Here is a 143,799-nt window from a genome sequence, read left to right as displayed (position 1 = left end):
ATAATCTATTTTAAGTTCATTTTTGTATAAGATGTGAGATTTAGGTCAAGGTTTTTTTAATTGTTTTGCTTCTTGTTTTTGTTTATTGATGTCCATTTGCTCCAGCTCCATTTGTGGAGAAGGCTATCCTTCTCCATTGAATTGTTTTTGTATTGGCATATATGTATGGGTCTATTTATGGATTCTCAATTATGTTCTATTGATCTATAGTCTATCCCTCTTCCAATACTGAATTGCTTTGATTATTGTATTTATATAATAGGATTTAATATCAGGTAGAGTAAGTCTTATTTATTTATTTATTTATAAAATATTTTATTTATTTACTCATGAGAGACACACAGAGAGAGGCAGAGACACAGGCAGAGGAAGAAGCAGACTCCATGCAGGGAGCCTGATGTGGGACTCGATTCCAGGTCTCCAGGATCATGCCCTGGGCTGCAGGCAGCACTAAACCACTGAGCCACCCGGGCTGCCCCACTTTATTTTTTTTTTTAAGATTGGTTTAACTTAAAAAAAAAAAAAATTGGTTTAGCCAATCCCTTTTTAAAAAAATATTTATTTATTTATTTAAGTAATCTGTACACCCAACATGGGGCTTGAACTCATGATCCCAAGATCAGGAGTCACATGTTCCTCTGACTGAGCCAGCCAGGCACCCTGGTTTAACCAACCTAAACTTGTTTATATCTATTCAAAACAAAACAAAACAAAACAAAAACTTGCTGGGATTTTGATAGGAATTAGGTAAAATCTATAGATCAATTTGAAGAGAACTGACATATTTACTACATTGAGTTTCCAATTCATTGATATAGAATGCCCTTGCAAGTGTTTGATTTCTTTCATCAGCATTTTGTAATTTGTGTGTGTGTGTGTGTAATTTTCAACATACAGATCCTGCATAATTTAAGTTTTAACCTAATTCTTTTTTTTAACCTAATTCTTTAGTTTTATTTGGAATTATAGTAAATAGTATTGAGTTTTTTATTTCAGTTTCTACATGTTTGTTATTAGTTTATAGAAATGTAATTGATATTGGTGTATTGATCTGATACCCTATGACTTTTTTTTTTTAAGATTGTTTTTTCATTTATTTGAGAGAGGTTGAGAGAGAAAGCACAAGTAGGGGAGGGGCAAAGGGAGAGGGAGAGGCAGACTCCCTACTGAGCAGGTTGCCTGTTACCCAGGACCCTGAGATTGTGACCTGAGTCAAAGGCAGATGTTTAACTGAGCCACACAGACACCCCTCCTATGACCTTGTTGAACTTACTTATTAGTTCTAGGAGGTTTTGTTGTTTTGTTTTTTGTTTTATATTTTTTTGTTTTTTATTTTTTAAAGATTTATTTATTTATTTATTCATGATAGACAGAGAGAGAGAGAGAGAGAGAGAGAGAGAGAGAGGCAGAGACACAGGAGGAGGGAGAAGCAGGCTCCATGCCGGGAGCCCGACATGGGACTCGATCCCAGGACTCCAGGATCGTGCCCTGGGCCAAAGGCAGGCTCCAAACCACTGAGCCACCCAGGGATCCCCCTGTTTTATATTTTTAGATTTCTTAGGATTTTCTGTGTAAGCAATCATGTCATCAGCAAATAGAGGCAGTTTTTTTTTTCTATCTTTTATTTTTTTTTCTTGCCTTATTTCATTGGCTCTAACTTCTAGTAGTGGGAACAGATATTCTTAACTTATTCCTAATCATAGAGAGAAATATTCAGTCTATCATTTTTAAGTATGTTAGCTATAGGGTTTTTTTTAACATTTTATTACGATTTTATTTATTGACTTGACAGAGAGAGAGGGAGAAGAGCACAAGCAGGAGGAGTGGCAGGCAGAGGAAGAGGGAGAAGCAGGCTCCCCATTGAGTAGAGAGCCCAATTTAGGGCTTCATCCTAGAACCCTGGTATCATGACCTGAGCCAAAGGCAGATGCTTAACCGACTGAGCCACCCAGGCTCTCCTAAAAAAAGATTTTATTTATTTATTTGAGAGAGAGAGAGAGAGAGAGATAAAGAGAGAGAATGAGCAGTGGGAAGGGGCAGAGGGAGAGAGAGAGAGAGAGAAGTACATTGCCTGCTAAACAGGGAGCCCAATGAGGCACAATCCCAGGATCCAGAGATCATGACCTGAGCCAAAGAAGACACTTAACCAACTGAACCACCGAAGCACCCCAGATGTTCTTTATCAAGTTGAAGTAGTTTCCCTCTATTCCTAGCTTGCTAAGAGCTTTTACTATGAATAGGTAGGTGTATTTTGTCAATGTTTTACCCACATCAATTGATATGATCATACAACTTCTCTTCTTTATTTTGCTTGAACTAGGCTTATAAATACATTGTGTATGTGTGTGGGGGAGAGTTTTCCCCACACCAATAAGCAATTTTTTCCATACCATCTGGTGTTGTACAATTCAATTCAATTCTAACACTGTCTACCTGGAGATAGCATCAGATTCCACAGGTTAAGGGCTCAGTCCCATAAGATTGCCCTTCACTTCAGATGCCAGTCACAAACCCAGGTTGGGTTTCTGACCAACTGGTTGTAAATCAGTGGTTCCTATGACCCCCTACCCCTTCCATGGGGTTGATTAATTTGCTGGAGTGGCTTACAGAACTCAGGAACCCATTTACGCAGTAGATTACTGATTTATTGTAAATAATATTAAAGGATACAAACTAACAGCCAGAAAAGACTTGTGGAGTTTGGGGCCTGGAATAGTGGCACATGGAGGCCTTTTGGTTCACCAACCTGGAAGCTCTCCCTACTCCATCTTTTTGGGCTTTTATGGAGGCTTTATTACAAAAGCATTATAGATTAAATCATTGGCCATTGATATTAAGCTCCATCTCCAGAGATGCCTGGGTGGCTCAGTGGTTGAACATCTCCATTCAGCTCAGGGTGTGATCCCAGAGTCCTGGCTGGGATGGTGTTCCACATGGGGCTCCCCACGGGGAACCTGCTTCTTCCTCTGCCTATGCCTCTGCCTGTCTCTGTGTGTCTCTTATGAATAAATAAATAAAATCTTATTTTTTTTTATAAAGGTGTGACTCTTTATTTATTTATTTTAATTAATTAATTAATTTATTTATGATAGTCACACAGAGAGAGAGAGAGAGGCAGAGACATAGGCAGAGGGAGAAGCAGGCTCCATGCACCGGGAGCCTGACGTGGGATTCGATCCCAGGTCTCCAGGATTGCGCCCTGGGCCAAAGGCAGGCGCCAAACCGCTGCGCCACCCAGAGATCCCCATAAATAAAATCTTAAAATAAATAAATAAATAAACTCAATCTCCAGTCCCTCTACCTTCCCCAGAGGTCAGGGAGGTAAAACTGAGTGTTTCAACCCTTTCTTTTTTTCTTTTCGGTGTTTCAATGCTCCAATCCCATGGTTAGTTCTACTGACAGCTCCCACCACGGGTTACTTTCCAAAAGTTACCTCATTAACATAACAAATATCACCTTTATAGTTCTCATCCTGACAATTTCCAAGGTTGTAGGAGCTCTGTGCCAGAAACTGGTAGGAAGATCCAATATTTCTTATCATAAATTATAATACCACAGCTTCCATACCTGTGAGGGGGAACAAAATACTGACCCCAAAACATGCCATTTAGCATGTGGATTATTTTGAACAGAAGGCAATCAAGATACAGCAGACTATGGGCACCTGGGTGGCTCAGTCAGTTAAGTGATTGGCTCTTGGTTTCAGCTCAGGCTATGATCTCAGTCATGAAATGGAGCTCTGTGTCAGGTTCCATGGTCAGCACAAGGTCTGCTTGAGATTCTCTCCCTTTCCCTTTGCCCCTCCCCCACTCGTGCTCTTCTCTCTTTCTCTCTAAATAAAAATAAATAAATAAAATCTAAGAAAGAGAGAGAGATCCAGCAGACTCAAGACAAGCTTTACATCTCCCTTAACTACCTAAAAGAATTTAGACAGGGGGCCTGGCCAGGAAAGAGAGCTATTACCCGAGACAACTTTTTGCCTGAAAGACCCATCTGTATGGCCAGGCAAACATCTAATGACCAAAATCTGCTTTTCTTATTGTTCTGTAAATTACCCTCCTTCCCTTTGAAGCCTTAGATCTCCATCCTATTCCCTAGCTCAGGATGACATTTATAATAAGCCTCAACTGACCAACTTGTTCTTAGGTCTCATATTTCTTCCTGTATGTGTGTAATTAAATTTGTTTTGTCCTGCTAATCTATTTCATATTGAATTTAAAATTTTTTTCTTTATTTTAAGGGGAGAGAGCAAGTACTAATAGGGGAGGAGAGGCAGAAGGAAAGAATCTCAAGCAGATTCTGTGCTGAGTGTGGGAGCCTGATATGGGGCTTGATCTCACAACTCGGAGATCCTGACCTGAGCCAAAACCAAGAGTTGGACACTTAACTAAGTCAGTCACCGAGGCTCAGTTTAATTAACCAATCAAAAGAAACTAGGAGGGTAGAGTAAAAATTTTTCCTCCCCAATATCTGAAATAAATCCCACTTGATCATGGAATATAATTATTTGTATACACTGCTAGATTTGATTTGCTAATATTTTGTTGCAGATTTTTGCATCTCAATTCATGACAGCTATGGGTTTGTAATATACCTTCTCCTTTCCATCCTTAAGAGTCCTTTTATGTTTATTGCTATGTTATATCCATGTTTTTTAGTTGTAAGCTAGAGGACCTAGGAGAAATGGGGCTATTTCATCTTGGTGAGATCAGAAGTTCCACTCATTCTTTTTTACACTTTTGTACCATTGTTTATATACTGTAATGTATTTAACCAGTTTCCTGATGAACATTTAGATTATTTCTAATCATTTGCTATTATGAACAGTATTGCAACAAATAATCTTGTACATTCATCATTTTACACTTATTGGTAAGTGTTGCTATTATAAATTCTCAGAAAAAGAGTTTTTGGGTCAAAGGGCATATTTTATTCTATTTTTTAGGGAGAGCAGGTGGAAGGCACAGAAGGAGAGGGAAAGAGAGAATCCCAAGCAGGCTCCAGTCCCAGTGAAAAGCCAGATGTGAGGCTCTATCTCATGACCTTGAGATCATGACCTTAGCTGAAATCAAGATTGGATGCCTAGCCAACTGAACCAGCCACGTCTCAGCTTTTATTTTATTTTTTAAAGATTTTATTTATTCGCAAGAGATAGAGAGAGAGAGAGAGGCAGAGACATAGGCAGAGGGAGAAGTAGGCTCCATGCAGGGAGCCTGAGATGGGACCCAATCCCAGGACCCCAGAATTATGCCCTGAGCAGATGCTCAACCACTGAACTACCCAGGTGTCCCTCAGCATATGTATTTTAAAATTTGATATTTGTAAATTGCCTTCCATAGGGGTTGCACCAATTTATGTTGTTTATTCTCTTCACCAGAGATAAATAAGACCACTGTGGGCTCCCTAACAGAGTGTAATGTTAGAATTTTTGCCAATCTGACAGTGAAAAATAGCAAATCGATGTTTTAATTTGCATTTTTCTTATTCCGAGTTAATTTGAGAATCTCTTCATGCATTTATTTTTTTGTGTGAATTACTTGTTTTTATCCTTGCCCCTTTTAGTATTGGGTTGTTCTTCTTTTCAGTTGTCAGAGCTCTTTACATATTAGGGGATTAGTCCTTTGAGATAGGAGTTACAGAAAAAATTATTTCCAATATATTACTTGTCTTTTTAAATTTGATTCTGGCATTTTTGCCATGCAGATATTTTTTCTTTCCTTCCTTCCTTCCTTCCTTCCTTCCTTCCTTCCTTCCTTCCTTCCTTCCTCCTTTTTCTTCTCTTTCTCTCTCCCTGTCAAATTTATTTGGAATTTGAGTCACAATTAGACAGTCCTTTTCCATGCCAACAAAATAAAGGAATTTCTCATGTTTTCTTTCTTCTTTTTTTAAAAAAATTATTTTATTCATAAGAGACACATAAAGGCAGAAATATAGGCAGAAGGAGAAGCAGGCTCCCCATGGGGAGTCTGATGTAGGCCTGGATCCCAGGACTCCAGGATCATGCCCTGAGCCCAAAGCAGATGCTCAACCACTGAGCTACCCAAGCATCCCCCCATGTTTTCTCCTAGTATCTTTATTTTTTAACCTAAATCTTTTATCCTGTAGAAATTATCTTGATGAAGTGAATGAGGAATGGATCTAATTTTTTTCCCATATGGACTACCCAACTGTCCCATCAACTCTCATTTGTTTGTTTTCCATCAACTCTCTTGTTTTTGTTTGTTTGTTTTTACGATTATTTATTTATTTATTCATGAGAGGTACAGAGAGAGAGATAGAGACACACAGGCAGAGAGAGAGTGAAGCAGGCTCCATGCAGGGAGCCCGATGCGGGTCTCAATTCTGGGTCTCCAGGAATCACACCCTGGGCCAAAGTCAGGCTCCAAACCGCTGAACCACTCAGGGATCCCTGAGTCTCTCTCTTTTAAAGATTTTCTTTATTTGACAGAGGGCAACCCGGGTGGCTCGGTGGTTTAGCGCCGCCTTCAGCTCAGGGGCTGATCCTGGAGACCCGGGATTGAGTCCCATGTCGGAATACCTGCGTGGAGCCTGCTTCTCCCTCTGCCTGCTCTGCCTCTCTCTCTCTCTCTCTGTCTCTCATGAATAAATAATAAAATCTTTAAAAAAAATTTTTTTTTTTACTTATTTGACAGAGAGAGAGAGAGAGAGAGCATAAGCAGAGGGAGTGGCAGGCAGAGGGAGAAGGAGAAGGAGGCTCCCTGCTGAGCAGGGAGCCCAATGTGGGGGTTGGATCCCAGAGTACTGGGATTATGACCTGAGCAGAAGGCAGATGCTTAACCGACTGAGCCACCCAGGCGCCTGGAAATAGTCTCTCTTTTCTCCTTCTGGTGTGAGATGCCACTATTATCATATACTTAATTCTGATTTTGGACTTAATTCTGGACTCTGTCTTCTGTCCAAGTAGTTATTCCCTGTCTATTCATGTGACATGGATGCACTGTTTTGTTGTGGTTATGTAATAAGTTTGAATGTCTGTTGGAACTGGTTTCCCTCATTCTTCTTTTCATAATTTGCCCAGGTATTGTTGTTTATTTTTCTTATGGAATTTGGAATAATTTTGTTTACTTTAAAAAAAATAACTGTTGGTATTTCTACTGGCATTAGGATAAATGACATGTTTGGGTTATTGAGTCATTTTATACAAGTACACATTTTACTATTTATTCAAGTCTTTGATGTTCTTTGGTAATATTTTAATGTTTTCTGCACATAGTTATTGTACTTTTATTCCTACGTGTTTTGTAAAGAAATGATTAGATTTCTTTATAACTTGAATCCTTTTGCATCTTTCTTGTTGCTATTGTAAATGGGATATTTTTTTCCATTAGGTCTTCTTCCTTGTTAATGTTTACATATATGAAAGAAGTTGGTGTTTATTAATTCTTTTTATTTTTTTATTTTTTTACTTATGATAGTCACACAGAGAGAGAGGCAGAGACACAGGAGGAGGCTAGATGCAGGCTCCATGCACCTGGAGCCCAACGTGGGATTTGATCCCGGGTCTCCAAGATTGCGCCCTGGGCCAAAGGCAGGCGCTAAACCACTGCGCCACCCAGGGATCCCTTAATTCTTTATCATATTATTCTACAGAATTCTTTTATTGTTTGTGACTTTTTTTTGGTTGATTCCTTTGGTGTTTTCAGTTACATACTCCTTTTATCCATATGGTGATAGGTTTATTTTCTCTTTTCCAAAGTTGTGCTTAATAAGATGACCTAATAAAAAGATACTTCAGTTATCTACCCTTGTAATCCATCTAAGAGAGATCTCAAAAATTTAAGCTAAATAAAGTATACAAAATGCAGAGTCAAGATAAGGAGCTCAGGTATTTAGAATCTCAATCCAAATTCATCTACAGCATACTGTGCAGCCTCCCAAGTGAAGACCTTATCTGCCTCCACCTCACCATAACTGTTGCTCCTCAACCAGCCAACTCAGAACTGCCTCTCAAAACCGAGCCAAAATTTGACCAGATTGGGCTGAACCAATTTAAGTGAAAATTTAACTTAGTGGGGAGAGGAGGAGAGGAAGGATTGAAATATTGCCTTTCTTGCTTTTGCATGGTGGCTTCTGCCTAAAGTTACATTAGAACTTGCCCCACCTTACTAAGGCCTCAAAATGGGGGAGAATCCAGCCGAAAAATCCACAACTTTTGCTGCAATGAATATATGGCCAAGGTATATTGCTAAATAAAATGTTTCCGTTACAGGGACACCTGGGTGGCTCAGTGGTCGAGCATCTGCCTTGGGCTCGGGTACTGATCCCGTGGTCCCAGAATCAAGTCCCACATTTGGCTCCTGGCATGGAGCCTGCTTCTCCTTCTGCCTCTGTCTCTCTCTCTCTCTGTGTCTCTCATGGATAAAGAAATAAAATATTTTAAAAAAATGTTTCTGTTACAAAGCAACGCACCAAATATGCCTGTTTTGATTTTTTTAAGTACTGAAATATACTAGTATGTGCACAGAAAACGAGATCTAGGGGAATAGTCACTAAGAGCATGTTAACAGCAATTATTTCTATAAGTTGAGGCTATGAGGAATATTTATTTTCCATGTTATTTGTGTGTAATGTCTGGCTTCTTTATAACAACCAGGTATTGATTTTGTCATTTTATCATTATTATTTTTTTAAAGATTTATTTATTCATGAGAGACAGAGAGAGAGAGAGGCAGAGACACAGGCAGAGGGAGAAGCTGGATACTCACAGGGAGCCCAATGCAGGACTCCATCCTGGGGCTCTGGGATCATTCCCTGAGCTGAAGGCAGACGCTCAATCGCTGAGCCACTCAGGCGTCCTGATTTTGTCATTTTAAAAAAGGGATGGTCTCTGGGGTGCCTGGGTAGCTCAGTTAGTTAAGCATTCAACTTTTTTTTTTTTAAGATTTTATTTATTTATTTGGGAGAGAGAGAGCATGAGAAGTTAGGAGGGGTAGAGGGAGAAGAAGACTCCCCACCGACCAAGGAGCTCCATGTGGGACTCGATCCTAGGACCCCAGGACCACAACCCAAGCTGAAGGCAGACACCCAACTGAGTGAGACACCCAGGCACCCAAGCATCCAACTCTTGATGCATCTTCAGCTATGTTATGATCTCAGGGTTGTGAGATAGGGCCCTGCATCAGGCTCTGGGCTCAGTGAGGAGTCTGCTTGAGATTCTCTCCCTCTCCCTTGCTGCCCTTCCCCTGGCTCACTTGCTCTCTCTCTCTCTCTCTCAAATGAATAAATAAATCCTTTTTTTTAAAAAAAGGGATAGCTCGGGGATCCCTGGGTGGCTCAGTGGTTTAGCACGTGCCTTTGGTCCAGGGCATGATCCTAGAGTCCCGGGATCGAGTCCCGCATCGGGCTCCTGCATGGAGCCTGCTTCTCTCTCTGCCTCTCTCTGTGTCTCTCATGAATAAATAAATAAAATCTTTAAAAAGGGATAGCTCTAATGCATACTAAAATGTTTGCTAAAAAAAAAGTTTGCTAATGGAATAATATGATGTCTGAATTTTGCTTCAAAATAATATGAGAGGAAAGGAGGTAGATGTTGGCAGAAATGAAACTAGAGTCTCCATAAGTTGATAATCACTGGAGTAGGATGATGGGCACATGGGATTTTGTTATAAGATTTTTTCCACTTTTGTGTATGTTTAAAATTTTCCACAATAAGAAGTTTTTAATTTTATTTATTTTTTTATTTTTAAAGATTTTATTTATTCATGAGAGACACAGAGAGAGGCAGAGACATAGGCAGAAGGAGAAGCAGACTCCCTGCGAGGAGCCCAATGTGGGACTCGATCCTGGGATTCCAGGATCATGACCTGAGCCAAAGGCAGATGCTCAACCACTGAACCACCCAGGTGCCCCTCCACAATAAGAAGTTTTTTTAAAAGAGATCATTTTATAGACACAGATATGAAGAGATATATCCACATTGTAGTTTTTTAAACATAGAGAGTTAGGTATATACTGTTTTATCTGTGTGCCATGATACTTATGCATTTATATATGTTAGTGTATGTGGGGAGAAATCTGGAAGAATCAAGTAATAATAACAAGCAAAATTACTGAACACTTTGGAGGCAGCATCTTAAGTATAAATACCTCTAGTTTCTTTTTTAAAATGTTATACTTAGGGGTGCCTGTGTGACTCAGTCTGTTAGGCACCTGACTCTTCATTTTGGCTCAGGCCATGATCTCCGGATGGTGACATGAAGCCCTGCATTGGGCTCCATGCTCAGCACAAAGTCTCCTTGAGATTTTCTTCCTTTGCCCCTCTCCCTGCTTGTGCCTTCCCACCAAACAAATAAATAATCTTTAACAAAAATAAAACAAAAAATGATATATTTAAAGCCACCAGCTTTGGGTCTTTTGGAATTTAAGTTTGCTACATCTGTAAACTCTTTGACATACCCTCCATCAAAAGGTCATGTCTATGTCCTTTCTTTTTGAGCCTAGTGAGCTTGTGACTGTTTTAAGAGTACAGCAGAGGAGTGCCTAGGTGGCTCAGTCAGTTGGGCATCTGACTCGATTTTGGCTCAGTTCTGGGTCTTGAGGTTGTGAGATTCAGGCCTATGTCAGGCTTTGTGTTCAGCTCAGGGTCGGCTTGGGACCGCCCCCCCCCCCCAAATAGATAAATACAATCTTGAAAAAAAAAAGTACAGCAGAACTGATTCAATGTGATTTTAGAGGCTGGGTCACAAAAGACCATGCATGTAGCTGCTGCCTTATTCTTTAGAACACTTACTCTTGACACCCTGAGCCACTATGTGAGAAGTTGACTACCCTGAGTCTGCCATGCTATGAGGAAGCCCAAGCCACATAGAGGAGCCATGTGTAGGTTCTGTGGTCAACAGCCCCTACTGAATTCAGCCTTTGAGTCATGCCAGCCTAGGTGTCAAACATGTGAAGATAAGTCTTCAGATCATTCCAGTTGAGTTACCTCCAGCAGTTAGAGTCTTCCTTGATAAGGCCCTAAACATTGTTGGAACAGAGAGAAATCATCTCCACTGTGCCCTGTCTGAATTCTCGATCTTCAAAATCTGTGAACGTATGTCACTAAGTGGGAAGCTTTGCTATATAGCAGTAGAAAACTGGAATATCCAGACTTTCAATTATGTGAGATCATCACATTTGGTTCTTTGGGTTTGAGTAATTATAAAGATTTGTTTTCTTAGTTTCAGTTAATCACATCTAATTTAGGGCAGCCCGTGGCTCAGCGATTTAGTGCCACCTTTAGCCCAGGGCTTGATCCTGGAGGCCTGGCATCGAGTCCCACGTCGGGCTCCCTGCATGGAGCCTGCTTCTCCCTCTGCCTGTGTCTCTGCCTCTCTCTCTCTCTCTCTGTGTGTCTCTCATGAATAAATAAATAAAATCTTAAAAAATAATCACATTGGGGGATCCCTGGGTGGCTCAGCGGTTTAGTGCCTGCCTTGGGCCCAGGGTGTGATCCTGGAGTTCCAGGATCAAGTCCCATATGGGGCTCCCTGCTTGGAGCCTGCTTCTCCCTCTGCCTGTGTCTCTGCCTCTCTCTCTCTCTCTCTCTCTCTCTGTTTCTCATGAATAAATAAATAAAATCTTTTTAAAAATAAAATAAAATAAAAATAAAAAAATCACATCTAACATACACACTTGTAGTCTTATTTAAGTATATATTTAAGTTTACCTGTTCTTTTTCTTTAAATATATCTTTAAAGAGGAAAACCTTTTTTATAGCACATATTAGGAATAATTGCCACTAAACTTTAAAATCATGCTCTTCCACATACCATCTAAAATCATCTTGTGACCCACCAGGGACACAGCCCGCTTTCTAGGAATCATTGCACTTAGCTTTTCTTCTGATCCCAAGAGTTCCTTTGAACCTTTACATTTGAGAATTTACAAAGTTCCCTTTCCCAGGCTGGTGCTTCATATTGCCCCAGAATGGCACAGGACAGTTAACCTTCATGGGAGGTGACCCATGTCAGGAGCTAGGAAGGGATTGCCATTTTACCCTACATAAAAGTTGAAAAGCTAGGCTGCTTCATGAGTGTTGGCAGAAGACAGGCTCCTAGGGCAGAGACAGGGACAGAGAGGGTGTAGCCAGAATGTCAGGCTTCTACTTATCCCCATGTCTCCTAGTTCCCCAGGAAATGTTACAGATGGGCCTACACATATAGTGAGCTGTGTTTATAGGACAACACTGAGCTCAGAGAATTTACTACTTTCACAGGGAGTGGTAACAGGCCTGCTCTTTATTGGATGGGAAGACATTACTTCATCCTTCAAGTTGTTTGTTTTTTGTTTTTTTTTTTAAAGATTTTATTTATTTATTCATGAGACACACATGGAGAGGCAGAGACATATGCAGAGGGGAGAAGCAGGCTCTCTGCATGGAGTCTGATGCGGGACTCTATCTGGGGACTCCAGGATCACATCCTGAGCCAAAGGCAGATGCTCAACCGCTGAGCCACCTAGGTGTCCTTAAGGTTGCTTGTCTTAAACACAACCCTGAAAATGACCTGGATAAAGGGTAATCAGGGCCTACAATCTTGGCTTACGCAGTAAGAACATGCATGAGTGCTCAGGGCTCATGGTGGATTGCCTCTTCCAACAAATCACACCCATGGATATCCCAATTACAAGCCCCATGTCCCAGATCAGATAGGTTAGGAGACGTTGTGAGGTCCCAGAGCTGAAACTCCACCATTCTTTCTTCAATTTCTGAAACCATAGCATAAGGCCAGTAGATTATGGAGATAAGGGAGGGTAATTATAGTGTTTACCTTGATTCCTAATCAGTAATAATAAAATCAGTTATAATGAAAGGTAAAAGATTTGCTCACTTTGGTATTTTAACTTTTGTTAGTAATATAGCCCAAATGTTACCTGGGTTCACCAGTTTTCATGTTCAAGGGAAACCAACACGTAATATCTTGTATCAGTTAGCTATTGTTTTGTTTTGCTTTTTAAAGATTTTATTTATTTATTTATTTATTTGACAGAGAAAGAGCACAAGGAGGGGGAGTGGCAGGCAAAGGGAGAGGGAAAAGCAGGTGCCCCGCAGAGCAAGGAGCCCAATGCAGGGCTCAATCCCAGGACCCTGGGATGATTACCTGAGCTGAATGCAGATACTTAACTGACTGAGTCACCTAGGCACCCCAGTTAGCTATTGTTATAGTAATGCCACACAACAATCAACCTCAAACACCATGGCATATGACATTTGGTTTTTAGTTTTGAGTTTCCTGGTTAGCTTAATGGCTCTCTTTCACTCAACAAGTTGGCTTGTGTGGCTCTACTCCCATGTGTTTCTTACCCTTCCACTAGATCCAGGGGCTTAACCAGAACATATTTCTTTCTTGGTGATGGCTGAATTGTAAGAAAGCATGTCCAACTACACAAGTATATTTTAAGCCCACTAGCCAGATCAACTCTAATGGCCAAGCCCAAAGTCAGGAAGTGAGGAAGTATACTCCACCCATGGAGGTGGAGGGGAAGGGAGGAGATATTCCTAACAACAGTCTAATCTATCATCTATCAAAAGCCCATGATTCCCCTTGTCACTTGTCATTTGTTTACTCACACAGGGCCTCAAGCCCCTTTGCATATTCTTCCCCATATTCTCCCTTCAATCCCACAGTATCAAAATACAATTAAGCCTCAAATGATAAACATTCACACAGTGGGTTCCTTCCCCACCTCCCAGAACAGGGCTTTAAAAACACTTACATTCACTTTTCTTAATTAACCAACATCTCTCCCCCCCCCCAAAAAAAAGAAAGAAATAAAACATTGGTGCCAAGTTTATACTTCTAAGCTTCCTCTTCTGCCCTCCCCCAGGCTGTGGCCTGCTCCTGGAGAAATTGACAAATAACCCCAGTGCTTTATGTTCAAGCTTTTATAGGCTTAGAAGGCCTTCTGTTTGAGAGGAGATACATACAAGTTGTGCGATTCTTCATAAAGAATGGATCTGCTCTAGGTTTTATGGCTATTTAAAGTTATAAAAAGGTAATACATTAATTTAGAAATGATTCAGGAAAGAGAGAATAAGAGAACAATAGCTAATGTGTCTAATTTTTCTCCTGCCCTATATAATTAGAACATACCTAGGGTCTGGGCTTTACAAGGGGGTGAAAGAAGTACCTGACTCCGTGTTCTATGATGGCAATACCTTTTCTTTAAAGTTCTTTGTCCCTTTTATCCCTAGTATGTGTGTGTGAGCATGTTTGTGTGTGTGTGTGTGTGTGTGTTAGTGTGTGTGTATAAAAAGAATTATGCGTATTCCCAAGAAGGTATTTCCTATATACTTTTTTTTAAAATTTTTATTTATTTGTGATAGTCACACACACACACACACACACAGAGAGAGAGAGAGAGAGAGAGAGAGAGATAGGCAGGGGGAGAAGCAGGCTCCATGCACCGGGAGCCCGACGTGGGATTGCGCTCTGAGCCAAAGGCAGGCGCTAAACCGCTGCGCCACCCAGGGATCCCTATTTCCTATACACTTAAAGACTAGCTATTAGCAGTCACCTCTCTGTGGCCCCTCCTCTGTTGTCCCAGCCTCTGACTGTGAGTGTCTGTTGCCTGGAAGGGCCACTTGAAGGCTGTTCATCTTTTCCATTGCTAGGGATATCTGTATTAGTCAAAGATTCTTTGTTGGAAGTGGTAGAAACCCAACTCTAACTAGTTGACCACAAAAGGGGATTTACTGGCTCACATAACCAAACCATGGACAGCACAGGGTAGAACTGATTCTCGTGAGCAGTAGGTTCAGGTATCCAAATAATGTCACGTGCTTCTCTCACTTTTCTTTGCTGCTCTTTACTTGTTGGGGCCATTCTTGCTTACCACAGATCACAGATGGGCTCTCTCCCCAGGAGGGGAATGTGACCTTTAGCTGCTCTAGAATCATAGCCTTTCAGCTTTAACAACTCCTAAAAGATAAAGAAAGTCTCTACCTTAGTTCTGTTGTAAGAAATTCCAGGAGATGTCTCTAATTGGCCTAATGTGTTTTGTTTGTTTGTTTGTTTTAGATTTATATATTGGGGCACCTGGGTGGCTCAGTTGAAGGAGCATCTGCCTTCGGCTCAGGTCATGATCTCAGGGTCCTAGGATCAAGCCCAGCATCGGGCTCTCAGCTCAGTAGAGAATCTGCTTCTCCTTCTTGCTCTCTCTCTGTACTCTCTCTCTCTCTCAAAAAAAAAAAATATTTATTTGAGAGAGAGAGAGAGACAGCACACACATGCACAAGCAGGAGGGGCTGGGGGAGGGAGCGAGAACTCAGGGCTCTATCTCACAACATGAGCCAAAGCCAAGAGTCAGAGGCTTAACTGACTGTACCACCCAGGTGACTTCCTCTTATTTTATTTTTTAAGATTTTGTTTATTTATGAGAGACACACACAGAGAGAGGCAGAGATAACAGGCAGAGGGAGAAGCAGGCTCCATGCAGGGAGCCCGACATGGGACTTGATCCCGGGACTCCAGGATCACGCCCTGGGCTGAATGTGGCTCTAAACCACTGAGCCACCCCGGGAAACCCCACTTCCTCTTATTTTAAAAAAAGTTATATTTATTCATAGCATAGTCTGCTTGAGATTCTCTCTCCCTCTCCCTCTGCCGCTTCCCCCATTCCCCCTCCCCCCCAACTCCATCACTTTCATGGAGACGGGAGGGTAATTATAGTGTTTACCTTGATTCCTAATCAGTAATAATAAAATCAGCTATAGAACTATAAAGTTGGTAACAAGCCCTTTCCTCAATCTTACCTTAGGAGCCCATCTATACAGTGGTAGGGGGTGAAATGGGCTGGAAGACTTCCCACTTGGAGATCCCATGACCCTGTTATAAAATAACAGACTATTCTGGAAGGCAGTTCCTCCTCACATTCTTTTGAGGGCCCTCTATATTTGGTCTCTTTGGGTTACTGGGTGGAGCAGGTTAAATGCTGTCCTGGACTGGACAGCAGTTGCCCACCTCTTTGGGGCAGTGGTGCTTGGAAATATGGTCTCCTACTGTGCCTGGGCCCCTGGGAGGACTGGTTGCTGGCCAGCTTCACTGTGACTGCTTGAAACTTGGGGCTTTTTTTTTTTTAAAGATTTTATTTATTTATTCATGAGAGACACACAGGGAGGCAGAAACACAGGCAGAGGGAGAAGCAGGCTCCATGCAGGGAGCCCGACGTGAGACTCAATCCCGAGTCTCCAGGATCAGGCCTTGGGCTGAAGGTGGTGCTAAACCACTCAGCCACCTGGGCTGCCCGAAACTTGGGGCATTTTAACCTTAACATGAGGGTTGGAACTCACAGCCTTGAGTTCTAGAGCTGGCTCTGCCATGGCACCAGTTAATTCTCTTGTCATCCGCTTGCCTCTTCAAGTTCTCTCCAGGTATATCTCCACTCACCTAGCAGCCTTCATGAGTAATTTTGAATTTTCTAAAGAGTAATGTTGAATTTTCTTTTTATTTTATTTTTATTTATTTATGATAGTCACACACACACACACACACACACACACACAGAGAGGCAGAGACACAGGTAGAGGGAGAAGCAGGCTCCATGCACCGGGAGCCCGACGTGGGATTCGATCCCGGGTCTCCAGGATCGTGCCCTGGGCCAAAGGCAGGCACCAAACCGCTGCACCACCCAGGGATCCCAATGCTGAATTTTCTAAAGATTGGTCCTCTGTCAAAAGATTGGCATCTGATTGTATATTTATTTATTTTAGACTAAATGAAAATGTTTGAGGTATATATGTATCATATGTTATAATTAATCCACATTTGGACTAATATTTTTGATGCACTTGATAACATGAGATAAAGGGAGTTTCTGTATATTTGCTTACTGTCTATTATCACCTAATATGACATTTAAAAGCTATTAAATGGATAGTGCCTTAGGATTTGCTCAGTTGCGGACCTTAGAACAAGAATTTGAGAGCAAGTAGTTAATTTGGGGGATGATTTCAGGAAACACTGTTGGTAGAGTGGGGAGCAAGGCAGTGAAGGAAGGGCTGCCAATGATTTATGTGTGATCATGTAACTTACCACTGTGGGCAAACTGGAGCTAATCCCACTGGGAAACTCTAGGAGACAAGAACACCATTCTGAGTTATCCTGTATGATGGGTGAGGACGCTGGTGTAGCCATCAACTTCCCATTTGTAATTGGGTGAAGGATATTTCTGTGGGCATCATCACCAGTAATGCTGCATTGTTTAGTGCATGGCCCAAGCATGCTTCTGTGGCTAGGTGTTTTGGGTCATAGCTGCAGTAATCATCTTAGAGCATGGAGGTGAGTGCTGAGGAGATAGGGGAGGGCTCTGGCTTTGGACTACAGATGGGTCTTCCTTCTCCTAAGCCATGGTATCCTGGGGTTTCCTACCCTTCCACTGAATCAGTGGGGAGGGGAGGGTGGTCCACATATGAGTCTACATGCTGTCCCCTGATCTCTTAGGTAACTGTCCGAGAGGACAGCACAAGGATCCATGTATGGACTGACTGACACCCATATACCAACTTGAGTTGAGGAAGGAGTAGGGGTTGAAGAAAGATGAAGCTTTAAATCAAAAGATGCTAAATACCTACATGAGAGTGTTTTTAACTGGTAGAGACTAAGGTACTATTAGTAATCACATTTATAGGGCAGCCCGGGTGACTCAGTGGTTTAGCGCTGCCTTCAGCCCAGGGCCTGATCCTGGAGACCCAGGATCGAGTCCCGCATCGGGCTCCCTGCATGGAGCCTGCTTCTCCCTCTGTCTGTGTCTCTGCCTCTCTCTCTCTCTCTCTCTGTGTGTGTCTCTCATGAATAAATAAATAAAATCTTAAAAATAATAAAACCGAAGTCCCACCAAAAATGGGGAGTTTCCTCTTTATTCATTAAAAAAATCACATTTATATTTTTCTCTCTTAATAATAGGGGAGACACAGAAAAAAACTTAGGTCACTTATTAAAAAGTAACCTATACTTTGTGTATGTGTGTGTGTGTGTGTGTGTGTGCGTGTGTGTGCCTATGAGTTTTACAGGGTGTATTTCAATCGTCCTACAAATACAATCTCCATATAGGCAGGGCCTTTACCTGCTTTGGCCTTTGCCATTTTCATAGTTCATGGCACTGTGCCTGGCACATAAAAACGCTAAGTATTTGTTGAATGAATATGTACTCTATATTTCCTTACCGGTGTCCCCCTTCTCTTCTGAGATTCAAGCTATTTGATTTCAATTTTTTTTTATTGCAGCTTCACCCAGAGGTGGGCCAGAATGCTGGTATTTTCTCTCAGACAATTAAGCTCTTTAGTAGAGAACCAGGGTGTGAGGGGCTGCTCATTGCACCCCACACAAGTATAGTTTGATGTATAGAGAATAGTGAAACTGTCAGAACACTGGCTGGTGACTGAAGGGCTATGTGTGTCCCTTCAATTTAATGGCCTCTTAATTAATATAAATAATGGCTGAGTAATTACTTGGTGCCACTACACCCTGGTGTCTTCAGGGATTATTATGATCAAGGATGAACAGCCCTCCTGCACCCTCTATGTCCCCACAGTCATGGAGTAGAGCTCCACGGATCCCAGGCCCAGCACTGCCCCCTTTCTATTTGGGTGACCATGGGCGAGTCATGTTCCATCTCTGGGTCTTGGATTCTTCATCTGGATGGGGCAGCAGCCTTGAGGATGGTTCTAGGCTTTTCTCTTTGCATAGCCTCTCATCATGATGCAAATATATGTGACTGTTCAACACTGCAGGCCACATGCCACTTCACCCATGGGGATCCCCTTAATGATGTGGGTCTGGAGTCAGCCAGACATGGATCCAAATCCTGGATTCAAATTTATCACCTCCTTCTATTACCTCCTCCTGTGTGGCTTTAGATAAGTCACAATTTCTATGAGTTGCATTCTTTTTTTTTCCAATTAAAACACACACACGTATCACATATCACACATCCCCAGTTGCCAGGCATTATCCTAAAACTGCTGAGGTCAAATTCTGGATCTACTACTTGCTAGGCATATGACCTTGGGCAAGTCTCTTAACCTCTTTGCTCTCAGTTTCCTCATCTGCTAGGTGGGAATAATGATAACATTTTCCTCCAGGGGTGATGTAAGGAGTAAGTGAGTTAATAGTTGTGAAGCACTTAGTGCCAGGAACATAAAAATGCTGATAAATGTTTGCTGTTATAATGGCTACCCATTTCATTGAAATTTATAACTCACTCTGGGAAGAGGTCTGATTTTCTCCATTTCTAAACTGAGAGTAATAATACTCACAGCATAGGGGCACCTGGGTAGCTCAGTCAGTTGAGCATGTGACTATTGGTTTCAGCTCAGGTCATGATCTCAGTGTCACAGGATCAAGTCCTGTGTTGGGTGCTGCACTCAGTGTGGAGCCTGCTTCAGATTCTTTCTCCCTCCCACTCACTCTCTCTCAAATACCTAAATAAATAAAAATCTTAAAAAATATAATACTCTCAGCATAGGTGGTTATGATTATAAAAAGTAACATAGGTAAAATAATGAGTACTACACTGAACCAATTGCATTGTATGACTCAAATATGCTTGGCGGCAAGGAGCAAAAATCAAAAGTAACAGTGGCATGAATATATAGGGCTTCATTTATCTCACATAAGAAGTCTAGAGGAACCTCGGCTCGCTCTTTCTGCTTTATCATTCTTATCAAGTCAGTCTTTGTTCTCAAGATTTCAAGATGGCTGCCATGCCTCTGTGCATTCACATTTGTGTCTTAGGCAGAACACAGAAGTAAATACAAAAGGCTGAAGAATGCCAGTTGTCTGTCTCTAAAAAACAAACTTTTCAGGAAGTACACTTAACATGATGAGCACTGAGTAATATATAGAACTGTTGAATCATTATATTGTACACTTGAAACTAGTATAACTATATATTAATTATACTTGAATTTAAAAAAATACTGGGATCCCTGGGTGGCGCAGCGGTTTGGCGCCTGCCTTTGGCCCAGGGCGCGATCCTGGAGACCCGGGATCGAGTCCAACATCGGGCTCCTGGTGCATGGAGCCTGCTTCTCCCTCTGCCTATGTCTCTGCCTCTCTCTCTCTCTCTTTCATAAATAAATAAAAATAAATAAAAATAAAAAAATACTTCTCTGATAAGTAATACCAAGCAACTTTCACTTACATATCACTAGCCAGAACTCTGTCATCTAAGTTGTAGGGGCAACCCTACCTGATAGGGAACCTAGGAAATCAAGCCAGCCTTCATGGCAAGGGAGGCTGTAAACAATTTGAGGGTAGCCAATTCACAATATATGCCACATATACACTTTTCTGTTTAATTCCCACCAAAGCCTTGAGAGACTGGAAACAAAGATTTCTGTTCTTAACAATAAGTAAACTGAGGCCAAGAGAGGCAAAGGACAAGCAAAAGGATATATAATTCACAAGTGGCAGAGTCAGGATTCATTTTTTAAAAAAAGATTTTATTTATTTGTTTATTTATTAAGAGGGAGTGCATGAGAGAGTGAGAGAAAGAGAGAGGGAGAGAGAGAGAATGAGCAGGGGAGAGGCAGAGGGAGATGGAGAAGCAGACTCCCCACAGAGCAGGGAACCCACTGTGGAGTTTGATCCCAGACCACTGAGACCATGATCTGAGCCAGAGGCAGATGGTTAACTGACTAAGCCACTCAGGTTCCCTGGCAGAGTCAGGATTCAAACCCAGGTCCATCTCACTGGAAGGTCTGGGCTCTTTGCAACTATGTGATGCTGCCAAGAGTCTACTGTAATGACTGGCACATAGTAGGTATGGAGGAGATGTTATTTCCCTTCCACTCCTAGTCCTCTACTGAGGTTCTACCCACTTCAGGCATTTGAGGCTAGGCCTTTGCACCACCTGCAGAAGTGTAGGCAGGCTAGATTCCGTGGAAAAACATGGTGGCCACACCCAAGGCTTTCTTTGCTCTTCAGGCTCTATGATGTGAGATAGATGGAAATGTTATGTGTGTATAGGGCAGAGGTAGGACAGGTAGGTATCCTTATTTGATGACAGTGTACACTCTGGCAGGGCATTTTAAAATACTGTGGTCAAAAGGTTTCAAAACAGCAGCCTAAAGACTAAATGGATATAATTTTTTTTTGCCCCACAGTATTTTTTAAAAATTCAAATGAATTCATAACATTTTAATATTGGGAAACTTCACATTATAACCTGTATTTCCTATCTCTCCAAGGGAAAAAAAATCAGGCAATCTGGCCACACTGGGCCCAGATTCCACAGGGTAACACTGCTGGAGCTAGTAACACCCCCTTAGAAGGGTGTGTGCTCACCTGCCACCCCCCCTCCCCCGCCCCTGGCCCACTTTCCTTGTCTGATACATGCTTGGTCCCTGTGAGCTTCTGAGCTTTCCCCTTCACTGAAACATTGGAAAGAGAGGCTGAGGCTTGGAGAGGGAAGTGGTTTATTTTTATTTTTTTAAAAGACTTGATTTATTTGACAGAGAAAGAGAGAGCAGCAGAGGGAGAGGGAGAAGCAGGCTCCCCTATGAGCAGGGAGCCTGATATGGGACTCAATCCCAGGACCCTGAGATCATGACCTGAGCCCAAAACAGATGCTTAACTGACTGAGGGAAGTGGTTTGGGTTGTCTAAGCTCACACAGCCAAGCAATGGCCAACTTCAGACTGGGCCATTGGGATTCCAAGTCCAGTGCTACTTCTTTACAACACCTCCTTCCGCTGCTATTTATAAATTTACTCATCTGGGGACACTTAGGTGGCTCAGTGGTTGAGCTTCTGCCTTTGGCTCAGGGCATGATCCTGGGGTCCTGGGATCAAGTCCTACATCGGGCCCCCACAGGGAACCTGCTTTTCCTGCCTATGTCTCTGCCTCTTTGTGTCTCTTATGAATAAATAAATAAATAAATAAAATCTTAAAAAAATAAATTTATTCATCTGGATTGAAGTTATTGCAGTGGGAGATGCAGTGGAAGGAGCTGACTCAGAAGTGTATGAGTAGGTTAGCTCTTTGGGCCTCAGCTTCCCCATCTGTAAAATGAGGTTATAACAGTCCCATTTTTAGGTGTCGGAAGGCTTTGAGAATTTTATGGAGCTAGGAATGGTTATTGAACATTATTGCTGTTTTGATTGACTATTGCTATGTAAAAAAAGAAAAAAAGCACCCCCAAACTTAGAAGTTTAAAACAACCATTTTGTTTGCTCATGATTGTGCAATTTAGGCTGGGCTCAGATATGTGGTTTTTCCACTGATCTTGCCAGTAATCACTCTAGTGGCCTCATGTATCTGTCATTTCCTGGGCTCTCAATCTTTTTTGAATAAGATGCTCTAGAGATGGCTTTTTTCATTAGAACAAATGCCACAGACACAAAACCTTCCTTTATATTTCTTCTAATGTGCTTCTACTTGAGCAACCCTTAATGTCAATTTCAATTAATGTTGCTGCATTTGATCTTGGTGTTGTGGCTCATGGATGCAGTATTGGGGGTGGGGGTGGAGTGAAGGGCACTGGGAAGTGGGAGGAGGTGTTCCCCCTTGTTAGGAGGCTGAAAGTTCCTGGTGAAGAGGCATTGGAAAGGAAGGTATGGAATGATTTGCTCCCTACTTAATGAAGATCATACTTTAAGGATGCCAGCCTGTCTGCTGCTCGATAAATTTGGAGAACTAGTAGTAAGGTAGAGAGGAGAGATAGGGCTCTAGGGCTGAGCCAGTGAGGAATTAGAGACAAACAACCTTCCATTAACCTCTTTCCCAATAACCTTGAGCCACCAGTAGTAGGGGTGGCGGCCATATGTTCCAGCCCTGTTATCTGCTTTTGTGGGGAGGCCTGATTCTGCCACATGCACTTCCTCCTTCCCAGTTAGGGTGGCTCAAAGCTGGTGGTCTCACAACAGCATGAATGTGACCTGAGCTCAGCACTGCAGTGGGATGGAGCAGAGTTTGGGGTAGAGAAGGCAGAGCAAAGTTCAGGGAAAAGTAGAGACTGTCATAGCTTGCTCATTCTCCCTCCTTCTCTTTCCTTCCTAATAAAGGGAATTCCTTTGTTCAGGAAAGATATGGACTTAACACTTTCCAAGAGAAGACCCTCAGGAAAAATTTTCTTTCCTTTGAGAAGTTAGAACTCTTGTTTTTTCATCCTCTTTATCATCAACAACAATCATTAGAAGAGCTTACTATTTCTTGAGGACTTTCTATATTTCAGGGACAATGTACACATTATTGCTAGTCTTCCCAACTTTATTTTATTTTTTAAACTTTTTTTTAAAAGATTTTTTAAAATTTATTTATTCATAGACACACACACACACACACACACACACACACACACAGAGGCAGAGACACAGGCAGAGGGAGAAGCAGGCTCCACGCAGAGAGCCTGACACGGGACTTGATCCAGGGTCTCCAGGATCACACCCTGGGCTGCAGGTGGTGCTAAACTGCTGCACCACAGGGCTGCCCGCTAGTCTTCCCAACTTTAGAGGTAAATGTAATGTATGCCCACTTTACAGAAGAGAGAATTGGGGTTTAGAGAGCTTGAGGAACTTGTCCAGTAAGAGGCAGGGCTGGAGTTAAAACCGAGGCCTGTTCATTTGATGTCTGGCTCTGATGTCATCAATTATTGAACAGTAGGGAGATTTGGGCTCTTGGCTAAGACTTGTCAATGGGTGTATCAAAAATGAGAAATGGGGGCGCCTGGGTGGCTCAGCAGTTAAGCGACTGCCTTTGGCCCAGGGTGTGATCCTGAATCCCAGGATTGAGTCCCACATTGGACTCCCTGCATGGAGCCTGCTTCTCCCTCCGCCTCTCTGTGTCTCTCATGAATACATATATAAAATCTTTAAACAAAACAAAACAAAACAAAAAAACTGAGAAATGTTTTTTCTTTTTTTTTTTTAATTTTTATTTATTTATGATAGTCACACCCACAGAGAGAGAGGCAGAGACACAGGCAGAGGGAGAAGCAGGCTCCATGCACCGAGAGCCCGACGTGGGATTCGATCCCGGGTCTCCAGGATCGCGCCCCGGGCCAAAGGCAGGCGCCAAACCGCTGCGCCACCCAGGGATCCCTGAGAAATGTTTTCTATTCTTTTCAGATGTCCATAACTGGCAAGAAATAAACAGTGTTTAATCTACTCTAGAAAAAAAAAATCTACCCTAGACTAGAAGATGAGAGGTTTCCACCCCTGTATCTTTAACTCTTCTGATAGACAGCTTTTAGTGTTCATGACATATGAGTTACCCTCTTTTAGGTCTTATTTCTTTATCTGTGAAATGGGCAAGTAAAATACCTCCAAGGATCAATCAGTTCAGTCCAAGCCAATCTGACAGCACTTATGGAGGCTTCTTGTTTGACTGTGATGAAAAGACACAAAGCTTGATAAGATATGCCTCCATTCTCTAGGTAAGCTGGATGTGTGTTCTCTAATAGTTATAAATAAAGGGCAACAAAGCTTAGAGAGTGGAACTTTTCATTTAAAATTAGCCACTGACAAGTGTGCATGGCAGGGAGATGAGGTAAGCTTCACTGAGGAGAGAGATGCTCTTCCGCTTCTCTGACCATGTGATTCCAATGGAGGCTGTCTTCTTTTTATCCATCCCATATCCCTATTGACAATGATTGGTTACAGAGTGGGGACCTGGCTCAAACCGGGCCAGTCACAGTACCTGACCCTATCAGTAGCAGATAATTGGTCTAAGGATGAGCAACTACTCAAGTTGGGCCATCAAAGTCCTTCCCTAAAATTCTGTCATTAAGACTGAAGTAGGGCAGCCCTGGTGGCTCAGTAGTTTAGCGCCACCTTCGGCTTAGGGTCTGATCCTGGAGACCTGGGATGGAGTCCCACTTCGGGCTCCTTGCATGGAGCCTGCTTCTCCCTCTGCCTGTGTCTCTGCCTCTCTCTCTCTCTCTGTCTCTCTGTCTCTCATGAATAAATAAATAAAATCTTAAAAAAAAAAAGACTGGAAGTAGAAAGTTTCAGGCTCTATGGAGGAGCAGCTGAGAGTTGTGAGAGCTGTGGCAGCTATGTCCAACCTTGAGCAGAAATGCTTACATGCAGAGAGAAGGAGAGACAGGACTGGGAAGGAGTCCTTAGCAACCTCTAAGTCCCTGGTCCCTTCTTATAACCCTGCATCTCCATTTGCTCATTTTCCAGGTCCTGCTGATTCTCCCTTACTGCCTATCATCTGTCAACTTCAGCTCCCTGAGCTCCCAATACCCTCCAGATAAATTCCTTTTCCATTTCTGTAAGTCTGAGTTTGTTTTCCACCTCCTAGTTGGCCACTGAGAACCCTGCCTGGCTATATCCTGGGGCTTTGGGTCACCCTCACCCCAATCAGGAAAGGTCGCTACTCCTCACCCTAATCAGGGAAGCACCAAGAGAGAACTTATTCTCAATCTAATGGACAGAAAGGAGGGAGCCCCATTCCCACAGTGAAGTGCATTAACATGGGAGGCAGAAATTCCTTCCTGTCACTGAACTTTAGGCAAATTTCTGTGCCTTTCTGAGCCTGTTTTCCTATCTGTAAAATGGGACCTGGAATATAATGATGATTCCCAAACTGTGTTCTGCAATACCCTGGATTTTTGCGGAGGGACCACAACTTTAGGAGGGTGATTTATGGCAGGGGGGGTGGGGAGGTCTACTCTGGGGTCCCCTCCCCTACTTCAAAGCCACTTCCCTCCCCCATCTGTTTTATGCATCGCCTTTCTGTGAAAGGTCTGGCTTAAAAGAGGGCTCTATAGCGTAACTGATTTGAAAACCCCTGGATAAGATGTCTTTGAAAACCTTTCTAGTTTTTCTAGTTCATGGTTTCATAGGTTACAGGATAAAGAATAACTTTCACACGGATGATAAAATGATTTTGAGTGTTTGCTTGCTCTAGGTCAGGCACTGTGCTAAGTACTTTACATACATTTATTTATTTATTTATTTATTTATTTATTTATTTATTTATTTATTTAAAGGCTAGTGGGTTTTTTTTTTTTTAAGATTTACTTATTTATTCAGAGAGAGAGAGAGAGAGAGAGAAAGGCAGAGACACAGGCAGAGGGAGAAGCAGGCTCCATGCACTGGGAGCCCGATGTGGGACTCAATCCCGGGTCTCCAGGATCACACCCCAGGCTGCAGAAGGCGCCAAACCGCTGCGCCACCGGGGTTTACATACATTTATTTTTAAAAATCATACAGCAACCCTCTAATGTGGGGAATTTATTATCCCCAACCTGGGACTTCACAGGTGCCTGGATGGCTGTTGGTTCAACATCTGCCTGTGCCTGCCTTTGGCTTGGGTCATGATCCCAGAGTCCTGGGATCCAGCTGAGTCAGGCTTCCTGCTCAGCAAGGAGCCTGCTTCTCCCTCTTCCTGTGCCCCATCCCTACCCTGCTTGTGCATGTGTGCTCTCAAATAAATAAATGAAATCTCAAAAAAAAAAAAAAGAAGAAGAAGAAGAAGAAGAAAAAGAAGAACCTGGGACTTCAGAGGTGAAGTAATTTGCTCAAGAGCACATAGCTGTTAAGTAGTGAAGGGAGGTTTGGACCTAAATTGATTAGAAGACACAAACGAGCAGCTCACAGGTCAAACTCAGTCCTAACATGTGAGTCTTTTGGCCAGGGTAGTGCTTTATTTATTTATTTATTTTTTTTGAGTTAGTTGCCAGCACTATTTTTTTTTTTTTTTTTTTTTTTTTTTAGTTGTCAGCACTTAAAAGCCAGATGATTTCATATAAAAATCTGGATTTAGAGGTGTTTTTTTTTTTTTTTTCTTTTAAGACCTGGCAACTGGCAATACTGGACATCTCTATCCCACACAAGTGGTAGCTGCCTCCTCTAGAAGGAGCATGAACTCCCATCTTACTAAAGACCTTATTACTCTTTATCATAATCTTATACCTAACCCACTTTGCTCATTTATGGTACCTGCCTGGACCTGACGCATCTGATTTTTTCACCCCTGTTCTAATGACGAGCCTGTCTTCCACAAAGACTTCTTATAACCCTCCATCTCCATTTGCTCATTCTCCAGGTCCTGCTGATTCTCCCTTACTATCATCTGTCCCTTCCTTTTCATTTACCTGCCTTTATTCCTTGCCTCCAATGCACACCTTCTAATCTCCCCTCTTTCACATCCATTTTCCTAATCCTAGCTTAGGTAGTTTACAAACATCAGAGTGAAATCTCTAAAGAGAGATTCACTCATTCAAGATGAGCTCACAGGGCAGAGTTAGTGGTGGGGAGAGAAAGTTGAATGTATGCCTTGGGGCTCAGCTGGCCCCAGGTTCAAATCCTGATTCATTTGCGTCACATTTTTTCATCTGTGAAATGAAGATGAAACAACTCAAAGTTGAACGAGATTACTTCTAAAGTTTCTTCCAACCTTGACACTTTATCATTTTTTTAAACTAGTATTTTTTAATATTTTATTTATTCATGAGAGAGAGACAGAGACAGAGACACAGGCAGAGGGAGAAGCAGGCTCCATGCAGGGAACCCGACGTGGGACTCAATCCCAGGACTCCAGGATCACACCCTGGGCCGAAGGAAGGCACTCAACCGCTGAGCCACCCAGGCGTCCTGACACTTTATCTCTGCTCAAGACTTTTCAGTGATTCTTGGGACGCCTGGGTGGTTCAGCAGTTGAGCATCTGCCTTTGGCTCAGGGCGTGATTCCGGGATCTGGGATTGAGTCCCACATTGGGCTCCCTGCATGGAGCTTGCTTTTCCCTCTGCCTGTGTCTCTACTCTCTCTCTCTCTCTCTCTCTCTCTCTCTCTCTCTCTGTCTCTCATGAATAAATAAAATCGTTAAAAAAAAAAAACTCTTCAGTGATTCTACCAAGTTGAGTGTAGAAACCAGTTCCTCTAGATACTAGTTCTAGCCTACCTTTTTTGTTTAAGATTTTTAATTTATTTGGCAGAGAGAAACAGAGAGAGCACAAGCAGGGGGAATAGCAGGCAGAGGCAGAGGGAGGGGGAGAAGCAAGCTCCCAGCAGAGCAGAGAGCCTGATGTGGGGCTCAGTCTTAGGACTGTGAGATCATGAGCTGAGCTGAAGCCGGATGTTAACTGACTGAGCCACCCAGGGCCCGCAGCCTACCTTTTATTTTTGTTTAAAAATTTTTTTAAAAGATATTATTTATTTATTCATGAGAGACAGAGAGGCTGAGACACAGGCAGAGGGAGAATCAGACTGCCTGCAGGGAGCTCGATGTGGGACTCGGTCCCAGGACTCCATCTTGGGACTCTGGGATCACGCCCGGAGGCGAAGGCAGATGCTCAACCACTGATCCACCCAGGCGTCACCCCAGCCTACCTTTTATATCTCATCTTTCCCAATTCAGCTCATACCTTGTGCTACCTCTTACATTCCTGCCTTTATAAAAACCTCTAGCTCTTACATTCCTGCCTTTATACTTGCTATTCCCCCTATCTGGAGTACCCTCTAGCATTCTGTAAACAAATGCCCCATAAAAAAATGAGGCATTATACCTCCACCTATTGGACCCTACTCATCTGTTAGGAAAGCTGTTTTCATTGCAAATTATGAAAACGCCAACTAAAACTACTCAAACCATAAAGACATTGGTTCATGGAAAAGTCCAGAGGTGGGTCAAGCTTCAGGTATGATTTTATCAGGTCCCTGGCTCATTTTTTCTACAGTGTTTTCTTAGTCCTGCCCTCCTCCATGTGGTGGCTTTTATTCTCTTTATTTCTTTGGCTGGCTTTCCCTTGTGATGGCCGTGAGGGGCAATTTTATGTGTCAGCTTGACTAGGCTAAGGCATGCCCAGATACCTGGTAAAACATTTCTGGGTGTGTCTGTGGTGGTGTTTCTGGAAGAGATTAGCATTTGAATTGGTACACTAACATCACCCTCACTAGTGCAGGTGGGTGTCAGCTAATTTGTTGAACAGAACAGAAGAAAAAGGCAAATATGCTCTTTGCTTGAAATGAGACATCCATCTTCTCTTGCCCAGGACATCGGACATCATTGCTCTTGGTTCTTGGGCATTTGGACTTGGACTGAATTATACCATTGGCTTTGTTGGTTCTCTTGCTTGCAGGCGGCAGATGATGGGACTTCTTGGCTTCTATAACCACGTTACAGACTTCACCCTAAGTGTGAGGCTGATGCAGGGCTCAATCTCATGACCCCAAGATCATCTCCCCTCATGCTCTAATCTTCAGGGACTCTCCTGGACAACACAGTTTTCCTAACACTTCTCTGTTTAATTCATAGTCATTCATTCAACAAATATTTGTTCTAGGGACTGAGGAATGAACAGACAAAATTCTGTCTTTGTGAAGATCACAAAGATGTAGTAGAAAGTGTGGACAGGGCAGCCCAGGTCACTCAGCAGTTTGGTGCTGCCTTTGGCCCAGGGCCTGATCCTGGGGACCTGGGATGGAGTCCCACATCGAGCTCCCTACCTGGAGCCTGCTTCCCCTTTTCCTGTGTCTCTGCCTCTCTCTCTCTCTGTTGGTCTCTCATGAATAAATAAATAATCTTTAAAAAAAAAGTGGGGACAGGAGAGAGAAAACAAACATATTTTAGGTGGTAATAAGTACTATGGAGAAAAATCCAGCTGGAAAGGATACAGAGAAGTAGGGTGTTGCTGTTTTATTTTAAATTTTTATTATTTAAAAATTTTATTTATTTATTTATTTGAGAGAGCGAGAGAGCACGAATGAGCAGAGGGGAGGGAGCAGCAGACTCCCTGCTGAGCAGGGAGCCCCATGTGGGGCTCAATCCCAGGATTCCAGGATCATGACTTGAGCCGGAGGCAGACACTTAACTGAGCCACCTAGGTGCTCTTATTTTATTTTTAAAAATATTTATTTATTTTTGGGAGAGTAAGTGAGCAAGCAGGGGGAGGGGCAGAGAGAGAGAGCATCTTAAGTAGGCTCTCCCCTGAGTGTGGAGCCCGATATGGGGCGGGATCTCATGATCCTGACATCATGACCTAAGCTGAAACCAACTGAGGTTGGTTTGAACTGAAGCTCAGGGCAGCTGGGTTGGCTCAGCGGTTTAGCGTCACCTTCAGCCCAAGGCCTGATCCTGGGGACCCAGAATCGAGTCCCATGTTAGGCTCCCTGCATGGAGCCTGCTTCTTCCTCTGCCTGTGTCTCTGACTCTCTTTCTCTGTGTCTCTCACGAATAAATAAATTCTTTAAAAAAAATTAAAAAATGAACTGAAGCTCAACCAACTGAATCACCCTAGTGCCCCAGCATGTTGCTATTTTTCTTTTTTAAAGATTTGTATTTATTTGAGAGAGGGGGAGAGCCAATGAGAGAGAATATGAGCTGGGGGAAGGGCAGAGGGAAAAAGTAGGCACCTGGCAGAGCAGGGAGCCTGATGCAGGGCTGGATCTTAGGACCAGATAGGAGTATGCCACACATTGCGCAGGGTCTAGTAACAGTGATGTACTAAACCAAAGATTCTTAGTCTTATGGAACTTACCTTCTACTGGGGAAACAGACAAAATCACAGACCAATAAGGGATAAGACTAAGAAATACCATGAAGGAAATGAACAAGAGGCCAACCTAGAAAACATCTTTAGGTGAGGTGTTCAGGAAAGGCCTCTCTGAGGAGGTGATAGTTAGAGACTTGAGGCATAAGAGGGAACTAGAGTTAGAAGAGGTAGGGGAAGAACGTTCCTGGCCTTGGTCTCAGTGTCACTATTTCTCTAATTTTTTTTTTTTTAAGATTTTATTTGGGGATCCCTGGGTGGCTCAGCGGTTTGGCGCCTGCCTTTGGCCCAGGGGGAGTCCCGGGATCGAGTCCCGCTCCGGGGTCCCAGCACGGAGCCTGCTTCCCCCTCTGCCTGTGTCTCTGCCTCTCTCTATGTCTATCATGAATAAATCTTAAAAAAATTTTTTTTTATTTATTCATGAGATACACAAAGAGAGAGGCAGAGACAGAAGCAGAGGGAGAAGCCGGCTCAATGCAGGGAGCCCGATGCAGGACTCAAACCCTGGGACTGCGGGATCATGCCCTGAGCCCAAGGCAGATGCTCAACCGCTGAGGTACCCAGGCGTCCCACTATTTCTCTAATTTGATTTCTCTTCCTTTGGGGCGCCTGGGTGGCTCAGTCGATTAAGTGTCTGCCTTGGCTCAGGTCATGATCCTGGGGTCCTGGAATCCAGCCCCGCATCCAGCTCTCTGCTGGACAGGGAACCTGCTTCTCTCTATCCTCCTTGCTCACGCTCTCTTGTTATCTGTCTCTCCCTCTCTCCAAGTAAATAAAATCTAAAAACAAACAAACAAACAAACAAACAAAAAGAAAAACAGAAAAATGATCTCTCTTCCTTTGAAGGGAGACACGGAGGTCATCAACACAAGCGGAGCTGTAATTGTTGGTCTTGCAGCGTCAGGATTGCATTCAAACTCTGCCCTGTTTAGCAGGTTCTGGGGGTGGCAATGTGAAAAATACAATCGTGAAATCCCAGGTCGGCTTCATGGAAAATTGGACAGTTCTCAGCCTTCAAGGAAGTCTATAGCTGAGGACTGAAAGGCAATGGTCTCCGTGGGCTCTCGAAGACCAAGACCCCTCCGGCTGTTCCGTGGACGCTGGAACATGGCTTTGGGTGAGTTTCCGACAGGAGAAATACTCAGTAGAGAGGACCACCGCCCAGATCGGGTTATAAAGCATTTCCCGCATCCCAGCAGGGTAAAGGTACTTGAATTTAACCTCCTTTGTAGGCGGGAGGGGCACCTCCTTCCCAAACCCAAGCCAACCGCTGCCTCTCCGCCCAGTCCCAGCCTAGGCTGCAACGAGCTAGGCTCGCCCCGTCCACGTACCTGCTTCCCTGAAAAATGAAAGGACCCGGAGCCCCTTCCCACCGCGCCCCTCACGCACTCCTCGGGGGCCGCCCCCCGCCCGCGTGTTTGGGGCCCACCTCCAGGCCCCGCCCCCCGCCTGCTCCAGCCGCCCGACTGGATCCCGCCTTTGGGTCCCGCCTCCTTCGGCTCATTTCCACCCCCCGCCCCCACCCCGGGGCCACCTTTGGGCCCCCTCCTCCCTCCCTGTTCGGCTTCCGGGCCCGCCTCCTTCTGTCCCGCTTCAGTTTTTTTCCTCCTTTCTGGTTCTCTCTTCGGCCCCGCCTTCGGCCTCCTCTCGTAAGGGCTCCGCTTCCCTCAGCCTCGGACTCCTCCTACGGGCACGGCCTCCCTCAAGCCCCACCCACAGCCCCTCCCGTCAAGCTCGGCTCCGGCGGCAGGCTCCGCGCCACGCCTGCCTTCCGCGTCTCTGCTCTCGGGCGTCGCCACCCTCCCAGCCCTGCCCCGCCTTCGGCTCGCTTATTGGTGGAGGAGAGCCTCTCTCTGAGCAGAGCTCTCTCTTTTCCCGCCTTTAGCCCCGCCTTCCAGGCGCCCCGCCCCGGTCCCGCCTTCCTCTTCTCCCCGCCGAAGCTCTGGACTTTTCCAAAGCGAGGCTGAGGGGGTAGGGGGAGCCCAAGCGCTGGGGAAGCCGGGCTAAGTCGGGGTGGGGCTGCGGACTCCCAGCGCTTGTGTCACCGTGTCCTTCTCTGGAGACAAAAGCGGTGCCGTAGAGGGAGGGCCCGGGGCCAGGGCCGGAACGGCGGGCGGGGCCAAGCGGAGGAAAGCCGTTTGGGGCCCCCCCGCCCCCGCGCGCTTCAGTGGTGGCGGCCGAGGGAAGGACTCGCGGCTGCGGGGCTCGCGCCGCTGTCAGTGCGGCGGGGCGCGGGGCGGGCGCAGCCGAGAGCAGCTGAGGGGGCGGCGGCGGCGGCGGCGGCGGCGGCGGCGACGACGACTCCCGCGCGCGTGTGCTCAGCTCCTCACGCCGCGGCCGGGGCCGCCTTCCTCCTCCTCCTCTCCCTCCCTTCCGCCCCGGAGTGCGGCGGCACCGCCTCCTTCCGCGCCGCGCGGCTTCCTCCAGACCTCTCGGCGCGGGTGAGTGGGGGCCACGGGCGTCTCCTTAGGGGTGCGGGGGAGTGTTCCTTGTTCCTTTTCGGCTATCCACCTCTTGGCGCGGGTTGCTGCCTATTTTTAGAAACTCTTTTTTCGGCCATTCTGGGCGTCCTGGGAGCCAGAGTAACTCCCGGCCCCCTCCTCCCGCACCTCCCCCCCAAGCCCCGTGTCGCTGGCCCGGCCCATCCGCGCCTGCCCCCGGCCGCTTCCTCCCCGCGGGCCGGGCCTGGGCCAGGAGTTGGCGGGGTGGGCCCGCGCCCGCTCGGAAGTTGGAGTCTTTGTGCTCGCGCCCCGCCCCGCCCGGCGAGGGGAGGAGGGAGAGGAGCGGAGGCCGCGCGGGGAGGCCTGGGCGGGCCGGGCCCGGGCTCCGGCCCCGGCCGGGGCTCCTTCCGGCTCTCCCTCCGAGGCCGGGTCTTGCCGGCTCCCCAAGGCACACAGAACTGGCCTTGCCTCGCTCCCCCACGGGCCTGAGCGCCGCCTCGGCCCCCACCGCCAACGTTGCTGGGCTCGTTGCACACCTTGGGGCTCGGAGAGGAGCAGCCACGGGCCCTCGAGCTGGTGCGGTGTTCCGCACTTCACGCAGTTCCCAGTGCGGCCGAGCTTCAGTCGGCCCCTCCGTAAGGTGGGGGAAAGAAAGTCGCCTCGCAGGATGTTTGTGGATTTCGGGAACTAATATGGGAGAGAAGTGTCTAATACCAACAGGTAACGTTTAATGGACTTGGTCAGGAACTTCGACGGCCTTCTGGGGTCATCCCCCTTTACAAAAGCAGAAATCAAGGTGCAAAGAGGAAAAATAGTTCACAATAGCCACAGAAGTATAAAGCCGTGGTATTAGTACCTGTTTATTTCTTAGTGTGAACTTGTGTAGGGTCTTAGTGCAGAGGATTTTGAGTTCACCTTGGGTCACTCCTTTTTCCCTGACTCCCAAGCTAGTGTCTACTATACTACGGATGAAAGGATACGAGAGGTCCCAGGGAAGGGAAATTCGTATGAATTACTGATCTCTGGGCCTTTGGCTCAAGGAAGGGTTAAGTCATTTTAACTGAGGTTCTTCCTTTATTTTATTTATGGCGTATCCCTTCTCCCCTAACTTTGTGTGTTCTCTATAGGGTTTATTTTATTTATTTCGTTTTTTTTTTTAAAGATCCTATTTATGAGAGACACAGAGAGAATCAGAGACATAGGCAGAGGGAGAGGGAGAAGCAGGCTCCATGCTGGGAGCCCAACGTGGGACTCGATCCCAGGTTCCCAGGATCACGCCCTGGGCTGAAGGCAGGCGCTAAACCGCTGAGCCACTGGGGCTGCCCTCCATAGGGTTTCGATTTACAGCTCCTAGTTGTGGGGGTAGGAGAAGTGACTCAAGTCAACTGCTTCAACTCCCTACCTTCAAATAGGGTTTTATTTTTTCTATTTTCAAATAAGCCCTAGAGGGCTAAAAGTGAACGAGCTAATACTAATTTTGTCAAGTTTCTAGTTTTCCAGTGTGTTTGATCCCTGTTGAGTTCTTAGGCCACACCTTGAAGGAGTCTCCCGATGTTTGCATTAGTTCTTTGGAGTCTGGAGGTCTGTTGTGCTGCTCTCTTTACAAAATTCTGAATTTAGGTATTGCGGTATGTGGGACCTGGAAGGGGTCTTATCATCTGGTCTAACTTTATCTGCCTTGTCCCCTTACCCAGTTAACACTGGAAGAAAGTTGTCCGCATTCACAGACTGCTTTGGTGACAGAATCAGAACTAGAATTCCCAGTCTTCTGCTTTGCAGTCCAGTAATAGTTTTATTTCTACCATCCCTTGCCGCTTTGAAGGGGAGTACTAAATTACTTATTCAGGCCTTAAGAGACCAGAGACCAGGAATCCTGAGTAAATGGAAATCTCGAGAAAGTTGGTTAGTTCCAGCCATTCTATGTCTTAGGTTTAGCATTAAAAGGAGGGCAGGTTTTGTGCACAGGTGTACCAGTTCTCATTAGTATTTAGTGTTATCGTATGGCTTATATTACTCTTTTGAAATCATCTGATTTCTAATCCAGTTCTATGAGGGAGTTCTTAGACTTTGGTTTACATCTCCTTTTTACAGCTGTAATTGAGAATTGAGACACAGAAAGGTTGGGGCACTTGCGTTACTTAGGTCACCAGATTAAGAAGTGAGGACAGCACACCTATCATGGGTAGAGGATTTGATGTAGCATCATTAACTGAGCCACTCATTGTGGCCCTGTGAACCTTTTTGCTTTTCTGTAAATTCACAAGGTTGTGTGGAGACTGTGAGAAACGGCTGTGAAAGTCAAATGCAGCGGTAGAAATAATAGCCTTTTTTTTAGCTTTTTTTTTTTTTTTAAGATTTTATTTATTTATTTAAGAGTGCCAGAGAGAGCACCAGCAAAGGGGAGGGGGCAGAGGCAGAAGCAGAAGCAGACTCCCCACTAAGCAGGGAGCCAGATGTGGGGCTTGATCCTAGGACCCTGGGATCATGACCTCAGTTGAAGGCAGACCCTTAACCAACTGAGTCATATTATGGTGCCCCATAATAGCTAATGTTTATTAAGTACTTACCAGGTACCAGTTCTTGGAGTAAGGACTTTCTATGGGGTATCTCATTTATTTCTCAGAGCCAAATGTATGAATTGGGTATTATCTCTGTTTTACAGAGGAAGAAACAGGCTTAGATAGGTTATATGACTTGCTCAGTATCATGCTATTGATAATTGCAGACCATATATTTTTATTTATTTATTTGACAATATAATTTTAAAGCTGGGGTGTTGTTTTTTTTCCCTTTCTTCTGGGTAAAATGTGCATGAGGTAAAATTTGCCATTTTAACCACTTTTAAATGGACAGTTCTCTGGCATTAAGTACATTCACACTCTTGTGCAACCATAACCACTCACTATCCTTGTTTAGAACTTTTTCATCTTCCCCAGCTGAAACTCTCTACCCATTAAACACTTAACTCCCTAGTCCCCTCTCCCTGTAGCCTCTGACAACAACCATTCTATTTTCTGTTTCTGAATTTAACTACTTTAGGTGCCTCATATAAGTGGAATTATACATTTTTTTTTGTTCTTCAGTGACTGGCAAAGCTGGCACTTTTAGTGCTTCCCTTGACCTCGGGATGCTATGTAAATGCAAAATGATTATTCCTTATCTGCACTGGGGTGTGGCATGCTGCTCCAGAGCAGAAACAGAGGACTGTTTGTACCTCTGGTTAAGCTCTTTTCCCCCCTTTGCCTCTACTTTGTGGATTGAAGTTCCTTATTACAGCAGCCTTTATTGGAGATCTGTGCTTGCCCCTTTTGTATCTTCCAGAGAGACCTCCTACCCTTGAAATAGAACCCAGAGGACTCTCCACCCTTCTTTGCACCTGCCTTTCCGACTATTCAGGATTTGCGCGTATCGGGCTGCAGTGATCAAGAATAGCAGTGCTATGACAGCAGCTCGGATCAGAACTACTCACAGGATGATTAAATGGATTACCTTTATGAAATATGCTCTCTCTACCCTCCTCTTTCCATAAAGTCACACAAGAGGGATTAGCTATGGGTTCCTAGAGGGTGTTAATGGGTACTCATTGCTTGCAGGTGGTTAAAATGGAGTTAAATGTATTTAGCCTTTTTTTTTTTTTTTAAGATTTTTTTTATTCATTCATGAGAGACCCACACACAGAGAGGCAGAGACAGACACAAGCAGTCTCCATGCAGGGAAACCCCAATATGGAGCTCAATCCCAGGACTTGAGATGATGACCTGAGCTGAAGGCAGATGCTTAACTGACTGAGCCACCTGGGCACCCTAGAAAACGGTACCTTTTTTTTTTTTTTTAAGATTATTTATTTATTCATGAGAGACAGAGAGAGAGAGAGGCAGAGACACAGGCAGAGGGAGAAGCAGGCTCCATGCAAGGAGCCTGATGCGGGACTCCATTCCGGGACTCCAGGATCATGTCCTGGCCGAAGGCAGGTGCTAAACTGCTGAGCCACCCAGGGATCCACTGCATTTAGCCTTTCAAAACTCCCTTAGGTTTGACTGTTTGTTTCTGTATATTTGGGAGGTGGTGGAATGTATTGTTTATGAAGGGTTGTTGGAATTTTGTCCTGAAAACCAACAGGGAGTGGAGGTGGGAGGTGTTCCAGAGATGGGTAATTGGGCAGCAAACAGATCTGAGCATGTTGGGTTTTCCTTAAAGATCTGATGGCCCTACATTGCCTATGTATTAAGTCCAAACCCCTGAGTGTGATAATGAGGTCCGAATGTGTTGAATTGTTTGTTGGACAGGATCTTGTAGTTGAGGGGTTTTAAGGTCTTGCCCACCAGCCAGCCATCTGGCCAACATTTGAATTGGCTACTTACTGAGATTCGATTTCATTGGACACTTCATTATTAGAAAGTTTTCCATTTACAGAAAAATTATTAAGCATCTGCCATGCACAGCCCTAAGCTTGGTGATTTGAGTCTATAATAGCCTTGTGGGGAAGCCAGGCAAGGAAACCGGTAACGTGACAAGTGTTGTGAATGGGGATAAGCACTGTTAGAGCGTAGAGGAATGGTAACTAACCCAGCCTTGGAGGCTTCTTCAGAGAAGTTGGCTAAGCCCAGATCTCAAGAAAAATAGACATAAGGCAGGAGGAAAAGAGATTTGGAGAGTTGAGGAGGAGACTGACTAGGCAGAAGAAATAGCAAGTCTAAAGATGGTGAGGGTGTAGTAGTTGAGACTTTTGGGCATTTCTTATATCAGGTGCTACTCTAAGCATTTAACATGTGCTAATTAATTTCTTGTTATGGCCACCCCAAGAAGTACATACTATTATTTCCATTCTGTAAGTGAGGAACAGACCCAGAGGGGTTATTTATTTATTTATTTATACCCAGAGGGGTTAAACACATTTCCTGTTTCTCAAGATTGCTGGGGGGAGGGGTGCCTGGGTGGCTCAGCGGTTGAGCATCTGCCTTTGGCTTAGGGCATGATCCCTCGTGATCCCTGGGTCCACAGATTGAGTCCCACCTTGGGCTCCCAACATGGAGCCTACTTTTCCCTCTGCCTACGTCTCTGCGCTGCCCACCCCTGTGACTCATGAATAAATATATATATATATTTTTTTTTTTTTTTGGTATCTAAAAATTTATTGTCATGTTTTCACACCCAAAACTTAGGATCTTGGTTTTTCTTTCTTGCCTTTGTACAAGGCCAAAAGAAACACATTGGCTACTTTGGCAACCTTAAAGTGGACTCCAGGAATGTCACCAACAGCATGACCTTTGCAACTAAATCCAGCCACCAGAACCTCATCATTTTCCTCAATAAAATTCAAACAACCATCATTGGGTACAACACCCAACACAGGTACAACTGTGATCTTTTTGCCATTCTTGATCAGCTGGACCCTGACACACTTCCAGATGGCAGAATTTGGCTGTTTGGCTTTCAACCCCTACTTTTTCCAGCACAATTCCTTTTGCATGGGAAGCACCTCCAAAAGGGTTGGTGTTCAGGTCTGTGCCCAAATGGGCTTTCTTGTACTGCTTATCATGCCACTTCTGGTCCCCTTGGTGACTGCGGAGCTTCCTGGCAGTACGGAGGCCAGACACTTGCCCATCCTGCCGGCACCAAGGGCCTGAGCAAAAAAGAGCAATAAATAAGATCTTTAAAAAAAAAAAAAGATTGCTGGGGGGAGCATAAAGCAAAAGATGGGTGGATGTGGCAAGAAATGAGAGGAGACTGGAAGGGTAGGTAGAGTAGAAGCCAAGTCATGAAAGGGTCTTGTTGCCTAGGTTGAGAAATTTGGACTTCATTTCGAGGTGATAGGGTCTCTGCTCCTATGGACATTTTATTTTATTATTATTATTTTTTTCCTATGGACATTTTAGAAGGATGTATCTGGCTACCTGTTTGGGGAGTGGTTTGGAGACCTAGAGCACCATGGACAAAAAGACCAGTTTAGGAGGAGGCTGTTGTGGTAATACAGGTAAGGGATGATGGTGTTTCAGATGAAGAGTGTGTATGTGTAGAAGGAATTGAGCAGTGAGACACAAAGATTATTGTGTGGTAAGTAAGGAAGAAATCAAGGATGGTTTCTAGATTTCTACCTGGTGCAGTTGTATAGATGGGGATGCTGATTATTGAGGTGAGGACATAAGAGACGAGGTGGTTTTCTCTTTTTTTTTTATTTAAAAAAATATATATATATATTTATTTATTTATTTGATTTATGATAGTCACACACACAGAGAGAGAGAGGCAGAGACCCAGGCAGAGGGAGAAGCAGGCTCCATGCACCAGGAGCCCGACGTGGGACTCGATCCCAGGTCTCCAGGATCGTGCCCTGGGCCAAAGGCAGGCTCCAAACCGCTGCGCCACCCAGGGATCCCGAGGTGGTTTTCTCTTGAAGGGTCTTCTTAAATCTGCTTTCATTTACCTTCTAGTTATTGAGCCAAGTTCTCCATGGAGAGGATTGGGGGGTAGAAGCATAGGGTGAGGGGGGACAGTATTGTACAACATATCTGGTAACTATTCCTGGCTAAACCGGATGATGTAAACAGTAGTTTAGAAAAGGAAGAAATGTTAGATCCTGGATATTCAGGCCCTGCTTAGCCCTGAAGATTACTTTTATTAAGCTAAAGGAAGACTTAACATTTTTTCCAGACAACTTCCTTTGGTACTGCTCTCTCCATGTGTTACTGTGGCCCTAAGTCACCTGTGTTTACTACCTGCTAGACACTGGGAAAACAAAGATAAGTAAAATGTAGCTTCAGGAACTTGTGTCCAGAAAGGCAGCAGATCTCAGTAGCTTAGATAACAGTGGTGGAGGTACAGGGTGAGATGGGGCAGGTCAGGATGGAACAGAATGGGGAAGGACCACGAGGGATTTTTGTTGGGACAGGAGTCAGGAACTCTGTACTCTATCTAGTCTTATTGTCAGGTGGCAAAGGTCCAGCTTTATTCATCTGAATAATGATAGGAAATCATGGCTACTAGGGTCCTTTCTAGCAATAATATTTTATGATTCTAGATGTTGATTTAGACAGTATATCTTTTGGAGAGGCATTTTCTTTCCTCTTTCTCCTCCCCTTTTTTTCTGAGGCAGTGATGGGGAAAGGGTAGAGATAGGGTTTTCACCTGAAAACCTAGTTTTTTTCAATTTTAGCTTCATGTATAAAATGTTTAACTGGGGCAGCCCTGGTGGCACAGCGGTTTAGCACTGCCTGCAGCCCAGGGTGTGATCCTGGAGACCCAGGATCAAGTCCTACATCGGGCTCACTGCCTGGAGCCTGCTTCTCCCTCTGCCTATGTCTCTGCGCCTCTCTCTCTCTCTCTCTCTCTCTCTCTCTCTCTCTTTCTCTCTGTCGCTCATGAATAAATAAAATCTTTAAAAAAATGTATAACTGGAGCGGGGAGAAGATGACTAGTAATGTTTGCCTGCTGACCTGCAACTGCCCACTAGGTTCTGTGAGGAAAGTTTCAGACCTGAGGTGGGGTACAGCTCTTAGACTGTCAGGATGAGAGAGGGGGTGCAGTGAGATAAACTGGAAGCCGTGTCATGAGCCTGAGGATTTTTCAGTTTGGTTCCTGCTACTGACTCAATTTGTGGGCTTGGCCAATTCCTTTTCTTCTCTGGTCCCATTTCATCATAATCTCAGACCTTCCTGAAATTTTGTAAAAGACCAAAAGGGTCGGAGCCAGAGAGGAATAAAAACGGTTTGGAGGTCCTTCTCTATTCACTTTCTTCTCCCTGCTTAAATGAGTAACTAGAGATAGGCATCTGCCCAAGTATCCTTATTATCTCTTCTGTTTCTACAACCCTTTCTTTTTCTTTAGTTTTAGTGTCTGTCACTTTATAATGGCCTTCATGTGAATAAGCAGGCTTTACCTCATCAGAGGAGGCAGGGAGGGTGGAATATTATTAGTAGGTTCTATTTTATATCCCCAAAAGGTCACTGCCCCCTGCTCTCCGTGTAGGGGTAAGGGTGGGTTGATTGTGGTTGAATACTTGGATTTTTCTGAAGCTCAGGCTCAGGAGTGCTCCACTAACCGAAGTGCAAGTTGCCATTCTCCCAACATGCCCAGTGTGGTTCCTCTGGGGGATATAGGCATTTGATATTTGCCAAAGACATGTAAATTGTCATTACCTGATATTCTCTGGGATCTCAGTCTTCCTTTCTAAAACAACAGAGTTGGACTAGATAGTCTTGAATGATATTTTTACCTCTTAATAGGGTGACTTCCTAGTTTTACACAAGTGGCTTGTGAATTCATCTTTGGAAGGAGAAAGGGCTTTGTTAGAGCTTTGAGAGTGTGTCAGAGGGTTAAATTCTGGGTTCATAGATACCTTTTGGTATATAAACAGATGGATATTGCATTCTAGAGTGGACAGATTGCTGAAAAATTGCTTGTGAGATGAATTTATCAAAATGCCTGCTAGTTCCATTATAAACTTGGAGAGTTTTTGTCCCGTAGACCAACTTGGAGTCTAAGACTATAAAAAATTATATTTAAATATGTAGCAAACTGTTTAAAATCATAGAATAAAGAGAAAATGTTAAAAACACTATAAGATGCCCAAACAGTACTAGTGCTGGTAAAATACTAGACCAGAAATTTGCATTTCCTTAGAGGTTTAGCTTTATGAAGTAGATACCTCTGCTGAGGTTACCTGGCCCTTGAAATGCCATCTGTAGAGAGTGAATAGTTCTGTTTATTTGTCAAGATAAGAATCCTTGCTTTATTCCAAGTAAGTATTCTCTTTAGAAGGCCAGGCTTATAAGCTTAATATTATTGGCCAGGTTTTCTTCATTCCAGAGGCATTTATCTGGTATTTAGCAGTCTCCTGTTTGTTTTATTAAGGCTTTTACTAAGCCTAGTTAAAGGTATAGTTTGCATGGTGTCTGTTGATCTGTTTGTCTGATTTCCTTTGTAATAATTTATGCTAGTGAAAGCAAGCTCAGCAGTAGATATAAAAAATAATTTTCATAACTCATTATTTCTCTAGGTCTGGGTTTCTTTCTGGAAGTATGATCATGCTACACTGAGAAGTCAGATGTTGTTCCTGGCTTAAAACAGACCATTTTAAGGCTTTGGGACTTTGTTCTTCCAGGTAGCTGTAAGCTGGCACTGAGGAACGGTGTTGTCAGTATAATAATGATAGCTATGCCTAGATCAGTTCAACACAGCCTATCTTTTCTTCAGACCTTAAAAACTCACCCTAAATTGATTTTTCACACCAGTGAAAGTAAGCTCTTACTAAAATTAGGGTCTTGGTAGAATTACCATGCTAAGTAGGTTACCTAGCTACTGTAACATGATTGTGCTTTCCATCCCAAAGTTCAGTCATTCATTTCCAGGAATTTGGACTACCTGCTGTGGTCTCTCTATGGAGAACATAAAAACCAAGCAGGACATAATTCCTGCCCTCAAATTACTTTCAGTTTTGAGGAGACTGAGAAGTACAATAGATCCTAGCTGCTTCTTTCTCCTGCTGCCTTGGCCCAGATATTTAGGTTGAGGGTTCTGACGAGAAATAGCAGAATTGATGGATATTTCACTACACAAGGAGACCTGTTTGAATATCTGACTTCCAGTGTTTAGTTTTACTTTTGCCTCCGCTTTTTTAAAAAATTTATTTTATTTTTTTAAGATTTTTAATTTATTCATGAGAGACAGAGAGGCAGACACAGGCAGAGGGAAAAGTAAGTTCCACGCAGGGAGCCTGATGTGGGACTCGGTCCTGGGACTCCAGGATCATGCCCTGGGCTGAAGGCAGGCACCGCTGAGCCATCCAAGGATCCCCCTTATTTATTTAAAAATATTTTATTTATTTGAGAGAGAGCACAAGAAAGAGAAAGGAAAAGTGTGTGCACGCACACAAGCAGGTGGAAGGGGCAGAGGGAGAAGGAAGAAGTAGGTTCCCCACTGAGCCAGGGGAGCCTGATGTGGGGCTTGATCCCAGGTCTCCCGGATCATGATCTGAGCCGAAGATAGATGCTTAACTGACTTAGCCACCCAGGTGCCTAAGATTTATTTATTTTAGAGAGCATGAGCAGATGGAAGGGCAGAGGGAGAGAAAATAAATGGCCAACATGGGGTTCCATCCCAGGACCCTGAGATCATGACCTGAGTCAAAATCAAGAGCTGGCTGCTTAACCTACCGAGCCACCCAGGCATTCCTGCCTTCCACTTAAAAAAAATTAAAAAATAAAAAAAAATATATAAAAGATTTATTTAAGAGAGGGATTGAGGGAGAGAGAGAGAGAAAATCTTAAGTAGACTCCCTGCTGAGCACAGAGCCAGGACTTGGGGCTTGATCCCCAGGACCCTGAGATCATGACCTGAGCCAAAACCAAGAGTCAGACCTTTATTTTAATTTAATTTAATTTATTTATTTATTCATCAGAGAGAGAGAGAGAGGCAGAGACCTAGGCAGAGGGAGAAGCAGGCTCCACGCAGGGAGCCCAACGTGGGACTCGATTCCAGGACCCCAGGATCAGGCCATGGGCTGAAGGCGGCACTAAACTGCTGAGCCACTTGGGCTGCCCCGAGTCAGACCCTTAATCAGCTGTACCACCCAGGTGTGCCTCCCCTCGCCTTTTATTTTACCTCCCTTTATCCTCTATTGCTGAGGTATCTCACATGCAGTGTGTGAAGAACATTTGGGTAGGGGATGACATTGTCCTTCAGGTTTGGGTGTCCAGACATCTGCTTAGTGCTTTCCCTATTCTCCTCACATCAGTTCTCTGGCTGGCTTCCAGAAAGATTTGATACTGTCTAGCTTCTTATTTAGGAAGGAAGAAAATTCAGTTTCATATTGAATTATTTTAAGTTTTATTATATCAGTTTTTTTATATGCAGTTTTGAAATAAAATAGTTCTCTGTTTTGCTTGCAAGTAAATTATTTGAGGTGTGGTTTCTGGCATTTGCTCAGCTTGTGACTTACTAATTGTGATTAAATTGTGGTTCTTGAAGCCCACTGCCAGTGTCAGTGCTAGCCTTCTTTGAACACTTTGCAGCACAGAGCCCTTAGGAATGGAAAATGGAGGGACTGTTGAGCATACCCTTCCAACAATTTAGCATTACTTATGGGGTCTAGAGAAGAGGAAATCTGCCTATGCCTATTCTTTAAGATTGGGGACAGTGCTGAAATCAGTCATCCAAACTTATGGAGCCCATGGAGTGCCATATCTTAAATTCCTCACAATAACATTGTGAGCAAGTTAGATAACATTTCTAAAAGTTAAAGAGTACAGTATAAAACCAGATGATGCAGTTTATAGGAGAATTCACAAGCCGTTTGTCAGTTAATAGGTAAATGGCAGAGTTTTCCATAGAAGAGGAGACCTCTCTGGTTTGGAGTGATCAGGAAGAGTGGCCTGAGTCAGCCTCTAGTCAGCCTCTTCCTCCAGGAGAAAAAATGATGGAAGGATTTAGATAGGGCAGTGATGAGGCAAAAGACTAGGAAAAACTTTTCAGGGGGAGCAGTGTCTTCAGTCTCAAGTCACAGGGTAGGCGTATGTTCAGCTTTAGTAATTATTGACAAACAGTTTTCAGAGGCATACCATACCAGATCACACTCTCATCAGTGGTACATGAGAGAGAATTCCTGTTGCTCCGTGTCAACACTTAGCATTGTTTATATTTTTCATTTTATTTTATTTTTAAGATTTTATTTATTTATGAGAGAGAGAGAGGGGCAGAGACACAGGTAGAGGGAGAAGCAGGCTCCATGCAGGGAGCCTCATGGGGGACTCAATCCCGGGTCTCCAGGATCATATCCTGGGCTGCAGGTGGGGCTAAATCGCTGCGCCACCTGGGCTGCCCATATTTTTCATTGTAAATCATGCTGGCTGGTGCATAGTTACAGAAGTGAGTTTTAAGAACCATAATATGAACTCTCAGGTAACAGTATCATAAAGAGGTAAATAGATGGGGTTTCAGAGGAGGGAGAGATTGCTTCATTTGTGGGGATGTGGTACTCCGGGAACATTTATGGAGGCATGAGCATTTCACTGGGTTTTATACGATAAAGATAGTGACCATATATCATCTGGGACCATTTTAGTTTCTAATACTGTCTGGTTGTACTTTTAGATTGTGAACCAATATTTCTGTGACTGGAAGATATCTCCCAGACTATACAGAAGCAACACCCAGATAGCTCTTCTCAGTTGTTGTGCCTCTCTCTCTTCTCCCTTTTTTCCCCCCAGAAAGTATGGTCACAGGAGATTTTAGGTTGTTAGAGATGGAGAGAGGACATTCTGTCTGACGGGAACATCTTGAACAGAAACACATGAGTGACTAAATTGAGTGGCATCGCTATTCCTGCTAATGAGCTAAGGGAGGAGGATGTGTCTCATTCTTAAAGGGTGGATAATGCCTTCTCATAGCCTTCTGGAGCAGGTGGAAAAAGTCTACTGTTCCCAAGCCAATTTGTATTTAAACTGGGTAGAAGGATGAGAATGACCTCTTTGCCTATAATCACATCATTTCAGGGAATAAATTAATCCAGCAACAGTCACACTTTTGAAGTATGTTGAGAGTTTGTCTTCTCTTAAGAGAAGGGAGAGGGGTGAGAGGGGAATGCCAAAACTAAAGAGTAGTCTCTCAGAGCTCATCTATTACTTGTATATTTGCTCAGAAAAATTGCCATTTCTTTGTCAGCTTTTATCCTGCTGGGTGGGTCCTAGCTAGGTGTTTATTTTCTGTAGTTTTACCAAATCGCTTTGAAGGCTGATGTGAACATTGATCATCTCTTTGTTCTGTCAGCAAATATTAGAAAATGTGCCTTAAATTACCTGGTTGGGGGAAATAAGGTGGCCCTCCCTGCTTGCTTCCAGAGAGCAGCACTTCCATGTTAAACATTAGTCAGATCCTGATTCTGTGTCAGGTCATCCTGTGTTTTTCAGGAGAGACTAGGAATGTTAGAGCTGCCACTGGGGACATTTACCAGAGGGTTTTTTGGCTTTCTTTTTTTTTATTTTTTTATTTTATTTTTTATTTTTTATTTTTTTTGGTTTTTTGGCTTTCTGTCGAAGAGACTAGTTGAATATTTGATTAAAAAATCTGACGAGGTCCTAAATCTGTGTTTCATATTAATAATTGCTGCCATGTATTGGGTGCTCACTGTGTTGAGATACCATGCTTGTACCTTGTGTTCTACTAAAGTGGATGTTTATTGAAGGTTACTATGTGCTAAGTTTTTTTTTTTGTGTGTATATAAATCTTTATAAATCATGTAAGATGTGTAAATTTATATCATTTACATGTTATGTATATGTAATATTACATGTTACGTAAATGATATATATATAAATTTACCTATACACATAAAAATCATATTTATTCTCCCCTCAACCCTAAGAAGTAGATTCTGTTAATCTTCATATAAATGGGAAACTGAGACACCAGGAGATTAAGAATATGCCTACAGTCTTACTGCTAGTAAATGGAGTTGCCAGGATTGAAACATAGCCAATTATTTTTAACATGGAAATTTTAAAACAGACACAAAGTAGACAGAGTAAATGAAGCATGATGTATACCCATCACTCAGCTTCAAGTCATAGTCAGTCATATTTCATTTATACCCCTACCTCATCCTGTGCTTTGAAGAAAATTTCAACTGTCCTATTTTGCCCTTAAATATTTCACAATGTATTTCTAAGGGATGACTTTATTTATTTAAAGATTTTATTATTTGGCAGAGAGAGCACAAACGAGGAGCTGCAGAGGGAAAGAGAGAAGCAGATGCCCCAATGAGCAGAGTGTCCGATGTGAGGCTTGATTCCAGGACCCTGGGATCATGATTTGAGCTGAAGGCAGACACTTAACTAACTGAACCACCCAGATGTCTCTACAGGATGACTTTAAAATAACCACAGGGATGCCTGGCTGGCTCAGTCAGGAGAGCATGTAACTCTTGATTGCAGAGTTGTGAATTCCAGCTCTACATTGGGGGTAAAGTTTATTTATTTTAAAAAGATTTTATTTTTATTTATTTGAGAGAGAGGATGAACAGGGGGAAAGACAGAGGGAGAGGGAGAATCAGGCTTCCTGCTGAGCAGGGAGCCTGAAGTGAGACTTGATCTCAGAACCCTGGGATCATGACCTGAGTCGAAGGCAGATGCTTAACGGGCTCAGCCACCCGGGCACCCTGGTAAAGTTTATTTAAAAAACAAAACAAACAGAACCATAATGCCATTTTCATACCTTATAAAATTTAACAATTCCTTAATACCATCAAAATCCAGATTATGTTCACATTTCCAGTTATCTCCTAAATGTCACAATCTTATTTTTACGGTTTATTTGTCTTAAGATTTTTATAAGATCCATACATTTTAATTGGTTTTTACATATTTTAAGTCTCTTAATTTATTATTTCACTTCTATTTGTTGTTATTACCTTTATTTGTTGAAGTAAAAGCATTGTTTTTCCTGTAGAGTTTTCTGTGTTCTGAATTTCCTGTAAATTGGTGATTGTATCTAAGGGGGTAGTATGTCTTAATCCTCATGGCAACTCTACAGAAAGTAGGTATTCTTATTTTGCAGATGAGAAAACAGACTGAAAAGGGTTGAGTTGAGTGACCTGCCCAAGGCCTCACAGCAACCTTGAATGTGAACACAGACCTTCTTACCTCCAAAGCCTTTATTCTTTGCTCTTTACCACTCACCCATTCTGTGACCTTGGGCAGATCACTTTTAAGTTCTCTGGGCCTTAGTTTCTTTGATATATACACTGGAACTTCTACAGGAGTGGTGGTTTATGGGTCTATGACCATTTGAGTGCCTACCATGTGATGGCAAGGTACGAGATGCTGTGGATGATACTCATGAATAAGACTGTCTCCAGTGAGCAGGTAGTCAGCTAAGGACTGTAGGACCATACCCTGTTTCAGATTAGGAGCTTGTTTTGGCCATGGCAGGACTATCAGAGCTTCCTAACCAGCCTCTCTGCATCCTATCTTGGCCTCTTCCATGCCATGCTTCTCCCTGCTGCCAAGTGCCTTTTCTAAAAACCATTTTTGTCGTGTTCTCCCCGATCATAAATCTAGTTTGAGGGACTTGGTAAATAAGAAACAAAATTCTTCTGGCAATAAACCTTCCCTCCTTAGATTGAGTTACTATTTCAAGGGCAGCTAGTCTTTTTTTCATTTCTGTTTGGCAAAGGTGTATTAGCACCTTTTGGAAATGCTGAGGAGTCTGGAGATGATAGAATAATGATGGAGTAAAGCACGGGAATGCTATCTTGATTCAGGGGAGAACATTTAGCATTGTACTGTTCACTCCCAAGGACATCTGACTATAATGGGGTAGTTGTCCTTTTCTTTGCAAACGAACTTCTGGTTGTAGAGTTCAGGGATGAGAGTTTTCAGGATCTCCTTTTGAAGAGAACCAAGCTGCTGAGCTTTCATTTTACTGGCTAGCCAAGCTATTAAAGTGAATGTGGTATATAGAGCAGTGATTTGGGTCTGTAGTAATTTGGGTGGCAGACAGCTGGCACTGAGTCCAGTCTGACCCACAGCTAACTATAAAGTTAAAAGTCCAGAGAGGTAGGGTTCAGGGCATTTGTATTTCTAAAGTACCTAAGACCTTTAAATCTTTTTTTTTTTTTTTTTTTTTTTAAAGAACCTTTGATGGTTTTGAACCAAAGAAGGCTGTGGAATCATGGGTTCTAAAGCTCAGGAGCCAAGTGGTCTAGGACCCTGGATAGCTCCTTGGAAAAGCAGTTCTGACAAAAGTTATGCAACCTTGGGGGACTCCTAAATCCTTACTGTGCAGAGCTAGGATCTTACCCTCTAGATCAGGGACTGCAAACTGGCAGCTCCTTGAGGTGTGTCTGGCCTGCACCCATATTTTTTGTTTGACTTGACCAGTGTTTTTCTGTTTTGAGTTGGACCCCAGCCTGGGAAGATTGGGGCTGCCTTATAGTGGAGATACCTTATATGAGATCAGAGGTTCTGGCATGTGGGCTATGAGGGTGACTGATTTCTCCTGAAGAGGGAGGAGGATTTTTGAGGAAGTATTCCTATTCACAGAAGTGGAAATAGCACCCAGCTAGCTATTTTGTAGAAGGCATCACTCCCTGAGCCCTCTGCCAGGGACTCCCTATGTCGTGACTCCTTGTGCACTGGCCTGTCCATGTTTAAGAAACTTGTAGCTTGGCTTTTTTCTTTTTTTTTTTCTATCTTTGAGGGACAGAGATATGATTCTGATCTTTGAGCAAGTCTGTATTACCAGCCCAGTTTGGCAAAATGCTTGTGTTTGAAGAATCACATTCTTCATTTCTGTTCATCTAATTGGCTGGCTTCTTTAGACAGGGCATATTTGTTCTCAAGTTTGTCAAAGCCCTCATCATTTCCTGTTTCTGTGATATCCAAGTCCAGTGCCTATTGCTATTTATCACCAAACTAGCTCTTTTATTTATTTATTTTTTTAAGATTTATTTATTCATGAGAGACACAGAGAGAGGCAGAGACATAGGCAGAGGGAGAAGCAGGCTCCTCGCAGGGAGCCCGATGTGGGACTCGATCCTGGATCCTGGGATCAGGCCCTGAGCTGAAGGCAGACGCTCAACTGCTGAGCCACCCAGGTGTCCTGCACTTTTTTCTTTGAAACATTTGGTCAGCTGTATTTCTTTTTGCTACCTGCTTTGTCCTTTTGGGCCTATGGATCTCTGTAATATTGAAGGGACTTTGCACAGTTACAGTGCTCTTAGTCCTACTAGATGAGTTATCTTCCATTTTATTAGAAACTTTGGTGTCCTTGTGATACTAGTGATGGTTCAGTGAACCTTGGCCTTATAAAATTAGCATTTTTTGCAGTCTCTAACACTCACAAGCTTGGGGTGTGTGTGTGTGTGGAAGATGAAAGAAACCATGTCTTGTGAAAGACACCATGACATCTAATAAAAAACTGGTTTACTTAGGAGTTAGTTCCTGGTCTTCCACCCAGCTGCAGTGAGCAGCAGCTCCTGTGTGTTGAAAGTAGGTGACTTTTCTGAGTGATTCTTCTACATGCCTGTTCCCTTTGTCTTTTTGTAATTACTGTAACATCATCATCTTGTATGTGGAGCACCATGGTAATTCCCTTGACAACTGATCATGATTTCCTAGATAAAGGGAGGAAGCTAATAAGTGTTAGGAACTCAAAAGGGATATTGGGCTAAGGTCTTGTGATGCTAGTAGAATTTTGAGCTGGAAAGAACTTTTCAGCAGCAAAAGCCTAATGAAACCTTTTTACAGACAAGTCCCTATTTGAGATCCTTAGCTTAGCGTTTTTGTGCTCCTTATTCTATATGGATTTTCCCCATTATATCCCGCTGGACCATGAGCTCCATAAAGGCAGGAACCATGTCTATTTTGTTAATTACTGTTTTTTCAGTGCTTTACCATAGGACCTAAGTAATTTTTGAGAGTCGAAAAGTATGTTGGAGTTTCCCAAACTGGTGGGACACATGGTTGCATATTGCATGATATGTAAAATCACAGTATAAAACCTATTTTCCTAAAGTGTCAATGTACTCAGATTTTTTGGAGTTGAATTAGTTTAGATATTATAACCAGTAATTGAAAAATTTACTCAAATCACATATGAATTTTTTAAATATAAAATGAGAAGGCATCAAATAAATTATGGGATTACAGTAGACCCTTTGACTTTTACCGCAGAGGGTCTAGTGTTTCCAGAACTCTGGTACATTTTTTTGTAAAGATTTATTTATTTATTGGGGAGGGTGTAGTGTGCATGTGTGGGGAGGGGCAGAGGAAGAGAACAGACTTCCATGATGAGCGCCAAAACCAAGAGTTGGATTCTCCACTAACTGAGCCACCCAGGCGCCCTGAGAACTCTGATGTTTTTGAGAAGCTAGAAAACTAACTTTTTTATTTATTTATTTATTTATTTATTTATTTATTTTTTAATTTTTATTTACTTAGGATAGTCACAGAGAGAGAGAGAGAGAGGCAGAGACACAGGCAGAGGGAGAAGCAGGCTCCCTGTAGGGAGCCTGATGTGCGACTCGATCCTGGGTCTCCAGGATCAGGCCCTGGGCTGAAGGCAGTGCTAAACCGCTAAGCCACCTGGGCTGCCCCAATTCAGAGGTTTTTAAATAAATTTATGTGGGTCAGACAAAACACATCCTGGGGCCTGAGCATCTGTTTGTGACCTAGACTTTGGGCATGGCAGGAACTAGACTTTGGACAGGGCCATATGGATGATGATGGTGTCAGGGACAGCTGCCATTCTGCATCTGATTTCTTGGCTTCAAAGTGGCCATAGCTCAGAGTGGAAAGAATGAAGTTATGCCTTGATAGGTTAGGAAAATTCCCACATTACATATCACTCTCTTTGGGAAACAGCTTCTATAAACTCATATGCTATCTTAGCCCTTAAAAGAGCCTCACCTTTACTCCTCTTGTTTTGCAGATGAAATTGAGGTCCAGCGAAGGAAGCAGAGCTTTTGTGAGGTCCTGGGCAGGCCCCACTTCAAAGTCCAGACCTTTGTTTGGTGCTCCTGCCTCACTCACACTTAAGGCATGGATAGGGCAAGGTGTTTTGGCATACTTTGGGTTGGTTGGTAGAGCTGGGGCAAACTCCATTTCTTGGCACAGTTCTATCATCTTGAGCAAAGTGAGTGTTGAGGTGTTAGTAATGTACTCAGTCTCAGCACAAAGGGTCTATTTCTGTCACTAGCATAGATTGACCTTATTTTTTTCTACCTAGAAAAATGTAGAGGACAGCTTAGCAACAAGGAACCTCAATGCCATGATCTGTTTCTCCTTGTACTTTCCTGCTGCTTCTGTTTCCTCCCCTCCAGCTCCTTTCTTCTTGAGCCCTACTACCTTCCCTTGTGTGTATCACTTTCCTCCACCCCAACCGTCACCCTTTTATTCTCTGGTTTTCTCTGTTGCCCTTCTCTTCTGTGGGAAATTCTTGTAATGCCTCTGTAGTAGGCAGAGCCTGAGATTGGACCTGTTTCCAGGGTTTTTGAGGGACTTGCTCTTAAGTAGGGCAACTAAATAAGGAGATGAGATGTTTTTAAACTGCTCCCTCTTTGGTCCACCTCACCCCAGTTGGAAAGGATAAAAACTCTGGGCTTGGCTACAAGGCTCATGCAGTCTGGTGCCATGTCACTTTGCTGCCTTCTGTCAGCAGCAAGGTAACACCCACTGTTTCCCTGTGCTCCTGCTCAGCTCAGAATGACTTTGTTGTTTGGCAGTTCCTCTGAGTAGAAAGCTCTCAGCTCCCAGCCTCCTTACCAGACAAGCTCCTGTTTCATTTTTTCATCATTTCAAATGCCATCTTCTCAATGAACCTTTCTGTAATCACTCCATACGCAGAATTTTTCTTTACATTTTGCTTCTATAATTGTGCTCCGTTGTTGTATCACACCCAAAAACTGCTCTCATTCATGAAATTGAGATTTTATGAGCCAGGGAACAGTGTACTACTTATCTCTGTTTCTTTTGTACCTCAGTAATAGTCCTGGCACAAATAGTACTTGCAGAATGAATAACGGAAATGTACATGTACTGATAACCCGTGGTATAAAATTGAATGTTACGTCCTACAGGTCAAATGTGACAAAGTTCTGTGGAAGTTTATGGGAGTTCCTGAGAGCTACCTTCTGACTGGGAGGAATCTTGGAAGCTTCTAAAAGCTGGTAGCCTTTGAATATGTCTTGAAGATTTAGAAGTTCAACTTGGCAAATATGGTGGGAAGAATATTCTAAATGGAGGGTATAGTTGGAATAAAAGCAATGAGGAAGTATGGAATTCAGGCTCCACTGCTTACTCCACTCATCCCCTTAGCCAGAATTCCTACTAGAGTGTATCCTAAGTTTCTAGGCCAGCCTAAAGGAAATTCTTTCTTTACTTCCTTTTTTCTTTCTTCTTTCCTTCCCTTCTCCTTATTTCTTGTAACCTCCTTTCCTTTTATTTTTGTTTTTTTTTCCAGCCCTCTCCCTTTCTTTCCTATGTTTCCAGTCCTCCTCCCCTTTTTAATTTTATTGTTTACCTTTCTTTCTCTACCTACTTTCTTCTTTCTTGCCCTCTTCCCCAAGTTACCCAGGAAATCCAGTCCTTTGAGTTGAGATGTGAATCATTTAGACAATATTTAACTCCAAATAAACACCTCCCCTTTTGAAACTGAGAAGTAATCGTGGCATAATTGCTTCTTATGTGTCTGTCATGTTTTATTGGCATTGACTTTTTTTTAACTTCCCACGATGCTGGGGGTGTTGTTACCATTTTTCTTTTCTTTTTTTTAGTTGTCATAATGTCAATTTTATTTATTTGTTTGTTTGTTTATTTATTTATTTTTATAATGTCAATTTTAATGAGAAATTTCTGCAGACAGGCCTGCCCTTGAGTGGTATGAGCCTTCAGGCAAAGCTAGGGCTGGATGAGTCAGATACGCTCATGGATCTGTTTTCTCATGCATATAAGTATCTAGGCCACACACATTCCCTCCTGTTCCTATAAGTTCATATGCTTTGCAATACATAGACACAAAATTCAGTCACAAAGGTGCACATATTGCTTCTCTTCCATCCACATCCGTATTATCTCCCTTACACCTTCAAGTTATCTACTTGCTCCTCCTGCCATGTACCCACACATTTATCCTCCTATACTCCCTGTCCTATTATTTTCTAACCAGATACTCAGAATTGTATCAGAATTGTATGTGTTATGACAATATCTGCAAGCCTTACAGACCCCACTGTCTACTTCCTTACATATCTACACAAGTCCTCCCCTATACACAGATCCATCTTCCCACACCCCATGTCTCTCACTCAGTACCACAGCATCTCCCATTATCCCCTACATATCCCCTCCTTGGGTGTTTCTACTCTGCATAAGAGACATTTTAGTTTCAAACTAGTTTTGAAAGGAAATGTCTTTGCTGACAGACATGCTAGTGGACCGTAGGAAGTCTGAACTGTTTATGACAGATACCTCTGAGGCCCCTAAAATAACTTTGTCATGTTTGGGGTGGGGGAAAGCTGGGTCAGACAGACAATAGAGGGTTGCTTCTAAATTGCACTATTATGACCCAAGGTGGATTTGAACCTAGGTGCAAACTGGTCCTGTGATTTCAGGGTTTACTTTTTTTTTTTTTTTAAGATTTTATTTGTTTATTTGAGAGAGAGAGTACTAGAGAGAACAAGCACAAGTTGGGAGAGGGAGAAGCAGGCTCCCTGCTGAGCAGGGAGCCCAATATGGGGCTCAATCCCAGGACTTGATATGATGACCTGAGCCAAAGGCAGATGCTTAACTGACTGAACCACTCAGGCAATCTAGAAAACTGTATCTCTCTTTTTTTTTTTTTTTTTAAGATTTTATTTATTTATTCATGAGAGAGAGAGAGAGAATGGCAGAGACACAGGCAGAGGAAGAAGCAGGTTCCATGCAGGGAGCCTGATGTGAGACTCTCCATCCCGAGACTCCAGGATCACACCCTGGGCCGAAGGCAGGTGCTAAACCGCTGAACCACCCAGGGATCCCAAAAACTTATTTTAACAAGTTCCCAGAGTCCTTCCGTTGTGTATCCAGATTGGGAAGCAGTTATCAAGAAGAAAGAAATAGAAGCAAGTTCTGCATTATCTTTTTTTGTACCACCTTGGACAAATTATCTTTTTTGGACTTCAGCTTTCTCACTTATAACAAAGCTCATGCTTGTAAAGGACCCTTTCAGCTCTAAAATTTTGTACTGCTTTATGATGAGTTTAGTCTGGTATCCTTTTCAACTAAGTATTGGTTCTCTGGGTCTGCCCTGGGCAGAGCATTTCATGCTTTGGCCAGAAACCAGCAGAGGCAGCCTAGGCCTGACCTTTTGTCAGAAGCACTGACACAGGTCCTAATTAGAAATGGATCGATAATGGGCCTGCAGCCAGGCCTGGGGAGACTGGGAGGAGGCTAGAGGGGTGCTCCTAACTAGGGAGAATCTGATTACCATTAAGTGGCTCTGGTTACACTTGTCAACACAATGGTTTTGCTGGAATAGCGCTCTTCCCCTGGGAACAGCAGGCAGGGCTGCCCTGAGCAGACTGAGAAATGGTTAACTTGTACTCCCTTTGATATGTTTTCCTCACCTCTATCTATAAACCTACATATAATATGATGCTAGGTACATAGTACAGGTGTCCTCTTCAGATGGAAAAATCACTTATTAAATACCTAAGTGTTAAATGCTGATTTAAAGCCCTTTTGTTTGTTTATTCCTCCTAATAACCTACTGGGATGGGTTTGAAGAGGAAACTAAAGCTCAGAAAAGCGAAACGAGTTGGCTATCCTTGTGTCACATAGCATGTTCTTTATTGTACTACAGTATAACATTTCTGAGCATTTGCAATAGAGATTCTAAGCTGATGAACCGTTTTCTACCAGAGCCCGCCCGGCCTCCCTCCCTTCCTTTTCTTTCTTTCTTTCTTTCTTTCTTTCCTTCTTTCCTTCTTTCCTTCTTTCCTTTCTTGATTTTATGTATTTATTCATGAGAGACCTAGAGAAGGGAAAAAACACAGGCAGAGGGAGAAGCAGTCTCCCTGCGGGGAGCCTGATGCAGGACCCAATCCCAGGACTCCGGGATCATGATCTGAGCCAAAGGCAGATGCTCAACCACTGAGCCACCCAGGCATCCCAACCTTATCTTCTTACAGATTGAACTGGATCTCAGGCCGTCTCCCCCTAGAGCCCTTCAAATACTAAAGGAGATTCTTGAAAATCATTGATGAGGAGTATTGGGGGGGGGGATGCTCTGCTTGCTTTTGCTTTCTCATCTCCTTTCCACAGTCCCTAAGGAATGAGCAGTCTCTAATGGGAGAGATCAATCATCATTTGGGATCAATGGGAGAACTTCCTCCTTCAAGGAGTGCAGAGTCAGGTTTCTGAACTGGCCATGTGCAAGGAGGGGGAAGGGATTCATGACTGGATATTTCTAGGCATTGTAGTAGCTGAGGGCTTAACATGCTCAGCTACCAGTTGTGGTCAAATTCCCCCTGTGGTTGGTCATTCAACAGATATTTGTTGAGTATTTCCTATGTGTCAGGGCTTGTGCCAGTGCTAAAGATTCCCAGATGTAGACCCATTCTCTGCCATGAAAGACCTCACAATCCAGCATCAGAGTCCAGCAAGGAAACAAACCACAGTAGTGGAGGCATGTGCAAGAAATTCTGGGATTACAGGCATGGTGGTGGGCTTTCCTAGGGAGGATAACTTTGATCTGTGCTTCTTGAAGGAAGAGGAAAAGAGTTGAGGCAGGCAAGGCAAAGAGGGTCACTCCAGACTAGGGGATTAGCACAAAGAAAAGCATAAAAATGTGGCTAGGAACTCCTGACCAAAGGGTAGACATTAACAAAGTCCCTAACTTGTAGCAAATCAGAATGTCCATCTAAGCTCTTGTCCCTGCTAGACTTGGGGCTGTAATAGTAGCTACTGAATGGCAGTAATACAGGAGCAGGAGGAGGGGAAAAGGAGGTAGATTGATTAGCAGACGCTGACTGAATCTTCGTTTCTGGGAGGGAACTGAGGAAGAAAGCTGAAGAGCAGCAGCCCTTTGTCGCCTGGACCGAGCCTGCAGAGGTGCATGCTGTGGGTTCTGGGCAGTGGTTTGAAAGCTCATCTGGCCCAGGCACATGGCTTCACTTCTCCCATGGCAGAATCCTCTGTTCAACTCAGCCCACCCCTCCGTTCTATGTTCTTTCAAAAAAAAGAAAAAGAAATTAATGGAATCTGTTCAAAATACCCTGAAATGAAATTACATTTTTAACTCTAATTACCCTAATTAAAACTTGACAGCCGTAATCCTGGAATGGCAGATATGCTAAGTACCCCATGCCTCTGACAAGCTCACGTACCCAGATGGAATGTTGTTTTGTTCGGGGCTTAGGAGAAAAATTCTTTGTGTGTTTGTTGTGTTTTTTTTTTTTCCCCCATCAGCAATTTAGTCTTTGGCTTCATAGCTTCCCCAAGCTAAGATAGCCATACTTGTGGGCTATAGGCTTGCCCAGGACCTTTAATCTCAGTGGAGATCCCTTTGCAGAGGTCATACTCCTAGGGATTCTTAACCACATACCTTGGAGTTTCCTTTTCAGTTGAGGTTAGACTACATGCCCTGAGCCTTTTCTTGGGTAAGACCCCCTGCCTTCAGGGATGAGGGATCTGTGCTTGTTAGAAGGCTGTCTGCTGATCTAAAGCTAAATATGGGTCTGGGATCAGTTTATGGCTGTTATTAAGGATATAGTTTGAGGTCAGGGATGGGAGCTCTGAAAATAAGATGTCTCTTCTCTTCCCATATCTCAGCACAGGCTAGAACCACCTAGTAAAATGCTGGGTCTTAACTAGTTACCTGGCCAGTCCCAGGGAACACAACAGGGCATGGGAGGGGGTAGCAGGAGAAGAGGCAGCCGACTGAAGGCTCTGTTGATGCTGTGAGTCATATCATGGTTTTGTTAGAAATAAAAGTCCCCATGTTCTGGTGACCTTTCAGCCCAGAAGCCAAGCCTTTTCAGTCAGTGGACACTGGCTGATGTGTTAGGTACTGCAAGGGATACGGAATTGAATATGACACGGTGCTTGCCCTTGTGAAGGTGACAGTTGTGGGGGAGTGGGGGAGGCACTGGTGGGTGAGGGACAGCCATGTACATATGACTAATTATATAAAGCAAGCAAACACTTTTCATAGGTGTTGCCATATGAACTTGTCCCTGAATAGGTATCACTGGAGGCATTGCAGGTATCAGGGAATAGCATGGGGGAGAGGTAGGAAGTTGCCAAGTGACAGTCTGCTGTGATTGGAATACACCATGCAGGGGAAGGATATGGTAGAGGGTGGAGGTAGAGTTTAAACTTTTATCTTGGGGATCCCTGGGTGGCGCAGCGGTTTGGCGCCTGCCTTTGACCCAGGGCGCGATCCTGGAGACCCGGGATCGAATCCCACGTCGGGCTCCCGGTGCATGGAGCCTGCTTCTCCCTCTTCCTGTGTCTCTGCCTCTCTCTCTCTCTCTCTCTCTCTCACTATCATAAATAAATTAAAAATAAAAAATAAACCTCTCTCTTTAAAAAAAAAAAAAAACTTTTATCTTGTAGGCAAAGGGAATCTATGAGGGTGCAGTGCTTGTCTTAATGAGTGTGTATGATGGATTGGGAGCCAGGGTGATTGGAGACAATAGATTAGTTAAATAGGTATCAGCAGACTATGGCCTCTGGGCTGAATCCAGTCTGTTGCCTCTCTTCATAAGATTGTGCTGGGGTACAGCCACATTTGTTTGTTTCTTTATGAGTGTTTTCATACTACAATGGCAAAGCTGAATACTACAGAGACTGCTATAGCCCACAAAACCTAAAAATACTTTCTGGCTCCATACAGAAAATGTTTGCTGGCCTGAGTTAGAGGGTAATTATGAAAGTTCTCTAAAGCCTGAAATGAATTGGAGGTATCAAATGAGATTTTGCAGAAGGGACTGCATGATGTAGCAAAGACTCTAGCCCTGCCTACCTCTCAAAATTTTATATAGGTCAAATTTGCTGAAAGTCACCATGGTCACAAAAGTACACAGGATGCCAGTAAGTCCTGATTTGTCCTTATTAGCTCTGTGACCTTGGAAAAATCACTTGTCAGAAGTTCAGGTGAATATAGTAAATAGAACAAAGAAAGGACTCAGATTATTCCACATGGTGCAGAGCTGTTACTCTGCCACTTTGTACTTCCAGTTTATAAGTCTGAGCGCCCTCTAATGGAAAACACAAATATCCTCAATCTGGAACATAGTTTGTCTTGAGAAGTTGGGGATGGGTGAACAAGAAGGTTTTGATACCTAGAGCAGCTGGCATTGTGGGCAAGAGGCTCATTCTTTGAGGACACTGTGTACCCATTTTCTTCCTTAACCATTTAGACTTCTTCTAGCCACATTGAACAACTACCCTTCAGCTTCCAGAGCGTATTAGGCCTCTGTAAAACCAAAGACTGGATTTATTTCTCTATCACCTCTCCCAGCCAGAAACTGTATAAGTAGCACTTGACATCCCTTATGAGTTGCTCCTTACCACTATACTGAACCCCATACGCCTCCCCTTTTCCTCGAACATTGTGCATCTGCCCTGTAGGATGTACAAAAAAACACTAGATGGGGATATGGCAGTCGTGGGTTTCAAAGCTTACTGTGTGACCTCAGCCCCTTTGTTTCGTGTCTCTGGTCCTTTTGTAGGCTCCAATACAAATGGCTTTAGTCACCTCTTGGAATTTGAGAGTTCTTCTCTAAGATTCAGAGCACAGCTCTCCCCAACCCCCCATGTTCCCCTTTTCCTTTCAATTTAGAATATTAGTATATTCCCACATTTGATCTACTTGAAATTCTCTGCATTTGACTGTGAGTAGAGTAGTAGTCCTGTCTCTAGCTGTTTTTACCGCAGGCTTCAGGAACTGGCACTCAGTCTAATTACTGGAGTGGAAAAGGCTGTGGAAGTCATGTCCATGTGATCCTAGAGGTTCAGCAAGGCATGGTGTCTCTAGGATGGGAAGTCTATTCAGTACGGGCAAACATTTGGCCCTGAGCATCCATGATACAGTAGAGGAAGGTGTTCATCCAGGCAATTTACAGACTTTTTCCTATTTATCTCAGAGCTCTGAGATAGGTGATATTATCTGTCTTTTATAGATAGTGGGAATTTATTAGAGGATCATTCAGGAGACAGTGACTGACTCATTGAGGATAAAGGGAAACAAATACGCTTTGTTCCCAATAGGGGAGAGTGGTAGAGGAGACAGACAGGTAAGCTGTGATGGGAGCTCTAAGAGGATACACAAGAGCAGTTAAGTAACGGTGCCTACCCAGTTTGGGTGGCAGAGCCAGGGCTCAGCCCCAGGTCTGTCTGCAGGCTATTTCTATTGTACTATGTTACCTTTCCTGCTGGGGGGGGGGGCAGTAAACTCAAGTTCAGGTTCTTAGGCCTGCAGAATGGCCACTGATGGGGAAATCTGGCCTTGGATTCAAAGGTACGCTTTAGTCTTAGGAGAGCCAGAGTTGTTAGGCGACTAAGGCAGAGGTTATGACAGGGACTTGGACCCAATTATAGAATAGAGCACAAGATTTTGTTACCTCTAAAAGGAGAAGCCTGGTGGTCAGCACTGGCAGTATCCTGGAATACTACAGGGAGCCCACCGTCAACTCTGGTAGCAAATGGGGAGGAAGCATTGATATCCAGGCCCTGTGGGTAGAGGTTAGAGGTTGCGGCTAAAACTGATTTAAATATTTCCTGCCTAGAGTCAGAATTAGTTCAAGGACTGGATTGGAGTTGTTGCTGATCCTTACCTGAGATGATAGAGCTAGGATAGACTGTGAGAGGAAAGAGAAGAGGTTTTACAGGCTGACAGGAGATGGTATTAAGGCTAAAAAAAAAAAAAAAAAAAAAAGCCTTGTTAGATTCTACAAATTATTCCAGTATAAGAACTTGAGCCATTTTCTTCTCAGGGCAGCTTTTCAAATACTGGCTCCTTTTCCCAGAGACTCTGTCTTCCTTTTTTTTCTGATCTTGGCTATCTAGGCAGGCCATGACTAGCTCTAGGCTATAACATCCTTCAGTCCTGCTGCTTCACTGTGCATCCTCTCCTCTTAAGCTCCCAATAGTGCTAGATTCAATTTCTTCATCTGTGACATACGGGGATTGGACTAGCCGACTGAGGTCCAAGTGTACTATCCACAGGACCTTCTTTTAGCCACTAGACCTGAAATTCATTTTTTTTTTTTTTTTAAACATTCTTTTTATTTTAATTTTTTTATTTATTTACGATAGTCATACAGAGAGAGAGAGAGAGGCAGAGACACAGGCAGAGGGAGAAGCAGGCTCCATGCACCGGGAGCCTGATGTGGGATTCGATCCCGGGTCTCCAGGATCGCGCCCCGGGCCAAAGGCAGGCGCCAAACCGCTGCGCCACCCAGGGATCCCCTGAAATTCATTTTTAAGGCTAACTTTGGATCCTACCCTTTTGGTATCTATAGCCTTCATATATCTTTTAAAAAAAAAAAACTGTGCATTTTATTTTATTTATTTATTTATTTTAATTTTTTTTTTTTTTTTATTTATGATAGTCACACACACACAGAGAGAGAGAGAGAGAGAGGCAGAGACACAGGCAGAGGGAGAAGCAGGCTTTATGCACCGGGAGCCCGACATGGGATTCGATCCCGGGTCTCCAGGATCGCGCCCTGGGCCAAAGGCAGGCACCAAACCGCTGCGCCACCCAGGGATCCCCAAACCTGTGCATTTTAGCTGGGATTCAGTTTAGTTGTTTTTTTGTTTTTGACCATCTTCTTGCGATTTTAATTTTTGGGTAAAATTATCATTATCTCTTAGATTCCAGCTTTCCATCCCAGAACTGAGATTCTTGGGGCTGAGTCTATATCTAAAGAACATTGTGTGTTGCTTTTTAAATACCTATTCAAAACCATTATGGGTAGGGGGACCAGGGTGGCTCAGTTGATAAAGCATCCTACTCTTGATTTCTGCTCACGTCATGACCTCAGGGTCGAGAGATTGAGCCCTGTGTCTGGCTCTGTGCTGGGCCTGGCTCTGTACTGGGCTTGGAGCCTGCTAAAGATTCTCTCTCTCCCTGTGGTCCTCTCTGTTGCCCTCACCTCCAGACACGTGCTTGGGTGCGCTCTCTTTGTAAAAACGAAACAAAACAAAAAACCAAACCAGGATGTGACCTTGAAGCTTGCAGTTCCTGACTCCACATTGAGGACACCACGAAAGTCATTCTGTACTGTAGGAAGTCTGGATGTTGTGGGAAGTGCCCTGACTGGGAGTAGGAATCTGGCCCTTTCACTGACTTCCTTCTGTGACTTTGGACAGATCCTCCTGCCACTCTGGTCTGCCCTTTCTAAAAAGGTGGGTCCTCTTCCAACTCTGGTCTCACTGGGGACAGAAAGCCATCATCTACACAGTTCAGTTGCAGAGCACTGTCTGGCCCAAGCTTTGGTGTGTGGGTTACAGATAATAAAGCCTTAGATTCTCCCTTCCAATTAGGGAGGGTGAAGGGGAACCATCCAACTGTCTCATTAGCATGGAGAAAAGAAAACAGTAATTACTGGTGGCTCCCTTGATGATTCCTGCAGGGTTGGTTCTTTTAGGGAAAGAGGAGGGGGAAACTAGAGATAGCTTTAGCTGAGGAAGGAGAAGTGCTGTTAGCTGTTTAGAAAATTTCAGAGGCAAGAATGATTGTCTTGCACATCTGTTGTATTCTCTGGACATTCCTCCAGGCAGCCTAGAGACTGCCTGGATTGAGTTTCACCTATTTATGGCATGAATAATGTTCTCATTCACGGACATGGACTAGGCTCAAGAGCCCTAACGTCACCTGTCAGTAAGACACCAGCTGCCCTTGAGGGCTTCCTTTTGTGATATGCTGGGCATCCTGACACCTGTCTTTGTTGGGGAGTAGTGGAGAGTTTTACTGAGCTATTTTGTGACCTGGCTGCATTTTTATGATGTAGTGAGTCATCTTTTTAGCCCCCATGGCAAACCACAGCCAGTTGGTTTATTATGCCTGGGCATAGGCAGCCACACAATAGAGTCAGTCATAAGATTCAAGGTCAGGTATCCTTGTGAGTGGGAGCAGTCTGGTAGAATTGCAGGGCCATAGGGTATGGTCAAGGCTGGGAAAAGCAGGCCTCACAAAGATTGAGGCAGAGTTTTGAGGCCAAGAGGTTAGGGGACAGCTAGAAAAGAACAAATAGATTGGCAAGCATGGCTCCTGGGACAAAGGCTATTTGCTCAGTGCCCAATCTTATGTTCCCTGCTGGTTGTGGGCAGTTGTGCACCCTCATGTGCTGATCATATCACAAGTGGGTCTGAGACCACCCGCAGGTGAGCCCTGTCTGATTGAGCGTGGAGCTGTTATGCTATGATTATTTCCTGGGTCTGCTCATTCTTGCCTTGGTTGCTGCCCCAGAGACCTAAAGAACCAGCTTCTATTTTCTTCCCCTCTCCAGAGAAAAATACCATTTCATCAATAGCTCTTTCAGTCAGTCTTCTTGTAGGCTCTGGAGATTATCCTTCTATAAACAGCAAAAGTTCGATAGGGACATACTCTTTAAAAAAAATATTTGTTTAACAAATATAGGAGATGATTTCTTCTGCCAAAATCTTTCCTTAGCCCTCTGAAGCACTCCCTTTTGCTTGGTGCCCCACCCTTCCAAAAGCCTTTGATGTTCAGGACTCAGTTCTTTCCCAAATTTTCTCTCACTTCTGGTTCCTTTCCTCTAGTTGCCATATGTAGTTTCTGGTTTCTGTGTACTCCTGTAGAATTTGTCCTTTATTATTTTTTAAATTATTATTATTTTTTTAAAAAAATTTTTAAAATTTTTTAAAATTTATTTATGATAGTCATACAGAGAGAGAGAGAGGCAGAGACACAGGCAGAGGGAGAAGCAGGCTCCATGCACTGGGAGCCTGACGTGGGATTCGATCCCGGGTCTCCAGGATCGTGCCCTGGGCCAAAGGCAGGCGCCAAACCACTGCGCCACCCAGGGATCCCTAAATTATTATTATTAAAAAATAAATTATTACTATTATTATTATAATTATTATTATTTTGGTGGAATGTAACAAAATAATGGCCTGACTCTGGAAGGAGTGCTTCTTTTCAGACTAAATTGTAGTCATCTGGGCCATAGTAAAGTGCTTCCCCAAAATAGGGTCCGTATGCACATCCAGGACATGGTACCTGTTGTCTTGCAAAGGTGTTCATAGCATTGTATTCCCTCCCAGTATTAGATGTTTTAATCAGGTATTTGAGTTCAGCCCAGGCTGAACCTCTCATGGTTTCTTGACTGTTTGATAATTTTTTTTTTTTTTTTAAAGATTTTATTTAGGGATGCCTGGGTGGCTCAGCAGTTGGGTGTCTGCCTTTGGCTTAGGGCATGATCCTGGAGTCCTGAGATCGAGTCCCACATTGGGCTTCCTGCATGGAGCCTACTTCTCCCTCTGCCTATGTCTCTGCCCCTCTCTTGGTGTCTCTCATGAATAAATAAAAAAAAATATTTTATTTATTTTTAGAGAGTGTGAGAGACAGATTACGAGCTGGGGGAATGGGCAGAGGGAGGGAGAAGCAGACTCTCCTTTGAGCAGAGAACCCGATGCAGGACTGGATCCCAGGACCCTGGGATCATGACCTGAGCCAAAGGCAGGCCTTTGAGCCATTCAGGTGCCCTGCTTGGTAGAGTCTTAGAACATCTTGTGCTTTTGGGTGATAGCCAATTTGGAATAGTCCCTCTTTCCTCTCCCACTACAATAACTGGCTGAGAGCCTTTTGGGAAGGCCTGGTAAGCTAAGTCCTACAAGTCTGGAAATTGATGGTACACTTGCATTCCACCTCTGCCCCTTTTTTCCCCACGCATGCAAAACCAGTAGTTGCTCCATCAAATACAAAATGGGAGAATTTGATCCATTTTCTGAAACTCAGTGGTGCCTATATGTGGGGGCGGGGGCTCTTTATTTTTGAGCACAAGAAAGTGCCAGGTATGTAGTAGAAAGAACAGTCTTTGAGTCAGACTGTGGTTCCAGTAAGTTCTGTTTCCTAGCTGTGTGATATTAGACAAGTTCTTTCTCTTAGGCTCAGTTTTTCCTGTAAGATAGGGATAATTCCTCTGACCTCAAAAGGGTTATTAGGAATCAATGAAAATAGGGATGCCTGGGTGGCTCAGTGGTTGAGTGCCTGCCTTTGGCTCAGGGTGTGATCCTGGAGTCCTGGAATTGAGTCCCACAACATTGGGCTCCCTGCATGGAGCCTGCTTCTCCCTCTGCCTGTGTCTTTGTCTCTCGCTCTCTCTCTGTCTCTCATGAGTAAATAAATAAAATATTTTTTTTTAAAAAAGGAATCAATGAAAATAATTAAGGCTTTGGCTATAGGACATGATAGGTATTTAATAGCAGTAATGGCAAACGTACATTTCTTTTTTTCCTCCTAGACCATTTTGTTGCTTTTTTTTTTTTTTTAAGATTTTATTTATTTATTCATGAGAATACACAGAGAGGAGAGAGAGAGGCAGAGACACAGGCAGAGGGAGAAGCAGGCTCCATGCAGGGAGCCCGATGTGGGACTCGATCCCAGGTCTCCAGGATCAGGCCCTGGGCTGAAGGCCGCGCTAAACTGCTGAGCCACCCGGGCTGCCCCATTTTGTTGCTTCTGATTCATTCTTTTGTGGTACTTAAATGGAATAACAATACCTATTATTGAGTCACTTTTGCCAGGCTCTGAGATAAGGGCTTTCCCATGCTGTCTCATTTATTTTTCCCAATAAAACATTGATGAAGCAGGAGCAATTTTTAATAAATGTAGGAAACTAAGGTATAGAAGGTCAGTACCTTGCCTAAGGTCACAAAGCTAGTTATGAGACAGCTAGGATTCAAACCCAGGTGTCTGATTTTAGTCTGAGCTCTTTTTTTTTTCTTTTTCTTTTTTTTTAGTCTGAGCTCTTCATCACTGAATTGATCATTACTACTTTTAGTTTTTCTGAGCAATGTGTGACGTGTGTGTGTGTGTGTGTGTGCGTGTGTGTGTGTTTTCTCTCCACTTGGACCTCTTGGGATTTGCATGCATGTGGCTTATGAACTTCTTTTAGTCTTGGTTGGTACCTGTCTTTTGATGGAGATACAATGACACTGTCTGCCACAGTTCTTCCTAATCCTTTCACTCAGAGCAGACCCTTCAAATGAAAAGTGATATAGCTACCTTGCTTGCTTGCTTTTGAGACCATCCCCTCATTCCTTTACCATTCACATAAAACTAAGTAAATTTACTGTTCTTACCAGTTTTTTTTTTTTGATCCCTCAGAAGATCCTTCAGAAGAACAGATTGAGGGCAGCCCCGGTGGCCCAGCGGTTTAAGCGCCGCCTTCAGCCTGGGGTGTGATCCTGGAGACCTGGGATTGAGTCCCACATCAGGCTCCCTGCACGGAGCCTGCTTCTCCCTCTGCCTCTCTCTCTCTCCTCTCTCTCTCTCTCTCTCTCTCTCTGTCTCTGTCTCTCTGTCATGAATAAATAAATAAAATCTTTAAAAAAAAAAAAAGAACAGATTTATAAAGAAATTAAGGTCCAAGAAGGTGAAAGAACTTGTCCAGGGTCACACAGTGAATTAGAGGTAGAGCTGGAACTAGCTGTTAGGTTTTCTGACTCTGAGCCCAGTGCTTTCTCTACTAATTTAGTAAGCAGGAGAGGTATGTATGTATAATTTACAGATGAGACCTAAAGAAGGTTAAGCTATTTTAGGACCCAGGATCTAGAGAGTTCTGAGGGAGGGGCCTTGCCTCATCCATCCACATCTTCACACCAGTTCTTTCATACATATTTGAGGAACTCAGCAGAAAGGGAGTAATGCTTTCCCCTTAGGGTTCAACAAAGCTTTCATGACAAGGAGCTGTGGCAAAGCATCCAGAGGATGTTATTGTCTCCTCATCCATAAGGAAGGTTGGATTCCCAAGGCTTACTAGCCTGCAAGAACTCTTGTAGAAGGAGCAGAGGAGTTTCAGAAGAATCTATGTATCTTTGACTTCTGCAAACTTTAGCCTTAACCTAGGTGGGCTGGGACAGGGTAGTGGTAAGTATTGAGGTTGGGAGCCCTGAGGAATGAGTTTTATTTTTACCTGTTGCTGGTATATTTAGTTTGGGGTTGGGGACAAGCAAGTTCCCTTCATTTGAAATTTATAAAGAGGAATTCCTACTGTTGCTCTTTAAAAAAACCAAATAAATCCTTGGTTCTGGTACCAGAAAAGAAACCTTTCCCAAAGTCTGGGCCTCAGACAGTTCCTTCCTTTTTGCCTCCTTCCTAACCTTCTCTCCTTTTACCCTTTCCTCTCCCTCTATTTTCTCTTCCTGCCCAGCTTCCCTTCTTATTCTTTTCTCTCCTCACCTCTCCGTAACTCCGGAAAACAAGAACAAGAAAAGGGAATCTTCAGACAGCAGATTAGTAGATAGCTGGGATTAAAGATAATGGGGCCGAGAGTCATAACATGGGAGCTAGAGATTTTGGACCTTACTTCTAGACCTCAGAACAAAGGTTCTTGGAGAAGAGGCTTATTCATTCATTCATTTACTCATATATAGTGTCTCCTAAGTATAACCTGCCAGACTATGTGTCAGATACTTAGGTGATTCCAGTTAATAAGACCCTAAATCTGCCAATAAAATAGTCTTATGGGGAAGACATAGTAGAAGTATATCTTCTGGGCAGCCCCGGTGGCGCAGCGGTTTAGCGCTGCCTGCAGCCCGGGGCATGATCCTGGAGACCCTGGATCGAGTCCCACATCGGGCTCTCTGTATGATGCCTGCTTCTCCCTCTGCCTGTTTCTCTGCCCCTCTCTCTCTGTCTCTATGAATGAATAAATAAATAAAATCTTAAAAAAAGTATATCTTCTCCCATACTCCCCCATTCAAATCATTGGATTAAAAAAAAAAAGTTTTGTTTAAGTAATCTCTATACTCACCATGGGGCTCAAGTTCACAACTCTGAGATCAAGAGTCTCTCAGGTTCTTTCAGCCCCAAATCACTGGATTTTTCAGGTAGAAACAACTTTAGAGTTTATCTGGTTCTCTAAATCATGAAGTAAGCAAACATATATAGGCTTTGGAGTAAAGTAAAGCAGGCCTGGGTTCACATTCTAGTTCTGCTACCTACTAGCTGTTTGACCTTAAATGGTACTCTTAACCTTTCCAGTATTCAGTTCCCTTGGATATAAAATGGGCATGACATCATCTCTTCACAGGGTATTATGAGGGTCAGCTTCATAACACCTAGCCCAAAGCCTGATGCATATTAGCATGTATCTTTCTATCATTCTGCATCAAGGCTTGGTGAAAGTCCTTGCTCCTGTGAAACTGAGGCCATCTCCAGTCAGCCTGATTTCTTTCTCCGTTTTTTTTTTTTTTTTAAGATTTTATTTATTTATTCATAGAGACAGAGAGGCAGAGATCCAGGCAGAGGGAGAAGCAGGCATCATACAGAGAGCCTGACGTGGGACTCAATCCAGGGCCTCCAGGATCACGCCCTGGGCTGCAGGCAGTGCTAAACCGCTGCGCCACCAGGGCTGCCCTCTTTCTCCGTTTTTAGGATACATTGAGCACTCTTTGCACTGTTGGGTCCTGCCTGATATTATTAGTAATCCTTTGCAGGAATTTCACATAGTCCCACCCTGGAATGCAAGGATAAGAACTGTTCATTCATCCCTGTGTCATCTATAATCCCTAACTTAAAGCTGTGACCATGACCAACCAGGCCCAGAAAGTATTTTTTGATGGATTGGTTAGAAGGCTTCTATAAATATGCTCAGTGTTCTGTAGTGAAAGAAAGAGCTATTAGAGATCTGGCCTGGAATCTCCCATCCTAACTCTTCCCCTACCTCCTCTTCTGTTACTGCAATGATTCTCACAAAATCCCTGTCCTATAATCAGGATGGGGGTTGGATCTCCATTTTGTAGAAATCTGAGGCTCAAATTAGAACCCAAGTCCTTTGTTAGGTAATAGATCCTGAGTAAGGTAAGAATAGCAGAAATGAAAACAAATCTTTAACCAACTAGGTCTTCATTATCCGGCACCAGCAGGAATCTTTACAAGGAAGAGAGAACAGAGGAACTGGTTTTGAGGCTTTAGCTGATGATGAGGCCAGAGCCAGGTGTAGTCACAGAGATGATTCAAGAATATGATAGTGGTAAGAAGGGGTTCAGGATAACTTCATAGATTTACTAGGCCTTGAAGACTAAGACAGATTTGAATATGTACAAATGAAGATGGGCATGATGAACATTGAGAGTCTCAGTGCTTATAGAAGAACGATTATACCATTTGTTGAACTATGGAGGCTGAAAACTAGGAGATGAGTTCAGTTTGGTGACATTTTGATTTGGAGGTGCTAATAGTCCATTCCCCTTACTGTGCACCTCCTACTATCTGTCTTTGTCCTTGGACCCGGGCCTATAGAGATCCTTCAGTTCCATGTATTTGCTGCTTTGGTTCCAGGCCTGGAGCCCCCAGAGACCCCCTTACCCATGTCTTGAAACAACTGTCACTTTGTCTGAAGTAAGATAGTCATGTAAGATTCTTAGCCTGGTACCTAGTCTGTTTCAAAGTGTACATTCAGTGATAGTAGCTGTTAAATGGCTGTTGTTGTGGTTATCATTGCTTTCTGATCATAGTAGCTAGAAATTAGAGAAACATCTGGAACCAACTGAGTGAAGGACTCAAGAGTCATAGTAAGAAGCCTGAACTGCAAGTAAATGGAATAAATTTCAGGCTGGGTATAAATGAGGCTCTGAGCCATATTGGGTAGAACTAGAGAATGTTTACTGTCCATCACCCGCCCCTGCCCCGAAGTTGGTATTGTATGATATGGTTAAGAGGGCAGGGCAAGCCTTGGAGGTTGGACTCCCTGGTTCAAGTCTTAGCTCTACCTTCTGTTAGCTGTGTGACTTGGGCAAATTTACTTAACTGTGCCTCAATTTCCCTAATAGTAAAAATGGGGAAATAACACAGCAACCTTATAAGATTGTTGTACAGATTAAAGAGTTAATGCAGATAAAGGGTTTACAATGTTGCTTGGCATGAGCTACTGTTCTCCTTAATCCTGGAGTCCCCTCTATTCCACATTCCAGGTAAATACAGCTATTTCTCTGTTCTTCAACCATCCTCACCAGCAGTGGAGGGGAGAAGTAAAGAAACCTGAAACCAGTTTTAGAGTGCTTGAAAATTTGTCCCAGCTGGGGTCCAGGTTACCTAGGCCTGGAGGAACCTGGCCCAAGATTGATATAGAGAGTTGTCTAGATGACCTGAATTCCATTCCCAGGTTTTTTTTTTTTTTTTTTTCCTTTAAGGTTTCTACATCAATGTGGAGCTTGAACTCTTGACCCTTAAATCAAGAGTTGCAGGCTCTACTGACTGAGCCAGCCAGGTGCCCCTCCATTCCTAGTTCTGCCACTGATGTACTTTGACCTTGGGCAAGTCATCTAACTCTGAGCCTCTGTTTTCTCACATATAAAATAGGGAGCATAATTATTTTCTCCATATATATTTAGTATCTCATTCTTTCCATCACTACATTCTAGTTATATTGACTTTCTTGTTCCTTTAAGCATAACAAGCTTATTCTTGCCTATTATTGCTGCAGGGTCTTAGCACTTTATGTTTATGCCTGTTCTGAGCAGGACACTGACTGACTTCTCTCTGTTTTAGGTGAGCCCTGTTCGCAGAGGTGCTGACCCTGTAACCCAGAAGAGTTAATTGCAGGCTGAGCTCAGCCTTGGTATTGGTGAGTGAGGGTCTTGGGTAAACCCTGGGCAAGCTTGGGCCAAGATCAGGGTAATTAGTTTGGGGCTTATTTTTATCTTTAGTACAGGTAACTAACTTATGGACAGTTATTCTCCTACTCCATGTCTGAGAAATTGGCATAGGCAGCTTTCTGTACTGGGAGGAGAATTGAACCTGGTTTTCTTAGAACTGTTGTAAAATGGTTTGGGATCATTTGTGGTGAATAAGGCAAAAGCAAGCTTAGTTCCTTTTGGCTTCTGTTAGCTGCTTTGTCTTGGAGGTTATCTTGAACCTGGCAGCTAAACCCATTCTCCTCATAGCCCTTAGAAACTTTCCAGATTTCAGTCTTGACTGTGACCTACCAAGTCCATAGGTCAGCTTCAGAAGCTAGTTTTATCAGTCCTGGAAAATGTGATTATGAATGGTGGTGAGGATGAGTAAAAGAGTTGCGGCTGTGTGAAGAGAAAGTCAGGGGAAGCCTAGAGGGAAAACCACAGATGGTGAGACAAGAAGGGAAATCAACACATTAAGAACCAATTGTGTGGGGCGCCTGAGTGGCATAGTTGGTTAAGCATTTTGCCTTCAGCTCAGGTCATGATCTCAGGGTCCTGGGATTAAACCCTGCATCAGGCTCTCTGCTCAGCAGGGAGTTTGCTTCTCCTTCTCCCTCTACTCCTGCTTGCTCGCTTGCTCACTCTCTCATGTGTGCTCTCTAATCTTAAAATATATATATAAAAGAACTAGTGGTGTTATGTGTCTCATTTAATCCAGACAAAACTCCATTTTATGACTGAGGGAATTGAGGCTCTGGAATCTGAAATAATTTGCCTGGGGTTCACATCTGAGAATCTATAAAGCTGATATTAGAACCTCCTCAGTCTAATTGTAAATACCATTGTTCTCCCTGACTTGGCAGGCTTTCCTTGTTAATTTCTCTGGCATCCTGATTTTTTTTAAATGAAGTTCAGGAAGACAGACCTCCTTAGGGATTCAGGAAGGGAGATCTAGTTATTTGAGGGCCCAGCAGGTAGGAGTTGGGATTCCTTCTGAGGCAATGGCATTTCTAGTGAGGGAGCCAAGAGCCTAAAAGATAGGATCTTCTCTAGTAGTTAGAGGCCTAGGCTCAATATAACTAGAAGAAGAAAGCACCTGTAACACATGAGATACTGTATGAAGACTTGGCCAGTAGAGATAGGGACCTGGACAACTGGATTGGGGTTGGGAAACCTGGGTTATTATCTTCTCTCTCAGCATTTGTCCTTGGACAATCTCCCTTCCCCTACTTGTAAAATCGGAGTGCTTCCTTGCACCCCTACATATCTAATGTGTGTATGCCAGTCTGCAGGATGTTGTAGGGAGTCAAATGAGAAATGCAAGTTGGATATTTTTGAATTGTAAAGCAGCATGACTGAATGAGAGAAAGTGAGAAGAGAGCATAAGTACCCTGGCACCTCAGTCCCTGACCTATTTGGCATTCCACTCCCCAAAGGGAAAAGAGAAGGTTTTCCTTTGGATATTTGGGTTGTAAGTCTTTTCCCATGCTCTTCTCTTCCTCTTCTTGTGTAGATTCTACCTAAAGCTCAATCTTTCCACAAGGGAAGGGATTTTCCAAAGTACAGAGACCTAGCCAGGCAGCATCAGCAGCATGATTTGCAGCAGGTGGGCTGCAGAGTGCAGGTTTAAATGCACTCACACAGCCTGGCTTCAAGGCCACTGCTAGCACAGATATTAAAACACTTTTCAAGGACCCATCCCCAGCATGTGTTTTCACTCACTAATTCCACATAGATGTTGCCTTGTTTCCTACTATCTTGCTCAGAAAAAGAAGGCTGTTCCTATTCTGGCTTTAAGTACCCTGCCCATCCCCACGCCTTACCTCCAACTACTAGTGGAAAAGGCATTTATGCTATAGCCTCATAATCTTGTCAGAGGCCATGGTCATCCAGTTTACCCACCATATCTCTTTTGCCATTGGCCAGTGATATAGGCCACTTTCTTCACATTCTGTAACTGGACATTTTGTTCTTCTCTCCGCCTGATGTGTTCAGAGGGGTCTCTCCCCAACCTGGTGTTCTTGGAATCTGCATTAGCCAATCTTCCATCCTACTCTGAATCTCCAGGCTCTTTCTGTCATCTCTTTTTGTCTGGTTAACCTAAGTTCTGTAGTTGCTGGCTTTCCTGTGGCCTGGGTGCCAAGTTTGGACCTTACTCTTTTTGTACCAGCGCCTTGTGGAGAAGTTCCATTATTGATTGTTTCAAAATATGAATGATTCCATGTAGTGTCTATTTAACATATTGAAGTTTCTACTAAAAACAAATTTGAACTAAAAAGGAGGCAAAGCATTGTCATTCTTAAGCCTTTGCACAGCACTAATTTATCTCTATTTTTATATGTTGTAATAGGTTTAGCAATCTAGTTTCTAAACTTGTATAAGATTCAAAAAGCATATCAAAAAGGGAGGAGGAGCTGCTGTATTAGCAGCTAGAGGTGAGAGCTGAAAGCTAATAGTAAGGGAAGGATGAAAGAAGAATAGAAAGAGAAAACAAGTATGGAGGCCTTCAGTTTAGGGGCAGCAGTCCTACAGACCTCTGTGTGCTTCAGTGAAGCAGAGTTGGTAATTTTTAAGGTAGTTCTAAGTTCCTCTTGAGGCCAGAGGTATCAGAAAACACTAAATTATTTATCATGTCTACTATATTATCAGATGCTATACTGAATGCTCTGTATAAGTTGGTTTTATTTTCATAGCAGCTTGGGAGGTAGGTGGTGATATTCTCATTTTAGAAATTACTGAGGCTTCAAGAGAGACAAACAGTGAGGAAGAGCTAAGCTTAGAACCCAGAAGAATCCAGCTCTAGACAACTAAGTTTTTTCTATTATCCTATTTTGGCTCTTTTCCTGTGACCTAAACTCCTGGTCTTTCTCAGCCTCTTCAGCCAGTGGTTTCCTTATGCCTTCTTTTTATTCGTTCTCCTATATAAAACTTTTTTTAAGACATTGATACAGTGAGTTTTTATTGAGTGTCAGCCCTGTGCCAGATACAGCTTTGAAATATAGCAATGAAGAAAATACTTTGGGCAGCCTGGGTGGCTCAGTGGTTTAGCGCTGCCTTCAGCCTAGGGCGCGATCCTGGAGACCCGGGATTGAGTCCCGCGTCGGGCTCCCTGCACGGAGCCTGCTTCTCCCCCTGCCTGTGTCTCTGCCTCTCTTTCTCTCTTTCTGTCTCTCATGAATAAATAAAATCTTTTTTTTTTTAACTTTTATTTATTTTATGATAGTCACAGAGAGAGAGAGAAGCAGAGACACAGGCAGAAGGAGAAGCAGGCTCCGTGCAGGAGCCCGATGTGGGATTCGATCCGGGGTCTCCAGAATCGCGCCCTGGGCCAAAGGCAGGTGCCAAACTGCTGCGCCACCCAGGGATCCCTGAATAAATACAATCTTGAAAAAAAATTTTGCTCTTTTGTAGTTTACATTCTGGTGGAGGAAAACAGATAAACAAATGAATACGTATGAAGAAAAATAAAGCAGGGTAAGGGAACAGAGAGGTTCTTTGTGATGAAAAAAGGCCTCTGTGAGAAAGTAAATCTGTGCAAAAATACATAGGAACTAAAGTAGTGAGCTCTGTGTATATCTCTGGGGAATAACATTCCAGGCATAGAATTCAGCAAATTCAGAAAACCTGAAACTATAGCAAGCTTATTGTGTTTGAGGAGCAAAAGGAAGCCAAGTGGCTGCAAGTGGAGTAATCAAGAGGGAAAATGGAGTATGGAGAAGTCATAAGGATAGACAGGGACCCAGATCATGCAGGGCTTTATTCTGAGTGAAATAGGAAGCCATTGGATTGTGTGTAGAGGAATGATGTAATCTGACACCCAGTAAAAAAATAAAATGAAAATAAAAATCCCTCTGCCTAATTGTATCAGATAAAACCTCCTGCACAAGGTTGAATAGAATTGATGAGAGCAGACACTCTTACCTTGTTCCCAATTTTAGGAAGAAAGTGTTCTGTCTTTCACATTAAGTATGGTATTGGCTGTAGAGTTTTTTATAGATGATTTTTATAAGGCTAAGTTATAAGGTTTTACTATGGATAGGTGTTGGATTTTGTAGATTCCGTATTTTTTGTTCCTTGTTCATAACATGGCATTAGGTTAATTGATTTTTGGATATCAAACCAACCTTCTATTCCAGAGAAAATCCCACTTTGCCAGGGTATATGATCTTTTTGTTTTATTTTTTTTTCTTCTAAAAGTATTTTTTAGGGATCCCTGGGTGGCGCAGCGGTTTGGCGCCTGCCTTTGGCCCGGGGTGCGATCCTGGAGACCCGGGATCGAGTCCCATGTCGGGCTCCCGGTGCATGGAGCCTGCTTCTCCCTCTGCCTGTGTCTCTGCCTCTCTCTCTCTCCCTCTGTGACTATCATAAATAAATAAAAATTAAAAAAAAAAATAAAAGTATTTTTTATTTTTTTTTGCTCTTTTTTTATTTTTATTGGAGTTCAATTATCCTTTTTAAATGGTGTTGGATTTGTGTTGCTATTTCATTGAAGATTTTTGCATCTGTATTCATGAGGCATATTGATTGTGTTGTTTTTCCTGGAATGTGTTTGGTTTTGGTATCATAGTAATACTGGCATTATAGATTGAGTTGGAGAGTGTTTCCCCCTCCTTTGTTTTCTGGAAGAATTTGTGAAGGTTAGGTATTATTTTCTTTTTGATTGTGTGATAGAATTTACCAGGGAGGCCAGCCTTTACCAGAGGCTTTACTCTTTGGGAAGATTTTTCATTACTAATTTAATTTTTTTCTTTGTTTTTTGCTTCTTGTAGGTCCCCTCCCCTCCCCTCCCCTCCCCTCCCCTCCCCTCCCCTCCCCTCCCCTCCCCTCCCCTCCCCTCCCCTCCCCTCTCCCCTCCCCTCTCCTCTCCAGATAGAGGCAGAGGCACAGAGGGAGAAGCAGGCTCCCTGTGCAGAGCCTGATGCGGGACTCAGTCCCAGGACCTTGGGATCATGACCTGAGCCAAAGGCAGATGCTCAACCACTTGAACATCTGCCAGATTTTGTTTCTTTTTCAGTCACGTTTTATAATTGTGCCTTTCTTGAAATGTTTTCATCTAGATTGACTTTTCTTTAAAGATTTATTTATTTATTTATTTATTTATTTATTTATTTATTTATTTATTTATTTATTTATTTATTTATGATAGACATAGAGAGAGAGAGGCAGAGACACAGGAGGAGGGAGAAGCAGGCTCCATGCCGGGAACCCGACGTGGGACTTGATCCCGGGACTCCAGGATCACGCCCTGGGCCAAAGGCAGGCGCTAAACTGCTGAGCCACCCAGGGACCCCTAGATTGACTAACTTCTTAGTTTAAGATTGTTCATGGTTTCCCTCTCAATAAATAAATAAACAATAAAAATTGTTCATGGTATTCCTTTATAATCCCTTTAACTTCTATTAGATCAGTAATGATAACCCCCTTTTAAATCCTGGTTTTGGCAATTTCTTTTTTTTCTTGGTCAGTCTTGTTATGTGTTTGCCAATTATGTTGATGTTTTCAAAGAACCAACTTTTGGTTGCATTTTCTATTCCATTGATTTCTTCCTATCGTCTTTCTTATTTTCTAACTTTCATAGGGGATAATTTGCTCTTCTTTTTCTAGTTTCTTAAGACTTGGGTTGTTTTTGTTTTTTTAAGTTTTTTTTTTTTTGTTTGTTTGTTTATTCATGAGAGACACAGAGAGAGGCAGAGACACAGGCAGAGGGAGAAGCAGGCTCCCTGCAGAGAGGCCAACATGGGACTCGATCCCGGGTCTCCAGGATCACACCATGGGCCGAAGGCAGGCGCTAAACCGCTGAGCCACCCAGGGATCCCCTGTTTTGTTTTGTTTTGTTTTAAATTGGTTTTGCATCCCAAATGAAAAGTCTTCAGGCTTGAGTGATGTGTGGGCTGTCAGTGTGCCCCTGATGTGGTAGTCTCTGCAGAATTATGCTTCAGAGAGGGCCTAACTCAGGAACAGTGGGATAGACAAGTTGCCTGCATTGTATGTGTTACCAGCTGAGAGGAAGGGGGCCAGGGCTAGACCCATAGTGCTGGGCAGCCTTGCTCCTGCCTGTCCCAAGCCAGGATTTGGGTCAGGCCTGAACTTTTTCACTTAGGAGAAGAAGGTGGTGTGGCAGGAGGTCAGATGACAGACCTGGAAAGTCAGAGTTCCTCAGAGTGCTGAGGAGATTTTTGCCTGATACACAGAGCTGGTGGGGATAGCTGCCCACCTCACAGACTTCAAAGGTTCAAGATGGCTTTCGAGACCTTGCAGAATACCTCTATTAGCTAATAATGACTGAGATTCTAAAGAGAAATTTAATTCTGTTAACAAAAATAAGCCTTAAATCCAGATCTCTTAGTAACATTGAGGTGGAAAAGCTCTAAGCAATGCCTGGGCTTGTTGGTTATTTATTTGTAGCCTTTATTTCCTTCATCTATAAACAAAGAATAACACTGTCTACCATCCAGCACATGTCAAATAAGTGCTGTATAAAACTGTTAGATACTGTTCAAGTGAAAGGGACTATTATTGTTAGTAGTTGTGGTGGTATGGACCAGGGACAGAGTCTGAGAAGGTCCAGGGGCAGTAGCAGTGCATTATTATCCTTCAAGGTGTGGGATGAATGACCACAGTGGATATTGTAACTTAGTAAGGCAGGAGGTTCCTAGTCTACCAGTGTAATAATCAGATGGCTCCTAGAGAATTCTGGAGAAAATCTGAGGGAGGCTGCCAGAGCAATTCATATAAGAAGCAGCTGTCCCTGTTCTTTCCCCATCTAGGAATTTTGCCCACATTCTATTACTTTGGTTCTAGAAACAGCTGGCTTTCTTGAAGGTTGCTGTCACAAGAAAGCAATAAGATCTTGCTTACTTGGGGGGTAGGAATAGTGTGTAAAGGGCTCCGGGTTATATTGGGCTCTGTGTCTCCCTCCTTCCCCAGTTTTCATTAAAACTAAAGAGGATCTTTCTGTCCCACTGGAGCAGCAGGCCAGACAGAAGGGGGACTGACAGGTCCTATAGGTCGGATTAGCTAGAGGACAGTTCTAAGAATGTGGTGGAGAGGCAGGCTCCTGAGCCTGAGACTTAGGCCAAGAGATCAAAAATCCAAGCTGTGAAACTGGGAAACAGTAGATCAGGAAACCAAGGTTGTGCTAGAACCCTGAGGTGAAAAGGACATGGACTGAGGGGATTTTAGGATTTAATGGGGCAGATATGCAGAAAACTAATAAAACTATCCTACAAAAGCCCCATGTTAACACAAAAGCAGAAAACATTTCTTTTGAATTGTCATTTTTGTATTGGCTGAATCTTCTCTGTTCTCCTTCCCTCATTGCCTCCCCCTGCCCCATTTTCCCAATTAGGATAACACGTCAAGAAGTTACTGCACTTAGTGCTTAGGGCAATAGACAGAAGATACCGGTTTTTGGAAGTTTAATTGACTACACCTTTTCTGTGTACCTTTGAGTTGTAGTTTCCTCATCTGCAAAATGAGAAACAAAAATGCCTGTATGGTTATTGTGGTGCTAATAGATGATGAAAAACATGCCTGGCCTGGATTGGTGTTTGGTCACTAGTGATTGAAATAAATTCTGATACCATGTGTTCAGTGTCAGATTATAATAGAAAGTGAATATCCCAACTCACGCTCTTAACCCTGTTTTACTAACTCAACCTTGGGAATGCATTTAATCTCTGGTCCTCAGTTTCTTCTGCTCGAAAAAGAAGCAATGAGGTAGAAAGTTGACCTATAATTGCTGATGTTCCTTCTAGTTCTTTGCCTCTAAAGGTAGAGTGGTCTGTAGTTCAAAGGCATCAGAGAGGATGAAACAAAAAGTCAAGAAGGGTCAAAGAAACTTCAATTTCAGTCCTGCTCAAGGCTGAGCAAAGATATTACAGAGAAAGAGCCATTATCTACAATGAGCAGGTGTTGGAAGTGTCTGGGAGTCTGCTGCAGGGGCAGTGACCTGCTTGTCACCCAGCATTTGGAAAAGAAATATCAAAGAGTGGATCAGAATGGCCCAGAAGATTGGAGACTGAGTAGATAACTAGTATGAGAGAGACCATGAGGCATAGGAATCAATTTGTGCTCTGTTACCTAACTTTTTCTGAGTGTTCCCAGTCAAGCAAGCTCTTTCTCTTTTTGCAGTCTTCATACCCCATCTATAAAACAAATTAGGTGATCTATTCTCCAAGGACTTCTTTAGGGCTCTCTAAAATTTCATTGTTCACTTTGTTCTAGCTCTCCTTGGTGTTGACGATTTCATTTATATGCAGAGGCTTAACAAGCCAGGCTTTGCCTAGCCCTAGAGTATTTAGAATGCTCTTGAAACCACAATTTCAGGTCACTAAGAATCATACATTTTCTTTTTTTTTTTTAAATTTTTATTTATTTATGATAGTCACACATAGAGAGAGAGGCAGAGACATAGGCAGAGGGAGAAGCAGGCTCCATGCACCGGGAGCCCGACGTGGGATTCGATCCCGGGTCTCCAGGATCGCGCCCTGGGCCAACGGCAGGTGCCAAACCGCTGCGCCACCCAGGGATCCCAGAATCATACATTTTCAAGTTGAGAAATGCTTTGGTCCACCTGGTCCAACCCCTATTTAACATTGGGAGGTAATGCAGCAGAATGGAAAGACTTTGACAGCCGACTTTGAATTCAAATTCCTACCAGTACTAGTTTATTTAATCTTCCAGAGCCATAGTATCATTATCTGAAAATGAGAGAGAGTGACAGTAGAGTAGAAGGCACATAGAGAATTACATTATTCAGAGGAGAAAAAAAACTGAGGACAGAAAGTCACCTGCTCAGGGTTGAACTCAGACCAGAACCTAGGTCTTTTGTGACTCCGTTCAGAGTTTTCTTCTCTAGAGCCAAGGTCAGTTGTACCCATGTATATGTTGTAGCAGAGATTAGAACTTGAAAGCATGTCAGCTTTCTTAACACATTTGCCAACAGCCTTCTCAATTCCCCTGTGGCGTGTGTCAATAACACAGCCTGCACTTGTTTTAGAAACAAGAGCTCCATAAGCATTTCTCTTTGATTTGCTTTGACTGGTACAGGATCCAGATGCTCTTAGAATAGCACATCAGACTCTCCAAATCAGCCCATTCCCATTCTGAGCAACTTGCAGCTCTGATCTGCTGCTGACTGGGGTTTGTCCCCAAGTCCTCCCTACCTGTCATGCGAATCACATTCATTGTCTTTTGCTATTTGCCCTTTAACTCTCTTTTTTTAATTAATTATTTACGATAGTCACAGAGAGAGAGAGAGAGAGAGAGGCGGAGACATAGGTAGAGGGAGAAGCAGGCTCCATGCACTGGGAGCCCGATGTGGGATTCGATCCCGGGTCTCCAGGATCCTGCCCTGAGCCCAAGGCAGGCGCTAAACCACTGCGCCACCCAGGGATCCTGCCCTTTAACTCTTGATGGAAGAGGTGTTTATTTATTGAGGTGTCTACTATGTGCCAGATACTGTGATAGGTACTTTAAATTGGTTATGTCCTTTAATCTTTGTAATTCATTAACTTATAATAGCCCCAAGGGAAGAGCTGAGGCTCAGGGAAGTACATGAATTTGCTTGCAGTCACATGTCAAGTTTGTGGAGGAGCTGGGTTTGAACTCCGGTCCTCCTAACCCCATAGATCCCATAGTAAGCTCTTCCCTGAGTCTCATACTGCCTCTCTGGCTTCAGCTCTCCCTGAGGGTAGACTATTCAGTAGGGCCCAGGAACAGGCATTGAGTGACTTTAGCATAATGGGAATATCTTCTGTACTTTCAGTGCCATTTTCCCGTGAGTTTCTTCTTTGCTTCAAACCAGCTTCTCCAAGACCCAGGTGTATGGCCCAGAATCCAAGCACTAATAAGCAAGAGGCCACGTTTCCATCTTCAGCATGGAACACTGAATCCCTTGTAAAGAGTGTAGTTGTAATTTTCAGAATTGAAGGAGGGGAATATTTCAAGCACTTGTAACAGCAACTCTGAAATGTAGGGAAGGAGAGAAAGGGTCTGTACATCTCAAGTTTGATAGGCCTCCTTCAGAGGACCTGGCAGGAGAAGAGACATAGAAGAGATTTAGGAATAAGATTGTTCTAGAACTTTTCACTTACAACTTTTCAGTTACAAAGCACTTTACTTGCAGAGATCTTACTATGAGGAAACTGAACACACCTGCCTTTATGTGGCAGAGCCAGAAGCTAGAATCCAAATCCTTAGTCTTGATAAGGCCAGTGAGTCTAAGCCCTTCCCGAAAGAGTTTTGCCCCTGGCCCTGGACCCCACTCAGTCTGCATTTGCAAAAGGGGCAGATCATTAGTCTTAATCTTTGCCTTTTCTGAGTCCTTTGCTGTTTGTCGCCTTCTTCACCCAAAGCTACTCAACTGCTAGAGCTTCTTAATGAGACTACCTCTTAATAATATATTTTTTTAGAAATAGCATAAGAGGATATATTTTTGGCTCTGCATTTTCCCCAGGATCATTTGCCATAAAATGATGGAATTTTAGGATGTCAGAGTGAGAAGAGACCTAACAGACGTCAAGTTTGCAGGGGAACTCTTTATAATTGAAGTGAAGTTGAGGCCCAGCAAGGGGCAATAAGTGACATGCCCAGGGTCACACAATTAATAATAGCAAGTCTCCTGATTCTCAGCCTGGTGCCATATCTACTACACTGAGCTTTATGTCATTTCATAAGTGACCACCTGTTTTTTTTTTTTTTTTTAAGATTTTTATTTATTTATTCATGAGAGACCCACACAGAGAGAGAGAGAGAGAGGCAGAGACACAGGCAGAAGGAGAAGCAGGCTCCACGCAGGGAGCCCGACACGGGACTCTAGGACCAGGCCCTGGGCTGAAGGTGGTGCTAAACCACTGAGCCACCCGGGCTGCCCACCACCTGTTGTTCTTGACTAACATCCTGTACCTAGATATCAGGCATCTTGCCTACTTGCATCTGGTTCTTTTGAGATAGCCAGGCAATGGGTTTTTGTATTTTGTCAGGGCATAATTCTCATACACATGGTGAACAAGTGTCAAGTTTTGTTTAACTCGTGAGTGTGGAAACCAGAAAGAGAATAGCTGAGAAACTGAATTTCATGTTGTCAGTGGAAAAAAGGATTGCTGAAATTAGATTGCTAAATTAGATTCAAAATTAATTAATGTCCTAATGAACAACGTACACTTTGGCATTATCTTCTCTGCTTAGAAGTGTACCTTCTCTGTTTTCTACACATTAACCTCTAACTTTGCAGTTTCAGAACATTTGGGCTCTAACCATTTGTGAATGGGAAGTTAAACAAAATTCCATTCTCCAGGGCAGCCCGGGTGGCTCAGCGGTTTAGCGCCACCTTCAGCCTGGAGGTGTGATCCTGGGGATCTGGGATCGAGTCCCACGTTGGGCTCCCTGCATGGAGCCTGCTTCTCCCTCTGCCTGTGTCTCTGCCTCTCTCTCTCTCTCTCTTTCTCTCTCTCTGTGTATCTCTCATGAATAAATAAATAAAATCTTTAAAAAAAAATTCCATTCTCCAAAAGTATCAGATGACTCATATATATTTAAAAATGTTCTAATGTGACTTTAAAAGATCACACAATCATCTTTTGCCTTATTTCTAAGTTTTGGATAATTTTCCTTAACTTCCCACCACTGAAAAACTACCCAGAGCCTCTTGTATTTAAAGCAGGCTAGAGCTGTCCAAACCCAGCAAGGCACCTTTCTGCTCAGGGCAGACACAATTTCCTTGCTGAAGTTTGTGGTAGCAGCCATCAGCAAGATCTTGAGGTCTCTCCTATAGCCCTACTCACTGGCTTGGACCTTGGCCTTTGCTAATCCTAAATTTGCTTCTTCACCTGGTCAGGGAGGCTTTTTCCTTGCTTCTGGTTTTCCTCAGGGCCATCTTGGATGCAAAGAGGTTACATAGTTCCATCTGGAGGAAGTTAGTTTTGAGCACAGAGTTGTATTCAGGTGAAGTAAGTAACTGCTTTCATTATGTGGTTTTGTCTCTGAACATGTAATGTTGCCCACTTCTCATTCCTACTACTAAAGGCCAAATCTTAATCCTCTCTCATTATAGTTGTCAATTAACTCCTCTTTCCACTTCCAGTCTTTGCCCCTGAAGTATAACCTCCTTTTTCTCTCCATAGGTTTTTAAAATACATTTCTTATTCCTATCACTTCCCACTCATAAAACCTCTAGTAGAATAAATCCAATCTCCTTAGGATGACATTCAGGGCTCTGCAAAGACTGTTTCTTCCCTTCCTTTCCAACCACTTCTCTATCCCCTTCTTTCTCAGGCTCCTTGTTCCAAAGGAGTTTACTAGTGGATAAAGATAGTAGGGAAACCAACTTTGGCCAGTATAAAGGGAGAACTGCCTGATCGAGTCTGCAGTTAGGTTAGGCAGTTAAGCACAGGTTAGGAAGTGTGCTTAGTTGTGATGCCACAGGAACACCCAATCCAGTAGACATTTTGGGCAGGCACAGGGATCTAAGTCCTGAGGGATACAGAGAAGGCAAACAACATGGTCAAGGCTTTTGGAGCCTATAGTCGATTAAAGAGGACTGGCAAGTAAAGTAAGTAGACTACAGTGATGGTCTCTATAGTAGAAGCATATAATTGCACAGGTCTTACTGTGGTGTGCTTTGGAGGAGGGGGGTGCTAACTGCTTCACAGATAAGGGAGGCTTCGAGGAAGGTGATATTTGAGGTGGACTTCAAAGATGAGGTATTTGACCGTTGGGAAAGAAGTATTTGGTAATTGTGAAGGGGATTCTGCAGCTTCTAAGCAATGAGATTGGTGAGGACAAAGATACAGAAGCTTTCATGTATGTCTCAGAGAAGGCTGTCTTAAACAGCCCAGGATGGACAGAGTATAGGATTTCGGGAATGGAGTGTGGTTAGGGTTAAAGTTAACAGTAAGTTGGCTAAACTCTGTAAGGTCTGATATTCCAGGTTAAGGAAATACTGTGTATATGTTGTGTTTTATACATAGCATGTGATAATTATCTTTGAATTAAGTGCTGTGTATTTGTGAGTGCATGTGTGTAGCTGTGTGTTAGGGTGTGTGTATTACATTTGGAGATCATTGGTGAAGATCCACTGAGGCAAAGCAAATGTTAAAAAAATGGAGCCAGAAGGACAGGTTAGACCTAAGCTTACTCAGGCTTGAACTTCTGAGATGTTCTCCAGTTCCACAAGCCCATAGGTTAATCATAGCATGCCAGAATTGGAATGGACTTTTGGGACCAGTAGTTCATCCATCCATTCAGTTCTCTATTCAGCAAATTCCTGATAATACTCTTAGAGCTGGGATATGGTAGTGAACAAAACAAACTGCCTTTGTGGAACTTGTAGTGGGGGAAACAGAATGAATAAAATCATTAGTTTTTTTTTTTTTTTTTTTTTTTTTTTTTTTTGTAATTTTGTATGTGTTGTGAAGAAAAGCAGGAGTAAAGGGTTAAAAAAATGGCTGGGGAAGCCCTTTTTGAGGGAAGATCATTTTTAGCTGATAGAAGAACAAGTGAAAAGTCCCTAAGGCAAGGGCTTGTTTGTAGAAAAACTAGAAGGCAGACAGTTTGGCTGGCACCCTGAGGGGGGAAGAAGCAGGAGATCAGGTTGGAGAGAGAACACCTGAGGCCAGAACATAAAGGGCCCTGAGGTCTATTTGGCCAGTGAGAAAATGAGGCTGACTAATCAGTAGCCAGGGCCATACAGCAAGTTAGCAACAAGGCCAGGATTGCTACCATCCTGGTTCAGCTTCCCTGCCTTTGCCTCTCTGCTTTGACCCAAGGTGAACTTGAATCTCATTTAATCCCCTTCTCCTCTCCCTCATTTAGCTCTCTTTCCCTCCTCATGTGCCTGTGGCTCCTGTCACACCATTGTGGTGTTTCATTTCAGGCTACTTTTCTTCATTGCATAATTAGCATTTCTCAGACCCACCTCTGCACACATGACCTGGTAATAGCTTGATTCCTGGAAGGTCAAAGTTACAGAGGTCCTTGGACATCCTTTTGTTTTAACCCCTGATATTAGAAACCCAGAGATAACCAATGATTTGCCAAAGCCAAGCAATCTGGTTAGTGGCAGAGCTTGATTTTCCTTTGCTACCCAGTCTCTTGCTCTTTACTTTATGCATGCTGCCTCCCTTTCTTAGTGTCCAACTACAGGGAATCAAGTTGTGACTCATGTATGTGGCAAGAACAGCTAGCATTTAATGGCTCTCTGCTGTGTGCCCTTACCTTAGCTTTTTATTTGGCCTTTGTCTTGTGAATTAACTGTTCTGGTAATTGCCTTTGAACTACCACACTTTGCAAAGACAGCATGTTGCTAAATTCTGCACCCATGTACATGATATCCCCACGCTTGAATAAGCATCCTGCTTTTATCCTCTAGTCTATATCCAAGCTTGTCTCTGAAGTCCAGTCCCAGTCTTATATTCGGAGAAGCACTGTGGAAAGAACATAGGGTTTGGAGTTGAATATATCTGGATTTGAATCCTGGCTTTGGCACATACTGGGACAAAGTAGTCTTGGACAAGTCACTTGACCCTTGAGAGCAGTTTTCTTACTTATAAAATGGGGATGTTAATACCTGCTTAATGGAGCCATTGGAAAGATTATTTACAGTATTATATGTACACCTCAAGGATTGTATAAAGAGAAACTTTCTCTATGGTCCATCCTGGATGCCCTCCCTTTTTTCTAATTATCTAATAGCTAACGCTTAGGGTTTTTTTCTATGTGCCAGGCTCTGTGCTAAGTGCTTTTGTGTGTGTGTGTGTGTGTGTGTGTGTGGATGTGCTAAGTGCTTTTAAAAAATAATTACAGCATGTTAATCTATAATTCTCTCAAAACTAAAAAAATTGTAGAAGGCATTAATGCCATTTTTTCTATTTTCTTTTTGTGTGTGTAGATGTCAGGTTAGGATTCAGTGTATACCTACGTTCTAGTGTTGCTGTTTTCTAGTTGTGTAAACCTGGACAAGACTCTTGACCTTGCTCTTAAATGTTTTTCCCACCAGAGCCCTAAGATTTCATCCTGTAACCATCTGGAAACCTGACATGCTTACCTGCTCACCTTGGAAAATGTGCCTGTGTTGATGGCTAACTGAGCAGTAGTAACTGGGCTGGCCCTGTAGGACTTGGAGAGGACCAGATGGGGAGGCATGGTACTACTGGATGCCTAGGAGCCATTAGATCAGGGATTGGCACTCCTCTCAAACCAAATCAATCAAAAGAGTTCTTTTTTTTTTTTTAAGATTTTTATTTATTTATTCATGAGAGACACAGAAAGGCAGACACAGGCAGACGGAGAAGCAGGCTCCATGCAGGGAGCCTGACGTAGGACTTGATCCCGGGTCTCCAGGATCACTCCCTGGGCCGAAGGCAGCCCTAAACCGCTGAGCCACCCAGGCTGCCCTCAAAAGATTTCTAGGATCGAAGCATTGGTGTGCAGTGTTGATGGTGACTTTGCTTGGAGAGTTCTGCCAGCCGCATTGGATGAGAAGACCAACAATACCTAGCCACACTTGCTTGTGTTGGTGGCAAGTGTCCCAACATGGCTGTGACTGCCCACAGACCGTTTCTGCCATTCATGACATTAGCCACTGACCTTGTGTAAGCCCCTGTAAAAGACTGCTATGGTTTGATAGAAAGAGCCCAGTCTCTGGAATCACATAGATGTGAGTTCAAATCTCTGTCTGCCCAGCCCAACCCCCTGTTTTGGGGTTGTTTGAGGATTCAGAATTCCTTAGGTAAATAAGGGTCGCTTAATACCTAATACTAACTGAGCAAATGGCAAGTTGATCTTAATGATTAGCTCTGTTAAGACCAGTATCTTTAAGAGGTGGCATTAAAGTCAGGGCTTCTCTGATTGCCTACCTGCCATCCCCGGATCCCTTCTTTCCTTCCTTAAGTTCTGGCCCCAGAAATGTTGGGTAAGAAGGAGCCTCTCAGGCTAGTCTCTATCTTCTAGGTGGTATATATGAGTAAGCAGGATTGTTACATAGCAGACATAACAGGCCAGGGCAGGTAGCTCAGGCAGCAGCTGAACAAAAAGGCTTCTCTCTGTTCCCAATAAATTGGTCCTTGGGGATCCTAGCTTTGAAATTCTAATTGACACAGGAAGGAAAAGATTCATTAGGCTCTGGACTCATTAAAATGCTCTGCTGCTCACCTACGATTTATTCTTGGCACTTCATCAGGAGGAATTAAGTAAACCAACGGGCTTGGAGGCTGCTGACAGCAGAGTCTGCTTGTGGAATGGGGATGTTGAGCTTCCCATATTATGGAGTTGGCCTCTGAAGTTCCTCACCCCTAGGACTAAGCATGAGTCTAAGACTTGTATGCTCTCAGTGCCTAAAGGACGTTTTGAGATGATTAATAGATGATAATAGCTCATTTATGGATCACCCAAAGAAGGACTGGGTCTTGCTTGCCCAAGATCACTGAGCACAGTAGTGGTAGAGCTAGAGTTACAGTCAGGCTTCCTGACTTCCTGGCCAGGAATCTTTCCCTGCATCACCTTTGAATTTCTAGATCCACTGTTTCATTCGTTCAAGTATTTACCTTCAGCAGATATTTTTGACATATCTATGTGCCAGGATTCTGTGAAAAATAGTCCTGGGAGGAGAGGGAATACCTGACCAAGTATTAGATTAGAAAGGCCTCCAAATCTGAGGGGTGAACAGGAATTAACAAAGAAGCAGATGAAGAGTGTTTAAGGCCAGGAGACCAGTGTGTACAAAGGTCTAAAGACTCTCCAGAAATGGAAAGTTGTGTCTTGCTACAGAGTAGGGGAATTGAAGAGAGGAGTCAAATCTATGAGGTTTAGGTTACTTTCTCTTTGGTTATAATAAGAACCTTAGGCAAGGCATCCTGGGTTCTAGAAGTGTTTCTGTTACCAATATCAGTCATCATTCAGGTAACATTTATTTAACGTGCCATGCTGAACATGGAGGCACAAAAATGCATAAGATGTATGTAGTCCCCCTTTTCAGAGATATGTCAGTTTAATGAGGCAAACAAACTAATAAACCACTCCTATAATAAATTAGTGAAATAATTACCTTTGCTGGGGGAAGTTGGAGTAGAGCTGAATGTTACTGTCTGTGTTGGGCTTTGATTATCTCACCTGTCAAGTGATGATAACCACTGTTTGCCTCATGAGCTGATGAGAAGACAGCCTTGTAACAGCTGGCATTTGTGTGGCTTTTTGTAGGTTACAAAACACTTTTCCATCGTTAATTAATCTTAACTACAATCATCACTTAGGAAACTTCTCCCTGATTTACAGATGAGGAAACTAAAACAGAGATATTGAGGCTTGTTCATGGTTTCACAGCTTTTATTTAACAAAAGCTATGATTACAAATCCAAGTATAGTAGATCCAAATAAACTTTTGAAAGTAGAGAGATGGCAACCTTTCTATCCCCTACTTGTGTGGCACATTTCCTCTTCCCATCACTAGAAATGCAAAAAACATCTCCACTGTGAGAAAGACTGACCTAAGTTGGCTGGGAGAAAGAGAGTTTATTTCAGATCTTTCCCAGATTGGGCACTGAATTTTTAAGACCGTATGTTCCAGTTCAGTTCTTGTTCCTTCATTTCCTGCTGTTCCATGCCATGCCATTTACAGAGGTGTGTCTCAACCATTGTCTAATTAGCTACACATACCACCTTATGGAGATAGAGCCTGCTGTACAGATGGGTAAACTGAGGTCACAGAAGTTAAGACTTCACTGAATTATTCATGCCAGAATGAGGACTGGAATCCAGGGCTCCTGATACCAGATAGGTACTCTTAAGTCATAGAAAGCAGGCTCCTTTGATTCAGTTCAGTTTATAAAATTCTTGAGTTTGCTATACAAGAGAGCCTATTGTTAGGCTCAAAACTTCTTGGTGCAGTGCTTTCCTTAAGAGCGGCGAGTTTTGTTTACTTCTCTGGCCTTAGCCAGGGCCTAGTTTCAAGAAGGCTTTGCTATTGGTTTTGACCTTTGTCTGTCATAAGCTGGAGGGAACAGTTGGCTATAGCATTGTGGATCAAGAGGGTGTGATCCCAGGCAGAGCTAGAGGATGAGTTGAGAGCCCTACACCCATACATTGCTGTTTTTGTGCCTAGACCCCTGCCAAGGTATTTTGCTATCCCAGCACAAAGTGAAGCTGGCCAACCCAAAGTGAAGCTCCCACCTGCCTTTACCCCCTTCCCCAACATACTTCTTGATCTCCTGGATATCTTTTCTTTCTTTCTTTCTTTCTTTCTTTCTTTCTTTCTTTCTTTCTTTCTTCTTTCTTTCTTTCTCTTTTCTTTCTTTTCTTTTCTTTCTTTTCTTTTCTTTTCTTTTCTTTTCTTTTCTTTTCTTTTCTTTTCTTTTCTTTCTAAGATTTATTTATTTATTTATGATAGACACATACAGAGAAAGAGGCAGAGACATAGGCAGAGGCAGAAGCAGGCTCCATGCCGGGAGCCCGACGTGGGACTCGATCCCAGGACTCCAGGATCGTGCCCTGGGCCAAAGGCAGGCACCAAATCGCTGAGCCACCCAGGGATCCCCGTCCTGGATATATTTCTTACAAAGGTTTCTAGGACCTGCTGTTCCAAATGACCCTTTGGATCTGTTTTTCCCAGAGATGTTCCAAAATGAGGTTAAGAAATCTTGTCCCACAGCCATTCTGGCATCTCCTCTCTCTACAGGCCTTCTATCAGACTCCTGCCTACCCTGCTGTTTTTACTCCTGACTTCCTAAGCAGATTGGCTGCTTAATGTGACTTTGACAAACAGACTCTAAATAGTAGTCAATACTGAGAAATTAATGTTTCCTATTTATCCAGTCTTTTTTTTTTTTAAAGTTGTTGTTGTTACTGGTGGTGGTGTTATTTTCTTCAAAATCTTAACTGGAGAATTTTAAGGAACACTGTAGGGTAGTGACTGACTGGGATTAGGACAGTTGATTTCCATGATGGGAAGCCCATAATAACCTCAGCTACCTTATAAATCATGGAAGGAAATATCAACGTTTATTCAGTGTTTCAGATGTCCCTTACAGAGCTCTTTTCGGGCATGTTACTGCCTTTGAGTTTTAGAGAAACATTGTGAGGGAAGCAGTGCAAGGATTACCATTTCCACTTGATAGTTGAGACCAGGCAAGGTTAGTGACTGGTAGTCATGGTGGCAGAGCTCTAAACAGAACCAAGACTTGAGAGACCAGTAGTTCTGGGTTTGAAATCTAGTGCTCACTACTTGCTAGCTGCATAACTGGGCAAGTTACTTAGCCTCTCCAAGCCTCAGTTTCCTTCTCTGTAATAGGATAAAGATATTTACATCTATGGTTGTCTAAGGATTAAATGGTATAATGAATGAAAAATGCCAACAGGATATAAAACAAGTATTACAAGCTCAGTAACTGCAGGTTTTCCATCTCAGTGTTTTAAGTTCTTGTATTCTGAGTCTTTGAAAATTAGTACTCTCGTTACAGTAAAATGAGCTATATGTAATACATTTCTATTAACCAAGGTATCCTTTGAGAGTCTCACCAGGTTAAGAGAACTAAATTAGTGGGAAGGCAGGGGTGCTGGGGCACACTGGATAAGTACTTCTGATACAAACCACAGTAGGTTAGAGTGGATAGGGACCCCAGAAGAATGTTTCAGGGTGTCTTTCTCAGAGGAGATGTTAATAAACTGGGAGAAGTCAGACTGAATAATGCAAAGCATATTTAAAAATTAATATCTATACCCAATGTAGGGCTTGAATTCATGACCCCAAGATTGAGAGTTGGATACTCTACTGACTAAGCCAGCCTGGTGCCCCTCAACTTCTCTTTAGAGTCCCTGTTCCTTGTAGTCTACTGAACAGAGACACAGTGATCCCCAGCTTCTTGCTCGATCTCTTCTTTGTTTTCTCTCCCATAACTGTCTTGGCCTGTTCTGCCATACTAGTGGGTATGGCAACTTGGGCTCATTTCATGAACACCAACTGTACAGTTTACTTTTAAGGAGTTGCCTTGTCAGGAACACTGGGAAACCCACTTACTGAAACAGCACTCACTTGTTCATTAGCAGAAATTCACTGAGGATCTATCTACTGGTTGCCAAGGCAGTGCTGGAGGGCCGGGATTGCAAAGATTAACGAGAGTCTCTGTCTTCAAGGAGTTCAGGGTCTCCTGGAGAGAGACAGGTATGTGAATACAAAAGTGCAGCAAAAGTTGCTGCAGCAGAGATCTATGGAGGATATTGGATTTCAGAGGAGGAAATGACTGGATCTGCCTGGGGGATAGGAAACGAAGCCTTTTCTGAAGAGTTTTCATCATGGGCATCATATCAGTGGATTTGTGCTCAGAGAACGAACTCCTCCTTGCCTTAGCCTCCCATCACCAAATCAGAAATTGGCTCTGGTCTTGCTTTATTGAGGAAGCAGTATCTCTCAACTTTATTCAACAATATTTGGAACAATGGGGCCAATAGTACTTTAATTTTCTTAATTTATAAAATTCCTGAATGCTTGACTGGATGATACATTATCTCATTGAATCCTTATGGGGAAACAACCTTATGGGGAAAACACTGTGATATTAATTTCCATTTTACAAATGAGAAAATTAAGGCCCAGAAAAGTTAAGTCATTTACCCGAGATCATTTAGCTGATCTATTGGAGAGCTGAGATATGAACCCAGGTTGTCTGACTCCAGAGTCATTTTTCTGAAAGGGCCTCAGAAAGGGCTCTTTTGACCTTGGTATAATTCTTACCTCAAAGATTTGTAAGAATGAGAAGTAAAATACTAAGCAGTGCGTCAGTCATACAATCAATTAATAAATCACAATGATCATTTATTACATTATAAAACAGACTTTCCTAAAGGCTGGGGTGGATTAGGCTCCTGCAGAAATGCCTCCTTTTTCTCTCTCTCTCTCTCGAGTCTCTTCTGGCTGTATTCTCTGTACAGCCTGCTTCTTTAAGAGGCATTGACACTGGGGATGGCAGGGGCAATGGTACATGGAGTTCATTTCAGCAGATACTCCCTGAGCTCCCACTCTGGGCCAGAGCCTATCCTGAAAGGCAGAGGGGATGTGGAGATGAAAGAATATGGACCTGCCATATTCACAGGAATTCACAGCGTACGGAAGGAGATAACACAGAAAATAGACCATTTTAATACAGTCTCCTCAGATGGAGGTTAGGCAGCACAACAGATCCCACTGCCCATGGCTCATAACACAACTAGCAGGGTGAGAATGACTTACTATTATTTTAATTGTTGAAATAGTCATCCTATTAATATCCTTGTCATCATTAAAGCAGCTGTTATTAATGTAGAAAGTAGGTAATACCTTAGAGAAGGGTCAGCAGCTACTCAAAGGAGACTTTTAACATGCTCAATTGGAAAAACCTATTTTATTTTTATGAAGGGGGAGGTGGTGCTGTTCCAAAACTGCCAGTAGAGCTGAGGGAGTCCTTGGCTTGAGGAATGTACAGTGAGGAAGGATTTATATCCCCCAGGCCTTCCTCCTGGCCACCCAGTGTGCTGCTTAGTTATTACATACTTTATAGCTTCTTGAACCCAGGCACATTTTTTTTATTTGGCAGAATGAGTAAGTAGGGGGAGGTAGTTTTCTGAGGCAGGACATCTGCCAAGAGAGGCAGTTACTGAGCATCTGCTGAGATTGGCAGGTTATGCCAGGGCAGCAAGGGCATTGTGAGTTGTGTATATTATTGCATGAAGTATCTATTAATTGATCCATGAGCATTATTGGAAATGTGAAAAATACTCAAAGTTATTTGGTGCTTGGTGAGAGAAGATTAACACATAAGATAAAAAGGATCCAACCCTGGTGGGATGACCAAGAGGTTGACTTGTGTGGTTCAGACTCCTGAGCTATAGGGACTTAGAAGTGCCTCCTTACTAACCTGCTTGTCACAGAGGAGTAGGTCATGGGTTCCATGAAGTCCAGGTTCTTTAGCGGCCCTTTCTGATATGGCCTCTGCCAGGCCCTTTTTCTTTCCTTGCATTCCAGTCAAACCACAATACATATTATTGTTCCCTAAATATGGTAACTCTCTTTAGCTTCCTTCCACAGCTTTGCTCATGCTCTTTCCTCTTACCACAGTGTTCTCCCTCTCATTTGTGCGTGGGCTAATTTCATCTTCTCCCTCTGGACAGAATCAGATCTTGTTGAGTCCTTCCTGACTTCTTCTCTCTTCTTTCCTGTCCTTTGAGTTCCTAAGTCTTCCTGTCCTAGCCCTTACCAAGATGAAACAGAAGTCCTGGTTTTTCTGAGGTCTCTACCAGTGGACTGCGAATTCCTCCAGGGCAGAGATTGTACTTTGTTTATGTCTATTTTGTAAGATGTCTGACAGTAATACATGTTCAATAAATAGTTTTTGATAAATGAAATTTTCAGCATATTATCCCTCTGCCTAGGAACCTATAATTACTTTATGGTATTCAAAACTCTGTAGACTCAAAAACTTAGTAAGACACTATTATCTTCACATACACATGAAAACAACAATGAAGATTTGTCTTTTCCCTCCTAATTAACCCCAGTTTTTACACTCCCCTGCCCCCCATTTTATTCACTTATTTTTAAAAGATTTTATTTATTTATTTTGAGAGAGAGCACACACATGCTCACACAAGTGAGAGGAGGGCCAGACTCCCTGCTGAGCAGGGAGCCTGACATGGGGTTTGATCCCAGGACCCTAAGATCCTGGACCTGAGCTGAAGGCAGACCCTTAACCGACTGAGTCACCCAGGTACCATTCCACCCATTTTAATACAGTTCTGGTGAGGTTGTCATGAAAGTGGCATTCATTGGTGATAGCAGTATAAATTGGTATAGCATTTTTGGAAAGCAATTAATGTATCTCAAGAGTCTTAAAAGTGTTTATAGATTCTTTTTTAAAGATTTTATTTATTCATGAGAGACACAGAGAAAGGCAGAGGCAGAGGGAGAAAAGAGGCTCCATGCAGGGAGCCTGATGTGGGACGCATTGAGCTGAAGACAGACGCTCAACTGCTGAGCCACCCAGGTGCCCCATGTTTATAGATCTTGACACAGTAATTCTACTTCTGGGAATCTGTCCTAGGGAAATAATCAAATATTAGAATAAACCTTACCTTAGATGTTATTTATAATCATGAGAAAATGGGAGAAGCATAAATGACCACCTGACTACAACCAGTCTAAACTATAATAAGTTCATGTAGAAAACTTTGAGTTACTAAAAACAGTAGTTCTAAAAAATGGGGCTTATTGAAAACTATGCAGCAATAAAGACAAATATGTTATATATATATTAAAATAATTGAAAAAAATTAGGCTACAGAATTGGATACATGATTTTACTGTGTAATCTAAATACAATGCAAAAGAAAAAAATAATGGAAGGAACTATACCAAGGTGCCAACAGGAGTTCCATCCTAGAGTGGAGTAGGGGTTTAGGTGATTTCTTATGGTAATTTCCTTTTTTTTTCTTGTAATTTCAAAAAATAAATACACTAAGGAATACAAATACCTAAATTATTGGCTACAAATTTTGAAATAATAAAGCAAAACTTTAACTTCAGTTTTTTTTTTTCTTTAAAGATTTTATTTATTTATTCATGAGAGACAGAGACAGAGAGAGAGAGAGAGAGAGAGGCAGAGACACAGGCAGAGGGAGAAGCAGGCTCCATGCAGGGAGCCCGATGCGGGACTCAGTCCTGGATCTCCAGGATCAGGCCCTGGGCTGAAGGCGGTTCTAAACCGCTGAGCCACCTGGGCTGCCTGAGTTGTTGTTGTTGTTGTTGTTTTTTATTTTATTTGTTTATTCATGAGAGACACAGAGAGAGGCAGAGACACAGCAGTGGGAGAAGCAGGCCCCATGCAGGGAGCCCAACACGGGACTCAATTCCTGGGACTCCAGGATCACGCCCTGGGCCGAAGGCAGGCGCTAAACCACTGAGCCACCCAGGGATCCCCCTAAATTCAGTTTTAAGCAGAAGAGTGATATGGTGATATTATTCCAATGACTGTGTGGAGGATGAATTGGGGAAGTGGTAATAAGAATAGAAAGAGCTACATTTTAAAATCTTTAGGAGGCCAAATTCATAGGCCTTTGTTTACTATGTGAATGAAAGGATGGATGATTGAGTATATGGCACAGTATATGCTTAATAGAGAATATAGGCTCAGGGAGTTTAATTACTTGTCCAGAGTTATAGGACTAATAAGTAGTTGATCATGGATTTAAATCCTGGTCTTTCTGTTCCATGGCTTGTGTTCTTGCTCCCACAGCTGAGACCTGTATTAAAGTTTTGAGGAAAGTTTTTTTGACCAGCTTTTGGAGTATAGAAACTTGCGTAGTGTTGTGTCTGTCTCTGTCTGTCTTTCTTTTTATAAAGATTTTATTTATTCACGAGAGAGAGAGAGAGAGAGAGATTGAGAGAGAGGCAGAGAGGCAGAGACACAGGCAGAGGGAGAAGCAGGCTTCCTGCAGGGAGCCTGATGCAGGACTCCATCCCAGGGTCCTGGGATCACAACCTGAGCCAAAGGCAGACACTCAACCACTGAGCCACCCAGGTGCCCCTAGTGTCTCTTTTTTTCTGAGGGAAAGAGACCAGAAAGGGTTGATTAATTCTTTCTAAGATGTTGACAGGGGAAAAGACCACAGATACCACAGCTGCTTCTTTCTGTATGATCAGTTAACTGACTAGTTTAGAAGTTCATTGGGTATGTTATGTTTGCTGTCTTGGGGGATTTTCCCCCTCCCAAGTTGTTGTGGTTCATTGGTTGGCTTTTATTTGGTGCTAGTGACATTACTGCCCCCTTGAGTTTAAATATGCAAATATGTACCGTATTACATGCAAATGAACATTTTGGTCATTATGCCAAATTTATGAGCAATTCTGCAGCTCTGAGGGTGGAAGAAGTCAGATTGGCAGCCTCCACTAAGGGACAGTGTTTAAGCAGCACCCTGAAAGGAGGAAGGGTTTGCCTGAACCAGATGATGCTCCGTCCCCACACCTGTCTCATATAGTCTTGTCCAAGAAAAGGTGGTTTCTTTTTTTTTTTTTTTTTTAAGATTTTATTCATTTATTCCTGAGAGACACAGAGAGGCAGAGACACAGGCAGAGGGAGAAGCAGGCTCCATGCAGGGAGTCCGATGTGGGACTCAATCCCGGGACTCCAGGATCAGGCCCTGGGCCGAAGGCAGACACCAAACCGCTGAGCCACCCAAGGATCCCCTAAAAGGTGGTTTCAAACTCGATTCAGTACTTTGGAGTCTGATATCCAGTCCTTCAGAAGAACCCAGTTCATGTCAACTTGCTCACTGTATGACCATGGGCAACTGACTTTGCCTGTCTGAACTGGGGTTCATTGATTTGTAAAGTGAGTGTGACTTACAACCCCTTAGAGTATTGTTGTGTATGGATTTGATAGCTTTAACTCATGAAGGGGCTTCTAAGCCCCATTAAAGGAGTTGGACTCAAATCTTAAGAGTCTTAAACAGGAGGTGGCAGGAACATGCTTCATCACTCAAGAGACAGATGCTTCGTAATGTTTGTGGAGTTAATTTGTTACCAGGGGGACAAAGGCAGAGTGACTATGACTGTGACATCATTCTCAGTGGTCCCCTTTGGGCCAAACATATGGTACTGTAGGGTCATGCCTTGAGTGAGCTCTAAGATAGGTTTAGATCGGCACTCTGGAGAGAGGTCTGAATGTAGGAAATTAGAAAAACATATATGTCAATGCATATGCTCTCTGCAGGATCAAGCTTTTGTGGGGCCGTGAGGGGTAGCATTCATGTATTTTCAAGGAGAAAAATTATTGTAATGAGCAAAATATTGATTCCACATGAAAGGATTTTAATCAACTGCCCTTACACCCGAGGGGCACAGTATTTGGCTGCGTTGCCAAGTTGTGCACCATCCACCGCCTACTTCCAGCCGACTGGTTTCCTGCCCAGGTCCCTCTGTCAAGACCTGCAACAGCAGTCCATCCAGGCAACTTTCCTGTCCATGTTTATGAAGCATATCTCGTGTAAAAGAGATACTCCCATATGTTATTATCTCTTTGACCCTGCATTGCAAGTGGACAGAGAGGGATTTTTTCTTTTTTTTTTTTTTTTTTTACTCATGTTAGAGATGGAGAACCTTGAACCTCAAAGAAGTGAAGTGCCTTCCCAAGTTCATACAGCTAGTAGAGGTGGAATTTAGGACCCAGGGCTCCACAGGCGAGCAGAAATCCAAAGCCAGTAATCCCCTATTGCTATTTTAACTTAGGGCAAGCTCCCTCTTGTGAGAGATTAGGCCTCCCTCTCTGTGTCCCTCAGAGTCCCTTATTTCTTCTAAGATAGTCTGGAAAATGGGGATATCTGCATCACAATGGCACAGCCTTCTGCTGCCTTGTTCAGAATAGAGTAGCCACAGGATGTGGAGGTTATGTCAGAGACACAGAACAGTGAGCAGCAAATAAAGGTTTCTTGCAGTATTGGGCCCTGGGTCCCCATTGCCCAGAAGAGAAGCCCAGCCTGCCTTTTGGGTCCTTCAGGTACGGAGAGGCCTTTCGGAAATTGTACTTAGGAAAGGGCCTCTTCTTGACCCCCTTCTCAAGTTGTTTTCTCTTGTAGGGTACTGCTTTACTCTAGATACTCATTTGTTCATACAGCACTTTTTGTTTTTTAAAGATTTGTTTATTAGAGAGTGAGAGAATGAGCAGGAGTATGAGAGAATCTCAAGCAGACTGTGCTGAGCATGGAGCCCACCTTGGGGCTCGATCCTAGGATGCTGAGATCATGACCTGAGCCGAAATCAGAGTTGGATGCTTAGTCAGCTGTGCCATCCAGGTGCCCCTTATTCAACACTTAATAAGTGCCTACTCTTGTGATTCCTTTTATGTTCAAGACACATTTCCAAATACTAGAATTTTGGCGACACACTTGAAGAGATTATTGTGTCCACAGTTCTAGTGTTCTTTCCTTCATCACAATTTAGTTCTGGGTGACATTATTACAGCAGGATTCACCACCTTCCCTTTGATACTCCTAAGGAAAAGTTCTTGCAGTTTCCAGCAATAACAATAGTGGCAGCAGTAGCTAGTATTTACATACTTTGTAATGTACCAGACACTGATCTTTTTTTTTTTTTTTTTTTTTTTTATTTACGATAGTCACACAGAGAGAGAGAGAGGCAGAGACACAGGCAGAGGGAGAAGCAGGCTCCATGCACCGGGAGCCCGACGTGGGATTCGATCCCGGGTCCCCAGGATCGCGCCCTGGGCCAAAGGCAGGCGCCAAACCGCTGCGCCACCCAGGGATCCCTAGACACTGATCTTAACACATGAATTGAATTAAATTTTATACTGTAGCAGCCCCAGAGATATTTATTGCTGTGCCCATTTTACAGATAAGGTAACTGAAGCATTAAGAACTTAAGACACTACCCAAAAGTCATGTCACACAGCTAGTTCAGTGACAGAGTGAAGGCATTTTGGCCTCAGAGGCTGCTCTCCTGACCAGATTACATGGCCTCTTTGTGGGAATAAACATGTAGGCTTCGGCTCCTGCTTGGTGACAGGCCTCTTCTCACAGCAGATTATTCTCCTCTCTATGCTGTATCATATGACCCACTCTACTTTGGAAAGATAGCACCTCATAGGCTCAATTAGAACGTAAAATTTTGTACAGTGATAATTTGGCTGTGCACCTGGAAGATTCAAGTGCACTGTTATGTCTTGGCTGCTCATCTGCTTCAGCCAGTCACGCTCTTGGGTATACTGTATTATTCGAGAATCAATCTGTCCACCTTACTTTTTTTTTATATAGATTTATTTTTTATTGGTGTTCAATTTGCCAGCATATAGAATAATACCCAGTGCTCATCCCGTCAAGTGCCCCCCAGTGCCCGTCACCCAGTCACCCCCAACCCCCGCCCGCCTCCCCTTCCACCCCCCTTAGTTCGTTTCCCAGAGTTACGAGTCTCTCGTGTTCTGTCTCCCTTTCTGATATTTCTGTCCACCTTACTTTTAAGAAACTCCCTAGGATAGGGAAGACTACTGTAAGCAACCATGAGACAAGAGACTGCGAAAGTTACAACTTCCTGGCTAGTTTCCTAATGTCGTCCAATGTCAAGGAGAGAGGGTCCAGGAATACCAGCCTCTTTAGGAATATACCCTCCTCTCAGATGCCCAGGCCTCAGGAAGATTGTTGCAGTCTCAGCCTGGATCATTGTTCCTTGCAGGATCTAGCATGACCTAGAGTAGATATATCACCTACTAAAGTGTTGAGTGGCAAGTCCTTGAACTTCCTATCCTTGGCCTACTTATCCTGTTCTCTCTTTCTTGAAAGAAGCAAAAAGGAAAAAGATTTAGGATAGTTTTTGTTAATTGGTCTAACACCAGAGTCTAAAAGGACTTGAAAGAAATGGAATAAACTTACTTCTTTGCTTTGGTTTTCTTGTCTGTGAAATGAGATTAATAATACCTACCTCAAAGGGTTGTTTCAGGAATTACTTGATGATAAATAATATTTTGAAATACTTAATATGTGCCTGTTATCATAACTTGTATTATCCTATTTAAGCCTCACCACAGTTCTGAATCTCCATTTTTCTGAGACTTGGTTAAGTTAAGGGACTTGCCAGAAGTCAAACCTCTAGTAAGTGTGTAGGTGGGATTTGAATAGAAGCTGGTACTCTTTTATTTTATTTATATATATATTTTTAAATTTTTAAAAAATTTATTTAAGGGGTGCCTGGATGGTCTCAGTTGTTGTGTCTGCCTTCGGCTTGGGTCATGATCCACGGGTCCTGGGATTGAGCCCTGAATCAGGCTGCCTGCTCAACAGGAAGTCTGCTTCTCCCTCTGCCTCTCTCCCCAGCTTGTGCACGTGTGCATGCGCTCTTTTCTCTCAAAAAAAAAAAATTTTTTTTTGTTTTTTTTTTTAAAGTAGTCTCTACACCCCACATGGGACTCAAAACTCATGACCCAAGGTCAAGAGCTCCTCTGACTGAACCAGCTAGGTGCTCCAGGAGCTTGCATTCATAACTATTATGCCATTTTCTGCATGAAGAACCTGGCATACAAGAGAGCTCCTTGCCTCTCTACTTTTTCTACTTCACAAGAGGTCTGGAGACCTGCTTTCTCATTCCATCACTGATCCTAACTTATTTTTGTGACCTTGGGCAAGTCACTTCTTCAGACCTTAATTATCTCATCTACCTTCAGTAACGGGGCCTATATTTCATTCATCTTTGGTTCCTCAGCATTTAGCTGGACAGGATGTGCCATAATGAGTATTGAGTACTGAGGCAGATGATCACACTAGATGATCTGTAAGGGCCCTTTCAGTCACTACCTTCTTTGAACATCCTAAGTAGCTTATCTTCGGTTCCTCCTGAGCATCATATTCACCTTCTCCACCTGGCAGCATGACCTTATTTCCTCGTGTCTGTTTGTTTAGGCAGTCTTAATCCTGGGTACTTTGGGGCAGCCCGCATGGTGCCTTTGTTTATACTGGTTTGTGAAATACGTGTAGGACAAATACACCAGAGATAACACACGTAAGGGATGGTAAGGGCTGGCTCACAAAATCAGAAACCTGCTCTTATTCCATTCTTACCCGGTGGGGTCTGGACCTAGGGTAACCCTGCCGGCACAGTGCTGCCAGGCCTGAATAATGGCCACAGCTTGGAACAGGGTTTTCCATGAGCTCCATCGGGGTCTCCAATAATTGGAACATGGCACCTTCCGACTCATAATGGATGGCAGAATGAGAGGAGCATTTGTCACTGCCTGACTTCCCTGCAGGAAAGAGGCTCATAAGTCACAGCTGACAGACCCTTTGATGACTTTTAAACTTCATTTACAGAAAAGAATAGCTATAATCAACCAACAGCAAGCAGTGACTAATCTTGCCACATTATCACTGTGAGGAGCCGGCCCCTTAAGGTATAGGAAGGGGGAGGGAGGGCCATCCTCCAAGCTCACAGCAAGTGCTTATTGGCTCTTGGATGTGAGAGAATGCCCTCAGCAAGACCCCATGCATTTATGCCCAAAGGATTAGAAAGTGTTAGAAGCTGACCTCCTGGCTGGTACAGGGTGTGCTTAGCATGGAAGCCATTTTGGGCCAGAGCACTAGCTCTGGTCTCAAATTGATTGTAGCTCTGCCATTTCCTGGCTTGCCTGACTAAGCTCCCACCCTTAGGCTCCTCATCTGTGAAGTGAGGACAATACATACTATCACCTACCCCACAGCAGAAGACTGAGTGCAGTAGTAAGTGCTCAGTAAGTGTTGGTAATGATTATCACAGTCACATGTTTAACCCTGAAAGAGCTCTTTATGGTCACATGCTCCAGAGCCTGAGGTCATGTGGCACATCAGCAGCAAAGCCAGAATCAGTCTTTCTGTGGGAAGAAGGGAGGTCAGTGGGAGCAATCTAGTGGAGTAGAAGAACACGGCCTTTAGAACCAGATAAGCTTAGGGTCTTTTTATCCTAGTCATGCCATTTAATGTTACTGTGGACAGAATTATTTAAGCTCTCTCTGAGCCTCAGTTTCTTCATCTGAAGAGTGAAGATGGTAGTACTTAACCTCATTGAGTTGTGGTCAGGATTGTGAAAGATAAGTCTTGTAAAGCTTCCAACACAGTGCCTGGTATAAAGCTTCTGCATATTGAATTGTGTTCCCTTTTTTTTCTTCCTCAGGATAAGAATTAGTATGTAGCTATCAAGAGGAGAAGAGGCAGCACTGAAGAAATTCTCTTGAGACATTTTTTTTCCAGCCCTACTGTGCATATACTTGCAGGAGGGAGGGTAGAGCAGGGAACAAAGGAGAAGGGTATGTTTTGTGCATTGTACCGCAGTCCTTCCTGCCAGGCATGACCTCTCTCCCTACATCATCGCCTGGTAGGAATTCGACTTAAACATACCCTTTTTTTGTGGAGCCTTCTGTAATGCTCCTTCCCATTCTAATGTGCTGGAATGCTTTGTTTGGGCAACTTCTGGGACTGTGGACTCCAGCCCAGGCACATGTGCTTTGTAGTCATGGTGGATGTCCTCTTGATGTATTGGGTGTTCCTTGAGAATCAAGTACCAGACCAATTGCTGGATGAATGAGTTGGCCCAGTGAGTATTTGGATAGCTATAACTATAATTGAATGTGTGTTTGGATGGTTTCCTTTGACAAAAATAAAGAGGTTGACAATTATTTTTATTTTATTTTTTGTTTTCTTAAAAACATGGAACACTTCACAAATTTGTGTGTCATCTTGTGCAGGGGCCATGCTAATCTTCACTGTATCTTTCCAGTTTTAGTATTTGTGCTGCCGAAGCAAGCCCAATTTTTAGGTCCCTGAATGTAACTTAGTATTGGGGATTATAGGGCCAAGGTTGTACCTACTCAGTCCTTGCTGCCTTTCCCCTCATAGCTAGAAGGGCTGCTTGTTACAGATGCTAGCCTCAGCCTAAGGCCACAATCAGGGGTAGAGTTAGGGTGCAAGATACAGGGAAGATAAGGTATATACCCAGACTACACTGTGGGGAAAGGTGACTGAGGCCCCAGCCCTGCCTCTGCTTTGGGGCCTCCCCTCAGGGCCTATCAGATGCTGATAACAGTGTTATAGGAATAGAATTTCATGGTATAGCTGAGGAGTGAGTCACTGGCTCAGAAGGCTTGACACCTCTCCCACCTAATGTTCTTTCCTCTCCTAGCTCCTTATTAGTAGTACCTGTCAAATCAGGCATAGGCTGGGGGGATCTTTATTAAATTTCTAGGTTTGGTTCCAGACACTAGGACAAGGGAGAGAGTGTGTGTAGGCCCTCTGCTCCTGACTCCTCTATTCTTAGGCAGAGTATGGAGCACTGGGAAATGACAGGGGTAAAGAATATAGGGCTGGAATGTGGATGATCTAGAGTGCTGGGCTAGATGCATCTGTTTTCATAGGCCCAGGGCATTTGAGTTTCTTATGTAAATACCTACTGGTCCTAGTCATTATACCAGGCACTTTATACCTGTTGTTTCTAATAATTCTGGGATTGGTATAATTCCCATTTTGCAATTGAGGAATCTTAGGCTTAGTGAGTTTAAGGGGCATATTCTAAGTTTACATATCATATTTCTATTTTCGGTGAATTTTTCCCTTTATTGTTAGGAAATAGGTAAGAAACAGGTCAAAGCAAGTAGAAGACAAGGCCTGTGAGCACTTGTTCCCAGAATCTCCACAGTGCCAGCACAGAGGGGAATACTTAAGAAATGTTTGTTGAGTGAGTGAAGGGGATAGGAGTTTGGTAATAATATCTATAATCCTCTATCCTTTTATAGTATGTTACAGATGCAGCAGAGCACTTAAACAATGATTAGCCTATTTGATTTTGTATCAGATCTGAAAGGTAATTAGGCAAAGATTATTTCTCTTCTCAGAATAAGGTGATAAGGCTCAGAGAAACTGTGTAACTTGTTGGCAGGTCACACATCAGAACCAAGATCAAGCCTCCTGAACCTGTAGTCCGTACTCCTTACACTCCTAGGAGACCTCAGTATTCACATATTGGGAGCTGGGGTTTCTCATGTGAGTGGGAATTGTCAGGAACTAAAGAGCATTCCTTAGGAAATTAGTCCTGTCTGGCCAGTAATGATCATTTGGGCAATGCTAATGAGCTGGGGCCTGGTGAGTTTAATGAGATTAATAGATGTTCTGTCATCCTTGGCCTCCTGTTAACCAGGAGCCTCTGGACCAAGGAAGCCCTGGGCACTGATCAGTCTAATTGCTTGGCTTTGTCCAGAAATAGCCTTGCCATCACTGATAGCTATTTTCCTTCAAAACCGCCCAGTATCTCCAGGGTTATCTAAGGGCAGAGGTCTGGCCACAAGCTGGTGTGCTCCTCATCTGTACACTGGAGAATAAGGCCAGAGGTGCTCAGCGGGATTGGCCTAGACAGAGGCCCTACATAGCATTGAGGGGCATCAGGACCAAGAGCAGCAGCTCTTCTTTTGAAATTAGTGTTTTAAAAAGAAGAGATTCAGTGCCAGGGAGGAACTATGGAGTTGGAGCAGTAGGCATTCTGATGGCAAGTGCGTCAGAGGTTGTGCTGAAGATAGACTTGATCCCGATAGCTATGGTTGGGAGGGCATAAGGACTGACATGGCAGAGTCAGAGGCTTGGGACAGTTGCTGAAATAGTGGTGTGTAGAAACCTGTATTCAAGTCCCCTAGCTACTCCCCTTTACTAGGCTGAATGGCCTTAAGTAAGCCACTTACCTTTGCTGATCCTCAGCTTTTCATTATCAGACTGATAATGTCAGGATCAAGGATATAAACTGGTTTTGTTCACTAAAATCCTGTGCAAACATTGTAGTAGAAAGGGGAAGGGGCAATGATCAAGAAGAGGCTGTCATTGACTTGGGATGACACATTCTGTCACCTTGGCATTCAGTAACCAAGGCATCTCTGTGAATAGGCTTTATGGAGTCGAACAGATCTGAGTCGCAGTTCTGGCTTTGCTGTATTAACCAACCAATAACGTAGCCTCTCTGAGTCTTTATTCCCCTATTTAAAATACCTCTGCACAGGGCTGTTGTGAGGATTAAATAAGTTGGGGTGGGGATCCCTGGGTGGCTCAGCAGTTTCGCGCCTGCCTTTGGCCCAGGGCGCAATCCTGGAGTCCCGGGATCGAGTCCCGTGTCAGGCTCCCGGCATGGAGCCTGCTTCTCTCTGCCTCTCTCTCTCTATCATGAATAAATAAATAATAATAATAAAAAAACTTAAAAAAAAGATTAAATAAGTTGGGGTATGTAAAGTCTGACACTAATTAGAGGCTCTTCTTCCCTTGTAGTTCTCTGGGGGTCTCATTTACCCAGAGTTCAGGGCTGGTCATGTCTTAGGATTTTTCTACCTTTAGAAAGCCCTGTCACTTTACCACGTGTTCAGGCTTGGCTCTTGGATTCCATCTGAAATGTTTCAACTGGGAAAAATGATTTGTTTTTGCCAAATTTCCTCGTTCTTATTAGCTTGGAGAAATAAGCCCATCCTTTCGAGCTGTAAATTGCATTTCAAAGCATTTCAAAGCCTGTGTCACTTGTGGGTTTTAATTAGCTTTAGGGGCCCCCTTTTATGCAGCAATTGTTTCTCCAGCAGGTAAAGGTGAAGACACTTGGGAGCTGGTCCCCTAGTTTTCCTCAAAAATATCATATCTGGATTACCCCCTCCCAGCCCCGCACTGTCCCGAGGGCTTATCTCTCACCAGCCCAAAAGGAAAAATGGAATATAAGAACCCTAGACTTGGAGGACTCAGTGGGGTTCTTGGCACTGCTACTTGTGGGCTGGAGCATTGTGGCCAAGTCCATTGTCCTCTCTTCCTGAGAGTGAGGACATATAAACTCCATGTTCACTGAAGTCTCTGCTAATCCGACATTGCAGAAGTCTCTGGAAATAAGTCTGGTTCTTTCTCCTCCCCCTTCCTCCCACCAAGAACAGTTCCTCTACCCACCCCTCCTTGGTTCATTGCTAAGCATGGGGCCTCTAGGGGCTGCAGACACCTTGCTCTCAATTACACAGCTAATCTGTGAGGCAGAGCTTGGCCCAGGGGGAAATAGCTTATCAAGTCAAGCAGCTTCTGCTGAATAGGATGTCAATATTTTCTAGGGCTCCTACCCTAAGCCAGGGGGAAACCTGCAAAAACAAAAAATGAATTGTTTGGGGAAGATTGAATTGGGAATGGTTGGTCTATGGGGGGCAGTGGGGGTGTTTGGGTTAGAGATTCTAGTCTTCTACTGTGGTGCCTGGGACCTCAGCCCCCAGTGGTGTTCACCCTGCCCCCCCCCCCCCCCCAAGTAGGGCTATGCTCCTGGGATATTATTCTCACTGCTTCTTCCCTCATATCTCTTAATATTCATTGGGTACTTATTGTGTCCCAGGCTTCATCAGGCTTGCCTCTAACATTAGGGCAGAACAAAGAGTACAGATGGAGACTCACATACCATATGTCTAACTATTTGAAGGTCATAAAGTGAAGCTAACAAATTTTTAGGTTCATAATAACAACCTGGAAGACCATGTCTGAATTTAGAATTCTTGACTCTTTGGGATTCTGTGCTTGAATCTAGCAGTTCCAGAAGAGCTAGCCTGGGCACACTTTTCATTTTCTACCCCTAACTTGATCCCTCACTTTCAGGAGTCTCATAAATGCATTTAAACACAGAAGCCTTTCCATACCCTATAATAACTATCCCTTTGGGCTTAGGGAGTACACACAGTAGCAGCACAGACTGCCCTTAGGATGAATGTACGGGCCTTGAAAGCGATTGAGGGGCTGATTAGATAGGGAGTATAGGGAGGAGTTGGTGCTGGAGCATGCTTCATGCATGCTTCAGGTGGACATTTCTTCATGGCCCTGCGAATGCCTCACCGAGAATGGCCATAGGCATACATTTCCCCTGGTCGCTTCTCTGTATTAGCCTTTGTGTGATGTGGCTTCTGACTACCTATTCTGGGCATTGTTCAGAATGTGCTCCAGTCTGACCTTGACCTTCATTTAGAATGGGCCTCACCAAATGGCAGTGTTAACAAAAAGTTCAACTAGTCTGAGTAATATTAGATCCTATAAAGAGCTTCACCATTTACAAAGTCCTTCTGTGTGCATTGTCCTAAACCCCAAGTGATGAGAGAAAAGACTGGGTATGGCCAAACTTTGAAGAACTTTACTCACCAGCCAAGGAGTGACATGCTGATTCTGCTGTATCACCAAACAGAGATTGCTCAACAAATGCTTCCTGCTCAGTGGTTTTAGAGGCTCCAGCCAGAGGTCTGAGGGAACCCAGCATCTATCATGTCCCTGCCAGGTCATTGGCAGAGCCTAGTAGTCCTCAACAGGTCTGAACCATCATCCCCCTCTCTTTTTGTCTTGGTCTGCATCCCAGGCCAGTGGTTGGTTCCCTTCAGCCAAAGTAGGTAGCCCCTCCCTGAGCCAAAACTTCATGACTCTGAGCTGAACCAACCAGGAGAGTTATCTGATGCCCATGGAGAAGCCCCACACACTTTTTTTTATGTCCATGGATGGCTAAGGAATTAGCTTTTGAATGGCTTGTCATCTAGATAGGGGGATTATCTGAGAGGACTGTGAGGAATGGAGGGCTCAGGGGAACCCATATCCATTGAGCATTTTCTGTTGCTCATGGACAGTATTAAGTGTTCATGGGTGTGATATCTTTTGTGTTCCATACTGCTTGACAAATGATGATTGGATACAAAAGTAAACTGAGTTAACAAAGAGTTTGTCCCTTCTAGGCCCTTTCCAAAGCTTAGCACCAACTCTTTATCAATAGCAATACCCTCTCAGCACCCCCCCCCTTTTTTTTAACCTAGGATGGTGCACACTTGCCCCCAGTATATCCGTGGAGCTACTTACTGCAAGCCCACCATAGGAGTGGGTTTCTTCCTCTGCAATTGCTCTCAGGCCCCAGCTTTTAGTTTCTTTGTGATCAGTGCCACCTGCTGGTCAGAAGATGCCCTTTTCCAGGTTGGAGGGATTGAAGAAGAGTCTCTTACCTGGCGTAACAAAAGATATGCCTTTCCCAGCTTATCCTCTACTCTGCTCTAATTCCTTGAAAAGAAGCTCCCTCCGCCCAAAAATATTAGGTTAGTAGGCAGGTGTTTACTATTAACCTAGGCTGATGAGAGTTTTTATACATATTGCTTAGGGTCTTTAGCACCTTCTGTAATAGCTCTACGGCAGGGTATTGAAATAGTGTTACAAAAGGGAGTTGTACTAACCCATGCCAGTGAGCAGAAAGCCGGGCTGGAAGTATAAATACCAGTACTTAATGTTAGGCCTTTCCTGCTGTCACCAAGCCTCCCTTTCTGTTCCTTCTAGAGCCTGTTTTCTGATGCAACCTGTCTAGGGTCTGGGGTAGGAGAGATTTGTACAGCCCCTTGGGGTAAAAGACATTGCCAGAGTGTAGAGAGCAAAGAGTAGATACATTATGCTCTCTAAGCAAACAGTAAAATTTGAGTCAGTATAAAAATGAGTAATTCTAAAAAATTAATTTATTAAAAACAATTCTTAGGTAAATATGCTGACTTAACTATTACATTGGCTTTAGCTCTGGGAAAGGAGAGTGATAAAGCTGGGGGGGAAAAAGGGGGTGTGTAAGGACCAACTGACCTGAGTTTGAGTGCTCATTCCTGGCAAGTTAAAGAACTTATTGGGGTCTGTTTCTGGTAAAATATGAACAATAGTAGTGTTTATAGGGTCTTGTGATTATTCAATATTGTATGCCATCCCTAGCCGGCAGAGAGTGCTCAATGAGGCTTGTTTAGCACACTTTTTTAAAAATAGCTGGTACCAGTAAAGAAAGCCAAAAGGCTAGGTTGATGTCTGGATCAGACCCAAGCAATTTTCATAATGTGGTCATTGTTCTAGCCGATATTACTTGCAGTTTCCACGTGACTTCTTTGCCTTCTTCTACATGGAAGGAACAGAAGAAAAACAGTGGAAGGTCTTCAAATTTAGATCCTACATGGGGTAACGTTTCAGATAAACATTAAAGAAGGAATGGGGTTAAAATAATTAGACTCAAGCCAACCAGAGTTCAAATTGTAACCCTGTTGCTCATTAGCACTGTGGCATCTGAATGTGCATTTTTCCCTTGTGAAATGTCCTGGTTCTGCTTATCATATCAGTACCAAATGAGGGAACGTATATAAAGCACCTGGCCATGAGGTCAGCAGCCCAGCAAGATGTAAAATGGAGAGGCTGGATACTGTGGGGGTGAATGTGTAGCAGGGCACAAAGCAATCCAGTTTAGCCAGGATGTGGGCCATGGATAGCCCTTAAGCCCATCTGGGGGACCCAGCTTCTCTCTCATGGTGGCTCTCTCTCTTCAGGTGGCCACCATGTCCTTGAAGATCCAGACAAGCAATGTAACCAACAAGAATGACCCCAAGTCTATCAACTCTCGGGTCTTCATCGGAAACCTCAACACAGCTGTGGTGAAGAAGTCAGATGTGGAGACCATCTTCTCCAAGTATGGCCGTGTGGCTGGCTGTTCTGTGCACAAAGGCTATGCCTTTGTGCAGTATGCCAACGAGCGTCATGCCCGGGCAGCTGTGCTGGGAGAGAATGGGCGGGTGTTGGCCGGGCAGACTCTGGGTAAGTGTCTCTCCTTGGCCCTGCTTCTAGTATTTTTCTGAGCAGGTTCCAGCCTTCACTTTCTAGCTCCTCCCTAGGCACTTTTCTGTTTCCCTTACTACTACCCACTACCTCTATCTGAAATTATATTTAAGTTATAAATGAAGTAGTTATAAAATCTGCCTGTATGGGAGTATTTCAGGAGCTTCTTAAAAATGCTTCTGTCTTGTCTTTGCTTTCACAGTGACTCTTAGTGACAAGCCTTATAGTTCCAGTTAAAATGCAGATTCCTAAGAGAAAAGGAAGGGTGGACTAGCATAGCCTATTACATTGGGCTACAGATGGCTTAGGTTAGAACTCTTTATGAGAGCCAGGAGGAGGGGCTGGGAGCACAAGGTAAAGCGGTGCCTTTGGCCTTGGTGCTGTGTATATATGATGTGGCCATGTGGCAAGTCTACCTTGGAGGGTGTACAGTGCACCTACTTCTGTGTATCTTGTGTTCAAGAAGAGATATCTGTATATGTGATATGCAGATATAGCTAAGCATGTGGAGAACATGTGGACACATCTTTAGTATGTATATATATGCAAATGGGTGTCAGAATATACTAGTGCATATAAGCAGATATGCATATTTATATACACACATCTATCATGCTGAGCATCATTCTAGGTATAAAGATATTTGGTAGGACATTTGCTTGAATGTGCAGTGGCTCATTTGTGTATGGGCAGTTATGTATATGGACGTTGGAGTCAGCTATATTATTTGATTACTTGGATACATGAACATGTGTGTGAAGATATGTATTTGCAGTATTTATTTACATGAGTGTACTTGAGAATGCATATATATGTGTGATGCCCATGGCATGTGTACGTGAGTGAGAGGTTTGTGAGCATGCATGCAGGTGTCTGAATGTAAATTTGTAAATAGGTGTATCTCTGTGATGTGCGGGTACGAATCTAATGTGTAAAGACCTGTTGGTTGTTTTAGTTAGGAAAGTCCATGTGTACCTCACATAAACATATAGAAATTGCTGCTCACGTGTGTGTGATACGTGTTTGGATACCCTACTGTTCTGCCTGCATCTGACTGTGCCTCCTCCCTCCCTCTACGCAGATATCAACATGGCTGGAGAGCCCAAGCCCAACAGACCCAAGGGGCTAAAGAGAGCAGCATCTGCCATATACAGGTGGGGCGCTCTGTCTTGTCTCTCTCCATCTGGGTGGGATTGGTCCCTCTTTCCACAGAGGGAGTGAACACTGGTTGGTGACAGTGTGGCGAGCCTAGAGTCTGGGGAGGCATTTGGAGATGAGGACCTATGGAGAGCGGGCTGAGTGGCTGTCCCTAAGCCCTGGCCCTCTCCCCTTTGTTTCCCCAGTGGCTACAGCTTTGACTATGATTACTACCGGGACGACTTCTACGACAGGTGAGCAGGGGGAGGGGCGTGCCCAGGCATGAAACAGCCAAGCTGGAAGGGTCCTGAGAGATTGCTGGTGCAGCCCACTCGGTCCTCCCAAGTGTGAACCAGAGCCCAGAGGTGTGGACAGGCATCTGCCCAAGGCTGCTCCACAAATTGGTGGCAGAGCTGGAACTAGGGTCTAGTTCTTCAGGTCCCCAGGTCAGAGTTTCCCCCACTCCACACTGTCTCCCACTCTCTGCCCTTCCTCCTCCTAATCTGAGGGTGGGGCTCAACAGGACTAGGTAGCAAGAAACATTTAAAAATAGCAAGTTGAATTAGAGGTTACTAGGCACAGGGAGTTTGAGTCCTCTCACTCGTGCTGTTCAGTCTCCTTACCTTTTGGAGGTGCTCAGCCAGGTGGAAGGGACCTCAGAGCTCAGTGTGAGCCTCTTGGCCTTTCATTTATAGCTAAGAGGTCAGCGATCCTTTGGAGGTCTGAATTAGACCTTGGTAGTCTGTGGCCCCCTTCTTCATCAGATTGCAGCCTTGAGCTCTGAACTCCATTCCATGGCACCAGCCACCTTCTTGAGTGAAAATCATGATGGGGCTGTTCCAAACTTCTTCTCTCCCTCCTGCTTGGCCTATGGGAAGGAAGAACAGAACCTCTCTGAGCCTTGGTTTTCTTACCACTGAATGGTTTTAGGAGACAGTGCGGTGTAGTGGAATGTTCCCTAGCCTGGGAGTGAGAAGACCTGGGTACTAATCTCAGCTCTGCCACTGAATGGATCATGTGTCTTTGGGCAGATCCCCTCCCATTCTATGAAATGGGCTTGCACCAAGTGATCCCTCAGGGCTCCTCCAGCTCTGGGGTTCTGTGGTTCAGTGATTCTGACCCAGGCCAGAGCCGCCCCCTCCCCTTAGGGGCAGAAATGCAGGGTCTGGGACTGGATCCATTCCCAGAGACTCTTCATCTCCAGCCATCACCACCCTAGGACAGGGGCTCTCTGAACAAAGGAGTGCCAAGCCATGGGGCATTGAATTGCCCAGTGTTGGCATGTTTCCTGGCTGTCACCAAAGTGATCCCACAGTGTACCCCTAAGGCTGCTGTTCCCTGCAGAAAGGTAATAGTAGCAGATGTGGTATGAAAGACCCCTCCTCAGCCTATGAGCTTCTGCCTAATGAGCAGGAAAAGAAGCCCTCTTGGAGAGGGCTGGGTGTTGAAATTGAGGGCAGCATACAGTTGGAGAGCCCAAGGTTCTGATTGAGCTGCCTAACCTTGATATTCTGCTGGATCTCTTCCTGTCCATCTGTGAAGTGGACTAAGAGGAATGGGGTAATTAAGGGGGCTCAGAATGAGGACAAGGGCTTGGACTCCAGCCTCATGCCTCTGAGGTCATAGGCTCCCGGTTTGACAGTCTTAGTACCCTGGCCTTCCACCTGTCACATCTTTTAACATGTGTGTTTTTAACCAAGTTTCTCATTCTTTGCCTGCACAGCAGCCTTGGGGGTGGGGGGGGGGGAGTTGGCACAGAATTTAAGGTAACTGTCCTCATGAAGCAAATAAAAACTGAGGCTCAAAAAACAAAACAAAAACAAAAACAAACAAAAAAAACAACTGAGGCTCAGGCAGGTTTAGGGATTGTCCATTCCTACATCTTTTTGTTCTGAGTTGGCAATTTGCATTGCTTTAGGGACATTTGCAATCTCTGACCAGAGGTTGGGGTGGCAGTTGACTCAGCAGAAGACAGGTCAGGTAATAACAGGCCTGGGTATCAGGGGGATCTAGGGAAAGCTCCTTTCTGGGGCTGGTCTGTTGGCTCATTTTGTGAACCGGGACTATAACCATTACCACTCACCTGCCCTTACCCAATCTGGCTGGTAGGAAAGGTGGATGTAATGAGAGTCTCAGCGGCTTTTAAGGTCTGGAAAGCCTTTCCTCTACCCTCAGGTGGCTTGTTAGGTCCGTAGAGGTGTAGAGTGTAGGCTGCCCACCAGCCGCATGTTGGTCTAGAGTCGCAGTGCCCTCTGGTGGCCACAGGCCATGCTGCAGCCTCTGGCCCATTTACCCCTACAGGCTCTTCGACTATAGGGGCCGCCTGTCACCTGTGCCAGTGCCCAGGGCGGTCCCTGTGAAGCGACCACGGGTCACAGTCCCCTTGGTCCGGCGCGTCAAAACCACCATACCTGTCAAGCTCTTTGCCCGCTCCACAGCCATTACTGCCGGCTCAGCCAAGATCAAGTGTGAGTGACTAGAACTTCTTCATAGATGATTTTTATTTTTCTCATTAGCAAAATAATAGAATCACATATTTTTACATTGGAAAATAGATGAAGGAACAAATCTCCCACAGTCGCGCAGCTCTACCACAACCAAGTGAGTATTTTTATGCATTTCTAAGAGGAAAAGGCTAACATTTGAGGAGGAGGGGCTTGGGTTGGACACAGAAATGTCCAGTGCTGTCACATGGAACCCAGTAAGGACAAGGTGTCCTTTTTTCTTTAGTAAGGGCAAATTTGCCCAGGCCCACTACTCCATGTTCACTCTGGTGTACACATGCTGCAGTCAGGCACCCAGGAAATCTGATGATAAAACACATTTATATACCTGAAATCTAGGCATCATCCTATAACACTAGGAAAAACAAAACACATATGCTTGCTCAAGTGCATATCACACCTGCATTCTTACCATCTCTAGTCCCTTTCAGGAGTTGAGATCAAAGGGGGAAAGTCCCCAAGTTCAGAAAGGTGGGCTGGTTACTATACACGTGGCCTCAGAAGTCTTGTAGTGAAGTCCATGGCCAGCTCCAACCTTTTTCTCTGCCAAAGAACCACAGATGAGACAGTTCCTACCACTGGCCTGCCTTCTGAGTTGGCAGAAGGGGGCTAGGGTCTTATGTTAGTGTCAAGTTCCCAGCCCCTGGGTGACAGCCCTATGCTCCTTTCACTCCCAGTAAAGAGCAGTGAGCTGCAGACCATCAAGACAGAGCTGACACAGATCAAGTCCAACATCGACGCTCTACTGGGCCGCTTGGAGCAGATTGCCGAGGAGCAGAAGGCTAACCCAGGTCAGCTTCCAAGGGTCCTTGCCTAGCTCAGTGACCAGGGGTACAGGACAGAGCATGGGGCGAGGACAGTGCACAGGGCATAGATTGTCCATGGATCCACCATGGTGAGGCTTACCTCCTGCTATTACCCTGGGCAGCTGCCCTAGGCTGAGTTTTATTCCCTTCTTCCTACCCCTTTTCCCCCAAGATGGCAAGAAGAAGGGCGACAGCAGCAGTGGCAGTGGTGGGGGCAGTAGTGGTGGCAGCAGCCGGCCACCAGCCCCCCAGGAGGACACAGCTTCTGAAGCAGGCACACCCCAGGGAGAAGCACAGGCTCGAGACGACGGCGATGAGGAGGGGCTGCTGACGCACAGTGAGGAAGAGCTGGTGAGGGCACAGCTGGGGAGGGGCTTGCAGGAGGGCAGCAGTGGTAGGGGGAACGAGCTGGACAGTGGCCCTATGAGTCTCTTCCTCCCTCTTTCTCTTGAGATTCTAGCCTTGTGAGGAAGAGCAGGGGCATGTCTGCTTCAGCTGCCAGTCAGAAGTCCCACTGAGGTAGACCTCTCTTTAGTCCAGAGCCCATTCTAGATTCACTTTCTACATAATCTGGAGGAGGGAAGAGTCAGGGGCTAAAGGGAGCACACATAGTCTGTAGAGTTCCGGGGGGCCAGGACTGGAATTGCCTGGGAAAGCCACAGGAAGTTTGGCTGTCCACTGTACCTGAGGCTTTTCTAAAAGCCATTACTGCTTAAGTAGGAAACAGGTTCTCTTGAGGGAGGCCTGGAAGGATCTCTCTGTCTGGTATTGGAACCAGGAAGCTGTTGGCAGGAGCGTGTAAGTAGGAAGGTAGACCAGACTCAGTATGTGAGATAACTGTTGTGTGCTTACTGTGCATTACCTAATGGGCACCTAATGAGCACTAGGCCTTGTAGTTTTGTTTGTTTGTTTTAATTTTTTTTTAAATTTATTTATTTATGATAGTCACAGAGAGAGAGAGAGAGAGAGAGAGAGGCAGAGACATAGGCAGAGGGAGAAGCAGGCTCCATGCACCGGGAGCCCGATATGGGATTCGATCCCGGGTCTCCAGGATCGCGCCCTGAGCCAAAGGCAGGCGCCAAACCGCTGCGCCACCCAGGGATCCCAGCCTTGTAGTTTTTAACTTAATGTAAACCGTAACAACAGCCTTGCACTGTGCAAAGTATTATTCTTCCCACCTTTTTACTCAGTGAGGAAACTGAGGCTCAGAGGAGTAGAGTAACTTGTTTGGAGCTTTATAACTAATAGAGGCTGAGCCAGAATTAGAGCCCAGACTTCTTTACCAGATCTGGAACTTTTTCCTTTTCATCGAAACTGGGTTTTGGCACTAAAACATAAGGGCTCATGGCCACCATAGTTAAGAGGTCCTCCTCATGCCCCCAGCTCATCTCTCCTTTTTGATCCAATTACTCTCTTAGGCATAGTAGTCTTCTAACAAAGGCTTAGATGCCCCAAAGATGGGGAGCTGGTCTGAGGGCCCCCAAAAAGAAGGGACCAGTCAAGGACGTTCTAGGTATAGCAGGGGACATGTTTCTACACAGAGGGTCTTTCTTTTCAGGATCCCAAGCCAGTTATATGGAAACTGTTCCCATAATCATTCCCCTTGGCTGTCTATCCTTCTTTTGGAGTATGGTCTCCAGATGTGCTCAGGGCCTCAGGGACAACACAGAGTTGGTAGTGAATGATGTATGATCTCTTGTTGCCTCCTCCCTATCAGGAGCACAGCCAGGACACAGACGCGGAGGATGGGGCCTTGCAGTAAGCAGGTACGGGGGTCCTGGTGGTCAGCCGGTGAAGTGAAATGGCAGGCATGCCGTGAAGCAGACCTGGCATGGGTCATACTATGCCCAACAAGGAAGGCCCCTCTATCCTCAGCCATTCTCCCACGTTTCTTTGTAGTAAAAGCAGGAGTCATGGATGGGCTAGCCGGGCCAGCCCTGCAGGGGTTCCCTCGGCGCACTCTGAGCCGTGTTGCCCATCTCCTCCACCTTTGAGGAGCTGTGAGTCTGATGCAAGAAGATACAGACCATCAGCATGAACTTGATGATGGGCTGGAGAGCCGGGTAGTCAAAGAGGGGTGTGATGGAAGAGTTGATAGTATGTAGCTAAGTCTGTTCAGGATTGAGGAAGAGGCATACAAGGGAACCGCTTAGCAAAAAGCACAGGGCTCTGGTGGTCCTCAGTCTGTGGGAGATGGCCAGGAGCCTCCTGTGGCCATAGCCCCCATTCTGCATGGTAAGAGAATTCCTTGCCCGCTGTTCATCATCAGAGGGTGATGGTTGTGCTGGGCTTAGGGGCTGGGACTTGATCCAGCCAGAGGAAATGCCCTCTGTGCCAGAAACTATCCCAGCCCTGCAAAGTTGTGATTATGCTAGCATCATGGATGTGGGAACAAAGGCACCAAAGGGGGCAGGGGGGGTAGCATCCCCCTGGTAGTATCCCACCAGTCCCAACGTGGTGATTGGTGGAGCCTAAATTTGAGTCCAGTGTTATGTGGACTTAAAGCCTACTCCCTGGCTGGTGTTCACCACCCTGCTCTGCCCCTTTCCTTGGGGGACTCTGTTCAGGGTAAGACAGGCGTGGGTAGAGGAAGGCCTCAAAACAGCACAGCTATCTCTACATATGACACCTCCATGCTATGAGCTGCTCCACCAGCAAGATTGTCCCAGACAGTTTCGGAAATTCTGTATCCGCAGTCTATCCTCTGGGAGCTTCCTGATTGGTTTTACTAGGGAAGCTAAGTTTTACCTCATGAAGCCAGTTCACAGATGATGTGCAGGGCTCAGGTGAAGAAATGGAGACTTAGGGCGAGAGAGACTGACCCAAGGTTGCATGGCCAGAAAATTAGAAGGCCAGAGCCAGAGTGTAGGTATATCTCTGTCTGCAGATAGCAAACACCATTCCCTTTTGTCTTCCCAACCCCAATTATCAAGAGTACCAGGGGCTCTTTCTCCCAGCTTCAGTCTCTCCTTTGTCTCTCTCTTTCTCAGCCTGACAGGAGCGATGGCCACCGGCAGGAGAAGGGCGTGCACTGTACCAGGCCTAAAGCTGGGCACCCACCCCTGGAGACCACCCCCGGCAGGTCCCAGGAGAGCTGGCAGCAGGCACCTCCTCCCCTACATATCCCAGCCAGTGCCACATCCTCTGCAGGTGGAGTTATCAGCCTCCCGTCCCCACACGCCCTCTCTGTTGGCACTGCCCAGGCCAGAGGGCAGAACACAGAGGTTTCCCCACACTCTACCTCCCCTCCCAGAACACTCCCAGGCTTGGAGTTTTTCTATAGGTTTGGAGTTGGGAGGGTTCCAGGGAGGGTACCCGGACAATAAAGAGATTGGATCCCAACTTGCTCTGAGATGGGATGGTTTGTGTTTTCTCAAAGTACCTGGGCCCTCCTGCCCAGCCAGAGTCTGGTCTAGTCTGTTTCACCCTATTCTTTTTCGTTTTCTTTTTTTTTTTTTTTTAAAGATTTTATTTATTTATTCATGAGAGATACACAGAGAGAGGCAAAGACACAGGCAGAGGGAGAAGCAGGCTCCATGCAGGGAGCCCGACGTGGGACTCGATCCCGGGTCTCCAGGATCACACCCTGGGCTGCAGGCGGCGCTAAACTGCTGCGCCACCAGGGCTGCCCTCACCCTATTCTTTTTCTCCCTCACTCCTGTCTAGGGAGCAGTTGTCCATGGTGAGTTATACTGGTCTATCTGGGCCTTAGTTTTCACAACTAAAATGGGGATAAAAATGGCCAGTAGGGTTGTTGGGGAGGGTCAGATGTCCCTGGTGGCTGAAATGTCAAGCAGTTGTGACCCACTTAGGCAGTGGTAGGTCCAGGTCTCAGCTTCTCACTCAGTCTCATTTTTCCCTGCTCTGAGATGATTTTAGAATCCACCTCTTCCTCTCCTTCCCTGTCATAGTTGAGGACATTATGTTTCTTTTACTCGGGCTTGTCCTCTCACAAGCCTCCCAGTCTCTGGCTTCTCCCTCCCCCATTTCCCACTGGCCACCACAGTGCTTTTTCTGAGTCCTGTCTCTTCCCTGTGAAACCTTTACCTGACTGCTCACTATCAGGACAAAACCCTAACTCCTGCACGTGATCGTGTATGCCTTGGCCGCTCCTGCCTCTTCTTTTTCCCACCTCTTTCTTGGCCCGCTCAAAACAGGTCCTTCATTCTCCTAGGCAGCAAGAAATTGAGCCCCACACTCCAGTTACCTCAAGCAGTAGGAAGTTGGCGTCGGAGTACCTGTGCCTGCCTCTGCCAGTCTTAGGCCATCTATCCAGGTGTTTGTTCTGTTCTCTGGCGATATTTCTTCAAATTTCCATTTCTGTCCTAACTTCACCTTACAAGTTGAGCAATTCCCCTGTGTTCAAATTCCCGGGAGAGGTCACCTGCCATAGCAGATCTTTTTTAGTAACTCGTGGGTTCTGAGTGACTTCTCCGGACCTGTGAACTGGGTGACTAAGGTGTGGCCACTTGGGCTGGTCTTTGTTCCAGAGTCTGGCACGTACTCTTGCTCCTACTTTTTCCCCCTAAGAAATTACCACTCATAATTAAACTGCTTTTCTAGTGTTGATACCTTTGAGAAGTCTCTCGGTCTTTCTTTTTAAAGATTTTATTTATTCATGAGAGACAGAGAGAGAGGCAGAGACAGACGCAGACACCCTGTGGGGAGCCCAATGCGGGACTCGATCCCAGGACCCCCAGGATCACGACCTGAGCCAAAGGCAGATAAGTCACCAAGGTACCCTTGAGAAGTATTTCTGATCAGCCTACTGCTCTTCACAAGTTGTTCATTCTGTCTTCTAGGCAGCCTTCCCCAACACCGGAAATCTGGTCCCATCATCACAAAGGGTTTTGGGTTCTCCCTCCATCTTTACATGTTCTTCAAAGTCTCAGGCCTGCTGGAATCCTTACTAAAAATCCCTTTTTGGACAAGCAGTTCTACAACACAGCCTCCATCAAACTTCCTCTGGGCTTTGGCTCCAGGTTTTGGATAGAGGATGGGCTTGAGATAGCACTCAGGCTAGGTTACTCTGGGTATGGAATCATCCAGGGAAGTCTTTGTTGTCTCATGGCTCCCTCCTTGAGCAGTCTTCCTGCCTGCCATTGACAGGCTAGCAGTCTGAAGACTGAGTATGGGTATGCATTCCCAAGCTGTGCAGGGGACTGATAAGCCAGCCATTAAGACTGCCAGAGTTCTGGACCCACGCTGTGCCAGATGCCCCCATCCCTGCTTGGCTGTTGCCTCTTCTGTGCCGTGGAGCAGTTACTGCCCATTTGGAGCTATAGCTAGCTGCCCAGTGGTATCACAGTACCCATATATGTGCCTGCTAGAGATCCTAGGCAGTAGGGAGAGAGTGTAGAGGCTGAGACCTTCAGTCTCTGAGAGATCAGACCTCGGGTGAAAAACAGCCCTTGGAACCGGACTGGGCCCTGGCCCAGATTACTCAAAAGGCTTCAGTCTAGAGCAAGGTGTCCAGCAAAAAGGGCTAGGTCCACAGGGAATGTCACACTCTCCCAAAGAGCCCTCTAGTCCCTGTACTCCCAGTGTATGCTTGCTGTCCGGAAGGCCAGAGCCCAGTTCTAGCAGACTCCCTTGCATACGTGTACAGGTCTTTGTGTCCCTACCTTGTACACTGGCCTGGACTGGAACTTGGGCAGAGTCCAAAGAAGAGATTGTTGGACCTTGGTGGACTTCATCCTGAGGGCCAACACCATGTTCCTGTGCCCCCAGAGCCCAGTGCTCTGTGCCCATTGCACTGTAATAACACTTTCAGACTCTACAAGGCCCTACTCAGTAGTGCTTGACTGAGGCACTCACTTTTTGGTGCTTGGGCGATGGGTAGAAAGGAGAGGCTCTGGGCTTCTGTAGTATGCTAGGCAGAAGAGCAGGGAAGCAAGAAGGAGCTGGCCCCCCCAGAGGCCCCTGCTCTGCTGATCACCCTGGCACCAGGACATATGCTGGACAGATTGAGATCCCCATCCTGGCACCCCAGAAAAGCTCCTAAACTAGCTTGAGAGGGAATTCGTATCCACAGAACCCTGCTTACCCCTGCCCATCCTCCCCATGTCTAGGGCAGGAAAGACCTCTCCCATTCCATTCTGATCAGGTTTTGTGTATTTGTTTAACCTCTGAAAACCAAAAAGAGATGAAAAACTGTGCTATCAGATTTTGCCCAAAGGACTGATATTCCCTAGGTGTTTTAAAGATCTGAAGCCTCATTTGTGATCCTGGCAGCTCCTTGAAGGAATATCACAGCCAGTGGGTTTATTGGATTGTGAAGAAGGCTTTCTTTCTTGTACTGTTGCCGATAAGGTTTGTGACCCTGGGCAAGTCTTGTTCCTTGCTAGGTCTCTGTTTACTTATCTGTATGAGGGGTTGGCCTAGGTCAGGGATAGTAAGTGGGCCTTTTATCAGTCATTAACTTGTATAACAAACCCACTCCAAAATTTAGTACCTTTAATAAACATTTATTAGCTTCTGAAGGGGTGGTTTGGCAATTGGGGCCATGCTCAGCTGGGTAGTTCTACTTCATTTCATCTGGGCTTTGATGTGGCTGAGGTGAGTTGGCAGATTGGCTAGGAGCCCTTGGGATAACCTCACCCACTTGTCAGGTGGTTGGCCAGCCAATGGGGCAGCTGGGCTGCATGTTGCCAGCATCTAGTAGGCAGGAACCAGGTAAGCCCCAACATGCAAGTGCTCTTTAAGTTCCTGCTGGTGCCATGTCTGTCAGGTTCTGTTGGCAAAAGCAAGTCATGTGGTTAAGTCTAAAGTCCTCTTAACTTGAGGAGCTTCAAAATAGGGCCATAATTTGTTTTTAATACTTCTCCAGCCTTGTTTCATTTGCCATTCAGAATGGTTAGTAGCATGCTTTTTGAAGATTTGGAACTTCTAGACTATTAGGAAATAGTAACATAATTCAATCATGTGTTTTTACGGATGAGGAGTTGAAATGTGGGTTTATGAGTGAATCTTCCAGAAGGAAAGGATCTCCAGAAAGAAAACAGGAGTTCTGTTGCTGGAAGAAGGGAGGCTTGGGTTGACACAAACAACAGGTCTCCATTGGGTAGTTGTGCCCGTTTTGTATATTTTTTTTTATAGATGTGAAGGTTCTAAAACTTGGCCCCATTGACAGCATCTATACCTTCTCCCCTTTATCTGAACTCTGGCTGTTTGATGAGCAGAATACAGTGATGGTGACGCTGTGCCCATCTAACAGTTCTGTTCTTAAGAATTAACAGTTTCCACTTCTGTGTCTTGAGACCCAGCCACCATGCTGTGAAGAAGCCCAGACCACAGAAAGGTCTTGACAACCCCATCTTCCAGCTGACCGCCAGTGTCAATTGTCAGACATGAGTGAGGAAGCCTTTTAGACAACTCCAGCCCAGCCACTGACTGAGAACAAAGTAAGACCCTAGCTCATCCCAGTCAAAGCCCAGCACCATGAGGGGAATAATCCATGATTGTCATTGTTTTTAAGCTACTAAATTTTGGACTGATTTGTTCTATGTCAGTAGATAACCAGAACACAAACTGAGGCTCAAAGAGGTTAAGTAGTTTGCTCTATTTTAGGAGGACTGGGTTAAGAGTAAAGACTTTGTGTTGTACTGAGTTCTAATCTGGATTATATGTTGTATGACTACAGGCAAGTTAGTTAACCTCTCTGAGCCTCATCTTCCTCCTCCTCCGAGAAGCAGAAAAGACCACATTGTTATTTTGACAATACTTAATAAAGGAGTTTATTTATTATTACCTAATCCAGATACAGGTGATTTTTCTCTTAAAAAATAAGACTATAATTTTTCCTTTTTTTCCTACTCCCTTTATATTCACTTTGTTCCAAAATATGTTTCGGACAGCTTACAAAGAGAAAGTCAATAGAATATTATAAAAAGGAGGTAAGGAAGACATTGGTAAGCCTTTTTTTCCCTAAGAGTTAATGCCATCAAGAGTAGTGTGCCTGTCTGGTCACTAAACCTGTGGGACTGTGTATATGAATGAGTGGACACCTGCCTCTTCTGACTGGTGAGTGGGCCCCTGGTGCACACATCCCCTTCCTTGCACCCCTGCCTCAGTCTACGTCCTGACGGAGCTCAGATGATCATAGTGTCCTCCTATAAAGGTGCAGTAGCCAAGTCTTGGGCAAGTGCATGGGTTTGGCTTTTCCAGGTGCACAGAACAGAAACAGGGTTACCTTTTCCCATTTTCTGACCTGGACCCCATTTCTTGCCCATCCTCCAGTCCCTTCTAATTATAAGCCCCCTCTTACCTCTAAAACCTACCTGCAGTGTTTCCTCTACCCCCTACACAGCCCAGTGTCCAGTTCCCTAACCACGGAGGAAGCTAAGGCCAGAGACTGGCTTATTCATTCTTGCCCATAAGGGTTTTAAAAAGGAATGTGTGACTTGGTCAATTAAATAACTCTGGAGGATATGCAAACAATTCACTCTAGCACCTACCTACCTTTGTCAATTTTAAGTTTATTTTTTAGTAATCTCCACACCCAGTGTGGGGCTCAAAGTCCTGACCCCAAGATCAAGAGGCACATGCTTTTCTGACCAAGCCAGTCAGGCACCCCTACCTTTGTGTTCTTTTATTTTTTTTATTATTTATTCATGAGACACAGGCAGAGGGAGAAGCAGGCTGCCTGTGGGGAGCCCAATGCAGAACTTGAGCCCAGTATCTAGGGACTATGTCCTGAGCAGAAAGCAGATGCTCAACCGCTGAACCACCTAGGCATCCCTATCTTTGTGTTCTTAATTATATGCCCCCTCCCTGCCTGCATCATTTGACTGTAGAAAGAGGGATATAATACATAGATGTTAGTATTTCCTAGGTGTTTTGCTGAGTTAACAGGAATCGCATTTTCTTATTTGACCCTCACAATAGTCCCCCCAGAGTTCGAGATACTCATCCCATGTTACAATTTGGGAAATTGAGACCTCTGATTGAACAATTTGCCTAAGATCATGTCCCCTTTGAAAAGGTAGAGGCACAATGCAAACCTGAGCAGTCCTTTCCCACATGCCTGTCATAAACTGATTTTGAAATTCCTGATTGTTGGGTCAACAGTCTCCCAGCTTTTTCCTCATCTGTATACTGTTTCTTTTGCCGATTCTTCCTATTAAGCCAGTACCTTTCCACCCTCTCTTTCTGTACAGCTTCCTGGCTCACCTAATATTTGGCTTCAGACTCTACAGTAATGCCTTCCCATCTCCACCTCTAACTCAGTCCTCCCCTGGAGCACCAGGGGATACATAGTTGTCCATCTGATAGCTGCACTTGGATGTCTACAAGGACCTCCGTCAAGCCCTGCACTATCAGGCCACCAGTCTTTTTCTTCAGGAGTCCTTACCTTGGGGAAATGGCACCACTGTCCACCTATTGCCCATGTCGGCATCTTCTGATCATCAAGTCATATTCATTTTTCCATCCCACTGTCTCTCTTTTACAGTAACCTCCAACTAGTCTCCCTGATGCTTGCTTCCCACCTGTCTTTACCACCATGTTATTCATTGCCCAGTAGGTAAATTTCCAGGTTCCTTCCTTCCCCTTTACAACTCAGCATCTCCCATCTTCCAGTCTGACTTCGATTGTCAAGGCACATGAACGAATTGTGGAAAGAATTATCTGGCTTCTATGCCTTTACACCTGCTGCTGTAATTCCTCTACTGGAATGCTCTGTCTTCTCCACCTGGCTTATTTGTAGTTCAGACACCTCCCAGACCTGAGTTAGCACTGGCTCTTCCAGTAATATGGATTCTATTACCACCTCTCTTACTAGATTATATTTAGAATTGGTTTGCTCACCAGTCATCTTCATTAAGCTATAAGTTCCTGGAGGGTAGGGAGCTGTCTTTTGCTACAGGCATTCAGGTAACGTTACTTTTTGAACATATGATACTGTCCCTGAGTTTACAGAGGCAGAGCACAGGCTTGGAGCCAAAATGCCTGCTCCTGCAACTATGGCTCTTCACTTCTCAGCTCTGCCCTTCTTGGGCAAGTTGCTTATCCTGAGTATTTCCTCATCAGTAAAATGGGGAGAATAGTATAACTTCCTCAAAGAGTTTCTGTGCTAATGAATGAAAAGAAAAACACTAGAACAGGGCCTGGCACAAAGTTGGGACTTTGGTAGTACTAGCCACTTACACAAAGGATTATTTAAGAATATTTAGGAAGAGTTCAGGATTATTTAAGGATATAAAATTTTAAAAAAGAATAGGGGTGTCTGGCTTGGCTGGCTCAGTTGGTAGATGTGATTCAGTCTCAGGGGCTTGAGTTCAAGCTCATGTTGGGCATGGAGCCTACGTTAAAAAAAAATAGAATACCCTAGATTCTGGGCCACAGTAGTCATAGTGTACAGATATATCTGGGACTGAAAAATCATTAATAATTATAAGGCTAAAGCAGAATACTGAAGCTATTGCTCACTATGATAGTAGGTTTGGCCAGCTTCCCATATAAGATTTTGGTTTTGATCTTGTTTCTGGTTCATTTAAAAAGCTTATGAAAATCAGCTGATGAGGATACTTTTTAAAGACGGCTATTGAAATGCTAGTGTTTAATATTAAGAATATTCATTAATACTTATGCTTCTAATGTTGTATTAATAAAACAGAACCCAAGCTTAAACCAAGAGGCAGTGATGGGAAGAGTTCAGGAATATTTTATCAGGGAAGGTTTGATAGGACAGGAGCCATGGTGGCAGCCACAGGGGACCCAGCAAGTGTTTGGTCCTTTCTTCTCAGAAGCACCATTAATGTGACCAAAGCTCCAAGAACTATGCTGCACATTGCTGGGAGAGTTTGATGCCCTTATGGCCAAGAGTGGCAGAGATTACAGATCTGAGACAGGATGGTTGTCTAAGAGCAATCAATCTTCAAGAGGAAGGCAGTAGTAAACCCACCACCACAAAAATAGAAGGGATACCTACAATTTTCATGATTTGTACTCTTGGCTACCCTAACGTCCCCATGCCCACGTACCCTGGAAATTCTGTCTAATGGAAGTATTCAACAAAAGGAAAATAGTTTCAGGTGCCAGGCAGGGTTAAGCACTTTATATATATCACCATCTTTGAGATAGACATTTTCCTGTTTTATAGATGAGAATATAATCATTAGCAGAGGACTGCCAGTCTAACCTGTTGAGTCCATACTTCTAGCAGTATTAAGAATTAGCACTCATCCAAGCACTGATTTAATAAACTATGGCATAACATGGATGGACTTCTTTGCGGTTTTAAAAAATTATGAAGACTACTAACTTGGAAGAATGTTCTTGATACTAAAATGTTGGTAGGATTATGGGAATTAAGTTTTTAATTTATAAGTCTACATGCTACAAAGCCCAAATTCTAAAAAGACATTGCAAAATCTAACGTTCTGTTGAAATGTGAAACCTTAAGAATTGCCAGGGCAAAGGATCTGGGTGGGGGAGGTCAGGTCAGAACTGGGGCCTTGAATACTGCAGCAGCATTTCTTTCAAGATGTCCTGCCACACATTTTTTTTTTTTTCTGTAGAACACTTACCAAGGAGCTAGAAATCGGCATATTCCATGCCTCTCCGCCCCCCCCCCACCCCTCCTTCTTTAAAGAGCAAGAGAGAGAACAAGGATGGGGAAGGGAGGGATCCCTGGGTGGTGCAGCGGTTTGGCGCCTACCTTTGGCCCAGGGCGCGATCCTGGAGACCCGGGATCGAATCCCACATCGGGCTCCCGGTGCATGGAGCCTGCTTCTCCCTCTGCCTCTCTCTCTCTGACTATCATAAATAAATAAATAAAAATTAAAAAAAAAAAAAAAAAAGATGGGGAAGGGAGGAAAAGGAGAGAAACTTACACAGGCTCCACGCCCAGCATGAAGCCCAGCATAGGGCTTGATCTCATGACCTGATCATGATCTGAGTCGAAATCAAAACTTGGGGCACTTAACCGACTGAGCCATCCAGGTACCCCCATTCTATGCTGCTTTTGAAGAAACTCAGAGGGCAGCTGAGCAGTTCAGCCGGTTAGGTGTCTCACTTCAGCTCAGGTTGTGATCTTGGGGTACCAGGATGGAGCCCTGCATTGAGTTCCACTCAGCAAGGAGTCTGATTGTCCCTCTGCTCACCTGTGCTCACTTGCTCTCTCTCAAAAAATCTTTAAAGAAACCCATTCAAGTATTAGAATACACAACTTGCTAGGCACTGGTTGCTCTCAGTTCTTAGGGGTGCATAAGTGAATAAAAACCTTTGTTCTCGGTGCCAGTACTACGGTGGGCTGGGAGGGGAAACTTTTACATGTAGTAGGCAGGTGGAAAAGTGGGAGTAAGCCACAATGTGGCCAGAAGAGGGTTTTCTGAAGACTAGAGATAAAACTGCACATTTCAGTGCTCATGAACATGCACATCAACCTACTAAAAGCTTAATATAGGTGGTCATGGAACCTATTTTAGTCTCAAACTTTTTTTTCTCAAACCACCAATGGAACCCTTCTTTTTTCCCTTACATAATTAGGAACACTTCTCAAGACTATCCTCAGACACACTTTGAAAATGGTGTTCTTGTTCCCTTCTCACAACCAAAACCTGGCTCTTGATCAAAAACCCTCAGTTGCATTTTGCTTTGTCACCCTCTAGAAGGTTCCCTGCAGCTGAGCTGGTTGGTATAAGGTAGTAGAGATGGATGAAGTTGATGCTACTGTGTGAATGGGTAACTTAGGGCAGCCCAAAGTTTTGAATTCAATTTTAATCAGTCTTAAAGGGTTTTTGGTCCAGAGACTTTTTGCGAATGAAATTAAAATTGGGTTGAAACTACAACTGTGTGCCAACCTGTCACACAGGTGATGGTAAAGTCCTGTCTTCCCTAAGAAATCCCACTAAACTAAAAAGAAACAAATGAAACATACATACACACAAAAGCAATGGAGCACTAATAACACAAGAGGCACTAATCCTTGCTTTATTCACGCAGTAACATTGGACATTGGGAACTGTGTGGGCGTAGATACAAAAGAAGGAAGGTGGCATTATAAACAGTTGAGCTCATCAGGGCAGTGGTGGCAGCTCAGCCAATGTGGTCTCCTTGGGCCCTACCAGGTCAAGGGAATACTCTGCTCCCTCCACCACTTCATGGCCAAGGTGTTTTACAACACTAGGCCTGTCCTTTAAAAATTAAGGGTCACAGTGATTGAAAACAACATGGTTAAGACATTCAGGGCTGAGTTGACTGCTCCTGGGGCTACAAGACCACGAGGAGAACAGCATTACGCTCTTATCCTCAAGTGTGTACAAGGGAGATCACAGCAGACACATGAAATGATCTTTCTCCCTGTGCTGAGCGGAGAAATAAACTTTCAGCCAAATCCTCAGGAGGCAGAACTGGAGGCACCAAGAGTACCACAGGCACCATCACCTCTTGGTTTCTCATGGTCACGCTGAAAAGCTACTTTTAATATAGAAAACAGAAACATTTGTAGTGGGTGTTTTTCAAATCCAGAACAGAAGTTGGGAAAAAGAACTGCTTTCTCTAGCATCATAGTTTAAACTCAGTTCTCTGAATGCTGGTTATAAGACTTACTTAAAAGCTATTATGTTTCTAAGATTTTCTTAGTGGCCAATAAGAAAATTCTGAAGAGGGGAGAGTACCTAGGCACCTTGTATTCCTTCACGTGGTAACAGCTAGAGGACTTGGCAGTGAGGTAGCAGCAACAATCCTCACATAATGAAAAGAATTCAAATCTATGCAGTCGTTTGCTGGACACTGAAAACAGGCTGTCCTCCCAGATCTCAAGCTCTAACCACCCACTTATGTGACACTTTATCTCAAGAGAAGCTGAGAAGAAAAATAGCTGCCCAGCTGAACCTGCCAATGTCCAGTTTCTCAGGATGAGGATAAAGAGACCTCGCCAGAGCCCAGGCACAATCTTCTTCCTGAATTCATTAAGCACAATTTTTATAGAAAACTGAAGGACAAACCAAATTGAAAGAATCACTGTTATAATAACTTTAATTTATCTTGCATTTTACATAAGTCTATGAACGATTTTAAAAAAGCACCGCCTTACCCCATCATGTTTTTCTGACAGTTGTTAAAGTAGGCAATGAGTATGTCAACAGCTTGAGCATCAGCATCTTGCAAGGATTTCAGACCAACCAGCCACACGCCAAAGAACCTGGCAGCTTTTCTATCTTGTTTTTAATACAGTGGTATATCCACTCTGATGGTAAACCTGTCCAGCCAAATCTCCACAACACACTTTGCAAAATCAGTGGTGGTTAGCCAATTAGTTAGCTTTGGCACGGAGCTGTGCTCGCTTGCCTGTGACAGCCTGGAAGCCTGTTTTGATGCTGGCAACAGAGCATCGAGAATGACAAGTTTCGCACTGTAAGAAATAGAGTCGGGTGTCCTTTTGCAGGATTGTGTCCGGTGATCGGCACGTATGACAGGTAACGTATTCCTCTGCAGGAAAACATACAGAATTACCTGGTGGTTGCAGTGCACCAGAGGTTTCTTCCCTCTAAAACATCTTCTATAATGAACTCCACAAGCCCAGTCTAGCACCCAGACCAGGGAAAGATTTAGCTTAACTTAGATATTCTAGGGGTAAAAAGACAAACTGTTTGCTATAATGTTTTACGTACTAAACCACGGGTTGAAAAAAAGACTCCAGATATCCTGGAGGCAGGGATGCTTGCCAGATGCCATTCCTGGTTCTACAGGAGAGCCACTCAGAACTCCTGAGCTTTCCTAGTTGGGAATAGACTGGCCAATTTTAAGTGATTGGGAAGATGATAAAGGCAGGCGAGGCCTGAATGCAAACAGATGTCTCTGACTTGGCCTTCAGCCTAGAACTAACCAGCAGCTTGATCTGCTGGGCTTTAAATCCAAACCCTTCTCTCTACCCCTAAGCAGCTTCCAAGAGTCCCCTTGCTGTCCAATCCTCCCATCATTTTCCCTCAACTCTGAAGGCCAGCCTTTCTAGCTTCATTAAAAACCTGTGGATCTCCCCCTAAATATTACAGTATCATTGAGAACATTTTAGAGTGATGTAACATAATTATACACTTACTGATATATCTTCTCAAAACATTTTCTATCTGTTTCTGTTGGAATCTTCCTTTGATTACAAGTTGATTATTACCATCTATAGAACCACTATGAGAAAAAAAGAGTATCTCTGTTATTGTTTCCTATAAAAAAACAAATTCCAGGACTTATATACATTTAAATTTCAAATACATTCAATGGCATAGGACAAGTTCTAGGAGTAGTGCTATATTACCTGTTTTTTCAAAATTTAAGTAGTTGGTGCCTGATAACCTACCCATATTTCCTAACATTAAATCCAATTTCAACCAATTAAGTTTCCAGTGACAGATTTATGATTAAGTCTAAAACAAATTGATTCCTTAACTGTGAGATGGTTCATTCATTGAATAAAGGAAAAACACACTTCTCCTGAATGTATACCATGTACAAGGCAGGTATGGGGAGGGGGTCTATAAATATAAAAATAGGAAGGGAGCTGTATCTCTAAAAATTCCAAGCACCAAATGTCTTGATTCAGTCACATGGTTGATTAAAATATCCTAAAATGGGTTGTGGTAGTAGTTGTTCAACTATGCCAACGTATTAAAAACCATTTGTACATTTAAATGTGTGAATTTATCCTATAAAGCTATTACCAACAAAGAATAACAGATGAAATCCCAGGTCACATATTGATCAATGGTGCTTAAAAACTTTGAAAAGAAGCTGCTGACAAGCACTTTTGATAAGGTAAAGCTCTGGGCTAGACATTATCATTTGTTACAAATCACAGTGAAACAACAAAATTCATCCAGGTAGCATTAAATTTATATTTGTTTTGTATCTCATTATAAAACTGACTTTTGTTAAGAACCTCTCCTGTGATTCTCCTTTAACTATAAGGCTTTATTATCCTCCATGGACTGTAACCCTTAATCTCCAGGCTACGGTGACTCCAATGCTTGATGTAGGAAATTTTTTCCATTCACTGTCAAAAGAAATTGAATTTTCTCAACAACCCCATAATATTTAGCCCACTGACCATAAAGTTCACTGGTCACAACCTGTTATAATACCCCACCTCTACAAAAACTGTAAATTATTCTCAGAAGCAGGACACTGCTAGCTTTTATTCCTTCAGTTAATGCAAGTTAAAAATAATAATTTACATTTAAAACAATTCTTCTACAACAGAACCTACATATCTACCACTAGTCAAATCACTACTTAACCCCAGAGCAAGTGTAGCCAATTCCAACAGAGTTTTAAGTAGACTTTTGAGTAGGGAGAGACCAGAACACCTTAGTTATCTCTATAAGCCTTTTAAGAGCTCAAGCCCTAGAGAAAAGTAGCTGAGTTTACTATCTTGACTATATTATTAACTAGCTTATGTGACCAACTACAACTAAATGAACCTGTTAGATGGGTGGTATTAATTTCTATTTAAAATTCATAGAACTATTTTAAAGACTGAGATAGTACCCAAAAAAGTGCTTGGCACAGAACCTGACATTACGCACTAATTATGTGTTAGTCATCATCATCATGCTCCAGGTCTACGTTATTTTTAAAGGGACTTCTGGATTCCTAGTACTTATGGCCATATTCATTGGAACGGGCTCTAAGGGATACTGGTCCCCCTGAATGGGGATGGACTGGTTCAATGCCTTCAACATGTGAGCCCTGAAGACAGGGAAATAACTAATTATCAATCTCTGTTTCCAATGTTTTCTCCTGAGTCACTCAGCCTATTTCTTTGATAGCCTATTCACAATTTAGAAGATAAATTCTGACATAAGAAAATGGTTTCCTCCAAAGTCTAATATTTGCTCCATATAAAGACACAAGAATTCTAATTAATGACAGGAACACCAGCAGGCGTTTAGACAAGCCACTGTCAATGCTGTTCACTATTCCTAGCACTTAATCTCTCAGGAATGATTTCCCTCCCTGGCCAAAAAGTTACTGTTATCATTATGTGAATTTTTTTCTAAGGGTGTGATGTATCCTTTTCAAGTTATGAGAAGTTCCTCTGAAACATCCAGTACTACTATATATAATTTTATATAAATGTGAATATAGTTTCTTACCTTGTACCCAATTCAGCCAATAAAAATGCAAGAAGATGTTTGGGCTGACGATGTAATCTAAAAAGAAAGTGGAATATGTAAACTTTATCCTTCATTAGATATCTCACCAAATGTCAAAAAAATCATGTTCACTGTTTTTATCTGTAATTACTCAACTATTTGGTGAATTTTAGTGCCTAGTTCTCAAACCCTGAAATAAAGATATATAGATACCATTTATTTACATTTTAAAGCCTATAAAGCAACACATTATTTATAAATACATATGTATAAGTATCTAGAAACATGTTCAGAAAAGGTAAACACCAACCTTAGAGGTTACCCTCTTTATCTGACAAGGACGGTGGTGAAGGGATCAGAAAGAGATACATGGATGTCCTTGACTGTAACTGTAAAACTCTCTTTAAAGAAGAAAGATATCTGAAGCATATTTGTCAAAAGGCCAAAACACACCAAACCTAGGCAATGGGACATTTAGCTGTTTGTTCTAATCCCTACAGATTTCCCTTTTGAAAATTTTCATTAACAAAAAGGAACAATAGACAAATACTTCATGGTAGTACAAGAGCAGGAAAATTGCAAACAGCTTAAATAAATATTCACCAACTGGGAAACAGTTATCCAGTCTATCCTGCTTTTAGAAAAAGGCAGGTCTCTATACACACACACACACACACACAAGTACACAGGAAAAAACAAATACAAAGCAATACCATTCATTATTTTCAACTTTTTTTTTTAAAAAAAGATTGATTTAATCACTTGGCATTGCTTGAACTTGTTCTAATAACTAGGTACTACTATTACAATCTTAAAGTTATTCTTTCCCAAAGTGTAGTGAGTGAGGATTGGTGAAAATAGAACAGGTAAGCTCCTACATTGCTAGTGGGAGTATAAATTGGTACAAGTTTGTTGGAAAGCAGTTTGCCACAAAAATAACCCATTCCTTTTAACTCAGCAATTCCATTCTGGGAATTTTTGCCCTAAGGCTCTATTCTGAGTTACTGTCAAGATACATGTATCAGGATGTTTTCTGAAGCTCTGGCACTAATCATGAAAACACGGAAGCAACTATATCGAACTAAGGAACTGATAGAGTATGTTGTATTGCTACTAAAAACATTTCTGAAGACTATTTAATGACATGGGTAAAAGTTTTGTGATATATTGAAAAAATCAGATTAAAAACCAGTATGATTCCAATGTATTTACAAATATCTACATGCATAAAACTACCTAAACATAAAAGTATTAAACTATGATTAAGAATGTGGACTTAGAGCTTTCATTTTCTTTAACATGTCTCTATTTTCTAGTTTTTCTAAAATAAGAATATACTACTGTTGTCATCAGCCAAAAAATCTAAAACCTTTTAAGTAATGCCTAAAATGAAAAAGTGATTATCTCAAAGTGGCTGAATTTTTAGTGATTACTCTTCTTTGTTCATCAATGTCTTGCCTTTTATCTGCAATAGGCATGTATCATTTATGAAACTGAGTAACAAACAGTAGAGAGAGAAGGTGAGTTGCCTTAAAGAGCCTGTCAGAAAAGATGCAGCTGAGCTGTGAGAAGTGCCAGGCCTAGAGAGTGACCTAGGAGTAAGATAGACATGGAATGTGATGGTCATGAAGAAAGCTGAAATCTCATCGATCATGTCTTGGCAACGAGCATCCAAAGAAGAGGCACACCAAATTCAGCTGCTTTCCTGGAGCTCCCTTTCGCACTTGTTTGGCAGGCCCACCGCAGCCTGATGAGCTTTTCCACCTCCCCAGGCTCTCTAGGCTCCTGTCTGAGGACTGCATTCAACCTCCTCCCTCTTCACTCTGGTTAGGATCCACTCTCATGGGTCAGCATGAGTTGGCTTCTCTCACCTCTGGATGCCTGATAAAACAAGCCCTAAGACCTACGAATAGAAAGAACTGACATACTTGAACTACGACCTCACTCAAACCAACCCTGCCACTTGTGTATTCTTTCTTTCTACCTGCAACAAAGTGCACAATAAGGACATTTCACATATACTGCACGGACAATCTGGTACTTGGGATGGAGGATTCTCCATTAACCAACTTACAGTTTACAGATATCTGTAAAGTTGACAAAAGAAGTTTTCTTTGTTCCTACTCGGACAACCTGTGGAGGTTTCATGACAAATTTCCTTTTTTCTCCAGCAACCATATCTGGATTCTTTTCCCTCATAATGTTGAACACTCGATTCAGTAGCTATAGAAAAACAATTGATATTCACATACATTCTTATTAATAGGAGTATAAAGTTCCTACTTGAGTCACTCTGTTTTACCTTCAAGCAAAGCAAACATAATATTTTACTAAACAGTAATCACTTCAGCAGCATGTATATACTTTTTACTAAACACACACACACCGATCATTGTATGTTCTGGCAGCACCTTAAGAGCAGGATTCAATCCTCAACCAGGATCTGGTCCATTATGGATACTCACAGATACCCAGTTCAAAGTTCAATGAATGAATGAATGAATGAGCTCTACTAATTTTGCTGTTTCTATGGGAAAGTATATGATACGTGGAAAAGTAAGACTCAGGACAGCCCGAACTAACTTGACTTACTCTGGCCCTAAGTTAGTTGCTCCCTTCCTTTATTGCTCTCCCAATTCGAAGAGGCTCCAGGTCCTCAGAAGATCAACTCAGACGGAATACTGAATACCACAATGACTGCTAAACTCTGGGCAGGCTGCCCCACTTAGGGGTATCAGGCAATACTGTGCACTGATTATGTTACCTCTCTGGGTCTGTTTCACTATCTGTTCTTTAATGGCCCTTCCAATTCAGTATAAAGATCATGCTTTTCAGGGGTGTCTGGGTGGCTCAGTTGGTTAAGCATCTGACTTGATTTCAAGCTCAGGTCATAATCTCAGGGTCATGAGATCAAGCCCTGTGTCAGGTTCTGCACTCAACAGGGAGTCTGGTTGAGACTCTTTCTCCCTATGCTCCTCCCCTACACCGTGTACACACTCTAATAAGTAAATATATTAAAAAATCCATAAAGATCTTGCTCTTCTTTGAATTCTAGTGAAAACCTTAGTCATTTTTCATAAGAGAATTTGTCTTACCTCCTCATACGTGTAGTCTCTTTCGGAGCCTGCCCAAGCAGGACCTGTCTGGTTACTGAATGAGATACCATCATCTTTTTTGCTGTCTTCATCTTCTAAAGCTACAGATAACAAAGACTGTAAGAATGAGGGGTAGGCAGTAACAAAGTGGGAGGAGGCAGATCTAAAGAAATGAAAGCTTCAAAGACATCTGTCGTCCCTCCCGCATAATAGCATTAAGGCTCACAAACAACCTGTTACTGCCTCAAGACAGGGATGTTACAACTTTCATAAATAACACTTAACAGAGACCTCTCTAGGAATTTGTGATAACAGATACACTGAGTTATTTCTTGATTTAAGAAACACGAGGTAACATAATGTTTAACATAATTAGCGGAAAAAAGCCCAGCTATTCTGAAGCACTTAAACATCAATATCCATAAAAATCCATCTGTTGATTACACTAGTTTTCTAACTCAGAGCTAATAAAACAGCACTTTTAACAAAAAAAAAAAAAAAAAAAAAAAAAATTTAAACTATTTAAAATCCAGGTAATTTCCCCAACAGCCTTAATTATCATGTTTTTAGTGTAATCATGATTGCCAAATTCTTCCTCCATGAAATCTTGAACTGTCATGATCAAATTAGATACCTTTTCCTTTCAGTTTCCATTATCAGGCAGTAAAAATAAGAAGGAAAAAATAAGAAAGGAGCCTGTTCAGAGAGACTAGGCCAAAGTCTTGAGTAACCCAGAAATGAGCTGATGAGCCCCCATATTACCTTCATCTTTCTCTAGTATTTCATCCTCATCTGGGAACTTAACGTTCTTCTTTTTCTTCTTTTTATTGCCAAGCATAATGTCAAGGTCATCCTCTGGTTCAGCTGGTTCTTGGATATCACTTTCGATCTTAAGATCCTAAAAAATTGAGATAAGAATCAACATTTTGATACTACAACTATGTTTTACATGACATGGGCTGACATAATTTTGGAGGAAAACATATTCACAATTATAGATCAGCAGTGTCTCTCACAGGAGAACCAAATTGGCTCAGAAAGTCTGTCATTTAGGAGCACGTGGCTCAGTTAAGTGTCTGACTTTGGCTTAGATGATGATCTTGGGGTCCCAGTATCAAGCCCCGCATCAGGCTCTGTGCTGGGGTGGGGAGAGTCTGCTTGTCCCTTTCCTTCTGCCCCTCCCCCTGTTCATGCCCTCTCTCTCTCACATAAATAAATAAATTATTTTCAAAAAATAAATAAATAGGGGTACCTGGGTGGCTCAGTTGGTCAAGGGTCTGCCTTCGGCTCAAGTCATGATTCTCAGGGTCCTGGGATTGAGCCCCATGTCAGGCTCCCTGCTCAGCAGGGAGTCTGCTTCTCCTACTTCCTCTGTGCTCTGTCTCTCAAGTAAACTAAAATCTTTAAATTTTTTTAAAAATAAAGTCATTTTTTTCAAAGATTTTATTTATTTATGAGACAGAGAGAGAGCACAAGCAGGGGGAACAGCAGAGGGAGAGGAAGAAGCAGACTTCTCACTGAGCAAGGAGCCTGACTCAGGACTCGATCCCAGGACCCTGAGATCATGACCTGAGCTGAAGGCAGGCACTTAGTCGAATGAGCCACCCCGGCACCCTCTCCTTTTTAAAGATTTTATTTGAGAGACAGTGTGAGAGAGAGAGAGCACAAGCAGGAAGAGTAGCAGAGGGAGAAGGAGAACGAAGGCAGATACATACCCAGTTGAGCCACCCAGGTGCACCAAGTCTGTCATTTAAACTAGAAATTCTTGGGGCGCTCCTCAGTGGCTCAGCGGTTGGGCATCTGCCTTCAGCTCAGGTGGTGATCCCGGGATCTGGGATCAGTCCCACATTGGGCTCCCTGCATGGAGCCTGCTTCTCCCTCTGCCTGTGTCTCTGCCTCTCTCTCTGTGCCATTCATGAATAAATAAATAAATTAAAATAAAAAAAATTTAAAAACTAAACTAGAAATTCTTTAAGACACTTTTTTTTAAGTAGGCTCCATGCCCAACATGGGGCTTGAACTCACAACTCTGAGACCGAGTCACGTGTTCTGACTGAGCCAGCCAGGTACCCCTCTTTGGAACACTTTTGTGTCATCTTTTCCTTTCCTGAATCCATCAACCTTGAGATCTTATAGTTACTGCCCATGTTTCCAGACCAAGCCATTGGTCAAAATCACCTGGGAATCTTTAAAAGATTCCCATATCGGGGCACCTGGATGAGCATCTGACTCTTGGTTTGGCTCAGGTTGTGACCCTGGGGTCATGAGATCGAGCCCTGCGTTGGGCTCTGCACTCAGTGCAGTGTCTGCTTGAGATTCTCTCTTCCTCTCCCTGTCCCTCCTGCTCGTGTAGGTGCTCTTTCTCTAAAATAAAGTTTTTTTTAAAAAAAGATTCCTTTATCTTCTGATTGACAATTTTTAGCAGGAACAGGATTCAGGAATATTTTAAGGACGTTTCTAAGTATTCTGATGCAATAAATGGAAACAGTTTTTACTTCCTGACACCAAATACGTGGTATTTTTCCAAAGCTATTGTCCAATTCTCATACTAACTAGGTGGCTTACAATTCAACTCAATTCTGACACTACCCGGGCTCAGTGACAGACCGCCGGTTTAATGGCTCAGTCCCGTAAGACTGTCCTCCTTTAGGGGTCAATGCAAGTACAGGGTCTCCATGTTTTACCCATACTTAGTCTTACTTGACTACAAATTCAGAACACCCCTCCCACCCGCACTGTCATTTAATAATCTGCTAGAACACCTGAGACTTGGAAAAGCACTTTACTTAACTATTACCAGTTTATTATAAAGGATGCAATTCAGTAACAGCCAAATGGAAAGCATGCACAGAAGAAAAGAGAGGGAGGCAGGTGCAAAGGCTTCTCTCTCTGGTTATACCACTCTCCCAACAGCCCAATGTGTTCACTAACCCTGAAGCTCTCTAACCCTCATTGTTGGAGGGTTTTGATGAAGGTTTCATTAGGTAGGCATGATTAATTAAATCAATGCCCATTGGTGACTGAACCCAATCTCCAGTCCCTTTCCCTGGAGGAGTGCATACCTAAAAGTTCCAATCCTCTAATTATGGCTTGATCTTTCTGACAAACAACTCCCACCCTGAAGCCAGCTATCCAAGAGCTCCCAGCCACTAGTCATCTCAAAAGGCACTTTTATCACTCAAGATGCCAAGGATTTTAGGAGCTGTGTGCCAGGAACTGGGGACAAAGGACAAGTATTTATTTTTTATTGTACCAGTCAGCCTAGCACCAGACTGTGAAGAGGTCTTTGGGCATCATTTCAATAGATGATGTCACGGAAGAGGGAAAAGGTAGAACCCAGAGAATTACAATCATCTGATGAACAGATGGAGACAAGGTAAAGCTTGATCTCAAGATTAGTTGCTATAGTTATGGATGTAAATAGGGCATTAAAATGATTCATACACACCCCAGAAGATCAGAAAGGTCCAGTCTCAGTCTCCAGTCTTCTAATTTCTCCATTCTTTACCACCCTGAAGTCACTATTACCTATCAACATCTGTTTTTGCGTGCCTATGGACATGCAGAGAAATCCTGAATTACTCTGTAAATTCATAAATCTTAGCAGGAAAACTGGAATAAGCTAGGAGTAAATGACGCTCAGCCTTGAGATCCCAAATCCAGCTATGTGGCCAATGCCACATTTGGCCATCAGAAACCAATCAACTTGTGTATTAGCTGGATAACACATAAACAAGAAAGCAGGTATTAACTTAGTCTGTGGTACAAGCTCTTATGTTATGACTTCAATAGCAGAGAAAAAAGTAAGCACTTCTAAGAGCAGAGCTTATAAGTGACACTTCGACAAAAGCTACTAAAGGAACTGACCAATAAAACCTTGCTAACCAAGACCTTGTGTAGCATATCTCTGATACGTCACCTTGTTACCCAGGATATTTAAACCTCATTTATTCAGTATAATCCGAACATGTCTTTCTCAATTTCCTTACAATAGTAAGAAGAGAAGAGAATCTCCAAACAGGGAGAGAGTAAGATAAATCCAGGTAAAATAATTTTCTTCTAAAGGACTCTAAATTATCCCTGAACTAAAATAATCTCTGAAAACAGGAAAAACATCTCATTCATTTTAGTACCTTAGCAATTAACACACAATGCCTGACTCACTGCAATTATCAATACATATCTGCTGAATTAACCAAGCTATCAACATTATGACATTGTTTCCAAAACTGAATGAATTACTATATACATTTCCTGTTACATGTGCGATACACCTTATTTACTGGAGTTTGAGCAAATTATTTATCAAAGAAAAACTGGGGTAGAGGGCATAAAATGGGATACTAAGTACATGTGTATGTATGTTCTCATGCTTACTCCTTCCCACTTGTATACACATAAAATTGCTATTATCTTGGATTTTATTTTTTTTTAAAGATTTTATTTATTTATTCATTCATGACATACACACACACACACAGAGAGACAGAGAGTGAGAGAGTGGGGGGGGGGGGCAGAGACACAGGCAGAGGGAGAGGCAGGGAGCCCAACATGGGACTCGATCCTGGGTCTCCAGGATCATGCCCTAGGCCGAAGGCAGGCGCTAAACCACTGAGCCACCTGGGGTGCCCCTATCCTGGATTTTAAAAATAGATGTGTGGGCTCTGCTCAAGATTACTGGGTAGAGTTTTTAAAATAGTAGCTCTAAGTAAGGCAATAACAGACTTTAGCTCCTTCCTGATCCATCCTATTTACCCACTTACCATCTAGTTACCTATCCTTGTTCAAAAGAATTTTGAGATATTTATAGAGGAACCTGATCCAGTAACAGGATAATTGCAGGGCTTCATGTCCCTAAAAGACCAGAGAACCCCATAAAACCAGCCTACGTGCTCCCGTTCTACTACAAGCCAAAAAATCACCAGCCACAAACCATCGTAAGCTGGGGTTCATTTTTTGCTGCTCAGAGGAACATGTATAAGTTTGTATACCTTCAACATACTACCAAAAGTTTAACAGAAGAAACTGTAAGAATATATGCTCCATAGGATTTCTCACTTACAGAAATATCTCTCCTCACCCAATCTGAGTGTGGTTAATGTCATCATAATGGCATGCAATACAATGTGTAAAATCTCATTTATATTCCTTTAAACCATAATCCCTTTAAGACACCTAGTCAGACACAATCCCAAGAAAATGATCTTAACCCTGATCAAGTACTCAATAACAAAAGCAAAACTGTTAAGAAACAAGACACAAAGAGAAACATCAGCCATTAGCAACATTTCGAGAGGTCAAATTTTACCTTCAATAAGAAAGCAATACTACCTTTACACCTTCTTCAGCTTCATCAATATCAAATATCTTTTTTGTTTTTTTCTTCTTTTTCTTCTGATTAAAGAAGTTCAAGTCATCTAAATCATCAGAAGCATCTAAAAAGATAGTTAAGAATAAAAATTAACAACTAGCAGAAGGTACAGCATCGAATCGAGTTAAACCAACAATTCAGCTATTAGTTAGTCATCAGAATAGAGAGTTTAGAAATCAGTACAGTGGTCTCTCTACAACCCAAGGTTATACGGTTCTGAAGAACACGATGGCAGGCCAAGTCAAGGCTTCATAGGAAAAACCTGGTTAGGGCAACATGTTGGGAATATTTATTTAGTAATCTGACCATACCATGCCTCACTGTTCCCATGGCAACGTAAGAATTCTAACACAATTTCCAAGGCTCTCTAGTTTTATCTCTCCATTTCTGTCTACCTTCTCATCTACCAACTCTAATTCCTGGTTCCAATCCAACTAAAATACTTCCACTTCTTAGTGTAGTATGTGTGGTCTCTTACCTAAGCCTCCCATGGGCCTTCTCATATGGCTCTTATCTTCAGCTCACTGGATCTTGGTTAGAAGTAACTTCTACAAGAAGCCTTTTCTAAGCTTATTCTCCAACTAGGTTAGGTGCCCCCAAGTATCTTGATATAACCTCTGTTACTCCAATAGAGGTATTTACTGGCTTGTCTATCTCCCTACTGGCTACTAAAGTGCTATACTTTTTTCATCTAAAACTTAATGTTCAGCTCAGTGTTACTAAAATCATTCAATCAACAAAAGGCCTTATTAGGGCAGCCCCGGTGGCACAGCGGTTTAGCGCCGCCTGCAGCCCGGGGTATGATAATGGAGACCCTGGATCGAGAGCCCCCTGCATGGAGCCTGCTTCTCTCTCTCTCTCCGAATAAATAAACAAATCTTAAAAAAAAAAAAAAAGGCCTTATTAAAGTATATGACATTTGTTAAAATAAGTCTACATTTTGAAACTTTATCCACCATTAGTAATAATGGGTTTATTCAGTTAAGTCCTCCATTTGTCCTGCCCTATTGTACACTAGGGATATTTTAGGATCCTTCTGCTACAACGTTTTTCAAGGAGCTATTTATGAATTCAATTTATCTTATTACAATAATAATTTACTTTTCAAGTTTAACATGTACAAGACGCTTAGCATATGGTAGGTGCTCAATGTCAGTTCTCCCTATCACCAGCAGTGTCTTATGTTCAACAGACATAAATAATATTTACTAAATCATTTACTTCTAGTAATCAAATGGTGTCTATGTTGGAGCACAAGATGGAATACTAATGCTGGTGTCTAAATCCAAACATTTTAGGCTCTAATTTTAATCTCTTTTATTACAGATTTTCAGATTTGCTAAGACATAAAACTGCCTATTTTACTCCTATGTCTTTCTGCTTACACTCAAATACAACCACAATTAAAACTAGAGAAGAGATCTGACAGGTCAAACTGGAATAACCAGGCCTGGAATGATGAGGTTTGGTCATCTCTGCAACTTGTGGATTTGGTAGGAATTTCTCTGGAATAAGTCTATCATAAATCTGGCAAGATCCAATGCACACAGCCTGTTAATAGCCTCAACTTCACTTACCAGGCTGAGAGGTCACTGTATGCACAAAATCCAAAACACTCATGGAAGAGAACCAGCTCTCACAGGACAACAGTGACTCTTCCGTATCTACAACTCACCCTTTTTCCTACTGTCCTCTTCATCAGCTTCTACATCTTTGTCCTCAGTTGGCTCTGGTTCTACTTCTTTTGTTTCTGAGGGCTGGGTTTCTTCCGTCTGGGCATCCCCTTCCTCATCTAACATAAAAGGCTTCTTCTTCTTCTTTTTCTTCTTGCTCATAGTAGGATCAAAAATCATCTGTTTAAAGGACAATAAAAAACAAAAAGGAACCAAGTGATTGTTTTTAAAAATACTCATATCCAAATATGTTGTATCCTCAAAAAGTATACATTTGAAAGTAAAAGTGTATGACGCACTAAAGTCCCAAAGAGGATCTTACACACACACACAAAGGCCATCCAACAAACTTCCTTATATTATTAAAGGGACGGGGAAGATGGGTGTGGTTTGGAAACATGCACGCCTTTAAATTTGTAAGTTCTCACGAGATACAGCAACTTCACTTTTAAATTTCATGAGCAAATTTGGAGACTTTATATATGCATCATGGAACTTGGGAAGGGACCTTAGCAATACCTAACACCATGTCCCCCACTTTATGGATGAAAAAACCAATGCCTTAGCAGGTTACACTTTTTTTTTTTTTTAAGATTTTATTTATTTATTCATAGAGACAGAGACAGAGAGAGAGAGAGACAGAGAGAGAGAGAGAGAGGCAGAGACACAGAGGGAGAAGCAGGCTCCACGCAGAGAGCCTGATGCGGGACTCGATCCAGGGTCTCCAGGATCACGCCCTGGGCTGCAGGCGGCGCTAAACCGCTGCGCCACCGGGGCTGCCCAGGTTACACGTTTTATTTAAGGCTGGTAACTTGGGGTTGCTATGCCAGGAGACTTGACCTGATAAAAAATTAAAACAGAAACAAAAACTTCTCTTGGCCTCCGCTGAAGTTCAGACAAGTCTTTCCATCAGCAATCCTTCCTATAGCAAATCTCCAAGTAAGAGAAACTTCCATACAACCTTTTCCTTTGCTTTTTGTTTTGGGAACATTAAAAGTTTTCTTATTTTATTTTTTTTAAATTTTAAAAAAGATTTTATTTATTTATTCATGACAGAGAGAGAGGGAGAAATAGAGAAAGGCAGAGGGAGAAGCAGGCTCCGTGCAGGGAGCCTGACGTGGGACTCGATCCCAGGTCTCCAGGATCACACCCCGGGGTGAAGGTGGCACTAAACTGCTGGGCCACCAGGGCTGCCCAAAAGTTTTCTTAGTTATTTTAAATCTAACGTCCACTAGAGACATCCTCTAGAGAATAAATGAAAAACCAACTTATAACTTGTTTTAGAAAACATGTATACACTGATCACTTGGAAAAAAATAAAGATTGTTAATTCAGACACAACAGTTTAACAACATATAGGGTAGATTCCTTGGTAGAATGGAAAGAGGTCTTTTTAAATAGAATTGGATTCAAATCCCAAGTATTTTTCTCTAAGCCCCTTACCAATCTTTGTCCAAATTCTACCACGCTTAAACTTAGCATTTTGTCCAATGATCTGCTGTGGCAGAGAAGTACTTAAAAGCACAGGTCTCGAGCCCAACTGACTGAATTCAAATCCTGACTCTGGCACTTACTTGCATTACTCCAGATAAGCTCTTGCCTTCTGCATGCCTCATGTGTAAAAAAGATATCAGCAGAAGAACCAAAAACCAACCTCACAGGGTTACTGGGATTAAATGAGTGATTAAATATAAAACACTTGGCACAGCGCCGGACACAAAAGTACTCAATAAATGTTAGCAATTATTATGATTTATATAATGCTTTATAGTTCACAAAGCATGGTATCTCTTCATTCCTATCACTGAAATTTCATTAAATCAGGGTGATCAAATTTCCAAGACATATGAAACTCTAAAAAAAAAATCCCCAAATTGATTTTAATTAACTTAAATTTCTTTATGACTCAAATACATTAGAGAAATTGAGCTACACTGAAACCAAACTAGGGTCTGTAATCAAGTAGGGTAGTTATCATTCTCACCCAATAAAGGATCTGCAAGACATACTGGAAATTGATATAGCCTCATTTCAAAGATTTCCTCTCCTACCTTAACATAAATTCAATTGCGTATCAAATGAATAATTCTGAAATGCAGTCAGTCTGAAGAACATTATTGAGCAAACTTAAAGAGTATATACAAAAATAAAGAGGATAAAAGACAGGAGGAAGTTCCCCACTGCTAACCTACTAGGTCTTGGGTCACTGTACATGAAATGTTACAATCTATTTCAGGGATGTTATCTAGTTTATCCTCATTTCTGAAATATGGAGATTTGGCAAAAGGACAGAAAGCACACTAGGCACTAGAAATCTGGTTGCTGGCAGGACTTAAAATTTATTGAATTTTTTTTTCAAGTATCAAGTTCTCTGGAATATTAATTATCTTTTGACTATTGTTCAGCAAGACAGACCAAAGATAGGAGGGATTCTCAAATCAGAGGACAGCCTCACAACTGTCTTCTTATCCTCTGAAAAACCATTTGTACTTAAGTCTACAGGGAAACAGTCTGGTTGTAGCCTTGTAAAAGTAATAAACACGCAAGAATTATACACTGAAATAATTAACATCTCTCTCAATTACTGTGTCTGGGTACTTAAGACAAAGTCATTGCCTCATACACTCACACCACGTACCAAAGTAGAATCTAAAAATAAGGAAACCAGGGATCCCAAAGTAGTGCCCAGAGCAGGAATCTCCCCAAAATAAAGGCCAGGTCAGTCCTGAGTAAAAATTAAAATGTCCAATTTACAAATTATTATATTCAAAGTGTTTTATGACATTGTTTATGACATTTTATGTCAGTTGCTGACAGCACATTTATGAAAAACCACTGAATCTCTTAAGCTATTTTTTTTTTCTAAGCCCTCAACAAAGCTTTCAAAAAGTTTTCCACTTTCCACTTCCCAGGCTGGGTTGGGTTGGAGAATGCCAAAATGCTTCATGAAAGTAGTAACCTATTCTCCTCCATCAAAATTTACCCTAGATGGTAACTTTATGGCCACACCACACCCAGGAGGCAAGTGTTAGTTACAAAAGAACCTACAGAAGCAAGGTGAGAACAAATGCTAAATATGGCCATCTCTGGGTGATGGGATCCTGGGAGATTTTTATTTCTTTTTGTATTATTCTGCTATGTAAACTTTGTACAACACACATTCCATTTTTAATCAGAAAAAAAATTTTTTTAAAGATTCTTTTGTAAAACATCCTACCATGTTGCGTGAAAACCTAATGGTTCTGATACCTTGTAAATAAATGGGGCCTGGTAATGAGCAGTAATCTTAGCTATTGACAGCACTTAAAATGGTCTGAAAAATAATGAATGCCTGCAGATTAGGGAATTTTTCCATACTTCGAGAACACTGCTTTTTAAAGGTCATGATTCCACTAGTTTAAAGAAAGTTATATTTTGGTGAGTTTCTGGCTTAATTACCAGGTTTAAAAAGAAATGCACGCAATTTATTTTATGTCAACTACACACCAATAAAGTATTTCAAGAAAAAAGGAAATGTGAAGAAAATAGAAAAAAATAACAGTAGGTTCCTTAACCCTCTATCTTAGCCTAGAACTTCCACTCTTGGGGAGACTTTGGCAGTTTATAAATCATTTCCACGTACAGCTTTTCACTTGATTCTTACAAGTCTATAAAGTAGTCAGCTAGTTTCCTGCCTGTAAGATGAAGTTGGACTGACAGACCTGTGAAGTGCTAAGCTGCTTAATACTTTACTGGCTTCCAAAGCCCTCTGTTGGAATGCTGGTTCTGCCA

At 43.3% G+C, this 143,799-nt stretch overlaps 2 protein-coding genes and 1 non-coding gene across 10 annotated transcripts in view; 1 reads left to right on the top strand and 2 right to left on the bottom strand.

Annotated features, from left to right (window-relative positions):
* Positions 1–31,536: 31,536 nt before the first annotated feature.
* On the top strand, positions 31,537–116,138 carry RALY (RALY heterogeneous nuclear ribonucleoprotein). Of its 8 annotated transcripts, XM_055307380.1 has the most exons (11): positions 32,450–32,879; positions 43,276–43,450; positions 70,098–70,173; positions 108,064–108,328; positions 109,431–109,503; positions 109,693–109,740; positions 111,788–111,954; positions 112,668–112,781; positions 112,969–113,147; positions 114,514–114,562; positions 115,787–116,138. In XM_055307380.1, exons 4-10 carry the CDS (start codon positions 108,073–108,075, stop codon positions 114,556–114,558), a joined length of 882 nt encoding a protein of 293 aa, XP_055163355.1. In that variant the 5' UTR covers positions 32,450–32,879; positions 43,276–43,450; positions 70,098–70,173; positions 108,064–108,072; the 3' UTR covers positions 114,559–114,562; positions 115,787–116,138. The 8 variants fall into 8 exon arrangements, with proteins under 8 accessions (XP_055163384.1, XP_055163393.1, XP_055163355.1 ...); XM_055307409.1 differs by lacking the exons at positions 32,450–32,879; positions 43,276–43,450 and adding an exon at positions 31,537–31,555; XM_055307371.1 differs by lacking the exon at positions 43,276–43,450.
* On the bottom strand, positions 101,417–101,522 carry LOC129498744 (U6 spliceosomal RNA). The gene has a single exon (XR_008662194.1). It is a non-coding gene; the product is annotated as a U6 spliceosomal RNA (small nuclear RNA).
* Positions 116,139–126,758: 10,620 nt separating the features above from the next.
* The window catches only part of EIF2S2 (eukaryotic translation initiation factor 2 subunit beta), an 18,778-nt gene continuing 1,737 nt past the window's right edge, over positions 126,759–143,799 (bottom strand). The window contains exons 2-9 of the mRNA XM_055307366.1: positions 140,031–140,208; positions 138,316–138,419; positions 133,747–133,882; positions 132,985–133,085; positions 131,964–132,112; positions 129,890–129,946; positions 127,840–127,925; positions 126,759–127,229 (exon numbers count right to left, since the gene is read on the bottom strand). Of these exons, the coding sequence (XP_055163341.1) occupies positions 127,054–127,229; positions 127,840–127,925; positions 129,890–129,946; positions 131,964–132,112; positions 132,985–133,085; positions 133,747–133,882; positions 138,316–138,419; positions 140,031–140,208 (987 nt within the window). The 3' untranslated portion in view covers positions 126,759–127,053. The remainder of the gene's footprint in view (positions 127,230–127,839; positions 127,926–129,889; positions 129,947–131,963; positions 132,113–132,984; positions 133,086–133,746; positions 133,883–138,315; positions 138,420–140,030; positions 140,209–143,799) is intronic.

Source organism: Nyctereutes procyonoides, unplaced genomic scaffold (genome assembly GCF_905146905.1).
Source record: "Nyctereutes procyonoides isolate TBG_1078 unplaced genomic scaffold, NYPRO_anot_genome, whole genome shotgun sequence".
Lineage (NCBI taxonomy): Eukaryota > Metazoa > Chordata > Mammalia > Carnivora > Canidae > Nyctereutes > Nyctereutes procyonoides.
This window is presented reverse-complemented; position numbering and strand designations above follow the sequence as displayed.

What these genes read in the sequence shown, in the direction of transcription:
- RALY (XM_055307409.1), top strand. Translation starts at nt 108,073, where the DNA reads ATGTCCTTGAAGATCCAGACAAGCAATGTAACCAACAAGAATGACCCC. An exon ending in GTTGGCCGGGCAGACTCTGG is followed by an intron (nt 108,329 to 109,430) that starts GTAAGTGTCTCT and finishes CCCTCTACGCAG; the next exon opens with ATATCAACATGGCTGGAGAG. An exon ending in GCAGCATCTGCCATATACAG is followed by an intron (nt 109,504 to 109,692) that starts GTGGGGCGCTCT and finishes TTGTTTCCCCAG; the next exon opens with TGGCTACAGCTTTGACTATG.